Consider the following 144,179-nt stretch of genomic DNA (forward strand, 5'->3'; position numbering starts at 1 on the left):
GGATGCCATCGCGGCCGACACTACATTATTCCCTCTCCCATCTGGAGAACAAAGACTCCAACATCAGGATGCTTTTTGTTGACTACAGCTCTGCGTTTAAAACGGTTATCCCCCATAAACTGTCTTCACTTGGCATGCACCCCACCCTCTGTGACTGGCAGGACCCAGTCTGAAAGGATTGGTAATAGGACTTCAGCCACCATTATCACAAACACAGGCACCCCACAGGGGTGCGTCCTCAGCCCCATCGTCTACACCACAGGTGTCGAACTCCAGTCCTGGAGGGCCGCAGTGGCTGCAGGTTTTCATTCTAACCATCTTCTTCATTAGTGACCAGTTTTTGCTGCTAATTAACTTCATTCGCCTTAGTTTTAAATTAGTTTGTCCTTAATTAGCAGCCAAACAATAATGAGACACAAAACAAGCCACCAGATGACTAGCTCACCTGTGCCCATCACTCAATATCTGAAACTAAATGCTAATCTCTCAGGTCACCAAAACATTTTGACGGTTTGACGGTTTTGGAAATGTCTGCTGTGGCAGAATGAGAGCAACAACAAGCCATGGAAGTAAATAACGGGCTTACTTAACAACAAGAATTAGTTTCTCATTAAGAGATTGGTTGGAGTGAAATTGGTTGGAGTTTGAAATCCCAGTTTAGTTGGTCATCTGTTGGCTTGTTTCACATCTCATTTCTGTGTGGCTGTCATTTAATGAAGAAAAGAATAAATTCAGAGGACAGAATCCTTCAAAACACGGATATTAAAATGAGTTAATTAGCAGTGAAAACTGATTAAGAAAAGGGTCAGATTGAAAACCTGCAGCCACTGCGGCCCTCCAGACCTGGAGTTCGACACCCCTGCTCTACACCCTGTTCACCCAGGACTGTGTCGCCTCCCACAAAGATAACATCATCCTAAAGTTCTCAGATGACTCCGCAGTTATAGGAGGAATCACTGGAGGGGACAAAGTGGTCTACAGGAGGGAGGTGGCCAGTCTGGCATCATGGTATGAGGACAACAACCTCACCCTCAACACAGACAAGATGAAGGAGATGATAGTGGACATGAGGAAGGAGAGGAGACCTCATCAGCCACTGTTCATCTGAGGGCTTGAAGAAGTGGAGAGGTTGAGCAGCATTAAATACCTTGGCGTCTACATCAGTGAGGACCTCACTTGGACAGCTGGTCAGGAGGGCTTAACAGCGGCTGTACTTTCTGAGGAGGCTGAGGAAGTTTGGCATGTCGACTAAGATCCTCAGCAACTTTTACAACTGCATTGTTGAGAGTGTCTTGACCAGCTGCATCACCTTGTGGTACGGCAACACTACTGTTATGGACCGCAAACGCCTGCAGAGAGTGGTAAAGACCTGCTGAGAAGATCACCAGGACCCCACTGCCATCTGTACAGAGCATCTACAACTGCAGAGTACACAGGAGAACTGCCCCGATCCTCAGGGACCCCAAACACTTCTACCCTCAGGCAGGAGGTACAGACGTATGAAATGCAGGACTTCCAGGCTAAGGACCTCTTTCTTTCCCAAGGCCATTAGACTCCTCAATAACTGACTGGAGTTTATAACCGAGGCTCACCTCATTCTATTGACCTCACACAACTGTATTGGACTTGTCCATCACGCACCTACCTGCACATTACACTTTATATTTCTATTCTGTTTTAATACTTTATGCTGCCTCTGTTACTTATTATCTATCTGCTACTTATTATTTATGTTTATCTTTATACGTTGGTTTTGTAATTTGGTGTGGACAGCAAAGAAAGAATCTCATTGTATCTCAACGTGTTTCCTTACTGTGCACATGACGTGTTGGAGACCCCTGATCTAAAGTAAAGAGTTACCAAGTTAATTTATATCTGTGCTGCTACAGCAGCCTGTGTTAATATCATTATTAGCCTGTTTGGTACATTCCTAACCCCCGCCCCCAACTTGGTATGTCCCTAGCTCCCTTTTTGCTACTGGCGCTGCTTTAGTCATTGCTCTACCTCCCGCGATATTGTATTTTTGGTTAAGGAAATTATCGTCCTTTTACCTTCAAGTTGTCAATGGATATCACATCAGAATACTTTGATGTCTTGCCAGAAATCTATATTAACATCTATGGATTCTCAGCCTTGATTTTCTTGGTGAGTAAAGCAATCTGTCCATGTTCACTACAACCACACACCCTCCGTACGGATTGAGTCTTTAGGAGAGAAGTCTCGCTAGCACGGCGATCGGGGACGGAATAACATCTCAGTCAGTCAGTCATTATCCAACCGACTAAAAAATATAAAATCCATCCATGCATTATACAACCTGCTATATCCTAAAACAGGGTCACGGGGGTCTGCTAGAGCCAATCCCAGCCAGCACAGGGCGCAAGACAGGAACAAATCCCGGGCTGGGCACCAGCCCACTGCAGCAGAATAACATCTTGTGGAGTGTAAAGTGGGGTCCCGCACTCAGCTGGTATCCCACCCACACTTTATTGGTGGAAGATTGACCGAGGATGGCAAAGATGAAGAGCCAGAGTAGGAATAAAAGAAAGGAAGATATGTCGAAGATCGAGCCGGCCTCCATATCATGACGAATGTCGAATGCTTTTCAACAAGCTGGATGAGCTGTCACAGAGAATTAATGTACTGTGGCATCTTGGGTGCAGTGGAGAACTGGCTTAATTTTTTTTATTTCAGTATGTTATTTCAAATTAAATGGGATTCCTCCTACAATCAGATGGAGTGGAAAAAGCAGGAGGGAATCTGGAGGAGGGCGGCACCGTGGCACAGTGGAAGCGCTGCTGCCTCGCAGTTAGGAGACCCTGCATGGAGCTTGCATGTTCTCCCTGTGTGTGCGTGGGCTTCCTCTGGGCGCTCCGGTTTCCTCCCAAAGACATGCCGGTTAGGTGGATTGGCGATTCTAAATTGGCCCTAGTGGGTGTGTTTGTGTATGTCCTGCGGTGGGTTGGCACCCTGCCCAGGACTGCTTCCTGCCTTGTGCCCTGTGTTGGCTGGGATTGGCTCCAGCAGACCCCTGTGACCCTGTGTTCAGATTCAGCGAGTTGGAAAATGGATGGATGGATGAATCTGGAGGTTTATGACCATGAGAAATATAAAAGTGAGCATGCTATAATCAGATTTTATACAGTATGTGTGATCCAGACATGGAAATGTTGACTGAGTTCATCCGTGCTACTGACTAGGGACCAAAGTTACCTGGTTGATGTTTATTATTCTCTCTGTTAGCCACACTGAAAAGATGAGTCGTTCTGAACTTTCAATTGAACAAGCTTGTAATGGCATATTCCATTTGTGGACACAAGTTGAACCTGCTCTGTTCAAAGGTTAAGGCCTTTAAATGTACAACTGGACAGTTCTTGCCATCTTACTGCCAGCTACAAGCCTGCGATTGAAGGCAGTAGCTCCCCAGTTTTCATCTCAGAAGTTCTTATTTGTGTTTTGGTGGCTGTTATTTGTTTCTCATAATATATTGACATCTCAGTAATCCACATAGACGTCAGCATTAACGTTTGCAGTGCATTCAGTGTTCCTCTGCTATATGCCACGTGGGATGGAATTTGTAAAAGCAGTGCTAATGTTTGTGATGTGCCATCTGTTGGAATGACAAACACAATGCATTTTACTACTAAAACGGTTTGTGATGCACCATCAATTAGAATGACAGATATAGCAACTGGACAGACACACAGGCAGACACACAGACTCTTATTCTGATATATAATAAAAGGGAATGCTGGGGTGATAAAAGGGAATGCTGGGGCATCAACTGGGCTACACCATTTAATTGGAAAATTAAAAACAACAAAAAAATAAAAAAAAAAAAAAAAAAAAAAAAAGCAACACCTGGGGAACATACAAGAAATTACTTGATTCATCCTTGCAGCTGTGGTTCTAAAGATCCCATTAGCCGGATCACTTTCCTCAATGATGGCTTAGGTCAAAATGAAAGAAAAGGAACCTTAGTGAATGTACCCCATTTAATCCCAGCATGGTATCACTTAACTCATGAGAGCCAGTAAACTGGTTACCAGGCACACATGCGTTGCAAGATACAGAATACAGAGTAACAGTTGTGATGTATGGCCGGCTGTTCATCCCGGCCAATACCCCCACGCCGCCAGGTGGAGCCCTCTCTGCAGTATGGAGGCGCCCCGAAGACCAGCAGGGCATTATGGACATTGGAGTCTTTATTCACAGCCCTGCTGGATACCCTGGGGGCCGCCAGGAGTCGCTGCAGGGAGGCCCAGAGACTATTTGCCTTACGCCCAGGAAGTACGTCATAGTCACGTGGACAAAGAGAACGATGTGCTTCCTGGGTGAAGAAAAAAGGATTTTTTATCTGACCCGGAAGTGTTCCAGGTCATATGGACAGAGAGGGTGAAACGCTTCCGGGTCGAGGAGTATAAAGGACTGTGGGAGATCCCAGACAGACGAGCTGAGTTGGCAGGTAGGGTGTCTAAGTGTCTGGGAGTTTGGAGGATTGGATTATTGTTCATTGTGTATTTCTTTATTGAGTATTGTGGAGAGGAGGGTGCTTTGTGCACTTAATTATTATAATAAATATTATTATTGGACTTTTATCTGGTGTCTGACGTGTGGTCTGAGGGTACAAGGGTGCGAGAAAACCCTAATCTGTCACACAGTATACATGTAACTTGAGATTCTGTAAAGATTTAATTTCCCCTATCTATTTATCTTATTATATAGTGCTTTTCATATCTTTCTATCTATTTATCTATTATATAGTGCCTTTCATCTATCTATCTATCTATCATTATTATATAGTGCCTTTCATATCTATCTAATCCTGCCGACTTTACTAAAATTAAATTCTTTCTTTCTTTCTTTCTTTCTTTCTTTCTTTCTTTCTTTCTTTTAGTGCCTTTTCTATCTATCTATCTATCTATCTATCTATCTATCTATCTATCTATCTATCTATCTATCTATCTATTATATAGTGCCTTTCATATCTATCTATCTATCTATCTATCTATCTATCTATTATATAGTGCCTTTCACATCTATCTATCTATCTATCTATCATATAGTGCCTTTCATATCTATCTATCTATCTATCTATCTATCTATCTATCTATCTATCTATCTATCTATCTATCTATCTATCTATATATCATATAGTGCCTTTCATATCTATCTATCTATCTATCTATCTATCTATCTATCTATCTATCTATCTATCTATTATATAGTGCCTTTATCTATCTATCTATCTATCTATCTATCATCTATCTATCTATCTATCTATCTATCTATCTATCTATCTATCTATCTATCAGACCCATTAAAAGCAAAGTAAATCAAGAAACTGGTGAAACTGTTTAAGAGCAAAGAAAAAAAGACTTCAAATGAACAACTGGGATGGTCTGCTAAGCAGCAGCAGTCACAACATGGTCAAATGTGAGATCATCTTTTTAAACACACTCATGTTTACCAAATCATAGGCTAATAATTTGAGAAAAACAGACGACTTTATGGGGATGACGAAGTGTCTAGAAAGCACAGAACTGGAATGTAAAAGCTCTGTAACTATAAATGAGGTGGCATCACTGCAGAGACCTTCTAATCCAGGCTCAAAATACGTATATTCCAAATACCAAAAAGGTTGTCTTCTAATGGTGCTGAGGTGTCGTCCATTGCATGGCTGCACTCGGGTCCTAATTTGGATCCTGAGGTGGTTCATTGTGTGGTGGGCGCGCCAAGTTCACAATACCTTCATAGTAGCATAAACACAAATGCAGGTTATCTCTTTCCACAATTCAATTCTCCTCACAATTCTTCTCACCACTGCACTGCCCTCCTCCAGTCAAGTGTTGCTCCATGTTGTCACAATAACAGTCCACAGACATCAAAAAGGTTTAGGGCAGCCTCCCATATACTGTATTATGTTTTGGCTGCAAAACGGTATTTTTCTTGAGATGTTTACAAGTTGGAGTCCAAAACAGAACAGATTTGAGAGTGTAAAAATGGTGACTTTAAAGGCCGGGGCAGGAAGTGACAGCATCAATAGCACCGGAACCAGAAGTGACATCATGGCTGCCGAAGTGATGACATCAAAGGTGCCGGGACCTAGCGGGATTTCCCGTGGATTGAGAGAGAAAGTCAGTGCAGCTCGTCAACCCCTGGTCTGGCATGGTACTATTATTATTCAGGCCCTTTTGCTGCCTCCCAATCGCACGTGTGTGACAATGTCTCCTCCCAGCTCTGACTCGCCTAGATAAGAGAGTGCGGTCCCTTTTATTAAGTATCCAGGAATACTTCCGGTGACAGGGCCGCTGCCCAATGGAAGTACTTATGGGTCATATAGAACTCCCATAAATTGACGAGCACATCTCCCGACAGCACCCCCTGGTGGCACCCATGGTCACTAGCAGGGTTGTGTTGCCGGACTACATCTCCCAGCATTCCCTGCTGGTTCCCAGTGCCCTGCCGTGTCCTGGGGAAATAACACATCCCGCGCAGTGCTTTTTACAACTGATGGGCTGTCCGTCCATCCATTCTGGCCATCTCTCCTGGGTCGGGCTACTTCATCTACCCTAACCGGGATTCTTTTCTGCCTGTTTGGAGCCTCCAGTCTGGGTAAGGAATCATCTCATTTTCTGGTTGGGATGCCCGTCTAACCCATGTGGCACTGGCAATATACAGTATAATACTGAATTTTACTTTTGAGTATTCATTGTTTCTTTAATTAATAATTCCAAAGACTTTAATCCAAAATAGAATTTCTGATGCCCTCAGCAGTTTTCTTCCACTGGTGCCAGTGGCTCTGATGAAGTGTAACACGCAATGTCAGTTATATCAAGAGCATTTGCTGCAGCACTGCTGAAACAAAATGGCAGCCCCCATAACAAACTTTACCATTAGAACAAAATAACAGACAGAAGTTTAGCAGGCCATCACCCTATCAGCCCACAAAAAGATGCCTGCTGTTATTTGCAGAGCATGCCATTCTATTTAAATATACCTCATCTCATTTTCCTTCTTATTTTCATTCTAATACTCATCCCCAGCAGGGTAACAAGATGAACGGGTCAGACCAGATGTTTGGGCTCCCAGCTGTCCTTGTGGAGTTCTGAGGTACTTGTTAACCAAATGAGAGATGTTGTCTTTGGCTTCCTCCTAGTACCTGAGGGTCCATCGACCTGTGGGTGCCCAGCTGCATCTTGAATATTATTAAGTACTCTCAGGGCTGCTGGCCCCGCTGTTCTTTGTTTGTTTGTGAGTATCTCTTCTAGGATTAATGATGTTTCCAGAGGGATGAGGAGCTGCTTGAGTGGTGTCATCTGTTGCTATGAATTAAGGGTTCAGCATTTGTTCAAGATCCTCTTTGCCAGAATCTTCAAAATGACCGCTTCATCCTTCAAGTTAGTTCTGTCTCTGGAACAGAGATGTCTGGAGCCATTTGAGCTTGGTGCATCATTTGCAAGAAGCGTCATGTGCTGTGGGGATCAGCGATACTCGCCATATCCTCTTTCCACTTTTTCTCGATGTAGCAGATCTTCCTAAGGTTCTAAGCCTAGGTGCACTGGTGTTCTACATATGTTTGTTGCAAGTTGGCATCACCTTGAAATTTGTACAACAAGGATCTCAAACCTCCACCCTTAATCACATTGGACTAACTTATTGTCACTGGTCAAGCAAAACTGAACATCTCTTGGGCAGGTGGAGGAAACCAAAGAGACAAACCCATATTGATATAAAACAGATCTATTCAGTCACTTGTCAATTTGTTATCAGTAAATGACTGGGCTCTTTCTGACCTATTATTTATATATATTGTGAACGTAGCCCCTAGAGGATGTAGCCATTAAGCACATCCAAAAAGAAGGCAGACATGCTATAAGCGCCTGCCATCAATGGGTGATACAAGGAACATTATAAAGATCCTGCTACAATAAAGAACAGTGCTGTTGCTGTTTCAAGCTGAATAAAGCTGGTGTTAAAGTACTGAGACTCAGCTTCGTGTTTTGGGGCGCAAGACGGGGACACACAAACACACAGTCACAATGCTGTAGTAAACAGTATACGCTCGTACTGATGTTGACTTTATGAGTGAGGCACACAGACTGAGACGGAGAATAGGAGACGATTGCCCTCAAGAGAAGAGAGAGAGAGAGAGAGACACGTGCGAGCGAGCGAGAGAGATAAGGAGAGAGAGAAACGCGCTGTGCGCCAAGCGTGCGAGCAAGATAAGGAGAGAGAGACACGGGCGAGCGAGAAAGATAAGGAGAGAGAGAGAGAGAGACTGCGGGTAAGGAGCAGCAAGATAAGGAGAGAGAGAGAGAGAGAGCGAGCGAGAGAGATAAGGAGAGAGAGAGAGAGAGAGAGAGAGACGCACGCGTGAGAGAAGAGCCATCAGCTCAGTTGTGGTCACATGACGCTCAGCAGACAAAGTGTATCCATACTACTCGTATTGCAAGACATCGCTTGTTTATCAAGTCAAAATTTATTAAAAAAAATTTGCTCATCTTGCAAAACATTCGTAAACCAAGTTACTCATAAACTGAGGTTCCACTGTATATATATAAAATCCAATGTTTGTCTGTCTGTATGTCTGTCTGCTTTTCACGAGAGAACTACATAACAGATTTGGATCGGGTTTTTTTCTACAATTTTTATAATTTGCTTAAACGTTCTGATTGATTTCACAGCTTCTCTCATCACGATGAGTATCATAGTTCACTTGCGGTACCGATTTATTCATGTGAATCTGAGAAAGACACTGTGTGCTGAAGACGGGAGGGTGAGTGCGGCCCTCCTGACTCACGTGCCAGCCTCCGTCCGAGTCGCTCTACCTCTCGCCATGTGTTGGAGCGTACTATGCCTCCGCTTAGCAAGCGATACCTGTTTGTTCAATAAACATTATTCTCTAGATCAGGGGTGTCAAACTCCAGCCCTGGAGGGCCACAGTGGCAACGGGTTTTCATTCAACTCTTTTCGTAATAGATGACCAGTTTTCACTGCTAATTAACTTCTTTTCTTTAGCCCTGTTTTTAAGGCTTCAGTCCCCTGATTTGATTCTTTTCTTCATTAAATGACAGCCAAACAGGTATGAGGCATGAAACGAGCCAACGGATGACCAATTAAACGGGGATTCCAACTCCAACCAATTTCTTAATGAGATGCTGATTCTTGCTGTTAATTAAACTCGTCGTTTGATTCCATAGCTTGTTGCTGCCTTCATTCTGCCACAGCAGACATTTCCAAAACTGTTGATTTTCTGTTCTACTGAGACTTTCACCTTTCTTTATTTTCAGCTATTCTGTGATGGGCACAGGGGAGCTGGTGATGTGGTGACTTGTTTTGTGTCTCATTATTGTTTGGCTGCTAATTAAGGAAAAAGAAACAACTAAGGGGTCTGAGTAATGTCAATTAAATCAAAGGCAAAAGAAGTTAATTAGCAGCAAAAACTGATCACTAACTAACTAACTAATGGTTAGAATGAAAACCTGCATCCACTGCGGCCCTCCAGGACTGGAGTTCGACACCCCTGCTCTAGATCAGGGGTCTCCAACTCCAGTCCTGGAGAGCTGCTGTGGCTGCAGCTTTTCATTCTAACCCTTTTCTTAATTAGTGACCAGTTTTTGCTGCTAATTAACCATTTCCCTTTAATTACATTGACTTTTCTTGAGACTCTGACCGCTGAATTGATTCTTTTTTCCTTAAACGACATCTAAACATAAATTTAATGTGAGGCGAGCCAACAGATGAGCAACTAAGTTGTGGCCTTAAACTCCAACCTTCATTCAGTTTCTTAATTTGAAGCCAATTCTCATTGCTATTTAAACTCATTATTTACAGTAATTCTATGGCGCTCACTCATTCTGCCATGGCAGACATTTCCCAAACTGTTGATTGTCTTTTTTAAAAGTGCTGTCCAAATGTTTTGTGGACCTGAGCAGATCAACATTACTGAGGCCTTCACCTTTCTTTATTTTCAGTTATTGTGTGATGGACGCAGGTTGTTGTTTATGTGTTGGTGTATTTTGTGTCTTAATACTGTTTGGTTGCTAATTAAGGAAAATAGAAATAATTAAGGGGGCCTGAGTCTTAAGTTGTGCATCGATTAAAATTAAGGCAAAGAGTTAATTAGCAGCAAAATCTGGTCGCTAATTAAGAAAAGGGTTAGAATGAAAAGCTGCAACCACAGTAGATCACCAGGGGCCTCATGTATAAACGGTGCGTACGCACAGAAATGTTGGGTAAGAACTTTTCCACGTTCAAATCACGATGTATAAAACCTACACTTGGCGTGAATCCACGCACTTTTCCACGGTACCTCATGCCTTGTCGTACGCAAGTTCTCCGCCGGTTTTGCAAACTGGCGGCACCCAGCGTCAAAGCAATGGTACTGTTCTTGTGTGATTACTCATTATTTTCCTGACGCGGCTTTATAAATATACAGAAACTAACCGCATATTGTTTATTAGTGTAATGCATCTGATTGTAATTAACTCGTAACAATATAATGGTCCAGGGAACAGCCATAGTATTCCAAATACCATAACTGCTTTAGTGTTCTTCTTCTTCTTCTTCTTCTTCTTCTTCTTCTTCTTCTTCTTCTTCTTCTTCTTTCAGCTCCTCCCGTTAGGAGTTGCCACAGCGGATCATCTTTTTCCATATTACTCTCACTGCACGACTCGGAGTATTTATATCACTGTATCTGAGTGTGAATCACAGCAGCAGCTGATCAGAAAGAGAATTATCGGTATACAGCTTCAAGGACACGCTGTCTCAGCCACTGCAAAACGTTTTAAAGCCTTTCCTGTACGGACCTCGCGGTTCAGAAACAGTTTAATCCCAAGAACTTTAAATGCACTCAATCAATTGCTCCTTGTAGAACTGTTTGTACTTATAAGTACAATCACCCCACTGTAAACTTGCACTACAGTTATAATATCTCACAACCTGGGCCACTTTATAAAGCGCGTATTTACATATGATGACGATATCATTTTTAAGGTGAAATGCAGCAAAATATGTTTGTTAAATTATACACATAAAACTTTAACTTCATTTAAATAATCTATATTCTTCACTGGGAGTGTCATGAAGGATAGAATAATTAAACATGTACTATGAAGATATTTCAATGTTCTTTAAACGTTTTGAAGAATCGGCGCTAAGCTTACAGATGGCTTAACGCCTATTACAGAGCTGATTGTATGGCGATCGGTTACTTGGGGAAAGAAAAGCAAGGACTGCAGTGACGGCTACGCCAATATATATTGAATATAAAACAGAAAGAAAATAACAACACAGCTAAAAGCATGCGACAAATTTCGACAAAGATAAATGCTTGTCATGAGCACGAGGCTCATGAAACACATGTTTAATAATGTGCTTTAGCTCCTATCATCATGAAAATGACATCACGTATACATCTCAGTATTTTAGTTATTCAGAGAGCTGTAATATCACAAATGTAATGGACTCTGTGTCCAGTTGGAGGAAGAGAGCCAGTTTAAGAAGCAAGTAGTGATTCACACACATAGATCACATACAGTAGAAGATCAAATACAAAACAAAGCATTTAACGTGCTACTTTAATTACGATGTGATTTGAGAAACTGGTTAATTAAATGATTTTAAGATGAAGTTTATAATGTTCTACTAAATGACAAAATAAACTACGTGATTAAAGTGGAAAATTCGAGATTAAAGTTGACATTTAGTGCTTTTCCCCACCGTGTGCCTTTTTCTCTGTACCCTAATAAGCTTTCATATGACACTCAGACAGTGGGCTACAACTCTTCTTTTCACGGCAACTTTGATATGTGACTTCTTTTTATTTCCGGCACTGTGCGATTTTGTGAATGTGAGCTTTCAAGTTTCTCCAACACGCTATGTCACTCGATCAACTTCCTTTTGTTGATTATACCACGGTTTATTTGAACAAATAGTATGTTTTTCCTTTGCCTCCACTTGGTATTCGCTGAAATTCTTATATTTTCCCCGTGCTTTTCCCATTGTCTTTTCACAGAAGGCTGCGCGTAAGGGCGATTTATATTGATTTGCATATTCAAAGAGGCGTAATTCTGGGAGGATTTGGGGCGTTACATAATCTGCGTGCCGGCGTTAGTTTTCCGCTGATCGGGGTTTATGTAGCGGAAAAACGTGGAAGTTGGAGTACGCACAGATTCCTGCATCTGGATTTTTCTGTGCGTAAGTACATTTCGGCTTTTGTGCTTACGCCATGTTATAGTGCGAGTTCTACGCACGGCGTTATACATGAGGCCCCAGGACTGGAGTTGGATACCCCTGGTCTAGAGACTGTTACGGAGTGACATTTGACATTGGAGCGTACCTACCTTCTGCTTGGCCAGTCCGAGAGAGACGCAGTGGGCTGAGGAGAGGGGAGAGTGGGCGGGGCCTTCCTGACTCACGCGCCAGCCTCCGTTTGACGTTTTTGAGAGAGAGATCAGAGCTACGTGTGTTTTAGAGAGTAGCGGTTCATTGGCAGAGATATCACTGCCACACGTCGGGGATGCTCTCCACTCAGAGCTGAACACGATCAGATACAGTGGCAACATTTGATATTTGAGAGTACCGACCTTCTGCTTGGCCAGAATTACAGTTTTGTTTTTAAATTTGTTTATTGATTTTTAAAGTTTGTCCTGTTTCACTGCTACGTGGGCAGAGCCACAGGGGACAGATAGCATTCTATATACAATTATGATATTTATTTAACCTGTGGAACGATTTTAACAGTGTCGTGAAAGAGGCAACATCAACAGCAACCTTTATTTCTATAGCACCTTTTCAAACACATTTTCATACACAAAATGCAACTCAAAGTTCAGAAAGAGGCTGTTGTGGAGCCGACCCGGACACAGACAGGCGGACATGTTGTTTGTCACCACCACACGTTTATTATTTACACAATTATAATTCAAAGTCAGTGCACAAACCCCAACACACAGTCCTGGCAACACAAATGCCTTTTCTTGGGGCCGCCTCCACACTCCTTTCGGGCCTTGTCCTTCTTCCACCCGACTCCAGCCTTGAATGAAGGGAGATGGCCCCTTTTATATGCTCCCGGATGAGCTCCAGGTGGTTCCCGACACTCCCCCGTTGGCCACGCCCCAGCGTGGCAGAAGTGCCGGCTGTTCTCCCGGCAGCTCTCCGGGTGTCCTTCTAATTTTTCCCCTCAGCACTTCCGGGTGTGGCGGTGACCCAAAGCAACCAGGAAGGCAGCCCCCACGTGATCCAGGGTGGGCGCAGCCCCACATCCAGTTCCACACGGCGTCCCGGCCGGGTCGTTGCCCCTGGCATCCCTGACAGTGTTCATCAAGCATACAAATAAGAAATTCATTGTACTCTGTATCCATGACAAAAAGTCTGGAACGAACTGATTCCACTGCATTACAATTTTGGATTGGATTAAACACTTTTGACTTTTGAAAGAGCTGCTGCAGTTGACATCCTGTGTGTGATTGTTAAGTTGACAATACTAATCAAAACACTCTCTGTGAGGTAGTTTGGGTGCAAATGATAAGAAAAATAACAAACAAACAAGAAATAGTTCTAATTGGAAGAGAAAAGATGAAGCTGTACTAAGTAATTGACGGAGAAACCCTGTTAATCTGGACTTGATGTAACCACACTTGTTCCTGAATTGTGTAAATCCGGATGAACCGGAAGCTACCTTTAATGTGGGGAAAACTGTCAAGTGACTACAATATCTTAAGGAATGATATTTGCTGCTGTAATCCCATATGAACTCCAACTAGTGTACAGTAGCTGCCCCTGTAAGAACAGCCAGCTAACTAAATGAACGATGTAAGGAGCAAAAATAAACTGGCACTTGGTGTCAGCAGTGGGATGTCACAGTCTGATATAGCGGCCTAAAGCAGTGGTTCTCAATCTGTGGGGTGGTTCTACCCCAGGGGGGCGTGAAGATGTGAAACAAAGAAAACAAGAATCAAAAATATGAAAAATACATCTATTGAAACCAAAACAAATTAACTTAAACTACATTCTGATACTAGAAAAATAAATATAGAGTTAGATAAATGTCGATAAAAGTTAAGTAGGTATAATAAAATACGCATCTATGATATATCATTAATTAAAAAAGAACAAATTGGCATTAGTGGGCTCCTTTCAAAAAAACGTTAGGGAGGTGCGATTAAAACTGTTATGAAAACTCAGATCGCAAATACTTAAAGGTTGAGAAACGCTGGCCTAAAGAGTAGTTTTGTAATGTAACGTTATACTACTTAAGTATTTGATGGGGGTATCTGAACTTTACTTGAATTTTTATATTTCTGACAACTTTCAGTTTTACTACATTCTCTAAGCAAAAAGTATACTTTTAGTCTGATACATTTTCCTTAAGCATCTTCGGCAGAAAAAAAATATATACACATATATATATATATATATATATATATATATATATATATATATATATATATATATATATATATATATATATATAGTTGGAACACAAGACTACGAGCAAGCGGCGAATCAGAGATCCCGGTTTGCAAGCACGTTTGTTACTCACGATAATGCACAGGTGCAAATGAGAGCGTTGAAGTAAGTTAATTGAATTTAGTTATCATAATCGATATTATTCCTGTCGAGATATCTAGCTAATGTTGCTGATAATGTCTGGATCACAAATATAAACTGCTGAATTCTACGGAATTAAGTCGATGTAAAACTATGGACAAAACTGTCTATTATTGTGAAAAGCTCTTATAAGTTATTACCTGCCATTCGGATCTTTCTTCAAGTACCTATTATTTACACCGGGAGGAGGGAATATTTGTGGTCGTGGCATTCAAAGTTCATTTAATAAATAAAATCCATCCATCCATTATACAACCTGCTATATCCTAACTACAGGGTCACGGGGGTCTGCTGGAGCCAATCCCAGCCAACACTGGGAAACAAACCCCGGGCAGGGTGCTAGCCCACCGCAGATAAATTAATAAAATTACAATGATTATTACTGTCAGTGGCACAAATTAGGGCTGGTAATGCACATGATTAAGTGATTACAGTTGCAGATGGGGTAAAAGTAACTTGTAACTAACTGTGTGTTAGGAAGTAGCTTTGAAATCCTGCAACTGCATCCTGAGGGATTGATAAAGGGAATGAGGAGGGGAAAAGAAGGAAGTTGGGAAGACCTCGTTTTCCCCCAACTGTAAAGTAGGCTCCATTTTAAGATAGCGTACATGCTTAAACCAATAAACTTAATTATACTTTTAAGTCAGTGGGCAACTGATGTTTTATATTATTTGAAACTGGAAAAAATCAAATTCTCACTTAGAGGTTCTGTGTAGAAATTTTTCAAAACCTGGCAGGAATAAACTCTTAAAGAATAAACTCTTAAAGCACTGAGGAAGCAACAGCTCTTCCCATTTCTTTATCTTCACCATTTATCTTTATTCAGTTATTAATTTATCTATTTAATTATTTTTACTAGCTTTAAGTTTTATTTTGGGTTGATTTGTTTTCAGTCCTCTTCTTGTAAAATTGATCTATTTGTATTGAATTTTGTGTGATTTCAATAAAATTAATAAAATTAAAAAAGAAAAGTAGGCTCCATTTTAAGGTGGTGTACATGCTTATGAGAATAAACTTAAATCTACAAAAATTGCCAACCTTTTTATTAACAACATTTACTTTTACTTTCAATATTTAAGTACATTTAATATCAGAAAAATACTTTTGATACCTAAGTACAGAAAATATGAAATACTTTAAGACTCCTGTAGTATATGAATAGGACACTTAAACTTTTACCAAAGTCATCTGTAATGGCTGACCCCTTACCCAGACCGGCCACTACACTACCAAGACTATTCCTTGGATCACCTGAGGTTTCTTGCTGTAATAACAAGCCGTACTCCTTACATGTTGTCTTACATTTCCCTTCACGATGAAATAACCGAAAAACAGTAAGAGATATGTAGAATCAAACACAGATATATAGTAAATTGTAAAGACAGACAAATATTCAATAATATGCGCGTGCAAAACACCACAATCAGAAAACACCGGTGACTAATTACCATATAAGAACACGGATATATAAATATTTACATTGAACTCTTCCCTGACCCTAAACAATTAATAGAAATGCTTAACACAAATACAAAGATGGATCAGCGATTGAAATGTGGTGAAAAACGAGTCCAAAATGAAGTCTGAAACTGGCTATAGTGTTATTGTGCTCCTTCCCGAAAACAAAATGACCTCACCGTGAAAAGTCCTGGCAATAGTTTGTATGACTCCGAACCCTGGGGTTTCTCGTGATGTTGAATTGGATGCAAGCAGTGGACTGAGGCAATAAATGGCAATGATGAGTTTTTAAATTATCGGGTAAAATTGTCTCCTTTCTCCTCTGGATTTCTCTCCTCCCTCTTTTTTCTCCTCGCTTTAGCTCCTCATTTTTAAATATAGAATGTCCCGGATGTAACTGGTGGATCCAACAGGTGATTGCGGCCTCTCTTTATCATCCTTCCTCTCTTTCGCTTACGGGGACAACATTCACTGACACACATACAGTGGGATGCAAAAGTTTGGGCAACCTTGTTAATAGTCATTATTTTCCTGTATAAATCGTTGGTTGTTACGATAAAAAATGTCAGTGAAATATATCATAGAGGAGACACACACAGTGATATTTGAGAAGTGAAATGAAGTTTATTGGATTTACAGAAAGTGTGCAATAATTGTTCAAACAAAATCAGGCAGGTGCATAAATTTGGGCACCGTTGTCATTTTATTGATTCCCAAACTTTTAGAACTAATTATTGGAACTCCAATTGGCTTGGTAAGCTCAGTGACCCCTGACCTACATACACAGGTGAATCCGAGTATTTAAGGGGGTCAATTGTAAGTTTCCCTCCTCCTTTCATTTTCTCTGAAGAGTAACAACATGGGGGTCACAAAACAACTCTCAAATGACCTGAAGACAAAGATTGTTTACCATCATGGATTAGGGGAAGGATACAGAAAGCTGTCCCAGAGATTGAAGCTGTCTGTTTCCACAGTTAGGAACATATTGAGGAAATGGAAGACCACAGGCACAGTTCAAGTCAAGGCTCGAAGTGGCAGACCAAGAAAGATTTCGGATAGACAGAAGCGACGAATGGTGAGAACAGTCCGAGTCAACCCACAGACCAGCACCAAAGACCTACAACATCATCTTGCAGCAGATGGAGTCACTGTGCATCGTTCAACCATTCGACACACTTTACACAAGGAGATGCTGTATGCGAGAGTGATGCAGAGGAAGCACAAACAGAGCCGCGTGAGGTCTGCTCAAGCACATTTGGACAAGCCAGCTTCATTTTGGAATAAGGTGCTGTGGACTGATGAAACTAAAATGGAGTTATTTGGGCATAACAAGGGGCGTTATGCATGGAGGAAAAAGAACACAGCATTCCAAGAAAAACACCTGCTACCTACAGTCAAATATGGTGGTGGTTCCATTATGCTGTGGGGCTGTGTGGCCAGTGCAGGGACTGGGAATCTTGTCAAAGTTGAGGGACGCATGGATTCCACTCAGTATCAGCAGATTCTGGAGACCAATGTCCAGGAATCAGTGACAAAGCTGAAGCTGTGCTGGGGCTGGATCTTTCAACAAGACAACGACCCGAAACACTGCTCAAAATCCACTAAGCCATTCATGCAGAGGAACAAGTCCAACGTTCTGGAATGGCCATCTCAGTCCCCAGACCTGCTGTGGTGTGAGTTAAAGAGAGCTGTCCATGCTCGGAAGCCATCAAACCTGAATGAACTCGAGATGTTTTGTAAAGAGGAATGGTCCAAAATACCTTCAACCACAATCCAGACTCTCATTGGAACCTACAGGAAGCGTTTAGAGGCTGGGATTTCTGCAAAAGGCGGATCTACTAAATATTGATGTCATTTCTTTTTTGTGGTGCCCAAATTTATGCACCTGCCTGATTTTGTTTGAACAATTATTGCATTATATTATATTACTAGCAAAATACCCGCGCTTCGCAGCGGAGAAGTAGTGTGTTAAAGAAGCAATGAAAAAGAAAAGGAAACATGTTGAAAATAACGTAACATGATTGTTAATGTAATTGTTTTGTCACTGTTGTGAGTGATGAGTGTTGTTGTCATATATATATATTTACACACACACACATAAACATATATATATATACATATCTATACATATACACATATATACATACATATATATATATATATACATACACACACATATATGAACATATATATACTTATACATACATATCTACATATATACACACACAGCTATTTCGTATCAGTGCAATACGCTGCTTGTTAAAACGGATAACTCCGCTCTTACGTGCAAGTCTGCGTGGATATTATGAACTATCGATTTGTTCAAGTTCTATTTAAATTTTAAATAGAAGGAATTTTTATTTAGTCGACAGAAATATCTTTGGTAGGAATGGTAAAACAGACAGGAATATTATTCCTGAATAAATCAACTCAAACCTTAAACAACTTATAATATTTTGCTCTCCATAAAAATATATCCTGTCTAAATTATACAAGTTAGAAATAAAGTAAACATTAAAAGAACAAACATTCAAATTTCTTTACTCTTATGTAATTTTATATAAAAAATAAACTTAGATTTTAAATATCCCAAAAGATTTTGCTCTCCATAAAAATATATCCTGTCAAAATTATACAAATTCAAATATGAACATGCTGCATAACAAAACCTGGAAATATAAATAAAATGTGTTCCTTTCAGCAATAACAAATCAAATCATTCAGTTGTCTTTGCTCATATGTCATTTTAGAGCTGGACGCCTGGCATCTTTTTTTGGCCACAGGTTCGTTTCTGTTTGGTGTGAGGTTCTGTGTTGTGGAGATTCTCAGGATGGATTGCAGGTGCTCATCAGTGAGGCGACTCCTGTGTGCTGTTTTGTTAGTCTTTATCACTGAGAAGAGCTTCTCACACAGATATGTGCTACCAAACATGCACAAGGTTCGAGCCGCATGTAGACGGACTTTTTTTGTTCTTCAAAGTCACCAAAGCGCCGTGCAAACTCAGTGCGCTCAGTTTATCAGCAAAGTGCGATTTGGGAACACCGTAGTGACGACTTGGTTTAACATTACTTGGCAACAGGGAAAGAGGGAAAGTTGCACTGGTGCATTTGTGTCTCCCATAAAAGCAGCTTCACTTGAAATCACTTTGTGATTGTGCACGGGTAAAACGTCCGCTGAAGTGTCAGATTCTTATTTAATTATTCTGCTTTCTGTATCTTCTGCATTGCATTCAGGTTACCCTGATGTTTTGTCTCATAGTGCCGTCTTAGATTAAATTCTGTAATTACAGCCACATTAGCTCCACAAATGAGACACACGGGTTCAGTAAACATATACTCAGCCTCCCATCGGTTTTAAAGGCTCTATTTTCAGAATGAACTTTTCTCTCCAGCATCGCGTGAGCTAGCCGCAATAAGTGTTAGGCAAGGCAGCTGAAGCGCTGCATTATGGGATCTGTAGTTTATTGTGTTACCAGCGCTTCATATACCTGGGCCATTAATAACAATAATACAGTATATAAAATGATCTCGCGGGTCGGATATAATTACACGCCGTGCCGGATGTGGCCCGTGGCCCTTGAGTTTGACAAATATGGACTAAATAGAACTTGAAAAGATATATTTTTTGAAATGTGATCGCGCAATTCAGATAGAGTTGACGCGCACTACAGCCTGCATCCTCCCCTCGCTCTTACTTTTTTACCGCTCATCTAATGAATACACTGAGTATGGCTTTACCAAAACAATCATTGATGGCGAATAAAGTATCCATTATTCGAGTATGTAGATCGGAATATATATATATATATATATATATATATATATACCAGCGTATCAGCGGAGAAGTAGTGTGTTAAAAAGCTAGAAAAGAAAAGGGAACATTTTAAAAATAACGTAACATGACTGTCAATATACAGTATTTGTTTTGTGAGTGTTACTGAGTGTTGCTGTCATCAAGGATTTGATTATCATTATTTCTTTCAATCAGGTTCGTATTTGTAGGATGTGTTGTGTTCAAGTTACATTCCGTGTTTGTCAATCGTTGTAAAGATGACAGGTTTCATTCATCGATTCGTTTCTTACTGCATCAATAAACAGCTCGTCTTCTTCTTTATCTGAGACCTGACACACTGCATGCACGGTTTTTTTACACTGTCTTCCTTTAGCGGGACATTGACTTTTTCCACCGTGTGCTTTGTTTCCGCAGTAGCTGGATTTATGAATATGCTTATCAGACGCTTCATATTTTTTGCTGCCTTTTCAATTGTGTAATTCGGTTTTGTTCAGCTCTTTGGAACTGTTGCTTTTATCTGTGCACTGCGTCAGTTCACGTGAGCCACTCGGTGTACATGCATCGAAGGTTCCCAGCTGTGCTGGTGCCATCTCGTGCTATGTCCATGGCTGTATTTAATGTTACCTTAGTCCTGGCACTTAAAACTTTCTCTCGCAGTTTCGCTGAGTTTGTGTCAAACACCACCCTGACCATCTCATCTTCCTCTGCATAAGCACAGTCCTTCACCCGTGAATATTTAGTGGAGTTTGCTATTGGATTGCCGCTGACGGACGGCCTTATATGGGCAGGCACTAAATTACAAACGCCAGCGCAGCCTGTCTATGAACTTAATTTAAAGTGTAGGTTTACATCGTGCTTTGTTTCCGAAGTAGCAGAACTCATGAATATGGTTGTATATGTCACTCGCTCGCTTCTTATTGTTTCGCTGCCTTCTCAATTATATAATGCATGTTTTCTTCAGCGCTCTTTGGAGGTCTTCCTGGTTTTTTATGTACTGCGTGATTACGTGGGAGGCGTGATGATGTCACACGAAACTCCCCCCCACGGCGTTGAAGCTCATCTCCATTACAGTAAATGGAGAAAAACAGCTTCCAGTTATGACCATTACGCGTAGAATTTCGATATAAAACCTGCCCAACTTTTGTAAGGAAGCTGTAAGGAATGAACCTGCCAAATTTCAGCCTTCCACCCACACGGGAAGTTGGAGAATTAGTGATGAGTCAGTGAGTGAGTGAGTGAGTGAGTGAGTGAGTGAGTGAGGGCTTTGCCTTTTATTAGTATAGATTATATTATATCTTCTACGCGGTGGTGTGCTGGGGTGGCAGCATAAAGATGAAAGACGCCTCACGCCTGGACAAACTTGTTAAGAAGGCAGGCTCTATTGTAGGATTAAAAGTTGGACAGTTTAACATCTGTGGCAGAGCGACGGGCATTAAGCAAACTCCTGTCAATCATAAATAATCCACTGCATCCACTGAACAGGATCATCTCCAGGCAGAGGAGTAGCTTCAGTGACTGACTTTTGTCACCGTCCTGCTCCACTGACAGACTGAGGAGATCATTCCTCCCCCACACTATGCGACTCTTCAATTCCACCCGGGGGAGTAAATGCGAACATTAATTTTATTTTAATTCTTTTCATTTTTATTATTATTTAATTTAATATTGTTTCTTTGTATAAGTATACTGCTGCTGGATTATGTGAATTTCCCCTTGGGATTAATAAAGTATCTATCTATCTATCTATCTATCTATCTATCTATCTATCTATCTATCTATCTATCTATTATATAGTGCCTTTCATTTATCTATCTATCTATCTATCTATCTATCTATCTATCTATCTATCTATCTATCTATCTATTATATAGTGCCTTTCATTTATCTATCTATCTATCTATCTATCTATCTATCTATCTATCTATCTATCACACTTTCTGTAAATCCAATAAACTTCATTTCACTTCTCAAATATCACTGTGTGTGTCTCCTATATGATATATTTAACTGACATTTTTTATCGTAACAACCAACGATTTATACAGGAAAATAATGACTATTAACAAGGTTGCCCAAACTTTTGCATCCCACTGTATATAACGAACTGTAAATGGGATGATGAAAAGAAACACACTCAGCACGGACAAAATCAAATACCTTTACTCAAGTAATGATTTCTGGTAGTTTATAGGACACAGCTTAAGAGGACCCAGTTATGGGAGAGTCTCAAAGCTGAGATCTGGACCTAGAACGCTATTCACAACATCAGTTCGGTAAAGGGAGACACATCTGCAGCTCAACAAAAGGAGGTTTGCTTAGCCACATATAATGCACAGACCACCACACAGAAGAGAAGTGTTGAACGCCTCTGTGACAGGTTTCTGGTCACACATACAGGTTATCTCATCCTTGACACCGACTACGTCACCCAGTTTTTATTAAGAGACTGAGAACTCTTAAGATTTACAGAAAGTAGTGCACAGGTTTTCTTTAAACTGGGCGGTGAATGAAAGACGTGGCAGCAATTCCAGGAAAAGCAACAGTAACTTGTGTTACCCAAGACAATATAAAGTACACCAAAAAGATAAAACAACATAAGAATCTAAAAATATCAGAAACAAAAGCCCATTTTTAAAAAAAAGAAAACCACACAGTCCACACTCTGTTTAAAACATGGAGTGGAGGATACAACCTTTAGTAATGTCCAGTTTCCGCACCGCAACAATTAATCGTCCAACTGTCCACGGATGCACTCTGTTCACCGGACGCTTGTTTCCCAACAGAAGTTTCACCAAATTGTCAAATTCCTGTCAGCGTACTCTTCCTCATGGAGTGAGCGTTCTCTCTCATTTTTTCCACTCTGGGCTCCCTGTGTTGACCTCGGCACGCCTCTCGTCACTTACTCCTTACATGAATCTTCTCTCATAACTGGCACCTTTCTATTGGGACAGTCTCTTCCTCCCTGGAGGTAAGTGTTGCCGTCCGTGTGCCTTGCGTCTTGCCAGCCACGTACCCTCGTCTGCATGCAAGACCCTGTGCTCAGTGTGAGTGGCCTTGGCAGTGTTCTCAGTGGACCGTCCCTCACTCTATGCCCTCTACTGCCCAGAAGTGTAAATCTCCATCAGTCCCTGCCCAGATCAACATGACAATGGATTAAACAATAGCACATGTCCATTTCTTAAGCTTGATAAATAATGTAAACACAGTGTCACACACGTGCGCATGGGAGACAGCTAAAAAGACCAAAATAAGGTAATTTCCACACCAGGCCAGGGGGTGGCAGGATGCAGTAATTTTGATTCCGAGGACGTCAATTCTGGTTCCTGCTCCAGATGACATCACTTCCGCCGACTAGCCATAGAAGAAACCCAACCTCCTCTTTGCAATCAGCTCTGTTTGTGGACTCAATCTGTATACTTCTGTGCAAGCACAACCTCCGTTTAGTATAGAGGTGGCTACCCCAAAACCTCTTTTGGTGTCAAGGTCTATTTATTTCACAACAGGTAAAACAGAAAGTATTGCTGCCAACTATCAAGAAGTACACATATGCTGATTAGATCCCAATATCCCCAGACATGTTCATTTCCAAGTCATTTTCCAAGGAAGGAGGAAGTTCTGTTATCACAATATTGAATGGTTTGCATGTTTAAACAGTTCAAAATTCAAAGCAGGTGATTCTTTTGCAAGACAGCAAATACCAAATATCCTGCAGAGAGCCATCATAATAATCAGTAACTGGATTACCCAGGAAAATTTGCCTTTCAGCTTATCACCCCAGTCCCAACAATGGGTGCCTATTGCCCCTTCATCTATCCATCCATCCATTATCCATCCCACTATATCCTAACTACAGGGTCACGGGGGTCTGCTGGAGACAATCCCAGCCAACGCAGGGCGCAAGGCAGGGCATCAGCCCTTCATCTACTATCTTTTAAATATAATATTTACAGGTTTCTTTGCCAAAGGAAAAAATAACCACCCAGGGTACAATAAACGTTCCTCTCTGACACCTCTACTACGCAGAATGGCAACACAGCACTCAACACATCTGGTGCACCATCTGACAATGAAGTGCTCAGGACCCCCGCTGATGTGTCTTTGTCATTGGCCCGCTGAATAACAGAAATAATAATAATAATAATAACTAGGGGCTTTGCCCCCTGCTCGCTTTGCTCACCAACCCCTGCCTGCGCTACGTGCCGTTGTGAAGATGGGGACTGAACACACCCAAAGGAGACACAGCCACTCCTCCAAAACCCCACTTAAATGGTGATACAATGGAAAACAAACACAGTTGGGTTTTTTTACCTCCTTTTTGCCCGATCAGCTGCTGGCTTGCTGCTGCTGCAGTGCCGCGTGATCTTCAATCCCGTGCGGCACTTCAAACATTTAAAAGCCTGTACAGCAGCTGCTCTTTTGTCTCACTGCCTTGTCTCTCTTGTCCCCCAGACATCCTCAAACACTATGCGACCTCTTCTTGCTGTTCTGTTATTTCACTGAGTAATAATTTCCGTTTGTTTGCGCTAATGTGGTCTATACTCTCATTTTTTTGAGAGTTTTGAATTTTCATACTTACATTATCTCTAACTTGTTCTGCATGTGCTTCGTGCCAACGTTTTTGAATTCTTTACGATGTTCTCCTTTGTACTTTTCCAGACCCTGGGTGGTTCTTTTGCATTCTTTTCTCTCCAACGCTTTTGGGTCTTTTTTAGACACGTGTCTGCCGAAAGCATTCCAACAACTGAGAGGTTAGATGACCGTCGTCTTGTTTGAAAATGATTGTTAAATAGGACGTGACGTACAAATGTCACTGTCTCACGAGACTTGCTTTCAAAGGTTGTAATTATGACATGACTTGAGCTTAAAAGTGTCTCTCTGTCTCTCTTCATGTGTCGTCACCGGAAAAAAGTCTTGTCTCGTCCCAAGATGTTTTTTTTTTTTATAATTTACAGATAATAATAATAATACATTTTATTTCGTGGCACATTTTTAAACGGAAACATTCAGTAAGGGCGCACACGAAAATTCGAGCTTCAAAAGGGCAACCTCAATTGGGCGTGCCGAATAAAGGCCCGCGTAAATAAAGGCGAGCTTCAAAAGGGCGACCTCAATTGAACGCGGCGAATAAAGGCGTTCGTAGATAATTTAGTTCAAATGGCTAATCTAATAATCTAATAAATTTTCTGTAATAATTTTGTTGCGTTTGCCTTTATTCGCTGTGCCCAATTGAGGTCGCCCTTTTGAAGTTCGCCTTTATTTACGCGCCCTTATTGAAGGATACCTTTATAAACACCCACAGACACCTTACAGATAATAAATTCATAAAACCAACATAAACATGAATGTACATATAAACATATATCTATGGAACTGAAAGTACAGCAGTAAGTCTACAGCCTAAGGCAGCGTTTCTCGACCTTTAAGTATTTGTTTTCATAACAGTTTTAATCGCAAATAACATTTTTTTTTAATGTAGATGCTGTCTCAAAAGCCACGATGAGACAAAGCAACGTTTAGGGCAGCCACCCGTATAATTTGTTTTCTTGGCTGCAAAGTGTTCTTTTCAAATGATAGCACTGCTATGCACAAAACCGAGTCCAATACAGAACTGAGAGCATAGGGAAAAGGAGGAGGTTTTTAAAGGGGAAGACAGGAAGTGAGATCATAAGGGTCGGGCTCAATGAGGACTTCAGCCATTGGTTCGAGCCCGGACGTGACATCACAGGGGCCGGAGCCAGCAAGGTCTCCTTCGATAGGCTTGGTCCCAGAAGTGACGTCAGGAGAGCCAGGCGGAATCTCCCAGGAATGGAAGAAAAAGAGTCAGTGCACTCTGTCACATCCTGGTATGTCTCAGAACTGTCCTTACCCGAGCCCTTTAGCTGCCTCCCAAGCGCAAATGTGTGACAATGCATATTTTATTATACCTACTTAACTTTTATCGACAATTATCTATCTCTATATTTATTGTTCTAGTATCAAAATGTAGTTTAAGTTAATTTGTTTTGGTTTCAACAGATATTTTTTTCATATTTTTGATTATTGTTTTCTTTTTTTCACATCTTCACGCCCCCCTTTTTGTTACTTCGCGCCCCCAAGGGGGGCCTGCCCCACAGGTTGAGAACCACTGGCCTAAGGTCATGCACTGTAAGCTAATCTAAATCGACAAGTCTTCAGACGAGATTTGAAAATAGGTAGGGAGTCTGTGTCCCGAATGTTTGGTGGTAGTGAGTTTGAGAGATGAGGGGCACTACGACTAAATGCCCTGGAGCCCATGGTGGTCAAACATGCAGTGGGGGGTGATGTGAAGACCAGAAGCAGAGGACCTAAGAGTGCGGTTAAGTGTAAAAACATGGGTGACGTCAGAGAGGTACAATGGTATAGTGCTCAGAAGGTAAGTAGAAGAAAATCAGTGCAAAATCTAATATGAAGCCAATGAAGCTGTTTAAAGATGGGGTCATGTGCTGCATGGAAGAGGTCTGAGGTATAATACGGGCAGCAGAATTCTGAACAAGCTGAAGTTTATGGAGAAGCTTATGTGAGAGACCAAAGAGAAGAGAATTACAATAATCAATGTGGGACGTGTCCGACATGCAAGTAAGGATGGCTGTGCTGTTTAGTGTGAGGAAGGGAGGGTCGCAGGCATGAAATGCTAAGGAGATGTAAAAAAAGATGGCCGCGTAACATTATTGATATGAGATTCAAAAGACAAGAGTCCTATCCAGATAACCCTCAAACCCTTAACCTGAGGGGAGGGACAGACTGAGGCTACCATCAATATTAAGCAAAGAATTATTAGATTTTGAAACCAATGAGGAGAACCACCATCTTAGGTAGGGTTGCCAGACGTCCCTTATATAGGGGGCATGACCCATATTTGAAAATTTTGTCTGTACTGACCTTTCAGGGACTTTCAAATGTCCTGCATTTAGTTCATTTTTGAATTTAGTAATAAAAATATATTTTTACTACCTATTTACTGTACTTAGTTGTAACTTTATAAGTAGTTATACTTGTTTTTCTCAGATACTCTTGATGAAAATGTCCCAAATGTGACGAGGAAACGAGTGTTTGTTGCCTGTTTGCAACTTGTTCCATTGCTCTGCTTGGCTGAGGACGGCGACACGCTTACTGTTTAACTCTCCAGCCGCGCCTCTCATAGGGGGGCTATGCAGTTCTGGATCAGCATTGCAGCATACAGCATCAATAAAGTGGACTGTGTTACTACTCGCCACAGCCCACTTTTTTTCTAACTGCCTGTATTAAATAATAATAATATTTCTCTGTATTAAATAAATATTTTCAAATGATTTCACTTTTACGGAATTTATTTTAGCTTGTATTAAATAATTTTCAAATGATTTTACTTTTGTTTGACGTTGTTTCCATTGACCGTTGCTACATCATTTTGTTCACAATGAGTTACTCACTAAAGATTTAACGTTTGAATAATTCGTTCATCAAGGAGGAAGTGACGAGCAGTAGGGCTGTGAAAGGCCTGAATGAGTCCCACACATCTGTCGTGTTCACATGAGTCAGTTAACCCCAGACTTACAAATCATGCTCTTTGTGGAGCCACATGAAAGAATGCTAACACCAGAGCAGGCCCTGTTGAAAAAGAACATTTGTCCTATTAGTATGGCATGTGTGTGTATCATCAGGTAAAGGTGTCAAACCGGATGGCAGAGGGGAAATCCAAGTATGCCAAGCAGGTGCCAAGACTCTTATAGTAGGGGAATTTCCACTCATTGCTTTAATGAGTTATACCAATGACCTTATTGTGCCTGCCGATATCTCTTTTGAGTAAACTATCAGGGAGCAAAAGGTACCAGTCAGCCCAAAAGAATTCTTCCTTTATCACGTACTTGAGTGGGGAGACAGTGCTAAATTAGTCAACAATTCCAAAGCTCAAATGCCATCCTGAATCAAAAAAAAAGAAAACATTATGGGGGATTCCAAAAGGCCATCGAACCATGTGATTCTTGAGTGAGCCTGTCATCTTATTATAAATATAAATGAATTATGCCGTAAAAGCAGAATTCATGTTACATTTCTTCCGTGCTGCTCCTAATTATGTGAAAACTGGTCTGATGGATCATTTTTGGATTGACGAAGCTTGTATTCCATTATTTTCAAAAGGGTAAATATGACTTTAAGTCAAAAGAGTGTACCACGGTGTGACAGTTCAGGGTGGTACCACACTCCCTGGTTGCTTCCAGGATCCTCTTGAACCCAGAACTGTCAATAGTCGTAATCCAAGATGAGCCAACCAAATGAGGACTCACACAATTAGCAAGGGGGTTGGTGCAAAACTGCTCAGTGCTTGCATTGAAGTCGGTCCAAAGTAAGCCGTGCCCAATAGTGCACTGCGAGTTCTTCAATAACAAAAGAATCCATAAAAGGTAAAGTGAAACAAGGAGGTTAAAATGTTCAATAAATAATCTACTAAAAACACAGTTAACATCCCTGGCAGGCTTCTCTATTTAACAACTCACGAGCCCCGATGTCTGGTGTCACCTCAGCTTATCCCATCAGGTCCTTGCAGCTTGAGGAGGTGCAATCATCCATTAAATGCCAGGTTCGGGGTCCTGTTGCCAGTCCCTCAGTTTCAGAAGGGAGACGCTGCACAACAGTGCCGCTCCTACTCCTCTTCGTCATTCTGAGCAGCGTCTCTTCTCCAGCTCCGCACTCGAGTGCTGGCCTGCCGCTTACTTCCTCAGGGCCCACTCCAGACCACCTGCCTCCTTTCCTCACAACACAGGCTCCTCAACATCCTGACTCCTTCTCCTTCCTTAACCTCTGTTCTTTCTTCCTTCGCTTTCTGACCTTTTTTCTTGGGTACAAGTGTTGTCCTCTGCCTGTTCGAGGTGTGAATGAGGCACCTGACTGACCCACTTGCATTTACGCATACATTCATCCATCCATCCATCCATTCTCTTCCGCTTATCCGAGGTCGGGTCGCGGGGGCAGCAGCTTAAGCAGAGAGGCCCAGACTTCCCTCTCCCCGCCACTTCTTCCAGCTCTTCCGGAGAATCCCAGCGTTCCCAGGCCAGCCGGGAGACATAGTCCCTCCAGCGTGTCCTGGGTCTTCCCCGGGGCCTCCTCCCGGTTGGACGTGCCCGAACACCTCACCAGGGAGGCGCCCAGGAGGCATCCTGATCAGATGCCCGAGCCACCTCATCTGACTCCTCTCGATGGGAGGAGCAGCGGCTCTACTCTGAGCCCCTCCCGGATGACTGAGCTTCTCACCCTATCTTTAAGGGAAAGCCCAGACACCCTGCGGAGGAAACTCATTTCAGCCGCTTGTATTCGCGATCTCGTTCTTTCGGTCACTACCCATAGCTCATGACCATAGGTGAGGGTAGGAAGGTAGATCGACTGGTAAATTGAGAGCTTTGCCTTACGGCTCAGCTCCTTTTTCACCACGACAGACCGATGCAGAGCCCGCATCACTGCGGATGCCGCACCGATCCGCCTGTCGATCTCACGCTCCATTCTTCCCTCACTCGTGAACAAGACCCCGAGATACTTGAACTCCTCCACGTGCCAACCCTGAGAGGGCACTCCACCCTTTTCCGGCTGAGGACCATGCTCTGGATTTGGAGGTGCTGATTCTCATCCCAGCCGCTTCACACTCAGTTGCGAACCGATCCAGAGAGAGCTGAAGATCACGGCCTGATGAAGCAAACAGGACAACATCATCTGCAAAAGCAGTGACCCAATCCTGAGTCCACCAAACCGACCCCTTCAACACCCTGGCTGCGCTTAGAAATTCTGTCCATAAAAGTTATGAACAGAATCGGTGACAAAGGGCAGCCCTGGCGGAGTCCAACTCTCACTGGAAACGGGCTCGACTTACTGCCGCAATGCGGACCAAGCTCTGACACCGGTTGTACAGAGACCTAACAGCTCTTATCAGGGGTCCGTACCCCATACTCCCGAGCACCCCCACAGGATTCCCCGAGGGACACGGTCGAATGCCTTTCCAAGTCCACAAAACACATGTAGACCGGTCGGGCAAACTCCCATGCACCCTCCAGGACTCTGCTAAGGGTGAAGAGCTGGTCCACTGTTCCGCGACCAGGACTAAAACCACACTGTTCCTCCTGAATCCGAGGTTCACTATCCGACGGACCCTCCTCTCCAGAACCCCAATAGACTTTTCCAGGGAGGCTGAGGAGTGTGATCCCTCTATAGTTGGAACACACCCTCCGTCCCCTTTTAAAGAGGGGACCACCACCCCGGTCTGCCAATCCAGAGGCACTGTCCCGATGTCCATGCGATGTTGCAGAGACGTGTCAACCAAGACAGTCCTACAACATCCAGAGCCTTAAGGAACTCCGGCGATCTCATCCACCCCGGGCCCTGCCACCAAGGAGTTTTTGACCACCTCGGTGACTTCAGTCCCAGAGATGGGAGAGCCCACCTCAGAGTCCCCAGGCTCTGCTTCCTCATTGGAAGGCATGTTAGTGGGATTGAGGAGGTCTTCGGTACTCCTCCCACCACCCATAACGCCCGAAGTCGAGGTCAGCAGCGCACCATCCCCACCATATACGGTGTTGACACTGCACTGCTTCCCTCCTGAGACGCCGGACGGTGGACCAGAATCTCCTCGGCCGTCCAAAGTCGCTCTCCATGGCCTCCAAACTCCTCCCATGCCCGAAGTTTTGCCTCAGCAACAACCGGCCGCTGCTCCGCTTGGCCTGCCGGTACCTATCAGCTGCCTCCAGAGACCCACAGGACAAAAAGTCCTATAGGACTCCTTCTTCAGCTTGACGGCATCCTCACCGTGTCCACCAACGGGTTCGGGATTGCCGCCACGACAGGCACCACCACCTTGCGCCACAGCTCCGTCAGCCGCCTCAACAATAGAGGCACGGAACATGGCCCATTCGACTCAATGTCCCCACCTCCCTCGGGACGGGTTGAAGTTCTGCCGGAGGTGGGAGTTGAAGCTACTTCTGACAGGGGACTCTGCCAGCCGCTCCCAGCAGACCCTCACAACACGCTTGGGCCTACCAGGTCTGACCGCATCTTCCCCACCATCGGCCAACTCACCACCAGGTGGTGATCAGTTGACAGCTCCGCCTCTCTTCACCCGAGTGTCCAAGACATATGGCCGCAAGTCCACGACACCACCACAAAGTCGATCATCGACCTGAGGCCTAGGGTGTCCTGGTGCCAAGTGCACATATGAACACCCTTATGCTTGAACATGGTGTTCGTTATGGACAATCCGTGACGAGCACAGAAGTCCAATAACAAAACACCGCCGGTTCAGATCGGGGCCATTCCTCCCAATCACGCCTTCCAGGTCTCACTGTCATTGCCCACGTGAGCATTGAAGTCTCCCAGCAAAACGAGGGAATCCCCAGAAGGTATGCCCTCTAGCAACCCTCCAGAGACTCCAAAAGGGTGGATACTCCAAACTGCTGTTCGGCGATATGCACAAACAACAGTCAGGACCCTTCCCCACCCGGCGGAGGGAGGCCACCCTCTCCCACCGGGTAAACCCCAATGCACAGGCTCCAAGTCGGGGCAATAAGTATGCCCACACCTGCTCGGCGCCTCTCACCGGGGGCAACTCCAGAGTGGTAGAGAGTCCAGCCCCTCTCAAGGAGATTGGTTCCAGAGTCCAAGCTGTGCGTCGAGGTGAGTCCACTATATCTAGCCGAACCTCTCACCTCGCGCACTAGCTCAGGCTCCTTCCCTTCAGAGAGGTGACATTCCACGCCCCAAGAGCCAGTTTCTGTAGCCGAGGATCAGACCGCCAAGGTCCCGCCTCGCCACCACCCAACTCACATTGCACCCAACCTCCTTGGCCCCTCCCATAGGTGGTGAGCCCATGGGGAGGAGGACCCACGCTACCTCTTCGGCTGTGCCCGCCGAGCCCCATGGGTGCAGGCCCGCCACCAGGCGCCGCCATCGAGCCCCACCTCCAGGCCTGGCTCCAGAGGGGGCCCGTGACCCGGTCCGGCAAGGGAAAACGTTGTCCAAGTTTTATTTTCATTGGAGGTTTATTGAACCGCTTTTGTCTCATCCCTCACCTAGGACCAGTTTGCCTTGGTGGTTCTACCAGGCATAAAGCCCCGGACAACATAGCTCCTAGGATCATTGGGACACGCAAACCCCTCCATCACGATAAGGTGACGGTTCAAGGAGAAGAACGCATACAATACAATTTATTTCTGTATAACCCAAAATCACATAAGAAGTGCCGCAATGGGCTTTAACAGGCCCTGCCTTTTGACAAAGCTTTGGCTCCCTAAGAAGAAGAGAAAAAACTCTTATAGGGAAAAAATGAAAGGAAACTTGGAAATCGCAGTTTAAAGAGAGAACCCCTTCTAGATAGGTTGGGCGTGCAATGGGCATCAAAAACAAGGGGGGTCAATACAATACAACACAATACATAGAACAGAACACAGAAGTGAATACATGAATGTGCAATCAGCCAAGCCCCGTGAATTAACCCCAGAGTGACTCCTGCAATACACACACCTGCACACATCTGGAGCCTGCAAGCTCCGATACCCGATTATTTATTGAAACATCGCACTTCACCACAGACCTCATATCACACACAAAGGAGGTGGCAGAAGGTTTGCAAATGGGTAGAGCAGTTCAAGAAAGTTTGGATGAGCGTTAAGCACAAAGAAGAAGCGGAACGATTGTAGCTGTTCCTGAAAGTCTTCTCCTGGTACAGATGAGCCCACACTCTGACCGATGTCTGAAGAGTATTTATTTGCTTTCTTTCCTTTTTTTACAGCTCTCAAACACCGTGAAAAACTAAAATAAAATAAAGCTAGTCAATTAAACAATAAATGAATTACACAGGTGTAGGGATAACAAAATTTAAACATACCGTGTGCACCTTCTGACCTGAAATTCAGGAGTCCCTCTGATACGGCACTCATGTTCATCGTATTAAAATGAAAAACACTTTTCTTCAGCTGAGCATCCATTAAGTGTCTCAATCTCAGATCAGATTGCATGGAGTTTGCATGTTCTCCCCGTGTCTGCGTGGGCTTCCTCCTCCAGTTCAAAGACATGCAGGTTAGGTGCATCAGTGATCCTAAATTGTCCCGTGTGTGTATGCTTGGTGTGTGGGTGTGTGTATCTATCTATCTATCTATCTATCTATCTATCTATCTATCTATCTATCTATCTATCTATCTATCTATCTATCTATCTATCTATCTATCATGTAGTGCCTTTCACATATCTATCTATCTATCTATCTATCTATCTATCTATCTATCTATCTATCTATCTATCTATCTATCTATCTATCATATAGTGCCTTATCTATCTATCTATCTATCTATCTATCTATCTCTCTCTCTCTCTCTCTCTCTCTCTCTCTCTCTCTCTCTATGCTGTTTCGCTGTCGGTCTGTGGTTTGATCGCGTAGGTCTTTCGTGGGCGTGTCTGTGGGTTGCTGGCGGGAGGTGGAGGAGGTGGTGGCGTGCCGGGTGGGCTCGTGAGTATTTCTTATTCTTTTTTTTCCTAATCTTTATATTTTTTGTTGTTTGTTTTTCTCTAATGTGTAGGGGTTCTTTTCTGTCTACATATTGTTTTTCTTATTGACTCCAGTATTGTATTTGCGGCGTGGCCGCAATGGCCGCGCCGAGACAAACACCGCCTGGCTTGATGCCGCGCAATTTTGAAAACTTAACACGCCGGCATGGCGTGAAGTTGTTGGTTGATCCGATGGTCTCTGTTGAGACGTGTGTAGTGGAAGTCGGCAAGTTAATCAGCTGTAAAAATGTCCGTTCAGCATCTAGAATGAATAAAAGTGTTATCGTGTTTCTAAATGATGAGAGTTTGGTGCATACTCTTGTTCAGAATGGTGTGATTATTAACGGTACCTTAGTTTCAGTTTTACCTCTTTCTACTCCTGCACTGAGAGTGATTATTTCAAATGTTCCTCCGTTTCTAAAGAATGATATTCTCATCAAAGAACTTGAAAGATATGGGCAGATCATATCAAAAGTTTCAATGATTCCCTTGGGCTGTCGATCACCCGACTTAAAACATGTCGTCTCTTTCAGGAGACAAGTTCACATGATTTTAAACGATTTACAAGGTGAACTTGATGTGGCTCTCAAATTCAGAGTAGATGGATTTGATTATGTGGTTTTTATATCATCAGAGTCCATGAAATGTTTTAAGTGCGGTCAAGTGGGGCACATGGCTAGCCAGTGTAAGCGCTCTGAGGAAACGACAGACTCCGCAGTACCTGGTGTTTCTAAAAGTAGCCGCGAGGACTACTCGATATTATTTGACTATGAAGGCAGTAAGTCTTCCGTCAGTTTTTCTGATGTGGAGGAGGACTTAATGGAGGGCCCTGGTCAGAGTGTGCAGGATCAGAGCAGTTCTTTACCTGCTACGATGGCGCAACCGGCACCTGAACGTGCAGCTGAGCCGGCGGATGCGGCTGAGTCCGCGCCCGCAACTAAAGTCGTGCAGAGTGGTGAGAGCGCCCCAGAGAAGGACGCTGCGGCCGAGGCCGGATCACTGCCTACGGACGGTGTTACTGTTCATTCTGCACATACGAGTGATGGTGCTGAGCAGCCTGTGAGTGTGGCTGCCGTTCATGATAACGGGGCTCTGTCCAGCGGCGAGCTCATTGAAACAGAATCTGTACATCAGATACGGGAGGTTGAGGAGAATGTTAGGGCTGAGGGTGCGATCGATAAAATGAGCACCTCAGCAGACAACAGCGAGAGCAATGTTCAAGAAATGGAGGATGACACAGAGTGGGTAAAGCCCGTGACAAGGAAAAGGAAAGACGGGTCCGCATGTAGTGGTGTTGCAGTTAAGCACAATAAAGTTGAGAACTCAGTCTCCACTGCTGATGACTCTGAGAATGTTCAGGATGAGCCTGAGGTGCCTGTAGACGCGGGTACAGCGAGTCAGGATGATGGCGGTGGCTCGGGGACATCAGTGAGGTCCAATCTGTCACCTCAGCTGAGCTTCCGTGGTGGCTACAGTAACGACAACATAATCCGTTTTGTAAAATTTATTGAGGGCAAGAGGGGTGTGAATGTCAGTCACCATTTCACTGATCTTCAGCTGTTTTTGAGCTCAGCTAAGGGGGTCCTACGCCAGGCTACAACTTTAGGCCTTAAGAGAACTGAAGCTGTGCGGCTGAAAAATGTGATGAGCAGGGTGAAAAGATCCTTAAATCCCAAGCCAGTATGATGTACTGCTGGACACGTCCTTCCATGTCTTTTTTAAAGTTGTTTTTAGTGACCGCTTTTCTTTTTTGCCTTTTCATGCCTTTGCGTAATTTTGGCACAATTAACATCAATGGAAGTCGACATGACAACAAGCGGGTCGCGGTGTTTGATTATCTACTAAATAAGCAGCTTAGTGTTATTTTTTTACAAGAAACTCACACAGACCCTGCTAACCAGGCAGACTGGCACAGAGGCTGGCAGGGACAGATGTTTTTGAGCCACGGGTCGAGTGTTAGTGCCGGGGTCGCCATTCTGTTTTCTACTTCTTTCTCACCCGACTCGACTAGCGTGACAGAGGTAGTTAAAGGCAGACTGCTGAAAGTGGAAGCCTGCTTAGGGGGCACAACGTGGGTCTTCATAAATGTTTATGCACCCAATGAAGGAAGGGAACGTTTGCTGTTTTTCTCTTTGCTCCATGACTTACTTGTGCAGTGCAAAGATGAAGATCTTGTTTTTGTGGGGGGGATTTTAACTGCACAGATGACGCCTCCTTAGATAGAAATGGCCTGGAGCCTCACCCCAGCTCCGCGGCTCACTTGAAGTCAGTCCTCAGCAAGGCCGACCTTTTTGATGTCTGGAGGGCATTACACCCAGGAATTCACCAGTACACGTGGTTGAAGGGTTCGGGAGGCTCGATCTCCATGGCGAAACTAGACAGAGTGTATTGCTTGAATCACCACAGCAATCTTATAGCGAACTGCTCCATTCATCCTTCTGGCTTCTCTGATCACAGTCTTGTCTTTCTCAAAGTTTCCCCTCCATTTCAATCTTCCTTTCCGTCATACTGGCACTTCAACAACAGCCTACTGAAAGATCTCCGTTTCATTCAAGTTTTTGAATTCTTCTGGAAGAGGTGGAGGTTGACGACAAGTTCCTTTTCATCTCTGCGGCAGTGGTGGGACTGTTCAAAAATTGAAATCAAAGTGCTGTGTCAGCAATACACGCAGAATGCAACTCAGAATATGAGGAAGGCAATGGCAGAGTTGGAGGAGGACATCTTAGAGCTCTCTTCGTCTTTAGACAGCTCTTTTAACAATGGCGTCTTTGAAAATCTAAAGACAAAAAAACAAGATCTCATGGACTTATTGGACAGACGGGTGCATGGTGCTCTTGTGCGCTCAAGAATTCAGGAGTTGGTCGAAATGGATTCTCCTTCTCAATTTTTTTTTGGACTTGAAAAGAAAAGATCACAGAGTAAAGTGATTCACGCTCTGAAAAATGAGTCCTACAAGCTTTTGGGTTTGGGTCCTCCTTCTCCAAATACATTGAAATGCTTTACTCAAATATATATGGCGTCCTGAAGATTAACGGTGCCCTGACAGCCCCCTTCTCTGTCACCAGGGGTATTCACCAGGGCTGCCACCTCTCAGGGATGCTCTACTCTCTGTCAATTGAGCCCCTCCTAGAGCAGCTCAGGCGTCGTCTTTCTGGTCTCAGCATCCCAGTTTGCCCCACTGCTTGTTTTAAGGTCGTTGCCTACGCAGATGTTGTGACTGTGTTTGTGTCTTCTCCTTCTTAGGTGGACACTTTAGTCAACTGCTTAGACGTTTTTCAAAGACTGACGTCGGCGAAAGTCAATTGGCTGAAGAACAATGCTTTCTTGCTGGGTGACTGGGGACTCGCATCTCCTCCAGCTCTTCCTGAGACCCTCCAATGGAATAAAAACGTATTTAAGTACCTGGGGGTGTATTTAGGCATAGATGGCACTGCTGTAGAAAATTGAGTGGGGTGGACAGATCTGATCCAAGTAAGGCTGAACCGTTGGAAGTGGCTTCTGAGGGACATTTCATGTAGAGGCAGGGTGTTAATCCTGAATAACTTGATTGCCTCCATGTTTTGGCACAAGCTTAGGTGTGCTGATCCACCAGTAGCTCTGATCAAATCCGTACAGACGATCATCCTTGACTTTTTTTGGGACAGTCTACACTGGGTCCAGAGAGGTGTGCTGCACCTACCAGTGGCAGAAGGAGGGCAGGGACTGATTGACGTCAGAAGTAAAATCGAGGCCTTCAGGCTCCAGACGCTGCAGAGGCTGTTCTATGGTCCAGACGGCCTGCCTTGGAGAGACCTGGCGTTTGTAATTTTACACAAAGTGAGCGAGTTAAAATTTGACAAACAGCTACTCCTCTTAGACGTTTCTAAATTAACTTTATCAGTTTTGCCAAAATTCTATCAGTCAATGTTGCTTACTTGGCATAGTAAACTTATGAGATCTCGTTTTGTTTTTGGCAATCTTCATTGTTTTTTAGAGGAACCTCTGATTAGGAATAATGTGTTGAAATCTCCTCTGCTTTTCTCTTGTCACTTCACCTCAATCCTTATTAAAAGTGGAATCACGAAGATTGGCCATCTTTTAAATAACCACACTAGCACATGGCACACCACAGCACACCTCACATCGGTCCTGGGCGTGAGGTCTGAACGTCTCGTACACCACTTTCTGTGCCAGTTTAAGGAGGCCTTGGTCAACTTAGGCGCAGGGTCACTGTGCCAGAGCGTCTCTCCGGACAATCCGATCTTCGACTCAGATGTCACAGAGCTCGTCATCCAAGTCAAGCCCAACATCACAGACTGCACTGACCATCCAGGATCCATTCTGATATTTGGCAACTTAATAGACAAGCAGTTTGACACGATGGGAAAAAATGAGCTCTACCAGGTGTGTGTTAAGGTGACTTTTTATAAATTTCTTAGAGACTTGCCAGACACACGCTGGAGACAAGAACTGCATGTTGGAGTGAATGAAACTCCAGCGTGGAGAACTTTTTATAAACAACCACTGCAAAAAAGAATTGGCGACCTGCAATGGAGGATTCTTCATGGGGCTCTCGCCACCAACTCCTTTTTATCGGTTATTTCACCAGGAACATCAGATTGTTGTCCGTTTTGTCAACAGCGAGAGACTGTCTTTCATCTTTTTGTTAACTGCAAACGGCTCAAACCATTTTTTATATTTCTCAAGACACTTTTAGATAGAATAGGACTGTCATTGTCAACTGTTGGCTTTATTTTTGGTATTAAGTATACTCAGAGACAGAGAAACAAGTGTGTGCTGGGAAATTATCTACTGGGCCAAGCAAAACTGTCAATCCTCAAAACCAGGAGGAACAGAGAAAAAAACTCAAAGACCACTGATGTGCTCTTGATGTTTAAAGTGCTGGTGAAGTGCCGATTGAAGCTGGAGTTCACTTACCATCAACTCATTGGAGACATGCAGACCTTCTGTGATTTATGGGGGCTTGGGGGGGCTTTGTGTTCTGTTGAGAAGGGCAAGCTGGTGACTGGGTGGTGACTTCTTTAAATGTCCTTCAAAATATTTATATACTGGATAATTGAAAGCTCAGAATAGGAGACTCCTGGGGAATACAATGCTGTGTGTATAATGGAGAGCGATGTACGGAGTAGGAGACGAGTACAGGGGGAGTGATGGTGGAGTAGAATGATTATGAATTGTGTGTTTATTATGGACAATTATTTATATTTATGTGTGGATCAGGAGGCATGTATAAGGGAATAGTGGGTTAATGAACAAATTATGAATGACTTATTATGGAAATTCTGTACTTTATGTGTGGAGTAGGAAGCGTGCACGGGGCAATAGTAGTGGAGTAATGCAACATATTTATTAACTGCATTTTGCTGCTGTGTTCATGTTTTTTGTCATTGCGCAAAGTAAAGTTAAATTTTTAATTTTAAAATAATCTATTAATGTGCAGAGTGGGAAGAGTGTAAAGGGGGAGTAGTGGTGGTTTTTGTATTATAATGAACTGTCAATTTTTTTGATTTTCTTATTAATGTGCGGAGTAGGAGGAGTGTAAAGGGGGAGTAGTGGTAGTTGTCTGATATATACCTTTTGTTTATCTTGAATATTGGGATTGTTTGTCTTATGACTGTGTATATTGTTAATGTTCATGATAAAGGTCATTTTAAAAGTAAAAAAAATATCTATGTACTTAGGATATAGCAGGTTGGATAATGGATGGATGGATGTTTATTGAGCTGAGCTAAATTGCATCTTGGGACAAATAAAGATCTTTCTATCTATCATGTAGTGCCTTTCACATATCTATCTATCTATCTATCTATCTATCTATCTATCTATCTATCTATCTATCTATCTATCTATCTATCTATCTATCTATCTATCTATCTATCTATCTATCTATCTATCATATAGTGCGTTTCACATATCTATCTATCTATCTATCTATCTATCTATCTATCTATCTATCTATCTATCTATCTATCTATCTATCTATCTATCTATCAGACCCATTAAAAGCAAAGCAAATTAAGAAACTAGTGAAACTGTTTAAGAGCAAAGAAAAAAAGACTTCAAATGAACAACTGGGATGGTCTGCTAAGCAGCAGCAGTCACAACATGGTCAAATGTGAGATCATCTTTTTAAACACACACATGTTTTAATAATTTCAGAAAAACAGACGACTTTATGGGGATGACGAAGTGTCTAGAAAGCACAGAATTGGAATGTTAAAGCTCTGTAACTATAAATAGGTGGCATCACTGCAGAGACCTTCTAATCCAGACTCAAAGTAAGTATATTCCAAATACCAAAAATCTATTTCAAGTCTTTTATTTTTGTCTTTTCCATTAGGATCCTAATCTTCATGCATTGTGCCTCGATTAACCAGCCATCATTCTACTTTTGGTTTCAATGACTGCTCATCTCCATCTCGTTTAGTGGCCTAATTTGTGTCGTGGGTGAGATGGCCCTCTGGTTTCTCTGTTTTGGTGTTTTATTTTTTTTCAGATTTTTGTCTTCCTTCCTTAAGCTCATGTGGTTGTAATTTGTGGATTATTTAGCATTAAAAACAATTGGGGCTTTCAAATGTGAGGCTGCACTTATAAAAAGGCCATTGTGGTAGAAACTAAAAAGCCAGTCGGCACCTCAGGCTGTGTGGTATGAGTAGAAGAGAGGCCGAGTTCTTTTCAGAGGCTCAATACACGCACACCAGATGTGGGCGGTTGAGTGACTCTGATTGGCACAGAGAGCAGTCGCCCGCTGCAGGGTTGGTGTTTACTTGAATCAGAAAAGGACATGCAAGCAAAAAAACAAAAAAAGAAATAGTCCGACTACTGAGGATCTAAATGTCAGCACATCCTGAGGCCCAAACAGGCTATCTGAGCATCAGAGTTCTTGGCTTCATCTCCGGAATGTGACCCGTCCCCTCCTTACTACCTACATTTCCTAAAATTACCCGTCTGCAAATGATCAACAGCTGGAATACTGAGCAGAATGAAATCCTTCATGTGGCTGGGTGGCAACAGACATTTAATTTAACAGAAATTTCAACCAAAAGTAAAAGCCTTGCGTTGCTTAGACATCTTGACTTTCAAATAAACAAACACAAATGCTTGGCTTTAGCCGTCGGTTCAGGGTCTGTTTGCTCAGGAGTTCTTATTACAAGTAGATGTCTCCTTTCAGGCATTCAGGGTTTTTATAGCTAGGGAAGCAAAAGGGGCGGGGCTAAGTGTTCTGATTGGGTGGCTTCTCGGTGCTCCACAGAGAGAAGGAGAAGAGGATGTTAGCAACAGCACCCCCTCTCGCGCCGGTGGGTTATTACCTACTTTGACTGAGCTCCTCTGACGCGTACTGTATGTCGGACATTACATTTGGCTAATAAGCTCCTTTTCAGCAACAGAGAATTATGCAGCACACCAATAACAGCAATTCAAGTTTATGGCCTCCTTTCTTATGCGTGAAGCAGTGCAGCACAGTTTGGGAATTGGGACATTCTGCACATTTCTTACCCCCCTGCACATGGAATGGGACCACTGAAGTTTATTGACAGGCAGACATGTGCTGCATACGCACATAAAAATACACACCCAAAGCTGTATATCTAAAGCTGCACATTTAATTCCCCTAATATTTCTTCTCAGACTTATAAATAATTTAACTACTGCATGTAAAATGTAAGGAAAATATTTTCTTTTCTTTTTTGGATTTGCATATAGGCCTCTCCTGGCAGAAGCCACTACCTTGGCTGAGGGACATTGAAAAAAAATGGTTGACAATGAGCCAGAGAAGCTGAGTAGTGGAACAAATATGTTGGAGTGAATAGTAATGTTAACAAAATATTTGGCAAGTTTGGGGCACTCATTTTAAAACCAGTTAGACTGCGTAACACATGGCCTAACATCCAGGGAGGGCTCTGCAGGCGCCATACCCCTCAATGGACTGAGTTCAGCAGGTCGGCTCTAGAACTTTCTCAATCCATTTCACAGGTGTGGGTGATGAGGGGCAACGGCTATCCCACCGGGACTGAGAAAAAGGCTGAAAACAGACAACAAGGACCACTCTCACTCACACACACACCCCATAGTCACACACACAGTGACGATTTGCAAGTGCCAGTTAGCAGAACCTAAATAAATAAATAAAAACCTTTTTACAATTCATCCATTCTTCACTCGGTCATTTCCATGTAACAGGACATGCAAAGCTGCTCAGTTAGAGACATGACAGACACAAAAGGCAGACTTTATTACAGAGACTGACCATTGCGGGCATCAAGTGAGTGTGGCACTCTCGTTTTAAATTAAAGGGTCATCCGATTTTCTGGGTCACTTGTATAGCATGTATGCCCACACAAAAAGCCCACCCTCATTTGTTCAATGGCTGCTTTGTTTCATTGTCATCAGAGACACGGAAAAAAAATGATAAAACAAAGACCCTGTCACAAATGACGGCACAGGAGCTGACACTGTGCTTGAAGTAGAAACAAATAAATGGCAGCGCTGTCTGTTTCAGTCTGCTTCGTAGTCATCGCCGTGATGCTGTTCAGATGTAACAAAAGCTTTTTATGAAGCTCTCAGAGATATGGCCATGTTATCATTTGGGAGGGGGATTGGTTATGGGGTTTTGTGCCCCTTGCAGTTTCATAAATATACAGTCATATGATAAAGTTTGTGAACCCTTCTTAATTCTTTGGATTTTTGTTTCTCATTGGCTGAGCTTTCAAAGCAGCTACTTCCTTTTAATATACGACTTGCCTTATGGAAACAGTAGGATTTCAGCAGTGACATTAAGTTTATTGGATTAATATGCAATATGCATCATAACAAAATTAGACACGTGCATAAATGTGGGCACCCCAACAGAGATATGACATCAATACTTAGTTGAGCCTCCTTTTGCTCCTTTGATCCTCCAGACGCTGTCCTCCTGTAGCCTTTGATGAGTGTCTAGACTCTGGATGGAGGTATTTCTGACCATTCTTCATACAAAATCTCTCCAGTTCAGTTACATTTGATGGACAGCCTGCTTCAAATCATCCCATAGATTTTCGATGATCTTCAAGTCAGGAGACTGTGACGGCCATTCCAGAACATTGTACTTCTCCCTCTGCATGAAAGCCTTTGTAGATTTCAAACTATGTTTTGGGTCTTTGTCTTGTTGGAATATCCAACCCCTGAGTAACTTCAGCTTTGTGACTGATGCTTGAACATTATCCTGAAGAATTTGCTGATGTTGGGTTGAATTCATCTGACCCTCGACTATAACAAGGGCCCCAGTCCCTGAACTGGCCACACAGCTCCACAGCATGATGGAACCTCCACCAAATCTGACATGAGGTAGCAGGTGTTTTTCTTGGAATGCGGTGTTCTTCTTCCACCATGCAAAGCGTTTTTTGTTCTGACCAAATATCTCAATTTTTGTCTCGTCAGTCCAAAGCACTTTGTTCCTAAATGAATCTGGCTTGTCTAAATGAACTTTGGCATACAACAAGTGATTCTGTTTGTGGCGTGAGTGCAGAAAGGGCTTCCTTCTCATCACCCTGCCATACTGATGTTCTGAATTGTAGAACGATGTACAGATACACCATCTGCAGCGAGATGTTCTTGCAGGTCTTTGGAGGTGATCTGTGGGTTGTGTGTAGCCATTGACAACATTGATTCTTAAATGAAACATAAGTGAGAATCTCCTTTAAGTCACATGACCCATCAAAGGTCAACCAATGATCAATAAAGTTTTCCTATGGGTGGTGTCTACACACACACACAGACACACAGGGACTGAAATAAATAACCACCATCAAAGAGGAATTTGACAGAATCACAGGAAGAGCAATTGAATTTAAACAAAGGCAACATTTTCTGAGCAATAATAACTGAAAAGGCACTCGCTGGTGGAAACAGCTGCCCACTGTCATCGCTTCTGCAGATTTCCTTGCTAATTTTAACAGAAAAATCTCTGAAGACTCCTCTCTTCCAAAAATAATGTTGTGACTAGGATTCTGGAATGAAATAAGGCAACAATAAAACTTTCATGTGGCTGATGGCATTTCCTTGTATTTGCAGCACATCTGTCTACTAGTTACAGTTCCCATTTTGCTTTTACTTATTTAAATAATAATAATAATGCATGGTGGCGCAGTGGGCAGCGCTGCTGCCTTGCAGTTAGGAGACTCGGGTTCGCTTCCTGGGTCCTCCAGGTTTTAATGTTCTCCCCGTGTCTGTGTGGGTTTCCTCCCACAGTCCAAAGACATGCAGGTTGTGTGCATTGGTGATCCTAAATTGTCCCTAGTGTGCACGTGGGCTGGCACCCTGCCCGGGGTTTGTTCCTGCCTTGCACCCTGCGTTAAGCCTTAAATCATCTCTGCTCCATCTTATATATTCAGAATGTCTTACACCTCACCCTCCAAATCGTAACCTTAGATCTTCAAATGAGTGTCTGCTTAGAATTCCAAGAGCTAAACTTAAAAGAAGTGGTGAGGCGGGCGTCCTTCTGCTGTTAGGCACCTAAAATCTGGAATAGCTGACTGATAGAAATTCACCAGGCTGATATGGTGGAGCACTTTAATAAACTGCTGAAAACTCATTACTTTAACATGGCTTTCTCACAGCTTCATCTTAGTTTAATCCTGATGCTCTGTATATTCAATTCATTATCATTATCATTCTTGATGGCTCTGTAGTCCATACTCCCTCTTCTGTTCTTTTTCTGTGGTGGCGATCTGCGCTCCCACCACCTGATCAAAGCACCGTGATGTCCCTCCATTGATCATCAAGTTCTTCCATGAGAACCCTGAATACAATGAGGACTGATTGAGGTCATTTATATTAGGAGGGCTGGGTGGTCTCATGGCCTTGGAAACCCCTGCAGATTTTTTTTTGTTTTTTCTCTCCTCCCTCGCCATCGGACCTTACTTTTATTCTATGTTAATTAGTGTTGTCTTATTTTAATTCTTACTTTGTCTTTTTTGCCTTTCTTCATCATGTAAAGCACTTTGAGCTACATTATTTGTACGAAAACATACTATAGAAATAAATGTTGTTGTTGTTGTTGTTGTTGGCTGGGATTGGCTAAAGCAGACCCCCGTGACCCTGTGTTAGGATATAGCAGGTTGGATACTGACTGACAGACTGACATTTATACAGCACTTTTCTCACTACTCAATGCACTTTACAAAGAAAGTGGGGAGCCACTTCATCCACCAATAATTAGAACATTAGAACACTCTGGACGAGAATATGCCATTCAACCCAACAAAGCTCGCCAGTCCTGTCCACTTACTTCTTCTAAAAAACATCAAGTCGAGTTTTGAAAGTCCCTAACATCTTACTGTCTACCACACTACTTGGTAACTTATTCCAAGTGTCTATCGTTCTTTGTGTAAAGAAAAACTTCCTAATGTTTGTGTGAAATTTCCCCTTAACAAGTTTCCAACTGTGTCCCCGTTTTCTTGATGAACTCATTTTAAAGTCACTGTCTCGATCCACTGGACTAATTCCTTCATAATTTTAAACACTTCACTCAGGTCACCTCTTAATCTTTTTTGTCTTAAACTGTAAAGGCTCAGCTCTTTTAATCTTTCCTCATAATTCATCCCCTGCAGCCCTAGAGTCAGCCTAGTCGCTCTTCTCTGGACCTTTTCTTGTGCTGCTATGTCCTTTTTGTACCCTGGAGACTAAAACTACACCCAGGACTCCAGAGGAGGCCTCACCAGTGTGTTATAAAGCTTGAGCAGAACCTCCTGTGACTTGTACTCCACACATCAAGGCGCTATATAACCTGACATTCTGTTAGCCTTCTTAATGGCTTCTGAACACTGTTGGGAAGTTGATAGCTTAGAGTCCACTATGACTTCTAAATCCTTCTCATAAGGTGGACTCTCAGTTTTTAAAAATGTCATTGTTTATTCAAACCTCACATTTTTTCTTCCTTTACATTTACTGACATTAAATTTCATCTGTCACAAATCTGCCTAACCCTGTATGCTATCCAAGCCCTTCTGTAATGATATAATGGATTCCAAATTATCTGCTAATCCACCTATCTTGGTATCATCTGAAAACGTAACCAGCTTGTTACTTATATTCCTATCTAAATCATTTCTAGATATTAAAAATAGCAACGGCCCTAGCACTGACCCCTGCTGGTCACCACTCTTAACATCAACCAACTTTAATGAGGTTCCTCACACCATCACCCTCTGCTTCCTGTGTCTGAGCCAATTCTGCACCCATCTAAAAACATCACCCTGAACTCCCACTTCTTTTAATTTGATGCCCAACCTCTCATGTGGCACCTTATCAAATGCTTTCTGAAAGTCCAGATAAATAATATCGTAAGCTCCACTTTGATCATATCCTTTAGTTGCCTCCTCATAGAATTCCAACATGTCAGTAAAACACGACCTCCCTCTTCTGACCCCATGCTGACTGTTCTGTAAACTCCTGTCCTTGCCATGTGTTGCTCAATCTTATCCTTAATAATTCCTTCCATTAATTTTTCTGTGATGCACGTTAAGCTTACTGGCCTATAGTTGCTCTGATCTGCCCTGTCACCCTTTTTATATAATATTTTCCACGTGCAACCTCATCTACAAATCAGTGTGTCAAGGGTTTCTATCTGTACTCGCTAGCCTCCTTAAGAACACGAGGATAAATATTATCTGGTCCTGGTGATTTGTTTGATTTCAGCGTATTTAATCTCAGCAGCACTTCTCCCTCTATAATTTCCAAATCCCTCAGTACCTCCTTAGTAGTCCCTGTTACCTCTGAGAGATTATCAGCTTCCTTACTTGTGAACACCTCAGAAAAATGTAATTTTCTCTGTCTGTTTCTTTTAATTCCCCTTTACTATTCCTGATGCACTTCACCTCCTCCTTGACTTTTCTTTTACTACTAAATTACTGAAAGAATCTCTTGGGGTCTTCTCTGCTCTATTCCTCTCCAACTGTCTCTTAGCCTCCCTGATATCCTTCATAATGGTTCCTCTCATGTTCTCATACACCCTACGATTCACTTTGCAGTCATTAGTCTTATATGTTTTATTCATTTTTTTTTTCATTTCCAGCTTCTTTTTTAAATCTTCACTAATCCACTGTGGAGTTTTTTTTTTTAATTTCCTATTAATTCCAATTGTAGGTATGTATCTGTTCTGCATTACATGTAAAACATTTTTAAACCTGTTCCACTGCTCCTTGACTGTCTCCACACTTAAAAGTTTATCCCAGTCTATCCTTCTTAGACTTTGCCGCATCTGCTCAAAATTTTCCTCACGAAAGTTAAACTTAATCTTAGTCTTTGCATTTGACTCTTACAAAATACTGAAAACTGTATTACAGTATGGTCACGTGACCCTAGTGGTCCAATCACCTCTAGACCCTCAATTCTATCCTGATTATTACAGAATACTAAATCCCGACAGGCTTCACCCCGTGTTGGTGCTTTAATATGCTGTGTTAGAAAACAGTCACTGATTACTTCTAAAAACTCCTGCTCTTGTGCTCCTCCATCTGCAAGGTTATCCCAGTTAATATTCAGATAATAAATTTCCCCATAACTTTAATATTTCTAACAAGATGTGTGTTTAAATTATTGTCTGAATTGGGTGGTCTATAACACACTCCTCATATAAGACCTCTTTCTCTAATGCTATCTAGGCAAAGCCAGATGTCCTCACTAAGATGGGGCTCATCGTCCAACTGAAGGGGACTTGCGTTTAAATTCTGTATGACATCAACACCAACCCGACCTCCTTTTTTGTTCTCTCTATCCTTCCTATAAAATGTGTATCCCTCTATGTTACACTCATTCCGATCTTTGTTATTTAGCCAGGTTTTCATTTTTGCTATAATATCGTAATTATGCTCTGCTACATACAACTCCAGCTCCCTTACTTTATTTTTTACACTTCTAGCATTAAGGCAAGCTAGTTTTATTGTGTTAGTCCTTGTAGCATCATCTGTCATGTGTAGCATCCACCTGAACGATGCAACATTTTTGTTCCAGTATTCTCACCCCACATTTGCTATCAGATGGTGAAGTGGTGAGAGAGTGATAGCCAGTTAGAGACAGGGAATGATTATGGTGCCAGAATGACCAGGCCTTAGCCAGAACCTCAGGATTCACTCTGCTCTTTTTAAAGGATGGCTAGAGATCTTTACTGACCACACAGTGTCAGGACCTCAGTTTTACTTCTCATCTAAATGAAAGTGCCATTTTTACAGCACAGTGTACCTGTCACTGCACTGGGGCATGGGGATTCACACACAGACTACAGGATAAGCAGCTCCTGCTGGCCTCACCAGCACCTCTTCCAACAGCAACCTAAGCTTTTCCTGGTTGGTCTCCTGTCCACATACTGGCCGGGCCTGAACATGCTTAGCTTCAAGTGGTGACGTGTTCTCAAGTGCAGGAGGTAGCTTGTCGTGTGGCACTTAAAGCCATTTTCATCTGACAGATGGTTACTCCACTATATCTCACCCCTTGTAAAGTTCTTCGGATTAAAGCCTTTTCTAAATGAACAAACAGATTACGGGATTTACATATAAAATGACTTCACCAAAGAAGGATGGACAATTCTGTTTTATAGAGCACAAGCAAGATAATCAGGAGGAAACTGTCAACGTGGTCATTATTCACTTCATGCTTCTTTGATTGTGTTCAAATCATTGCCTACAAGCTCTCTATAATAATTGTTGCAGCAATTTACAGTAAACTCACCACAACTAACTTGCTTGGTTACTCATAACCTGGTCGCTATTGCAATAAAAGAACACAATGCTTACGTCGGGGCAAACAGCGTTTCATATTCAGTGGTACATTTTACAGAGTTCAATAATTTAACAATAACAAAGTTTACATGGATTTCACTGATTAACTATTTTACACAGACCCTTCACACTGTCTTCGATTTCCTTGGAACTGCCGCTGTGTTACTCCTCCATTGTTAATGTGCCAATAATCTTCATGCATGGTCATCAGCACATCTTGCTCTGCCTGTTGTTTCGATTATCTAATTTCACTTTCTGGAACAAACCCCTTGATGGCTATCTATCTATCTATCTATCTATCTATCTATCTATCTATCTATCTATCTATCTATCTATCTATCTATCTATCTATCTATCTATCTATCTATCTATCTATCTATCTATCTATCTATCTATCTATCATTATATAGCACCTTTCATATCTATCCCTCTATTATATAGTGCCTTTCATATCTGTCTATCTATCTATTGTGAGAGAATTAAAGTGATCAAAGGGTAATCCTGCTTAGTTTTTATTTTGGTATGTAGTCCATATTCAAAAGAAGTATATTACTTTTGTCTTAGAAATAGCATTAAATGGAAAGGGTTACGTAAAGAGACAGAGCGTTACAGGTGGTGGTTTTAGAAACTGGCAGATGTCAAGTACATAACAAGACTTGAAAGTTGTCACTTACACAGAAATTTCATAAGAGGGTAAGAGCTGAAATTAAGGGGGATTGAAACAGACAAGAATATAGTGGGGTGAGACTTTTATTTTGGGTGTGTAAGCTGGCTGTGCTCCTTGCTAAAATGTCTCATGTGTTTTAATCAATCAGAGTAAATGCCATAGCTAATGCACCAATCAGAGTCAATGTCAGGTGGTATGTAAACAATTAAGCCAACACTGTTATGCAAACTCAGTTGTCTATAAGTGTGAGTCTCTACCTTGGCTGAAGATTCGCTAATCAGTGGACACTGCCTGCCTGGTCCCACTTATTCAAAGTACGAAGACCGTCATTCCAGGATTATCTTCAAACATCCACCTTGAGCTCCTCATTTCAACATCTAAAGAGCTGGGCAGCCTCTTTGTCATTCTCTGTCTCTGCATTATTTGACAAGCTGAGTTCCTTCCTTTCATAACTAAGCATAATGGAAGTTCAGACCTTTGACCAGTTTGACCAGTCTATAGGGAAAATGAGAGGTGCGCAGTGATTCCTGAAGATTGATGTCCACATCAGAGCTAGCCAACAAGAGGGATGGTCACTGCTGCACTCCTGGGTACTTCATGTCATTTTATTCACTATTCCAGAGTGACCCCATACTTTGGGGGCCATCACCCCACTTTCTACGGTGTTCAAAGTGATAGCTTTGGCTGGCAGACACTATAAACAGCATTGTCCCTCTGTGTCATCTCCTGAAAAATGATCAGGAAAAAGATTAGCGTTTGGCCTGCAGAGACAATTAGACCTGCGAAGGTAATGTCACCCCTACCTGGTAAACTCCTCCTGTGTCATTTTCTGGGGCTCCCATCTAAAACAAGCAGAGAGTAACATGTGAAAAGCTGCAAATCCTGGGGTGTCCAACTCAATTTAAGATTGTGTCTGGCCGGCTGCAGCAGCTTTAAGATCCTGTCACCGATATGAAGAAGATCTTACTCTTCCAATGCCCTTTACTTTATATAGTGTCTTTCTGCAATGAGCTCCATCCAAGACCGATGTGCTTAAATTATTCTGAAATTTCTGGCAAGTAAAGGGATTGAACCCATAGCCTTGTGATATGATGTGCAATGACTTAGCTTCAGGAATTAAAATTGTGTTAGACACGACTCGTATATAAAGGCTGATTGTGAGAGAAGTTTTTAAATGTTTGACTGTCGTAATGCTTCCAATGAAAGACACTATATAATGTAAAGGCTGCTTTGTAAAGCTCAAACCAGTGGCATCAGAGGCAATGCAGACAGGGCACCAGTAGACCACAGCACTCACTCACTCTCTCTCACAGGTCCAATTTACAGTCACTAATGGCACCCATGCGCAGAACACACCAAACCCACCATGACAATGACCACCCGAGATTTAAACTGGGGACCACTAAGCTGTGAAGCAGTAGTGTTAAAGACTGAACTGTCCTCTCTTGTCAAGTACTTCATGCAAGTGATGGTAAAGAGTAAAGGTGAATCACTAGGCCTTGCATCACTGGGTCAGCCATTTTGTTTACCACCTGAAGTCCGAATTCACAGGTCCAACCTGTTTAATGATTTGTACTTAATGATCTCACAGTCTGAACATTTCCTTTATTCTGTTGAGATGACATGTCTGTTTCAGTTTTATCATTGGAAACAAGGCCACAAGAGGAGCACCAAGATGGAGGCAGCAGGGATGATGCCTAGAGACTGGGGCAAAGAAGCTGTGGATGGAAGTGGTGGGAGATGACATAGGAAGAGTGGATGTCACCTCAAAAGGTTACCCAGGTCCAAAGAGAGTGGAGGAGATGGGGCAAAAAACCTGGATAAACCCAGAAAATGGTGATGGTGATGGACGCCAAAATTGTGGGCAGTCATTCCTGATGCCAACACACAAACGCACACACAAGAAGGACCATTGACCTTATTTCAAGCCAAGGCTATTAGAGTTTGGTTTATCAGCTTATCAGATGATGATCACTGATAACTTCTACTCAATAGACTGAGAAGAAGGCACAAGGCTATCATGGGAAACGGCGATGAGGAAACCAAAGCTAACGTGTCTGTGTGTGAGTAGAAATTGACAATCAGGTCCTAGAAACACATTACAAGTCTCAGGGAAGACTTCATTGACCCCTTATGGTGGCACTTCCTATAATAGGCACTACATAGAGTGGTGGGCTCTTGCATATGAGATCCTGGTGTTTCATTTTGGACGGTGAATTGTGACTTCCTCCCATCGCCTTCTCAGTCTGGTCTCCTGGGACGGCTCCGATCCTGTTTAGCATCAACGTGTGTGATGTCTTTAATCTGAGGTTATTAATTGGACCTATTGGGGCCACTTCAGAAATAATATCTCCAATCCCACCAAGAAGGTTGCAGATTCATTGTCTACTGCGTCGTATGCTCACATGTGTTGTGGATGTAACTCTGTCAGCCACTTTACAGAAGCACACCATAGATGGAACGTTCTCTGGTCACTCTTGGTTGGTCTCTTTGACCTCTGTCTCCCTAGTTAGACGATGATACCAGCCATAACTCACTCAGGGTCCTGTCCTTCTATATTACACTTCCTCAGTTGAAGAGGTTCGCCAAAATCCAGGCGCCTCCAAACTATAGCAGCATCTCATCTACTGTATTTTTGTGAGAAGATCAAAGGTCAGAGGAGGGCAGAGGGGTGGCTCTGAGGTTAGCGATCTGCACTGGCAATCAGAAGGTTGCCGGTTCGAATACCATAAATGACAAAAGTGACTCTATATTGTTAGACCCTTAACCTGCAATTGCTAATTCCTGGGTGTGACGTTAATTCGCATGTAGGCCAAAACACCTGTGGGTTGGTGGCAGAATTGTCACTCCAGCCGCCATAACAAAACCTCCCAGTGTTCACTCCATCTGAACTAGCGTGATGCTGAGTTGTCACCTGTTGCATGGCTGCACTCGGGTCCTAATCTGGGATCCTGAGTTGGTTTGTAATGTGGTGAGTGCGGCACAAGCTCCTAACCTCTTTCTCCTCTCAAGCCTCAGCACCACAACATCAATGCAGACGTAGGACAACAGTTTTAGGCAGGATGGAACTTTTGAACATGGAGAACGAAAAGCAAATATCAAAATATGATGTACAACGGGGAAATTAGGGTTAGGGTTAAGTATTGAAGATATCTAAGTTTTTCTTAGTAAATACAGGGAGATTCCCTCGAAAGAGGCCCCGAATATTCTGTAATCACTCTCGCTAGGATGAAGCAATCTGAACGAAACAATGTGCAAATGTGCTCCTCAGTATATGGAGCTTCGAACAAGCCAGGATGCCCCTACGCCGGAGCGATGAGATAGGTGCTGGTCAGCCATTTAACCTCTGTTTGCAAATTCTGGGTGCATACCGACTGTAACCCTTCACTCAGTCACTCGACTTCTCATCAGAATGGTGGTGTACAATATTGAGCAGCGCTTCGTCATGGTGCGAACCTAATGGGTCACCAATTCATGTAAGCGATGTCAGAATCAACTGGATGATCGTGAGTTAACGAAAGGTTACTTCCAGCAAGATGGAGTGACGTGTCACTCATCGGCAAGGAGTATGGCAGAAATTGAGTCCTTCTTCGGCATCAGGGTCATGTCAAAAGGACTTGGGCCTCCATGGATGCCAGATCTGACACCACCAGACCTCTTCCTTCAAAGGAAAAGTCTATCAGAACAAGCGTCGCACGGTGGAAGATTTGAAGGAAAACATCCAACGTGAAAATGCTGCTGTTCCTGAACATGGAGCGCCGTGTCGAAATGTGTCTGGCAGAAAATGGAAACCACTTCCAGCATCTCAGGTAATGTAATCGATTCCACATACGTCAAGGTATAGAGTGGAATTTCTTGGTTATTATTGCTTCATCCTAACGGGAGTTACAACAGAATCTTCGGGGCTTCTTTCGAGTGAATCTCCCTTTAGATTTCTAAGGGGGCTATTGACATGAAATGTTTACCAGATGTTGGTAACAACCCAAGTACTCCACACGTACACAGAAATCAAAAACAACACCCACCTTGTTCACAAATCATGTTTTGTTATTTGGGCGTATCCAACTATCCTACACGTGACTTACTTTGTAAACCTGGTAAAAGCTAAACACGGGCTTTACAAAGAGTCCAATTTATTGTGAACTTCCTGTAACTAACAAGTAGCAAGTTGTTCAAGTAGGCGGATGTGTCAGCATATACAGCGTGGAAAATAAGTACTGAACGCAACAATGTTTTTCTCAGTAAGTATATTTCAAACGGGGACTATTGATGCAAAATTTACACCAGGTGTCAATAACAACCCACGTAATCCACACATACAAAGGAATCAAAATAAATAAGTCCATAAAGGAAGTTAAGTGTAATAAAGTGGAATGACACAGGGAATACGTATTGAACAGATGAAGAAGAGGAGGCGCAAAAAGGTCATGGAAAGCCAAGAAACAGCTGACATCTGTCAGGATTTAGAAAGCAATCCGGCCACAAAATTCATGTCAATAGCCCCATTAGAAATATACCGAGCTATTCAAAATGAAAGAGCAGATTTCAAAAATGCATTTCAAACAAACTGTGTATCACCGGTTAGAGGAAGGTTTAAAGTTTGGTCCTTGAGGTTGCCTGCACTCGACGTGATCGCCATCAGTAGCGTGATAAATATCAAAGCGGTAGACCATATCTTGCCACACACTGGTCCCCAGTTGCTGAATTCACAGCTTCCTCAATTTGATTAGCAGGCACAGGTGGAACAAACACTCTTTATTTAATGTTCCCCAATCAATAAAAATCGCAGGGGGTAAGGTATCTGGAGACATGGGAGGCCATAAATGATGAGCAAGATCTCGTTGTCCACCTCTTCCAATCTATCGTCCTGAAATGGCATCATTCAGGTAACACCGGACCTCCAAGTGGAAATGAGGCAGGGGCACCATCTTGCATGAAAATTAAGTCATTCGAAACTTCTTGAAGTTGGGGAAACAGCCAGTTTTGCCACTCTTAAATTTTCCAGAATTCACGTTGTGCTTGAACATTGGACTCACACTTCAAAAATTGAAGCACACAAAATGATTTCTCTTGTGGTGTTGTTGCCATTTTACTATAAATGAGAAACAGCGCTCAGTGGCATTCACTGGTACTTTTAGGCAGGCTTTAAAACTTTGAACTTTCCTCTATTCAGTGATGTGCGGAACGTGTTTCTGTCTTATATAGTTTGTCTGAAATACATTTTTGAAATCTGCTCTTTCATTTTGAATAGCCCTGTATTTCACTGGGAAAAACATTGATGCGTTCAATACTTACTTTCCCTGCTGTATGCCCTGTGACAAAAGAATGCGGTAGATAAACCGTTAGCTACATACGGTAGGTAAGTATACAACTGAAGATTAGGTGTAATGTATGTTATGGAGAATGTGGGTACCATGCACATAAAATCCTACCCATACTAACCCTAACCTTACCATCTGCCCTGACATTGCACATTGCTTTTGGCACCATTCATACTAAATCACGACCACAACAACCCCTGACCTTAACCTTCTGTCCTTAACCTCTGCAAATAGTCACGTGAAAAAGTCTGTACACCTCACAAAAAAATTCTCTTTTTCAATATACTGTATGTGGAGTTATTTGGTCAACGGCATACTAAAGGGCAGTTGGCAAGAAGATCCTGATAGCAGAGTGGCACGGTGGTGCAGAGGTAGCACTGCTGCCTCGCAATAAGGAGACCTGGGTTCGCTTTCCGGGTCCTGTCTGCATGTTCTCTGCGTGGGTTTCCTCCCACAGTCCAAAGACATCCAGGTTAGGTACTTTGGCAATCCTAAATTGTGGGTGTGTGTGCCCTGTGGTGGGCTGGCACCCTGCCCAGGGTTTATTTCCTACTTTGCACCCTGTGTTGGCTGGGATTGGCTCCAGTAGTCCCCCGTGACCCTGTAGTTAGGATATAGTAGGTTGGATAATAGAGGAATCCTGATAGCAACTGTAAGGCACGGTGGTAAAAATGTTCTGAGGTAGGACTGCTTTGCTGCCATCAGGGCCTGAGCAGTTAATTAATCAATTAACGCTCACAAGATTCAATTTCATTAGCAGGCTAGGTAAAGATTTCAATTCATATTTATCCAAGAACTCAAATTTACTGAGAAAATTTTTTTTAGTGGACCATGCGGGTTAGGTGGATTGGCGATTCTAAATTGGCCCTGGTGTGTGGGTGTGTGTGTGTGTGTCCTGCGGTGGGTTGGCACCCTGCCCAGGATTGGTTCCTGCCTTGTGCCCTGTGTTGGCTGGGATTGGCTCCAGCAGACCCCCGTGACCCTGTATTTGGATTCAGCGGGTTAGAAAATGGATGGATGGATGGAAAAATATAAAAGAATGTAGATACATGCAAATACACTCAATTGAAAAGGGTAAAATTATTTTTACAGAAGTGAATTTACCACGTGTATCATTTTTAGAGGGTTACGACAGTTAAGCTATCCAAATAAGAAAGGGAGGAATGAAGTCTGTTCATTTAAGAGGCTTGATGTATTCAAAATATTTAATGGGTCATTAGTTTGCCGGTGACTGTGATTGTGGCCTTCATATCATAAATACTGTATAGTGATGAACTGCTAGTAAAGGTTTATATCTCTGTATTATACAAAAAAAATCTTGGGACGAGATGAGACTTTTGCAGAGAGACACTTTTATGTCCCGTGAGACAAAGCTTTAACCATGCCTGGGCCAGAAATAAAAGACAAAGAGTAGATCACACAGTAGAACGTCGTAAAGAATTCAAAAATGTTGGCGCGATAGACATGAAGAGCAGGTTAGAGAAAATGGAAGTACGAAAATCCAAAATTCGCAAAAAATGATAGTAAAGATTGCATTAGCGCAAACAAATGGAAATTATTACTTGGTGAAATAACGGAACAGAAAACAAGAGCGAATATATTGTTTGGATTTAAACTTTAAGTTGGAGTTGGAGATCGTTTAACTCGTGCTGCCATCAGGGAAAAGTATCGTTTCTTCCTAATGATAAGGCGTATCTGCGAGAATTAAAAAATTTGTTGGTTGGTGAAAGTGAAATCCACATACGCTGTCACGCTTGGGTCACAGAGCTGCACAGATACACGGGAGATTTTAGAGATAGAAACGTTATTCCGACACTTCAAATAAACATAAGTCTCTTTCAGGAGTGAATCGAGCTCCATGTGTATTCGGAGGGGACAGTTCCGTCTCTCAATTAAAAGAGTCGAAAATCTCCCTGTTCATGGAGGTGCGCCTTGGGAGCCGGGCCCCCAAAAGGAGCAGAGGATGTCTGGGGGAGAAGAGAGACAAGTCAGTGAGACAAAAGGATAGTTGCTGTATAGGCCTTTAAATGTTTGAAGTGCCACACTAGACGCAGATCACGTGGCATGGCAGCAGCAGCAGCAGCTAGCAGGTGATCGAGCAAAGAGGAGGTTAAAAAAAAAAAGGGTTCCCCATTGTATCACCGTTTAAGAGGGGGTTTTGGAGGCTCCTTGGGGTGCATTCAGCCCCCTCTTCACAACACAAGCGACAGAGATGTAAAGTGGCTGGGGCGTAGTGCAGGCCTTTGTTGGCGAGTCATTTTAAAAAACCGCAAGACAGTATAAAGGTGTGTTATGGCATCATAGGGAAAGGCTTCCGCATTTTCCAACTCAAATGTCCTCCTTTACAGAGAAAGTAGCTAATCCTCACACACACACTATTTAAAATGGCAGACGGCACAGTGGGAGGCATTTTTGAAATGTTTGAAATTTCAAGTGAGATTAGCATTTAACCAGGCATGAACTGAAGCAAAAAGAGAAGCCAAAGAGAAGCAGGTGTGTTTCTAATTAGAGGTAAAGGTAAAGGTTTTTATAGTTGGTTACTTCAGGGTCTCCTGCGTCATTCCTCGGGGTCCTTTCCACTGATGTTTGCCTTTTGCTTTCTAGGAAAAAGAAAGTGAGATTCTTGTTAATAATGGAAGTGAGACCAACCAGGTAAGCGATGTCTCAAATATTAAATGTGGCTCCAGTGGTAACCTCATCTGCTCCTCCAGCCTTAAACTTGTCAACAGATGGGCCTCCTGAAGAGCATGGTGACAGGAGATGCACCAGGATCTCCAGTCTGTCCAACAGGCACCTCACACTCTTTAGGGGAACAGGACAGGCAGACTTACCTTTTAGTTTGAGCCAAGTGTAAACGTATAAGCCAATCACAGTGAAAAGCAGGATTCCCAAAACGACGGAGAGCCATGGATACACTGAGCACTTTGATGGCACTTCATCTTGAAAATCAACAAAACAAAACAAAAACAAAAATGAAAGGACATTTAATAATGACAAACTGGCATGGCTGATGAGAGCCTTCATCCATGTCCTGTCGGACAAGTGCAAAGGCAATGGCAGGTTTTAGGCAGGCCAAAGGACAGTAAGAAAGAGCAGAGGTTGGTACCCCCCAGGGTTTCAGATTGGCAATGAACAATGTGCCAGCTAGTACAGCAGATGCTGCCCTATAATTTACGGTATAATTTTAGCTAACTTGTGTGCCTGTAAATGTACAGTACAAGGGTTCTTCCAAAAGTTTAATTTTATTTTTAATTTTATTAAAGTCATTCTTCTCAATCTAGCCTCTCTACTTTTCAGTTCTCGTACACCAATGGCCCACACACTTCTGAATGCCCGCTTTTGCACCAGCAAGTCCTCTCTGTGTTCCTCCGTTGTCTCCCATCTTTCGGCTCATAATTGCCATTTTGACTTGAATAGTGTAGGGGGCACTGAAGAACCTCAAACCCTGGGCATATCTGCACAGACACAAGTCCCCGGTGCAAACAAAAGGCTTCAACAGTGGCACAACACGACACAATCCTTCTCTCATCTTCTCTCTGTCTCCACTCCTCCAGGTGAGCTTTATTCTTTAGGCTGCTAGGACACAGCCCATTGGAAGAACTTCCGGGCGAGATGTAAGTCCCTCTAAGTAGGGATCTTTAATTCCAGGAACTCCCTCTAACAGCCCCCATGGAATCTAACAGGGCTGCCCCATGGGACTACAGATCCCAGCATGCTCTTTATGTACCCATGTGGGAATCCTGACCTAGGGATGCTACCCTCTAGTATAACAAGGGGGCATGTTGTCCTGGCAGGGTATCTACTCATGTCCTTCTGTCAAACTGGCCTCCCGGGCCAGGTATTATTGTTCACTCCAACCATGCTGGAATGCCAGAGTGCCCACATCTGCACTTGTATTTATTACACTAGTTTATGATTATTTATTGAAGATTTATAAGACTGAATGGTTATTATTTGTTTTATGTTGTGTGCCACTCGCTTACACGAGTTAGAAGTTACATAACTTGTGATGGCTCCCTATCTATGTAAGAGAATACATTTAAATTTACTCATTTGGCTGATGCCTTTATCCAAGATGACATAAAACATTTAGGATACGATTGGTTACATTTCTTTTGGAATTCCAATTGGAGCACTGGCAGGACTTAGCCACTGCTCCCGTGGCCAAAGGTTTTGAGAATGACACAAGTATCGGTTTTCACAAAGTTTGCTCCTTCCGTGTTTTTAGATCTTTGTGTCAGATGTTTCTATGGTAGACTGAAGTAGAATTACAAGCAGTTCAGAAGTTCCAAAGGCTTTTATTGTCAATTCCATGAAGTTTATGCACAGAGTCAATATTTGCAGCATTGGCCCTTCTTCCTTTTTCAAGACCTCTGTAATACGTCCTGGCAGGCTGTCTGTCAATCAACTTCTGGGCCAAATCCTGACTGATGGCAGCTGCCCATTCTTGCATAATCAGAATTGGTGGGTTTTTGTTTGTCCACCCACCTCTTGACGATTAACCACAAGTTCTCAATGGGATTAAAGGTCTAGGGAGTTTCTTGGCCATGGACCCCACATTTTCAATGTTTTGTTCCCCGAGCCACTTAGTTGTCACTTTTGTCTTATGGCCCGGTGTTCCATCATGCTGGATTGTTCATTGTGGATCACCAAACTGCTCTTGGATGGTTGGGAGAAGTTGCTCTCGGAAGATGTCCTGGTCCCATTCTTTATTCATGGCTGTGATCTTAGGCCAAATTGTGAGTGAGCCCGCTGCCTTTGGCTGACATGAGTGGTCTTAGGATGCTTTACTACTTGGGTGACACAGAACTGGTGGTAGCGCTGCTCACCTTTTCTTCTCAGACAATCGGAAAGGGGATTCATGAGAGACAATGGCTTTACCCCAGCAGTCCTCAGCAGCCCAATCCCAGAATATCAGTCTATCCCTAATGCAGTGGTTCTCAACCTGTGAGGCGGGCGCCCCTAGGGGAGCGCGAAGTAACAAAAACGGGGGTGCGAGGATGTGTAGAAAAGAAAACAAGAATCAAAAATATGTAAAAAACATCTGTTGAAACCAAAACAAATGAACTTAAACTACATTCTGATACTAGAACAATAAATATAGAGTTAGATAAATGTCGATAAAAGTTAAGTAGGTATAATAAAGTATGCATCTACACTTCAAAAAATGTTAGGGGGGGAGCGATTAAAACTGTTATGAAAACTCGGGTCGCAAATACTTAAAGGTTGAGAAACGCTGCCCTAATGTTTTTCTTGGCTTCTTTGATGCCCTTCTTGACACCCACCAGGCCTTCTTTCAAAATTCTTCGGCTCACTCACATCTGCCTGCTGCCATTCCTGACCAAGCTCTGCACTGGTGGTGCCCTGATCTTGAGCCATGAATAAAGAATGGGACCAAAACATCCAAACACCTTCTCACACTATTTCTAGGGGGAAACCAAGCCATTCCCGCATATCCTGAGTCTGCCCCAAGGTCTCCTCCTTTCTTTTTTTCTTTCTTTGGTCCCTAGCTGGTGTTTGGTCTGGACCTGGTCCTAAGCCCGTACGCTGCTGTGGGTGCCAATGGTTGTCGGATTTCATTTTGAAGGTGTTTCCATGCAAGGTGATCCATGGTGGCTGTTCTGGCCTCGTCGAGGTTGAGTCGACGGTTTCTGATGTCATCTTCGACCTGCTTGAGCCACGTTTTCTTTGGTGCCGTTCTTTGGATTCTCCACTGGGTGGGTTGATCGCATGAGAGGAGTTTGTGTGGTAACCGTAAACCACATAAAGGTCTCCTCCTAGTTTGACATACTTGAAATAGGCATCCAGGAGGCATCAGATGTTTCCAAAGTCACCTTAACTTGCTCCTTTTGATGGTCTACTGTAAGCTCATCCAAAATACTGCGCTCCTCACCCCATCTCTAAGGCAGAGTTCAGACGCCACTTATATCCACTATCTTGTTCTTTCAGATTGTGACCATAGGTGAGGGCAGCAATGGCGATCGAGGAGTAAGTCAAAAGCATTGCCCTTTGGCTCAGCTCTCTCTTCATCACATGACCGTGGACGCTGCTCCGATTGGCCTGCTCATCTCCTCCTCCATTGGTCCCTCACTCATCTTAAGATACGTGAACTCCTCCACGTGAGACGACACCTCATCCAAACCTGGAGCTGACCTGGGATGGGCTTGGGATTCTCTGTAAAGTTTTGGATGAGATGTTTTTGCTTTTGTTTTTAAGACTATCGTTTTATTTTTATATTTTGGGTACTTTTGCCAGGGTTTTTTTTAGCTTTCTGGTAATGACCTTAATCTGCTTCCTGGTGTTTCTTTCCTTATGAACCTTGAATTATGATTTCACATCTCCTGGTACACTTATGGTTCTTTTTGATTCATTTTGGCCTAGTACTAATAGCCAGTCCCAGCTGAATCATCTCAATCTAAACTCATCCTCTCTGATGAGGTAACACATTTTCCACATGCTAAGCACAGAAACAGGTGTGAGCTTCAGTTCCTTTAACAACTTTCATTAAAAAAAAAATCAACCGATGGTTCATGTCTACTGTAAACGGATGAAGACGTGCGGCTGCGTCCACAGTACGCCACACCAACAGCAGAGTCAACTACTACGATTATTTTCAATGTTCTCAATCCTGCAGACTTCACTTTACTTTGGAATTTCAGTAATGGTTTTAGACTTGTATTTACTTTTATGGAAATATTTTATTGCTTAGGTGCTGTTATTTTGTTTTTTGTGCGGGCCGCCATTCTGTGACTAATATTACTAGATTACTGCTGCAAGTCATTGGTGTGCAACGTCATTGCTGCTAACAAATACAAATGTCAGCACTGCATTGTTTCTTGGACAATTAGAGTCTAACGAGTTTTTTCAAAGAAGAATCTGATGCGCTAATTGATGGTATTCTTGACATAGTAAACTCGTCATTAGATACGGGGGTCTTCCCAGACTGTCTTAAGACTGCTGTAGTTAAACCCAAGAAAATAATCTCGACTTCTCTGTTTTTGACAATTTTAGCCCTATTTCTAACCTATCTTTCTTAAGTAAAATCGAGAGAAGGTCGTCATTATGCAGCTAACTAACTTAATAAGTTTCAGAACAAATCACAGTACAGAAACTGCACTCGTTAAAGTAGTAAATGACTTGCAAGTGAACGCACACAGAGGCCATTTATCTGTTCTCATCCTCTTAGATCTGAGTGCTGCATTTGACACCATTGATCATAATATTCTTAGAAATCGCCTTAGTCAATGGGTGGGCCTCTCTGGCAGGGTCCTAAATTGGTTTGAATCCTAAGTGGCAGGTAGAAAATTCTTTGTTAATTATGGTAATTATACTTCAAAGACCCCTGATATTTTTTTATGGTGGTCTGCAAGGATCTCTATAGAGTCCACTGCTCTTTTCGATCTCCATGCTACCATGAGGTCAGATTATCTCAAGGCATAACGTGAACTACCAGAGCTATTCTGGTGACACACAGCTGTACTTATCAATAGCGCCTGATGACCCCGACTCTCTTGATTCACTGACACAATGTCTCACTTGTGTTTCTGAATGGATGAGAAGTAATTTTGTCAAACTAAATAAGTGGAAAGCAGAAATCTTAGTGATTGGCAAAAATTGATACAATGATGGTGTTAGAAATAAACTTGATGCATTAGGATTAAAAGTCAAGACGGAGGTAAAGAATCTAGGGGTAACTATTGACTCTGACATGAATTTTAAATCACAAATTAATCAGATTACTAGGACAGTATTTTTTCACTTAAGAAATATACCAAAAGTTAGACCTCTTATAACACTGCAAGATGCTGAGATATTAGTTCACACTTTTGTTTTCAGTTGTCTAGATTATTGTAACGCACTCCTCTCAGGACCAACCAAAAAAGACACCAATCGATTACAATGAGTGCAGAATGCAGCTGCTAGAATTTTAACTAGGAAAAGAAAATCTGAGCACATCACCTCAGTCTTGATATCACTACCCTGGTTATCTGTGTCATTTAGAATTGACTTTAAAATCCTTCTTATGGTTTACAAAGCCTTAAATCATCTCTGCTCCATCTTATATTTCGGATTGTCTTACACGTTACACTCCAAATCGTAACCTTAGATCTTCAAATGAGGGTTTGCTTAGAGTTCCAAGAGCTAAACTTAAAGAAGTGGAGAGGTGGGCCTTCTGCTGTAAGGCACCTAAAATCTGGAATAGCCTGCCAATAGGAATTTGCCAGGCTAATACAGTGGAGCAAGTTAAAAAAAAACTCCAAAAAAACACATTATTTTAACATGGCTTCATTTTAGTGTAACTCTGATATTCTGTATATGCATTGAATTATCGTTATTTTCATGGCTCCACAATCCGTACTAACACCTACTTTCTATGCTGTTGTTTTTCCAGTTTTCTGTGGTGAGGATATGACCTCCCAGTACCTGATCAGGGCACTTTGATGTCCCTACATTAATGGCTTAATACCCAGAGGTCCACATGACCAGCATCTTCTAATTCTTCCATGTAAAGCCTGAAAACCATGAGGAATGATTGAAGTAATTTATGTTGTGGTCTTTTGGCCTTGGGACCCCTGCAGATTTATTTTTTTCTTTAGCCCTCTGGAGTTTGTTTTATTTTTTTTCTTCTCCTGGCCATCAGACCTTACTTTATTCTTTGTTACTTAGTATTGCCTAGTTTTATTTTTTAATTTTTTCTTTTTTTTTTCTTTCTTCATCCTATAAAGTACTTTGAGCTCCATCATTTGTATGAAAACGTGTTATAGAAATAAATGTTGTTGTAAGTGTGAATTATGGAAAAATATTACTGGCAGTTGTCAGTGCTTTACATTAACCTTCAGAGCCAAGCACAGGGTCTCGGTGAGCCACCTCACAATAGTGGCCTTTAAAAAACAAAGTACAGTGGCATGCAAAAGTTTGGGTCTCCTTGCTTAAAATGACTCCTCCTGTGAATAGCGAAGTGAGCAGAAGATGAACTGATCACCAGAAGGCATCACGTTGAAGATGAAATGTCTCCTTAATATCAATGGGAGTCAAGCCAAAGTTATAAACTGGGATTTATCAGAAAATGGTGAACCTTCCCAAAACTGATCCTGTCATTTCACAAAGGAGTCTCCACCCTTCTCAATGCACTGGCACCGTCTGCTCCCAGTTCCTTACACCTGTAACACTCTGTCTCTTTACTTAACCCTTTCAGCAGTCTTTTAATGCTATGTCTAAGAAAAAAAGTAATATGCTTCTTTTTGAATATGGACTATGTACCAAAGCAAAAGCTATGCAGTATTACCCTTTGATCGCTTTAATTCTCTCACAATGGATAGATAGATAGATAGATAGATAGATAGATAGATAGATAGATAGATAGATAGATAGATAGATAGATAGATAGATAGATAGATATGAAAGGCACTATATAATAGAGGGATAGATGTGAAAGGTGCTATATAATGATAGATAGATAGATAGATAGATAGATGTGAAAGACACTATATGATAGATCAAATGTAAACAGTACTATACAATAAAAACAAACCTTCAGTGGCAGTGGGCATCTGGTCTCCTGTATAAAATAATAACATAAGATGAAATATCAGTATTTAGGTTGTGAAAAAAAAAAATATTGAATTGAAAGGTAACATAAATTAACAGATAAATGTACAATGCACTATATTATAGATAGATAGATAGATAGATAGATAGATGAAAGGCACTATATAATAGATAAATAGATAGAAAGATATGAAAGACACTATATAATAAGATAAATAGATAGGGGAAATTAAATCTTTACAGAATCTCAAGTTAATTCTCTCACAATGAATAGATAGATAGATAGATAGATAGATAGATAGATAGATAGATAGATAGATAGATAGATAGATAGATAGATAGATAGATAGATAGATAGATGGATGTGAAAGACACTATATAATAGATCAAATGTAAACAGTACTATACAATAAAAACGAACCTTCAGTGGCAGTGGGTGTCTGGTCTCCTGTTTAAAATAATAAGATAAGATGAAATATCAGTATTTAGGTTGTGAAAAAAAAAATTATTGAATTGAAAGCTAACATAAATTAACAGATAAATGTACAATGCACCATATTATAGATAGATAGATAGATAGATAGATAGATAGATAGATAGATAGATAGATAGATAGATAGATAGATAGATAGATAGATAGATAGATAGATAGATAGATAGATAGATAGATAGATAGATAGATAGAAATATGTTAAATGTCAGTGATGGGAAAGGCACTATATACTACATAGACAGGTAGAAGTGTAAGGCACTTTAGGATAAGAAGGTGGGCAGATGTACAGTATACTCTGGCCTTCTGTGTAACATAATAAGTCAATCAAGACGATATGCCAGTTTTTAGGTTGTATCAGATAGGAACTTGAATGTCATTCTTTAACTTGCTTGATCTTATCAATGGGAGTCAAGCAAGCAATCCTGGCAGGGGGCACCTGTCTATTGAATGTCCACCTGTAGTACACAAGCACACTGACACCAAGCAACAGGCCAAATACCTATCCTGGTATCCCTGGATGGGACGTCAGTCTAATGGAGGGCCTAGTCACCTGCACAAACACACTCATGTCAGTTTAGAGTCAGTGATTAACCTGACATACACTTTTTGGGGATGCTGGGCTAAAACTTGACAAAACTACTGGGGGGAAATGTGTTAACTGCACATAATGCGATCTGGCAAGGGATTTGCCCAGGTGTCCAGTACAGTAAGGCAGTAATGTGAACCACTGTGCCACCCTTTCAACATAATCGAGTATTTCCAAAGGCACTTCATCCGAGTGAGGGTTGCACCAGGCGTAACCCTATTGTGATAGCACCAGGAAAAAGACAAGGCAGCAGCACTGGATGGAATGCCAGTCCAACTTGGGGACCAAGGTTATAATAGCTTTGCCTTTCTATATTAGTTTTTATTTCTATATTTTTTCTGACCTTACTTGAAAATTCAGTTTAGTTTTAGTTTTCCTTAAGCGTGCATTTTTTATTTGAGTTTAGTTTTTATTTTACAAAGACATTTCTATTTCATTTTTATATATATTACTTTCAGTTTTAGTTTAAGTAATAATTTTACGGTTAAAGAGCTACTACAGAGTTTTTGTGTTACAATGAGATAGAACTGTGCACTTAACGAGTTTGGATATAATAGGCGTTTAATGTTAGTGGAAGCTTACTACGCTACACACCACACAGTTTACTATTTGTTTTTGTTTTTGTCTTATAAAAACAATCAAAACCAGATACTGGAAATGAACAATTTTACACAATTTTATAATTTTAAAAATATTTTCTATGTCATTTGTGCTGAACAAATCTGCACTGACTTTTGGCACTTTTTTCTTTTCCTTTTATTACCCAAAATTGACCATTTTGTGATAAAATTTCTGTGAATTTTAAGGCTTGAGGGTTTTTTACTCTAAATGTCTACAGGACACAACATATCCTGCTCCAAGACAATGTGCTTATAATGAATGCCTTCAATATTCCATTGAAAAATCTCAAACACTGGGCTTTGTTATTTTCTACCAGCCTCTCAGACACAATTTGTAGACAGAATTTTGCCACCTGCAGGCCTGAAAAGATCAAAAATCAGAAAACAGAATCTACTGTGTTGTGACAGGTGTGACCATGAAAATCACGGTGGCTTAGGAATAACAGGGGTCTTAGGCTTGAATTAGTGTGCAGACCCCACCTAGCTGTATTGAGGAAGTCAAAGAAAAACGAGCATGTCATGTGAAGGTTAGGGGCAGTGAGACTTGAATAGCCCATCATAAGAACAGTAAACCCATAATGAGCAGAGCAAGAGCAGGTGATAGGTGTATAGAGGGGCACAATATGACAGCATCTGAGTTTAAGAACAATATATACATTATCTAAACCTGTTTATCCAGAGCTCGATCACAAGAACCTGGAGCCTACCCAAGCAGGTTTGGATGCAAGGCAGGAAAAATCCCTGGTATGCAATATGAATGATATCGCTGATGTTAAGAACTAAAAGAATATGATGATTTCAACTATCTGTTTTGAGAGACAGAGAAACATTAAAAAAATGGGGACAGATATTTTTAAACATAATTCTGCTATTGGATTCTTTTCACAATATCTGGTATTAATAATGATGAAGATTAACTAAAAAAGATAAATGAATAGATTTAGCACAAATACAAAAACACATTTGTATGTTTAGGTTTTCATCGCTCTCTTAGCCTACCAACCTGTAGAAATGTTGCCAACCCAGTAATTTTACAAGGTTTGTATCTCTTCATTATTAAATGATGTTTTTAAAGCAAAAGTGATTGGTTAGCACCAATTTGCTGATCTTGTATGATGACCTAGTCAGTCTCTCGATCAGTGCAGTTTTATTTTCAAAAATCGGGGGTGATCTCTCATCAACTTTCTCATAAACTCAGATATGGGGATGGATATTTGAGGAGTAAAGACAATGATTATATTATGTAAATTAAAGAACCTTCAACAACAAATCAAATGAAATTAATATATTGATCAATTATTATAAAAGTAAAGTTGATTAAATCGGACTGCATGAATAAAAAAAAAAAAAATCGAGTATGTGTTCAGGTAAAGTACCCCTCCCGGTTTTTGGATTTGACCCAAAAGTTAATAGAGATGCACAATTTTGGTGTAACGGCCATGTGCCCAATTTCATCCATCTATCTAGTTGCGTTTTTGAGTTACCATGTTTACACACACACAGACATAATTCCAAAAAATAGTATTTTCAGACTTGGGGAGGTCTAAAACGTTAAGATTCATCAAAATCTTGAGGTCTAGTTTTTTTCATGATTGTACTTTCTCTATACTTCGTATGTGAAGTGGCAGGTGAATTACTGTCAACAAAAAGTAGGCACCTGAGAAATAAACTGACACTTTACTCACTCGTGATGTTTCTGTCCATACAGTAAAGTTTTTGTTGACCAGCACATTTTGATTTCAGGTGTTTGAATTACATCTCAATATATAATAAGTGCAAAGAAAGGTGGCACGTAAATCGTTTTCTATTTCACACGCTTTACGTGCCTGCATTCAGCTCGCTCTGCCACTGCAAATGCTGTGTGAACAGCTGCCCTCCATCACCAGCCACCGTTCACTGGATGAATATATGTGGTGGATGACTTTCAGTTTTAGAGTTAAAAGTTATAAGGGTTAAAAACTAACAGCAAGAATATTCATTCAAAAAACAAAAACTAAAATTATTTTAGTAAATTATTGTTTTATTTCAGTTAGTCTTTGCAGCTACTTTAATAGTTTCGTTTAGTTTTAGTTTTTCATTTCGGTTAGGTTAATTATTTTATTTCAGTTTACGAAAATGTTTCTTTAATAATAGTTTCAGTTTTGATTTTAGTTTTCGTTTAACTAAAATAACTTTGTTGGGGACCACTGGCACACCTTCACCTTCACACTGGGGTAGAATTCATCAGTTAACTTAATCTGCACGTCATTTTAGAAAGGATCTGCATAGAGAAGCTCCTGCCCGCCGCACGAACCCTGAATTGGAGTATGTGGGTTTGAAGAGATCAGGTTATGTCTTACAACTTATAAGAGACAAAGCCGGGCTACCGAACACGTTTCCTGTGCCCTCTGTAGTGGCCACTTCTCTTTACACCCTATGCACACTTAACGGATGAGTTGATGTTTCATTTCAGCTCCAATGTCACCTCCCATCCATCCCTTTAGATTCTGAGGCTAGCGTTGGACACAAGACAACAAAGGCAACACACTCACCCAAATGATTTCTCGTCAATTTACCAGAACTACAAATCTTTTGAAATGTGGAAGGATCCCAGAATACAGAGAGCAGCTCCACAGGAACACAGGAAGAACATGCAAGCTGTTCAAATTACAAGCTGCAGGCTGGTAATGGAATCAAGGTCTCTGAAAATAAGACATAGCTGTGCTAACCACTGTGGTGTCTATCTACAATATGTGGACATTCAAACATCAGATCCCTATATGCTTGTAGAGCATATCATTCCATTAATGAGGGCCAATAACACATGGAGTTGGTCTCCCCCAGCTACTGTATCATCCTTGATTGTTCTTTCCACTAGATTCTGGGACATGGCTGCAGTAATTTGCTTCCACTTAGCCACCAGAGCATTAGTGAGGTCAGGCTCTGGTGTTGGGTGGTAAGATGCCACACGGAGTTGCTACTCTAGATCATCTTCAAAGTGTCCGATGGGTTCAGCTTAGGGTTCTGTGTAGGCCAGTCAAGTTCTTCCACACCATTTCTGTATGAATTTCTGCAAACCGTTGCCACAAACTATTGGAAGGACACAATCCACACTGCATGTCACTGGGTTAAGATGTCTCTTCGTTGAATTAATAGGCCTCACCCATTATGAGAAACCACCACAGCCACTGTTCTTCCTTTCTTCACCAAACCTCCCAGTGGCATTATGGATTAAAAAGTGAGTTTGCAAACTTGCTGTTTTCTTGAATTCGTATCACAGTGTTGCCCGGGAAGAAAATAAAAATCAAATAATTTCAGAGACAATTGCGTGTTTTTTGTTTCTTCTAGAGGGGTGCCCACACATTTCTCCACGTCTGTACTTTTATTTTCATTGTGTCTTATTGGATCCTTGCTTTAAACTCTTATACAGAAGTTTTAATTTTGTTTTTTCTTTTTTAACTGGTGATATTCTTGCGTCTCACTGCTGTTCTCACAAGCCTTCAAGAAATGGACGAAAAGAGCTGAGTGAGAGATGAGTGAAAAGTGTATGAGTTAGACTCTCACTCTTTGTTATCAAGAAACCAGCCCATAACTTTATGAGAACTTGTCGGTGTGAATTTTAAAAACAGAACAGTGCCTTGCGAAAGTATTCGTCCTCATCGGCGTTTGTCCTGTTTTCATCACATTACAGTCTGGGATTAAAACAGATTTTCATTTGGATTTTATGTAATGGACTTAACAATATAGTCTTAATCGTTGAATTGGAATAAAAATAAAATTCCTTGTGTATATATACAGTATGAGCCATCCCCCCGGCTCCGTCCGCGTATTAGTGAAACAGGACAGTGAGGAGGGTCCTGCCCGGCTCCCCATTCCTGACGTCACGCTTCCCCCCTCCCCTCGCCCCACAGCCTCTGTTTCAGATTACCGCAAATAAATTGCTCCTGCAAGCGAAATATGATTCTTAGCGCAATGAGAGAAGTCGCAAAATCAACCGGAAGGTTCAAGCAAATTATAGAAAAAAACCCAAAACACATATCCGTTTAGTAGTTCTCTCGTTTGCTAGCTAAGCGGAGGAAAGTTGCACCCCGAGGCTGGCATGTGAGTGAGAAGCAAACTGCATGTCTCTTGGATTCGCACAAATAAAACGTTACTGCAAGCAAACTATGATACTTAATAAGATGAGAGAAGTCACAAAATCAACCGGAATGTTCGAGCAAATTCTAGAAAAAAGCCCGATCTAAATCTGTTAAGTAGTTCTCTCATGAAAAGCAGACAGACATACAGGCAAACAGACTTTGCATTTTATATATAGAGAGAGAAATAGTAAAAAAAAAAAAACAAGTAAAACTAAAAACTGGTGACTGCATATGTATTCTTCCCCTTTGCTATAAGAACCCCCTGTGACGTGCACACAGCCCCACCGTGCAACACGTTCTGCTTTGCAGCCCCGTTGTGCAGCACGTACGTCAGCCATAGAAGGCTCATCACTACAACAACAAGTTCGCTCGCAGCCCCCCCGTGCAACGCGTCCGTCTGCCGGGGACCAATCGCCGACTCGCAGGGTACTTTAATTCGGCCAATGACCTGGCCCGCTTTCTCTTTGTCCCCTCTCCTCCAGGACGATCCGATCCCAGTCACGGGACCAACCTGACGAGGAAGATAATCTGTACCTGAACTGAAGGAGGGAGCTGAGGTGGAATCACTAATAAAGTCACCGCTTGTTTGCGGTGTTTGTGTGTCATGGAGTGGTAGCTCCCGCCTCAATAAATACACCTGCTTTTCCAGTTTGAAGGTTGTTAATAAAGCTGGTCGTTCTGAAGCCTAAGACTGAGCCTCGTTTTTTCGGGTGCAGGACAGTGACTCACGCATCACACCCTAAATAAGATCTGATCCAACCAATGAACTTCATAAGTCACATAATTACTTGATTGGGGTCCACCTGTGTGCAATCAAAGTGTCACATGTCCCTTCACTAGGGAAGCAAGATGAAGACCAAGCAGCAGTCGAAACAGGTAAGAGACAAACCTGACAAGAGATGGATGCACACCAAAACTAACAGACCGAGCAAGTGGGGCATTGATCAGAGACACAACAAAGACACCAAGAAGAACACTGAAGGAGCTGCAGAGATCCACAGCAGAGATGGCAGCGTCTGTCCATGGGACCACTTTAAGCCGTACACTCCACAGAGCAGGGGGTTTATGGAAGAATGGCCAGAACAAAGCCATTGCTTAAAGCAAAAAAACTAAGAAAACACATTTGGAGTTTGGCCAACTGCTCTCCAAACACATAGAAAAAGGTTGTCTGATCTTGGGAGACAACATGTGTGATGCAAACCCAACACTTCCCATCACCCTGTGGACCATGGTGGTGGCAGCATCACACTGTGGGGACAGGAAAACTGGTCAGGACTGAAGCAAAGATGGATGACACTAAACACAGGGCAGTTCTTGAGGAAAACCTGTTTGATTCTGCCAAAAATCTGAGACTGGAATGAAGGTTCACCTTCCAGCAGGACAGTGAATGACCCTCAACAAACTGCTAAAGTCACACTGGTGACTGGTTTAAAGGGAAAGACTGAAATGTCTTGGAATGGCCGAGTCAAAGCCCAGACCTCAATCCAATGGAGAATCTGTGACATGACTTGAAGATGGCTGGACACACCACACCCATTGAAGATGAAGGAGCTGGTGCAGTTTGGCCTTGACGAATGGGTGACAATCTCACTGGCGAGGCTTTATTAAGTTCTTTTTCTCCATCTTGTTTTTGTGGTGTTCATCTTAGATGGTGGACTCTGTCGTCTCTGACACACACATCAGCCCCCTGAAGACTGTTTCTGATATGTCAGGTAGGCGTTTGGGGGCTTTTCCTTTACCATAGTGAGGAATCTTCTGTCCTCAGCACTGGAGGTCTTCCTTGGCCTACCAGTCAGGGCCATCTTAATGCATGGGCACGCTGGGCAGTTCCCCGGGGGCCCAATGCTAATCAATGTATGTTGTGACTTGCTGTCAATAAATAAATACTGTGCTATACTAAACTATAAATATTTATTGTGTTAGAAGTGGACATTGGCATTTGCCTCTGATTTAGTACCACGGTCACCTCTGCCACCTCACGTGCATGTCAATGTACGGATCTTATGCACTACATCACGTAAAAGTGGATATGTTAACGTCACTTCAACTCAATTCTCTGCAAAGAAATTTCACAAAAGTTTGTGTTGAACACTTGATTCATAAATAAATAATTCATAGTAATTTCCTGCTGTGCCATCTACTGCCTGTATGGTTTACCAATTGAGTATCATTAATAGGTTGAAATGTTATGTGTTTTTCAAGGCTCATGTTTTATTGTCCAAACGTTTGTGTTGATTCATCTTTACTGTACAGAATGATTTTTTAATGTTTAAACGCTGACTTTGTTGAAAGTACCAATACAATAAATATATGTTTCATTTTATCGACCATTTACATTTTATTTCTGTGAATGGTTCTGTAGGCTGAACGGAGGAAGAGGGGGAGTCAGGGAGGCCAGAACTGGAACTGATGTGGCAGGAAGATGGATTCAGGACAGAGCTGTCTTAACGCATGGGCACGCTGGGCAGTTGACCCCCACGAGTCCCCATGCTAATCTATGTGTGCTGTGACTTGCTGAGTGGTTGCGTAGGTAGGGACCCCACTGCACTGCTTTGCCTGGGGGCTTATAATGCTGTTAAGACCACCCTGCCACCAGACCCTTTGTGATTACTGAGCTCACCAGTGTGTTCTTTCCAGACAGTTGATTTCGGGTCACCCTAATGTTTCACTGATGTCTCCAATGATGTTCTCTTCTTCTTTGTTAGCCTTATAATGGCTTCTTCGACTTTCATTTGCACAGCTCTTTTTCTCAAGTTGAACAATGGCAACTACAGACTCCAAAGGGGAGAAGCAAGCCGAGGTATCTTATGAAGCCATGAAACCCACCTGAGGAATCACAAACACCTGAAACGCAAATTGTCCCAAACATTATGGTGCCCTGAAACTGGACGAACATGTAGAAAAATATGGTGTGACTGAAATGTGTGCAATGAAAGTCTGCAGTTTAATCACAAAAAAACTGTGGTGCAAAGGGGGGAAATCAAGGAAAACACGTTTGACCGCAACGTTATGGAGGGCACTGTAGGCAAACACTGAGACATGAGAGGTAAACAGGCCAAGACAGTATTGTTATACACTTAGAAGACATGCCAGCTGAAATTCAGGTCTGGGCACTGCCCTTTAATTAAAGATCAAAATGGAATATTTAAAAAAAACAAAATGAGCAAATGGAAGGGTGGTGACTACTGCGACACTGCAACAAGTTCACACTCTGAACCATGACGAGTCAGTACAGAAATAGGAAACTTCACATTCAATGGCTTTTCATTTTACATTTCACACCTCTGAAACATGCGTAAGTGTGAAAAACTATTTCAAGGTGAAGAATAACATGCTCTTTGTATTTGTGTCAGCCCTCGTATCCAAGAAGCTGCTCATTTCTGCCATTTTAGGCCTACTTACTAAAACTGAAGCTGCCTCCTCACGCTTGACAGCCCAAACCACAGGACCACATGTTTGGTTATCTAAAAACTTAAGAAATGGGTGGGATGCTGACTGAGTCTAAGTGTCCTAAGATGAAGCATGTCGAGCATACTGATGCAGAGTAAAGTTTAATTTGAACACTGAGAGAATAAGAGCAGCACACAGTACAGATCTTTTTATAAGCCTCTTTCCAAGTTGGCATGGAAATAACCTCCTAATCCACAACTACGAAAAAAAGAAAAATCCCTTTTGGTTTCTCAAAGCAGCTCAGCCCTTCATAAATCATTTAGTAAGGTCGGGAATTTCCAAGACACCAGCTGGGCCTCTCTCAGGGGTGTGTGAAATTCTGAGGGTTACGACACTATCTGTGGACAAACACCCAACTGAAAGCAAAAAATTTACATTTTCTGTGGTGTCTCTCTGTATCTAGAAAGTCACGTGTTGGTAATTTTCAAAGACCCTTTACTAGAGCAGCTCTGTAACTATCTGTGTCACCTGCACTCGTCTACTCGTTTGCTCTCGTCCTGTCCTATACTGTATGTTACTTACTCCCTTTACCAAAAAAATCACCCATAACCTGCCTGAATGACTATTGGCCAGTAGCGCTCACCCCAGTGTTGATGAAGTGTTTTGAGTGACCGGTCCGGAGTCATATCATGTCCTTCATCCCTCCCACCTTTGATGCACACCAATTTGCTTAGAGGGCTAGCAGGTCTACTGTTGCTGCTGCTCTCCATACTACCCTGTCCCATCTGGAGCACCAGGGGAGCTACGCACGTCTCCTCTTTATTGATTTTAGCTCTGCTTTTAACACCATCCTCCCTCACAGATTGGTGTGCAAGCTGCTAGTCCTGGGACTCCCGTATTCCACCCGTTTATGGATTAAAGATATCCGGACAGATCGCACACAAAGGGTTAAGGTGGACCTGTGGTATAGCGGGTCCACAGCTCATGTCAAAGGGCCATTTTTAAAATAAATAATCAGCGCACTCGTGGCTTAGCGAGTGGATGTGGTGATGTGTGGCTGAAGTGGTTCCTGGGGTGATTTGCGGTGCGGGCGAGTCTCACTTAAGTGCACAGGTGAGGAGTCGTCCGCATTAGTAATTGTTCCCAGGAGCCTCTGATTGCCACAGGTGAATCACGTCCCCGTCATAAATAGAAGCGCGAGATGGCTAGGAGGAGGAGAGAATTGGAAGGAAAAAGAGCCGGAGGTGGCATGAGAGCAGGAAGCAGCAAGGAGGAGAGAGAGAGAGCCGGTGTGAGCGAGTGAGCAAAGGGTCGCAGGCAGGCAGCTGGACAGTGAGCCCTAGCAGGGGGGTTTGGCCAACACCTAGGGCAGCTGGTAGTGGTCACTCCCACTGAGCATACTGAGCAGTGGGAGTGACTGGCAGAAGGATGACTGACCGCGTAAGGCCGAGAAGGCAGCGGGAGTCGGGAGGCTTGGGCGGTGAATTCCTGAACGTGAGAGTCCTGGTTGCCAAGGAAGCTAAGTCTTGATCTAGGTGAGCTGAACCGGAGCCAGGGATCGGAAGGCCACCAGACCTGTAGAATGGAGAGAAGGCCAGCTGCTGGTAGGGCGACTCTTCTGTTGAGAAGCCTGATGGGAGAAGCAGGGGAGCAGCCAGGTAAAAAGACACTGGGCTTTGGATTTTTTTTTTAAAGGACTGCTTCCAGCGTTGTTTTAACCTCATCGTCGTTTTAAAGGATTGTTTTTTCTTCTGTGTTTTTTTAACCTCCACTTCACAACTGTTTTTATGGATTATTTATTTAATGATTTGAAGCACTGCACTTTATTTAATTTGGACTTTGTTTTGTTGTTGTTGATTTTAATAAAAGCACTTTTGCACATTTTGCACCATCCCCTTGCACTATTTGTTGTACCTCACTGCCAAGCTCATCAGTAACATTACCGACGGTGATGGCTCCCAGAAGCCAGACCCACATCATCACAGGGCCCTCACATCTCCTTGGCCATCAGTATCAGCACTGACTCTCCTCAGGGGTGTGTGCTGAGCCCCCTTCTCTTCACGCTGTACAAACATGACTGTGCCCCCATGCCCAGCACAGCAACACCATCGTCAAATTTGCAGACGACACCACTGTGGTGGGGCTCATCTCTGGGGAGGATGAGTCCGCCTACAGGAATGAAGTGGAGCAGCTGACAGCATGGTGCACTGACAACAACCTGCTCCTGAACACAAGTAAGACCAAGGAGCTCGTTGAGGACTTCAGGAAAATGAAAAACGGACATCAGACCACTCTACATCGGAGGGGACTGTGTGGAGAGGGTGTCAGACTTCTGTTTCCTGTGAGTCCACATCATGGAAGACCTGTCCTGGAGTGTGAACACAACAGAGCTGGCGAAGAAGGCTCAGCAGAGACTTAATTTCCTGAGAGTCCTTAGGGAGAATAACATCCCCCAAAAACTGCTGGTGTCCTTCCATCTCTGATCTATCAAGAGTATCCTGTGCTATCTGCCTCTGCGTGGGGTTTTCCAGCTGCACAACAGCGTAGAGGAGAACACTTCACATCGTAAAGATGGCCCAGCAGATCATCGGCTGTTCTTTACCCTCTCTGGATAAACTGCATGGCTCTTACTGCCTCAGGAAAGTGGAAAACATCTTAAAAGACTCCTCATGACATCAGGCAGAAGACAGAAGAGCATCAAGACAAAGACTAATAGACTGAATAGCAGTTTCTACGCTGTTGCTATCAGGGCACTGAATGCCACCTCATCACCTCCAATGCAGCAGTGCAACAGATGACATGTTGTGCAATAGTGTTTATGTGCAATTAAGGTCTTACGTTGAATGTTTGTGTTCTACTTTAATTCTTCTTCTCCTTTCTTATCCTTTTGTAATTATATTTATTTATATTTTGAAACCACAGGGACTGCACCTAATTTTGTTGTATTTGTTACAATGACAATAAAGATATTCTGATTTCTGATTCATTTTAACAGTGCTACCTACTAGCCAACAACAATAAGTTTTCAGAATTTAGAGCAGGGGTTTTTAACTGGGGGTATCCACACCCCTTGGGGGTATGGGAACCAAATGCTGGGGTTATGGGACTCGATCTCTGGGTACTGGTATTTATTTTACTTAATATATTAATTTATACTTTGGTAGAATGTGAATGGAATGCGATAGAATCTCCAAGAACAGTCGACATTTCCTTCAAATGTTTGAATTTAATTTTACACGTGTGTATATACAGTAATCCCTCACTATATCGCATTTCGACTTTCGTGGCTTCACCCTATCGCGGATTTTATATGTAAGCATATTTAAATATATATGGCAGATTTTTCGCTGGTTCGCGGGTTTCTGTGAACAATGGGTCTTTTTATTTCTGGTACATGCTTCCTCAGTTGGTTTGCCCTGTTGATTTCATACAAGGAACGCTATTGGCGGATGGCTGAGAAGCTACCCAATCAGAGCACACAGTTAAGTTCCTGGGTGCTGATTAGCTCAGCGACTGAGCACAGAATTCAATTCCACGTTGCGTTAATCAGGAAATCTCATCTCGCTCATTCAACATCAACTTGTTTCACTGTGTAAAGAGTTAACTTTCGTCAATGAGCTGCTCAATGCCCACTCCGAGATGTTGAGTGACGAAGATTTGGCCGAGATGAACAAGTCAGAAGCGAGGAAGATAAAGAACAAGAGAACCCAGCACAGGAAGAAGACGCCAGCCTAACTCTCGAGCGTCCCGCGACCATTCTACGGATGGCAAAATATCTTCAGACATCGATTGAAGAATGGGACCCGCAAATGATTAATTCTTTGCAACTCAGAAATACTCTTGACGGGGCCACGGAAGTGTATGAAAACCTCCTTACACAAATGAAATAGCAGTGCCAGCAACTGCCCATCACGATGTTCCTTACCCGAAAAACACCGCCTAGTACGCCATCAGTGGAAGAAGAAACTCCAGACGACAACGGTGGAGCTATACAATCGCCTGAAGAGGCTCCTTTAGAAAAGCTGTAACGCTCTCCTTTGTTAACATTAAACTCATCGTTATCGGACAAGTCATCGTGTCATTGTTGGTGAGTACCCATAACTAATTTTCTACGTACTTAGTACATGTACGTACGTTTAGTGTAACTGTACACACATTTTACAGTATATAATTTTTCTTGCATTGTATGTATTTATTGCTGGTGGCCTGTCTATTGTAATGGCTTTAACATATCTGATATCGGAGACACTCGATATCTTTTAAAATAACATTATAGGTTTTACTGTATATAAACAGTGTGTTTACATGCATAATTTCAATGAATCTTACCTAATATCTAAGACAGTATTAAGGGGTTATGCTGTATAACTGTGCGGGAAATGTTTATAAGAGTGTGGGAGAGTTTATAAGGGCTTAAAATATATAAAAATAACCAAATGAACATACGGTTTTTACTTTGCGGATTTTCTCTTTTTACGTGAGGGTTCTGGAATGCAACCCCTGCGATCGAGGAGGGATCACTGTACTACAACTTTAATTTTAAATTTAATATGTTTTAATTTTAGTATTTAAATTTAATAAATGTATATTTACTGAACAAGCGTGTATTTACTCATTTATTGGCAACGTACGTATCTCGAAGACTCTAGAAGCACGTTTGCGTTGTATATAAACGTGGCGACTGCACTCCACCATTCAATCTATATTTGACTACAGTTATGTGCATAGTGCTTTTTGTAGTTTTTCTTTTTTCCTTATACAGATTTTCTGCAAAATGTCATCTGTCAAAAAACGGAATTGGAATGATTCATATGTTGGTTTTGGCTTCACCTGTGTGACAGAATGAGATGGAACTGAAAGACGCCAATGCATGATTTGCAATTTGGTCAATGAAAATCTGAAGCCATCAGGACTGAGGGAACATCTCGAAAGCAAACACGGTAATCATGTTGGTACATCGATTGATGCTTTTAAGCTGAGAAGAGTTTGTTAGGATCAGGAAGCAACTCTTTCATCATATGGGTTTGCCTCGCCTAGAAAACATTTCTGTAAGCCTCCTACAAAGTTTCGTACATGGTTGTCAAAGAAAAGAAGCCCCACACGACTGGGGAGACCCCTCGTGAAACCCTGTGCACTGGAGATGGCAAAAATCATGCTGGGAGAGGATGCCGCGAAGCAATTGAGTCAGGTGTCCTTGTCCAACGACACTGCACATCAGAGAATTCAAGACCTGAGTCAGGATATAATAACTCAAGTTGTCAGCGAGATTAAGCAAAGTCCTGCAGAAATCAGCATGCAGATCGATGAATCAACTGACGTTTCAAACCAGAGTCAATTGCTTGTATTTGTATGCTATGTACATCAAAAGAACATCAAGGAAGAGTTTTTATTCTGTGAATAACTCAAAACAACAACCAAAGAAGTTGACGTATTCAAGCTGATCCAATCGTTCTTTGATCGCCATGAGCTGGCATGGGGTTTGATTGGGTCTATTTGTACAGATGGAGCTCCTACCATGATCGGCAAAAATTCTGGATTCTCTTCATTATTTATCACATGCAGAGTTATACAGGACAGCACGCAGTGAAATGCATCTTTTCGCATACCCCTTGGGGGTCAGAGATTGTACAGCGCCCCTAGAACAATTGAAGGTTAAGGGCCTTGCTCAAGGGCCCAGCAGAGTAGGATCTCTTTTTGCAGTGATGGGGATTCGAACCGGCAACCTTCGGGATTCCAGCACAGATCCTTAGCCTCAGAGCCACCACTCCGCCCCATGGTCAACGAGAAAGCTCCACATGTGCTCTGCCCACTCTGTGTTCTACATCGCCAAGCTCTGGTATCCAAAACATTGCCTAAGAAACTTAAAGAAGTGATGGGAATACTTGTGCAAGCAGCCAACTTTATTCGTGGACATGCATCGAACCATCGATAATTTGAAAAATTCTGTGATGAAATTGGAGCAGAACCCAGTGTGTTACTGTACCACACAGAGGTACGTTGGCTGAGTCGTGGCCGTGCTTTTGCGCGTGTAGTAGAACTTCGGAATTAAATTCTCAAATTCCTCAAGCATCAACAATCCCCCCCTAGCTGATCATTTTGATGATGAACATTTTATTGTTAGCCTGGGATATTTGGCTGATATTTTCAGTCTCCTCAATGATTTGAAAATATCAATGCAGGGAAGGGATGTGGACATTGTTCAAGCCAGAGGAAAAGTTGTCGCATTTGCAAGGAAATTGCCTATCTGGCATCGCCGTGTTGAAAGTCGGAAACCTGGCAAACTTTCCAATCCTTGACAATATCCTTATTGGAGATGGTAAAACACTACTTATAGAAATACTTCAAGAAGTCAAAAATCATTTGGAAGGTCTAAGGACAAAACTTGAGGGTTACTTTCCAGATATTGATGATCTTAGCATGGAATCCGTTTGGGTTCAAAACCCTTTCTCATTTGATATATCGAGATTGAGTGAGAATGATTCAGCAAAGGATGATTTCATTGACTTTGTGATGGACAGACGGCGTTTCAGTCTGGCTGGGACATCCCTCAACTAAGAAAGGGCACTATATCCCCCGGAACTCTAGATGGCAGCTCCCCTGGATGGAAATGGTTCCTCAGATTCCCGCAGGGCAGCATGGGACATGGAGTCCGTATCCTCAGCCCTGTTGGGTGCCGTGGGTGCCGCCATGGGGATCTCACCAGGATCCAGGAGGATATTATGATGATGTCAACCGGAAGCCTGCAGTACTTCTGGGACAGTGGATGAAGGAAGATGTGGTGTTGACCCAAAGAAGAAATACTTCCGGCGTCATGAATTTTAAAAGGACTCTGGGAAAACCCAGCAGTTTGAGCTGGAGTTGGGTGGTAGGGAATGGAGCTGCTGGGAGTGGAGGATTTGTGGATTATTATTGTTATTATTATTGTTTATTGTATTGATTGGAAGAATTGTGGAAAGTGCGGTGCTTTGTGCACTTTATTGAGGAATTATTATTAAAATCTGCTTGGTTTTACAAGTGTGTGTGGGACGTCTGTCTGGTGGGTTCATTGGGGCAACAGCGCCTTATACGTCCACAACTTCCAAGAATACCCAAGAATGAAAGCTAAGTTTGAAAGGGCTGGAATGGATGTCAAGCAGTTTTGGTGTGAGCAAATCCCAGCTTACCCAAGCTTGGCAATGAGGGCAATGAATGTTTTGGTTCCCTTCACAACTACGTATCTCTGTGAAACAGGATTCTCTGCATTATTAAATCTGAAATCAAAGTGGAGAAATCGACTTGATGTGTCAAATGACATGCGAGTAGCTTTGTCCGTATCTGTATCCCGATTCCATGCTTTGATTGCACAAAAACAGCAGCAAATATCTCACTAGGTTAGTGAAAGTCTGTGCTATGTGGTCGAGATATTGAAAAAAACTTGCACATTTAAGTTTGTTTTCTTCTTTTGTGTAATACTCAACTGCAAGAAGTAAAATTATCAGTTTATAATCTGAAACAGGTGAATCAAAGGTATATTGTAAAATAGTTGTAGCTGTTTCTATATTTTAATTTTTAAATTTTGCTTTTTGTAAATACATATGATAAAGTTATCAATGCTTAGGATTTTATTTCATGTTCTCTTCCTAGTTATCCATATCTAAAGTACAGTAAATTCAAGCTGTTGACATATTTGGAAATCATACTGGCAACTAATATAAGGAATGGTGATGATTAATTTGACAGTCAAGTAAAAGGGGTATGGGACCACAATCCATTGGGGGTCTGGAGTCATCAAAAGGTTAAGAACGCCTGATTTAGAGCAAAGCCCATCTGTCTAAATAATAAATGCTGTAATTGTTTATGGAAGAAAAGGATAAGTTAAAGGCAAGAGTGGGGACAATGACTGGGAAAGGCAGAGAACTGGCAGATCTGTTGGAAAGGAGGAAAGTTGGGAATGTTGTTGTGTGTGTGTGTAGGACAGGGGTCTCCAACACGTCGTTCATGAGCTACCGGTAGCTTACCACCCCTCTCCTAGTAACTCACCAAAGGGTTAATGAATCCTACAAAAATTTGAAAACTTCATTAGTCAAATTAGGGGTGGGCGGTCTTTCCAAAAAATCATATCACGATCTTTTTAACACAAAATCACGATCAACAATCTGAATTGCAATCCATCTTTTCAATGTGGCAGACACTTAAAGAGAATATCCGGACTCAAACTCATCAAGACCTCAGTCACACTTTATATTAAATATCAAACAAAGTTGAATTCAATTGTTCTCTCGTTCGCTAGCTAAGCGGAGTTAAGGAACACACCCCGAAGATGGCGAGTGAGTGAGGAGAGCACCCACAAGCCCCCCCAATAGCATTGTTTCTCGGATGCGCAAAAAAATCGGTAGCGCAAGCAAAGTATGATACATAGCGAATCAACCGGAATGTTCAAGCAAATTATAGAAAAAACCGATCTAAATCCGAAAAAGTAGTTCTCTTGTGAAAAGTGGACAGACATACAAACAGAGAGACATTGGATTTTTTATATATTATATAGCGGGTTGGATAATGGATGGATGGATATATTAGTAAACCTTCAAAATAATGTGCAGTTAAAGTCCATCCATTCATTTTCCAACCCCGCTGAATCCAAACACAGGGTCACGGCGGTCTGCTGGAGCCAATCCCAGCCAACAGGGCACAAGGCAGGAACCAATCCTGGGCAGGGTGCCAACCCACCGCAGGACACACACAAACTAGGGACAATTTAGAATCGCCAATCCACCTAACCTGCATGTCTTTGGACTGTGGGAGGAAACCCACGCAGATATGGGGAGAACATGCAAACTTCACGCAGGGAGGACCCGGGAAGCAAACCGTGCTGCCATATAGTAATAAATAAATTATTATTTACAGAATCGCCAATCCACCTAACCAGCATGTCTTTGAGAGGAAACCCACGCAGATATGGGGAGAACATGCAAACTCCATGCAGGGAGGACCCAGGAAGTGAACCCGGGTCTACTAACTGCAAGGCAGCAGCGCTACCACTGCGCCACCATGCAGTTAAAGTCTCAACAGCATTCTCAGCATTTCTGGAGCTTAGTAAATGTCTCTGAAAATGTCTACTTTATTTGGGTCTCCACACCTCTCTGAGTCTGACATGAATGTCATGAAATCAAAGTTCAGAAAAAGACGGACAGACGAACATTTAAATGACTCCACCAGACACCTGCCTCTCTTGTCGACTCCATGCAGTGCCAGCCATCTGACTAACTAAAAAACACATCACACATGTAACTGGACCTGTGAATAAAGTGACACAGTGACATGTGACAAAATGACAAATGAAGAAGTCATATCTGTGTATTTGGAATTGCATTGTTTTGTTTTGACAGCATTCGTGTTTTAATTCAATAGTGAGAGATACACCAGAAAATGCATACAGACGTACAAAATGCACTTGCAGGTGAACGAAATATTTTTTTGTGATGTTTTAATGAAAAATGTGAGTTGTGGACACCAACATTTTGTAAATGTTCAGGCAAAACAAGCTTATTCATTTTGTTTGAGTTGAAATAAGCTATGAGATTAAACATTATAAAACCTGAATAGCTCTCGGCCATTTTCACTTTGTAAAAGTAGCTCTCAGGGTAGAAAAAAGTTGGAGACCCCTAATGTATGAAATAAGATAGAAGGAGAATAAGGCAAGAGAATTGGGAGGAGACTTGAACTTGTTGTACTGTGGAACAAGTGAGTAATGGGGGACATGGTGTAGATGTACTAATATCCAAAAAACTAAAAGATGGACTTGTCAGTCTGAATAGGAGGAGACATAGGGTGACGAGTGTCATCTGGGTCTTGGAGAGACTGTAGTGAATGTCATTTGTGCAAGTGCTTCTCAAGTGGGCTGTGAGGAAGAGGAGAAGATCGTTTTCTGACCACACATGGAAAAAGAACTTAAAGCAGTACAAGAGGGAGAAAAGGTGTTGGTGGGGATCTAGACGGACATGTGGGAAATAATAGAGTGATGATAGAGAGGAGAAATAAAGGATGGGGAGTAAGTTAGAGAAATGGTGAATGGGAGAGGATAGTAGATTGTGCCATGGCATCAGATTTGATAATAGTTAATGCAATTTTTGAAAATAACCTTAATCAGCTTGTGACTCAGAGTAGTGGAGAAAGGGAAAGCCAAATAGATGGGTTTAAGAACAGGTTTAGGGAGAGAGTCTGAAATGAAGTTCAGTCAATTGAGAGGGTGGGGGAACGGTGGGAGAAGAATAGCAAAGTTGTATTAAGAGCAGGGGACGAGGTGTTAGGAAGGTCAACAGGAAGGAGCCCACCTGGGGACAGGAGACATGCTGGTGGAACAGAGAGGTACGGGGTGTGATAAAGGCTAAGACAGAGGCGAAGAAGACTTGATATCAATCAGGGAGGGAGGAAGACAGAGACATGTAAATACAGACAAACAATGAGGCAAAGAGGGCAGTGGAAAGAGCCAAGGGGCAAGCTTTGGAGGAGATGTATGCAAAAGTGGAGATAAAAGAGGGTGAGAGAAGGATTTTTAGAATAGCGAAGAGTAGGAACGAGGCTGGGAAGGATTGTAGTCAGATAAAGAAGATGAAAGATGAGCAAGGGGTGGGCTTGTGTGAGCAGGATAGGATCAAGAAGACATGGAAGAGCTACTTTGAATAGCTGGTGAATGGACACAATCCAAGGGTAGTGTTTGGGTGTGGTGTCCCAAAAGAAGGGCGAGTACCAAGAATAAGGAGGGAGGAAGGAAAGGAAGCACTGAAGTGAAGAAAAAATGGAAAGGAAACAGAACCGGAAGAAATATGGGAGATGATGTGTTGTGAGATCTAGTGAAGAAGATCTATGCAGAGGAGAGAACACCAGAGGAATGGAGGAACATAAGGAAGAGTGTTTATGTGTACTCGTACCATCTGGTAAAGGTGATCTCAAGATTAAAACCTTCTATTTCTACAGAGACTTGTGTCTGTGCCTTTGTGTCTGCGGTTGGGGGTGTTGCAGTGTCCCCTGATGGTCACACAAGCTATTATCACATAAATTCATTCATAAATGACATCATGAGCAGTAGTGTTGTAACGGCGTCAACAATTTACATCTGTCTGGGGATGATATGACCCAGCATTCCATCAGGCAACAGGGAGCTTCAGTGCCAATTACAGGAGAGTCTATAAAAAAAAATGGCAGGCCTGCCAAAGTCACAAATAGAGAGGCAAAGGCAAGCATTTTCTTTAAGGAGAACAAGCTACCCAAAAAGCCACGTAAAGAGCCATTAGTTCATGTAGCACATGGCGCCAGTGCCACATCAGTGTGAAAAATAACGTGCCAAGTGCTGCTGAGACTTGCAATGGACCTGCTAGGCTCCTCTGATGAGTAGCTGGAGGGTCTCAGGGCTGAAATCCAGGATCTGGAGTGCATCAGAACAAGGGGGGAGACAGCCGAGAGACTACGACCTGCTTCTCCATCTGCTAAGGTCCATTAGCCTTGACATGTGAACAGCTCATGGAGTTGGGAAAGATTGTGGGAAATCAAGATGCTGCTGACCCCAAGTGATTTGCATTTCATTACATTTACTTCATTGGCTGACGTTTTTATCCAGCATGACTTACAACATTTATGATATAATTGGTTACATTTCTTTTTTTATTTTTTTGATTTTTCCAATTGGAACACGGGCAGGTCAAGTGACTTGCTCAGGTTCACACAGTGGTGTCAGTCGTGGGATTTGACCCCACAACCTCAGGGTTTGAAGTCTTAGCTTTAACCACTATGTAGCAAGATGCAATCAGTCTTTGTAAGTGTTAGAGTTGTCTTAGAGACAAGCTGACTGAGATGGGAGTAGACTCACACCTGGTGGCATGGATCGTGGACTATCTTACTGACAGACCTCAATATGTGCGTCTTGGGAACTGCAGGTTTGACATTGTGTTCAGCAACACAGGAGCACCGCAGGGGACTGTACTTTCTCCGGTCCTGTTCAGCCTATATACATTGGACTTCCAATATGACTCAGAGTCCTGCCACGTGCAAAAGTTCGCTGATGACACTGCTATTGTGGGCTGCATCAGGAGTGGGCAGGAGGAGGAGTACAGGAAGCTAATCAAAGACTTTGTTAAATGGTGCGACTCAAACCACCTACACCTGAACACCAGCAAGACCAAGGAGCTGGTGGTGGGTTTTAGGAGGCCCAGGCCCCTCATGGATCCTGTGATCATCAGAGGCGACTGTGTGCAGAGGGTGCAGACCTATAAATACCTGGGAGTGCAGCTGGATGACAAATTGGACTGGACTGCCAATACTGATACTCTATGTAAGAAAGGTCAGAGCCGACTATACTTTCTGAGAAGGTTGGCATCCTTCAACATCTGCAGTAAGATGCAGCAGATGTTCTACCAGATGGTTGTGGCGAGTGCCCTCTTCTACGCGGTGGTGTGCTGGGGTGGCAGCATAAAGATGAAAGACGACTCATGCCTGGACAAACTTGTTAAGAAGGCAGGCTCCATTGTAGGATTAAAGTTGGACAGTTTAACATCTGTGGCAGAGCGACGGGCACTAAGCAAACTCCTGTCAATCATGAAGAATCCACTGCATCCACTTAACAGTGTCATCTCCAGACAGAGGAGTAGCTTCAGTGACAGACTTTTGTCACCGTCCTGCTCCACTGACAGACAGAGGAGATCGTTCCTCCCCCACACTATGCGATTCTTCAATTCCACCCGGGGGAGTAAATGCGAACATTAATTTTATTTTAATTTTTTTTCATTTTTATTACTATTTAATTTAATACTGTTTCTTTGTATCAGTATACTGCTGCTGGATTATGTAAATTTCCCCTTGGGATTAATAAAGTATCTATCTATCTATCTATCTATCTATCTATCTATCTATCTATCTATCTATCTATCTATATAGTGCCTTTCATTATCTATCTATCTATCTATCTATCTATCTATCTATCTATCTATCTATCTATCTATCTATCTATTATATAGTGCCTTTCACTCTATCTATCTATCTAGTTATGAACTTCCCCAACATCAATTGTTCTTGTAAATACAGTAGTAGCATACCGTTCATATGTTATAGTATGGGCGTTAATTAATGTTACAGCTCATGCTAATCCACCAAAAGCACAGTGGGTGCTGCAGGGGTAAGTGGTGTTTCAAGCTGCCCCGCCAAGCTTGTTTTAAATTTATATTTTAGTTGATTTTTTATGTACACTATTTGGGAATGCTCGAGTGTGTATTAAGTCATGTGTATTTTTCCCAAGTTCATATATGTAGTTTTTGTATGTTTACTTTTGAAAAATAAGAAAACGTTAGAGGTTACTCTTTTAGCGTGGTGAACAGCATTTCAATGTAATTCAGCATGGTGTACAATAACGCAATGTGTATATTTTGGGTTTTAATTTTTATTTATCTTGTATTAATAGTCATATTTATGATAATTTATATTATTTTGTATTAATAGTCATATTTATGATAATTTGTATTATTTTATTTTAATAGTCAAACTTGGGTGGCGCAGTGGGTAGTGCTGCTGCTGCCTCGCAGTTAGGAGACCAGGGTTTACTTCCTGGGTCCTCCCTGTGTGGAGTTTGCATGCCCCCCCCTTGTCTCCTTGGGTTTCCTACCACAGTCCAAAGACATGCAGGTTAGGTGCATTGGCGATCTTAAATTGTCTCTAGTGTGTGCCTTACGGTGGGCTGGCACCCTGCCTGGGGTTTGTTTCCTGCTTGATTGGCTCCAGCAGAACCCCGTGACCCTGTGTTAGGATATAGCAGGTTGGATAATGGATGGATGGTCACACTTACAATAATCTGCAATCGATTTGATTTATTAGTTAATAGACTCAGGGGAGAAGCTGTTTGTGTGATGCCCTGTTCTCCTTTATGCTACTCTATTTTTTGTTAAGAATATAAGATTATAAAGTTGGAATATTTTTGTTATGTATGGCTACATAAATTGTAAATCATTTTCTCTGGAAAATCTGAATAATATACTGTAAATAGTTTTCTATATAATAAGTTGATTGTGTTATTAAAGAACAAAATCGGGAGTGGTCTCCCGTTGACGTTCTCGTATACTCAGGTTTGGGGATGGATATTTAAGGAGTAAACCGCAAGACAAGATTATATTTTTATATTACAGTGGGATGCAAAAGTTATGGCAACCTTGTTACTAGTCATTATTTTCCTGTATAAATTGTTGTTTGTTACGATAAAAATATCATATAGGAGACACACAGTGATATTTGAGAAGTGAAATGAAGTTTATTGGATTTACAGAAAGTGTGCAATAATTGTTCAAACAAAATCAGGCAGGTGCATAAATTTGGGCACCACAAAAAAGAAATGAAATCAATATTTAGTAAATCCGCCTTTTGTAGAAATTACAGCCTCTAAACGCTTCCTGTAGGTTCCAGTGAGAGTCTGGATTGTGGTTGAAGGTATTTTGGACCATTCAGGTTTGATGGCTTCCGAGCATGGACAGCTCTCTTTAACTCACACCACAGCAGGTCTGGGGACTGAGATGGCCATTCCAGAACGTTGTACTTGTTCCTCTGCATGAATGCCTTAGTGGATTTTGAGCAGTGTTTCGGGTCGTTGTCTTGTTGAAAGATCCAGCCCGGCAGCTTCAGCTTTGTCACTGATTCCTGGACATTGGTCTCCAGAATCTGCTGATACTGAGTGGAATCCATGCGTCCCTCAACTTTGACAAGATTCCCAGTCCCTGCACTGGCCACACAGCCCCACAGCATGATGGAATCACTACCATATTTGACTGGAGGTAGCAGGTGTTTTGTTGGAATGCTGTGTTCTTTTTCCTCCATGCATAACGCCCCTTGTTATGCCCAAATAACTCCATTTTAGTTTCATCAGTCCAAAGCACCTTATTCCAAAATGAAGCTGGCTTGTCCAAATGTGCTTGAGCAGACCTCAAGCGGCTCTGTTTGTGCTTCCTCTGCATCACTCTCGCATACAGCATCTCCTTGTGTAAAGTGCTACAATGGTTGAACGATGCACAGTGACTCCATCTGCTGCAAGATGATGTTGTAGGTCTTTGGTGCTGGTCTGTGGGTTGACTCTGACTGTTCTCACCATTCGTCGCTTCTGTCTATCCGAAATCTTTCTTGGTCTGCCACTTGAGCCTTAACTTGAACTGAGCCTGTGGTCTTCCATTTCCTCAATATGTTCCTAACTGTGGAAACAGACAGCTTCAATCTCTGGGACAGCTTTCTGTATCCTTCCCCTAAACCATGATGGTGAACAATCTTTGTCTTCAAGTCATTTGAGAGTTGTTTTGTGACCCCCATGTTGCTACTCTTCAGAGAAAATTAAAGGAGGAGGGAAACTTACAATTGACCCCCTTAAATACTCGGATTCACCTGTGTATGTAGGTCAGGGGTCACTGAGCTTACCAAGCCAATTTGAGTTCCAATAATTAGTTCTAAAAGTTTGGGAATCAATAAAATGACAACGGTGCCCAAATTTATGCACCTGCCTGATTTGGTTTGAACAATTATTACACACTTTCTGTAAATCCAATAAACTTAATTTCACTTCTCAAATATCACTGTGTGTGTCTCCTATATGATATATTTCACTGACATTTTTTATCGTAACAACCAACAATTTATACAGGAAAATAATGACTATTAGCAAGGTTGTCCAAACTTTTGCATCCCACTGTATGTACATTAAAGAACCATCAACATCAAATCAAATAAAATTAATAATATATTGAACAATTACAAGGGACGCTCAAAAAGTTTCCACACTTTTATGCTTTTGTTGGAAACGGTGAAGGCAGGGAAGAATGGTAATTGGGAATTAAAAAGTTGGTACGGCCTAAATTGTCCCTGGTGTGTATGTGTGTGTGTGGAACCCTGCAGTGGGCTGGCACCCTGCTCGGGTGTTTGCATCCTGCCTTGCGCCCTGTGGTGGCCGGGATTGGATCCAGCAGACCCCCGTGACCCTGTTGTTAGGATGTAGCGGGTTGGATAATGGATTGGTGGATGAAGTTGGTATGACGCCTGGAAAATTACGCCGGAAATGAAGGTGAGTATCTAGAAAAGTGATGTCATTTGTTTTTGAAATTCTTAATAAATAGTGTTAAATTATATTCAGATAAAAGTAAAGTTGAATCAATCGTACTTCATGAATTAAAAATTTCCCATGAAAATTTTATTTTGGCAAACAGTTCAGATAAATCTCCACTTTCAGTAAGCAGAAGTGGTTCAAACGTTGCAAGCTGCTTTAGTAATGTGTGTGGTGTAACACTTGTACCCAAAATTACATTTACAGTAAGTAAAAACATTCTCAAATACGTATGTTTTACCATTTGAACGTCAAATGGAAAATCGCGATTATCTTGAAAATCGGTCGTTTTTCGAAAATGTGCAAAGTGAAAAAAAATGCTTAGAGTGCAGTGCTTAACCATAATATGATGTGAAATTATCAATTTTTTGGGAAACGTTTCAGTTAAAGTACCACTTCTGGTTAGCTCAAAATAGCTCAAAAAAGTTGATAGAAATTTGCGTTTTTGTACCTAATACTTGTATGCAAAATTTGGTTGGCCTAAGTGAAAGCACACTTTACACACACACTCACACTCATGCACACACTCACACTCACGCACACACACACAAACATAATTCCAAAAAATGGTAGTTTCAGAATCAGGGACGTGTAAAACGTCAAAATTTATTAAAATCTCGACATTGAATTTTTGGAGGATTCCAATACTTTCCCTTTAATTCATATACAAGGAAGTAAAAAGCTTCTAAAGCGCCAACTGTTGGAATGACAAATGCAATGCATTACATTACTAAAAATGATGTGCCATCTCTCAGAATGAAAAACGCAATGCATTTCATTACTAATTGGAATGACAAATGAAATGTATTCCTTTACTGAAAATGTTTGTTATGAACCGTCTGTTGGAATGAGAAATGCAATGCAAAATGTTTGTAACATGCCTTCAGTTAGAGTAAGAAATGCAATGCACTTCCTTTATAGTCTGAGTGACTAATGCAATGTGTTTTATTACGAGATAAGTCTGTGATATGCTGTGTGTGGGAATTAATAATGCATGCCATTTCGTTATTAAAAATGTGCGGTGATGCACCATGTGTTGGAATGACAAATGCAATGCATTTCTTTTCTAGTCTGAAAGATCATTGCAATGTATTTTATTACTAGAAAATGTTTGTGAAGCGCTGTCTGTTGGAATGACAATTGCAATGCATTTAATTGTTAAAAAAGTTTGCAATGCGCCAGCTGTTGGAATGACAAATGCAATTCATTTCATTACTTAAAATGTTTGTGATGCACCATCTGTTGAAATGTCAAATGCACTACATTTCCTTTCTAAAAAAATGGAGTATGTGTTCAGGTAAAGTATCACTTCCGGTTATAGCTCAAAAGTTGACAGAAATGTACATTTTTGTACCTAATACTTGCATGCAAAATTTGGTTGACCAAAGTGAAACCGTGCTCAAGTTATCATGTTTACACACACACACAAACACAAACACTTAGGGAGATCTAAAACATTGAGATTCATCAACATCTTAAAGTCGAATTTTTGGACGATTCCAATTCTTTCCCTATGCTTTGCATACGAGAAAATAAAAAAGGAGACGCGCAGTGGATGCTGCAGGGACTGTTTGTGTGACGCCCTCTTCCCTTTTCTTTTTGGTTTCTGGAAGAGAAAAAAAAAAACAAAAAACTTCTATTTCGCTCCTACGTGCCTCTGAGCTGACATGCCTTGTCACAACACAGTGTGGGACGGATTCCAGGGGGTTACAACAACACCACACTGCCTGCATGGTGAAATTGTCCATGGCAGGGGATGAGGCAGAACGCAGAGCAGAAACAGAGTGGGGTCTCTCAAAGCCGAGATCCAGACATGGACAGCCATTTGCAGCTTCAGTTCAGTGAAGGAAAACAGCCAAGGGACTGGTATGTCCACAGCGCCATGCATGGGGGTCTTCCCACTCATGAATGATCGCCAGATAACCGCAGCATTTAACACAGCTTTCAAGATCCCGGCTTTGCCACCTGATAATGTGGCTCTCAAGACCCCCGCTGATATGTTTTTGCACGACCACAACAGAAATGAAGCTTCCAAGAAGTGACTTTGAAGAGAGGGCAGTTTAACGGTGTTGTAAAGTTGCATCATTCATTGTATGAGCTGGCATACCATCATGTTATCAGTGGCAGGGGATCATATAAATACTGCAAACTTGCAACATGTGGCCAAGAATAGCGAGCCTCCTTAAAGAGCCTTGCAAAGGGCAAAGAATATATTTGACACTTAATAATAATAATAATAATAATAATAATAATAATAATAATAATAATAGCGGTGGGTTGGCACCCTGCCCAGGATTGGTTCCTGCCTTGTGCCCTGTGTTGGCTGGGATTGGCTCCAGCAGACCCCCGTGACCCTGTGTTCGGATTCAGCGGATTAGAAAATGGATGGATGGATAATAATAATAATAATAATAATAATAATAATACATTTTATTTAAATTGCACTTGGTAACACTTTATAATAACTGCACACTCTGAAGCATTATTAAGCATGACTAAATACTTTGTTCATCATTTAGAAAGCATCGCTTCCACATTAATTGGCATTACCAACCACTTTTTTATATTGTGCAGTTATTATAAAGTGTTCCCCGCATTTATAAAGTGGTTGCTAATGCCAATTAATGTGGAAATGATGCTTTCTAAATGATGAACAACGTATTAGGTCATGCTTAATAACGCCTCATAGTTTGCAGTTATTATAAAGTGTTACCTTGCACAGTATATTTTAGCAGTGCTACAGAGAAAAAATAATAAAAATAATAAAACAAGAAAATCTATGTATACCTTAACAAAATATCTTTCTAAAAAGATGAGTTTTTAGATTCCGTTTAAAAACATCAGTCGACTGTGGGGCTCTCAGGTAGTCAGGGAGGACGTTCCACAGTCTCGGCGCCACAGATGACAAAGCCGCCCTGTCACCCATACTGCGAAGCTCGGTTCTAGGGCCTTGGAGAGTGTTAGTGTGTACAGAGCGGAGGGTGCGTGAGGAGGTGTGAGGGGTAAGGAGTTCCTATAAGTAAAGGGGGGCATGTCCATAGATGCACTGATGGGTGAGGAGAACGACCTTGTACTCAATTCTGAGTGGGACAGGGAGCCAGTGAAGGGTTTTCAGGATTGGGGTGATATGGTCATGCTTTTGCACCCTCATCAGGATCCTGGCAGCGCAATTCTGAATATACTGGAGTCTCTGAATACTCTTGCCAGGAATCCCGATGAGGAGCGCATTACAGTAATCCAATCTGGAGGAGACAAAGGCATGGATGAGCTTCTCTGCATCTGCCAGGGTGAGAGTTGGGCGGACTTTAGCGATGTTCTTGAGGTGGTGGAAAGAAGACTTACAGAGGTGTTCGATGTGGGTGTCAAAGGTAGCACCAGTATGCCAGTAGCACCGTATGGTTCAATGTCAGAAATATTCATATTTTGGCGCTGAATGAATTTGACTCTGATGAAGGAGCTCTAGTTGTGCAGTGATTAGACAAACCAAGATGTGGCTGGCGTACGGCTTTGTGGGCATCACGAGAGATGATAAGCACAAGGTTCAGGTTGTTGGAAAGTTCACATGTTGAGGAAAGATGTGGAGAACTGTCCTCAAGTTCATGCGATTAAAATCACCAGCCACAGTAATAACAGGACTGGGAGGTGTGGTTTGCAGGCCCTGCGACAGTTCTGTAAAGTACACTCAGCACTTCTTTAGAATTAACTCCTGAAGAGATGCTAATGGCCAGAATAATAATAACGCTAAACTAAGCTTAGTTGTCAAAGTCATATTTTCCCAGTTTTCCATGATATGTTCAATACAAATTCTTATTTCTTTTCTTTTTATTTTGGAGTATACAGTATGACTTTGTTATGTGTGTCTGGTGCTGCTGGCCTTTTTCTGGCTCTTGGTCCCTGCCATGTTCTCACCATACGTTTCCTGAGCTGTGTGTGCTGCTCACCTCACCTATTTGGTTCCACCTTGAAGACCAAGCACTTTAAATGTGAACCATTCATTGATTTTTATGAAGAGTTGTGTAAAGTTGTACAGCTCATTTTATTGGGTTAGTCATCATTGTTATCATGAATCACGCCCACTGCTTACCTACAATATGATCTGGTACTTTGACCACTGAACAAATATTGGAAATTTTTGAATATTCATTTTATTGTATGTTTTGTGTGTTGAGCATTGGATGTTGAGATCTCTTTTAGCTCTTTTCTTTGGTGGCTATACTGTACTGCAATTGTGGGTTATTTTTTTACATTATTATTTTGCTGACATTTTGTCATCACTGGTGCTGATGTCCTAATACATTGTCAAGCACAGTGCCTCCCACATGAGTTTTATTGGAGACCATCTCCTTCTCCAACTCCACTAACACACACTGATCTTTCACAGCTTCTTCCGTGCAGTTTTAATTATCTTTTCTCCACAACGTCCCCTGCCTGCACATTTATACCACCAGCTCTTCTTTAAATCACCCACTTTAGAACATTAGACCATTAGAACACTCTAGATGAGAACAGGCCATTCAGGCCATTCGCCTGTTTTGTTCACTTATTTCTTCTGAAATAACATCAAGTCGAGTTTTGAAAGTCTCTAAATTCTTTCTGTCTACCACACTACTCGGTAGCTTATTCCAAGTGTCTATCGTTCTTTGTGTAAAGAAAAACTTCCTAATGTTTGTGTGAAATTTACCCTTAACAAGTTTCCAACTGTGTCCCCGTGTTCTTGATGAACTCATTTTAAAATACAAGTCTCGATCCACTGGACTAATTCCCTTCATAATTTTAAACACTTAACTCATGTCACCTCTTAATCTTCTTTGTCTTAAACTGTAAAGGCTCAGCTCTTTTAATCTTTCCTCATAACTCATCCCCTGTAGTCCTGAATCAGCCTAGTTGCTCTTCTCTGGACCTTCTCTAGTGCTGCTATGTCCTTTTTGTAGCCTGGAGACCAAAACTGCACACAGTACTCAAGATGAGGCCTCACCAGTGTGTTATAAAACTTGAGCAGAACCTCCTGTGACTTGTACTGCACACATCAAGGCGCTATATAACCTGACATTCTGTTAGCCTTCTTAATGACTTCTGAACACTGTCTGGAAGTTGATAGCTTAGAGTCCACTATGACTCCTAAATCCTTCTCATAAGGTGGACTCTCAATTTTCAGACCACCCATTGTGTATTCAAACCTCACATTTTTACTTCATATTTGTAATTCTTTATATTTACTGACATTAAAATTCATCTGCTGTCACAAATCTGCCCAAGCCTGTATGCTATCATGTCCTTCTGTGATGATATAACGGATTCCAAATTATCTGCTAATCCACCTATCTTGGAATCAACTGCAAACTTAACCAGCTTGTTACTTCTATTCCTATCTAAATCATTTATAGATTTATATATATTAAAATAATTTATAGATTTATATATATTAAAATGAGTTTCTCCAACCCAGTGTGCAGATCCAAGCCAGGATCATCTCCAGGATCGCCGGTGACGAGGGACACAGGCCCATGGATATAAATAAATGAACGGGGTGTAGCCTGCGGCCGGGGCTCTTGCCTGGCCTGAGAGGACCGTGATGGGGGCAAGCGTGGACGGAGCGTTACCTCCCTCAGGACGCTAGATGGCATCTCCTCGGGTTGTAGCAGTGCCTCTGACTCCTGCAGGGCTTCATGGGAGTTGGAGTTCCATACAGCCCTGTTGGGATCCGCAGGTGCCGCCAAGGGGTGCTGCAGCAAGAGTTACTGAGCCCTAATGGGCAGTTCTTCTGCCACACCCGGAAGTGCTGCCGGAAGTGCGTAATCAAACACCTGGTGCACTTCTGGGTGGACTATACAAGGGACCAGCAGACACCACTCCGGGAGCCAGAGTCGGGAGGAGGGAGACAAAACTTGACGGAGAGAAAGAGAGAAGAAGAAGTATTGGTTTGGTGGTTCTTATTGGGACTGTGTTGGGATCGGGGAGGGTGTTCACAGGCGAAGAAAAAAAAAACCATTTTGTTTGTTTTAAAAGTGTGCTTCCCATTTCTGTCTGTGTCAGGCGTTGATATGGCGCCTTTTGTTACAGGTGCTAGAAGATGCCTGTCTTTAAGTGCTCATTCATCTTCCTCTCACTGACAGACACACACACTCACCCTCTGCATGCTTTCTGAGGATGACTGCTTCTTCTAACAGCATTTCTTTTTCTAATTGGCCCCGCCCCTTCTGATAGAACCCCTCTCCTGGGCTCCGCCCTTTCAAACAACAGCTCTCTTTGCTGTTCCAGGCTCCGCCCCTACTGACAGTATCTCTCTCTCCCTCTTTCTCTCACTCAAGTCAGTGTGGAATTTTCTTGCCAAAAACACTACGGGTCCACATGGTTGAACATTACTGCAAGTTTTATTTATTTCTTTTTTTAGCAAGGTTAAATAGCCCTAATATTTACTGACGGGTCAAGAAAAACAAATAATTGCCATTCAGTCTATTAAAGAGTCCAGCAGCCCCAATTTACAAACCCCTTTGTGCCTCTTTGAGCCCCCTTCAAGCATCAGGGGTCAATCCTTCACTCATAAACTCCTCTGGGACTCAACCTCCCTATTGATACAAGCTTCACTTTTGGACAGCTTTGCCTGGCACTGTCCAATATAATTATAAGCTGAATAAGATATTTGAACACAATGTTATCTGTGTACCTCATGGCCTCAGTCCTAAGTCGTGGTTGACAGGCAGTGATGACTACACTGGCAGCTAAAGGCACAATTCAGTACGTAACTCCAGTCCACTATACAAGGATAGGGTCATTCATAGAAAAATACATTTCTAAATCTGTCAAATTGAGTTAGAGGAGACATTACGTACCCATTAGGTGCAAATAAATTGGCAAGCTGAAGATGAAAGTCCCCTCCTGTCTTCCAGTGCAGTGGTAGTGAGCCGAATCTGCAGAGGTCACATTAAGAATCCATAAAGAGTTGTCTCCTCTGATGACATGCCTCTCTCCAAATCCATTAGAATATATAGGCATACTGTCAACGGTGCGCACTACTGCCAGCAGGGGCTGCCCTTCATGTTCAACAAACCAGTAGATTTCTGAATCGTTGAGTTCACAATGAATGGACACATTCTGACCAGGCTGTGCTTTTATCACAACACCCTGAGCACAGAGGCAGAGGCTCCAAAACACCACGAGGACACCTGAGGATGAGAAAATAAATCACATGAGACACAAAGCATCAAGTAGTGATGGGCGATTCATGAATTATTGAGCTACAAGCACAAATGACTCGATTCAGCAGAGTGCAACAGGAGTGCTGCATCACACGCATGATGTTGTGAAGTTTAAGGCACATGGTGCTAGTATCACTCCTCAAATTCATGATTCTCATTCACTTATCATTTTGAGTGTGTTTACCAGTGAACTCTGTCACTGATGAATCTCTCATCCTCTTTAATAAAAGCCCTGTGTGCGTCCAGGTGTCCGTGTGTGTCTTCTGGTGAAGGGAGCATGCACGGGGTCACACGGCACGTGTTCAGTCTCTTCCTGTGCATTCCCTGTGCAGAGAGGGAGAGAGACGCACACACACACAGGAGCCCACGCGACAGACACACACACACACACACAGGTGTGTGCGCGTGCATTGTTGCAATGTTACTTTTCTTGGTTGTTTATTAATTTTTCAAATGTTCATTTTTTTACCCTGTGCTTAAAACTCATTAAAAAAAAATGTTTTTAGCGAGTGGGTTGTAAGGCTATAGCGCAAACTCTTCTAGTGTTAGTTTTCTCAGTTGTTCAAAGTTTTTCTCAGTGTTATTCAATGTTTTTACATTTAGTTCACTATTATGCTGTGCATTCAGTGGTTTATGCACTACTCTTCTAGCGTCCGTTATTGTAACGGGCTTAATGTCTAGTAATAATAATAATAATAATAATCATCATCATCCTCTTTAATAAAACCCTTGTGTGCATCCAGTGTCCATGTGTGTGTGTCTTCTGGTGAAGTGCGCATTTGCGGGCCACACAGCACGTGTTCAGTCTCTTCCTGTGCATTCCCTGTGCAGAGAGACAGACACACACAGGCGCGCAGTAACGCACACACACAGGCGCACGCGTATGTCACACACAGGCACGCGCGAGACAAACAGGCACGCATGACAGACAGACAGACACACACACAGACACAGAGGCGTGCTTAAGAGACACACACGCAAGAGACACACACAGAGGCGTGCAAGAGAGACACACACACACACAGGCGTGCGTGTGCATTGTTGCAATGTTACTTTTCTTGGTTGTTTATTAAATTAAAGATTTTTCAAATGTTCATTTTTTCCCTGTGCTTAAAACTCATTAAAAAAGTTTTTTAGCGAGCAGGTCATAAGGCTATAGTGTGAGCTCTTGCAGTGTTAGTCTTCTCTATTGTTCAAGGTTTTCTTAGTGTTATTCAATGTTTTACATTTAGTTTACTATTACGCTGTGCATTCTATGGTATAGTTAACTATATTTGTGCTTAAAACTAAAATATATATTTACATAGAGTTCATATGATCTGGAACGGATTAATTGTATTTACATGCAATCCTATTGGGAAATTACTTGGTTCACGACCAAATCAGGTTACAACCAGAGTTTTGGAGCGGATTATGGTCGTGAGCGGGTTCCACTGTATTACTGTCAGACAAAATTACAGGCATTTTACGGAAATACAAACCAGTATTACTGCGAGAGAAAATGAAAGGCACACAATACAGTGACGCATATTACAGCCACATACAAGGACCCTTGCCATAGACTGTTCATACTAATGTTTATGCACTACTGTTCTAGTGCCCGTTATTTTAACGGGCTTAATGTCTAGTAATAATAATAATAATAATAATAATAATAATAATAATAATAATAATAATAATAATAATAATAATAATAATAATAATAATAATGGCGACGGTGGCAGTGGTAGCGCTGCTGCCTCGATTAGGAGACCGGGTTCGCTTCCGGGTCCTCCCTGCGTGGAGTTTGCATGTTCTCCCGTGTCTGTGTGGGTTTCCTCCGGCGCTCGGTTTCCTCCCACAATCCAAAAGACATGCAGGTTAGGTGGATTGGCGATTCTAAATTGGCCCTAGTGTGTGCTTGGTGTGTTTGTGTGTGTCCTGCGGTGGGTTGGCACCCTGCCCAGGATTGGTTCCTGTGTTGGCTGGGATTGGCTCCAGCAGAACCCCGTGACCCTATTCGGGTTTAGCGGGTTAGTGGATGGATGAATAATAATAATAATAATAATAATACATTTTATTTATATAGCACCTTTCCCATGCCCAATATTTGTAAAGAAAACAAAAGATAGCTAAAAGGTATTACTTAGTTATGGAGTAATAAAAACCTTTTCATACTCCTAGTGAGTAGTAGGCAGCACGGTGGCACAGTGGGTAGCGCTGCTGCCTCGCAGTAAGGAGACTCCAAGTGGAGTTTGCATGTTCTCCCTGTGTCTGCGTGGGTTTCCTCCCACAGTCCAAAGACATGCAGGTTAAGTGCATTGTCCCTAGTGTGTGTGCCCTGCGGTGGGCTGGCACCCTGCCCGGGTTTGTTTCCTGCCTTACACCATGTGCTGGCTGGTATTGGCTCCCGCAAACCCCCGTGACCCTGTAGTTAGGATATAGCAGGTTGGATAATGGATGGATGGATACTGAGTACTATTACCATTAAATCTTCTAATCCTCTTAGGAGCTCTGCTGCCTGTGGTCTTTTCATTCTCACATTCACAAGGATTTGGTTCCTCACATCCTAAGCCTACAGGATCACATTTTGAAACTCAGTTATTGATTTAGTAATAGTCTCAGCTTTGCCTCTAAATTGCAGCTTACTACAAATGTAACCCCTAACCTTTTTATTTAGTTGGATAATTTATTGAATGTTACACAACCATCTGTTTAAAAGCCAAGATGTCTGTAGTTTCATCACAATGATAATGAGATAAATCTCATTTTTTTCATCTGAGATAATCTTCAGAATGCGAACAGGAGGCACAAACATGGAGACAGCTCAGTTATCAGTTAAACTAACGAGCTTGATGAACCGAATGGTCTTTCTAACATTGGTCAAATTTCTGATAAATCATAAGTGTAAATCCTCCAAATTGTTTCCTTAAAGGGCTTTACAGGCCTAGCCAGGCCTCTTTTTCTTGCCTGGAAAAGTTTCACTCTAATGGAGTTTCGGGGGTTCAATCCCAGCACCAGTACAGGTCCATAAGGGATTGGAGCCTTCAAAAGAAACTTAAAAGTGGCAAAATTATGTAAAAAAAAAAAAAAGGAGGAGGGTGACCATAAACCTCACTTTCACAAAGATCTTTATAAAAAGAAGTACTGATTAACAAAACAAACAAAAAAAAAAAAAAAATACAAACCATGACTCCAAAAAGCAAAAGTGGCAAAAAGCAAAAAGACAATCTTAATTAAACAAGGTCCCAATATGACAGATCAAGAGAATCAGAAATCAAAAAATCCAACAAGAAGTAACACAGCTTATAACTTTACAAATAACAAAATCTTTGACTGCTGAATCCTGCAGCTGTAACATCAGGGTGTCCTTGGCTCTTGGGGAAGAAACCCAGAAAGTACGAAGAGCATAAGCAAACTTAAAGATACAGTACAGAATTAACCAGAAATAGACACAATCATTAGAATAATCTCAACGAGAAAGGGCCAGTCAGCCCAACAAAGCTCGCCAGTCCTATTCACTTATTTCTTCTAAAAAACAGCAAGTCGAGTTTTGAAAGTCCCTAATGTCTTACTGTCTTGTTTCAAGTGTCTATCGTTCTTTGTGTAAAGAAAAACTTCATAATGTTAGTGTGAAATTTCCCCTTCACAAGTTTCCAGCAGTGTCCTTGTGTTCTTGATGAACTCATTTTAAAGTCACCGTATCGATCCACTGTACTAATTCCCTTCATCATTTTAAACACTTCAGTCGGGTCTCCTCTTAATCTCCTTTTGTTTAAACTGTAAAGGCTCAGCTCTTTTAATCTTTCCTGATAACTCATCCCCTGTAGACCTGGATCAGCCTTGTCGCTCTTCTCTGGACCCCCTCTAGTGCTGTTATGTCCTTTTTGTAGCCTGTAGACCAAAACTGCACCCAGGACTCCAGATGAAGCCTCGCCAGTGTGTTATAAAGCCTGAGCAGAACCAACTATAAAGGTTCAGCATAGCCTTCCATTATGAAAGGCTATTAGAATGGAAATTAGAATGGAATGGAAACAATATCAGAAATGAACTATAATAATTCCTAATTAATAAAAAGAAGAACACAACACAAAAATAGACATAAATATACAACTGCTCAGAATGTGCATTTTTCAATCTTGTAGACCTAATTTCAGATGCTAGATAAAAATCAATAAACACGGAATCACAGTTGACTTTAAGTTGTTCTATACAAGATTGACATTTACAGGCAACAAATTTACGTTACCCATGTAATGAGGTGAATGACTTAAGCATTATTCAGATTAGAATGGGAGAAAAGAAATAATACAGTGAACTATGTACAATATTCACAGCTCTAAATGCTCCAATTGAACGTAAACTGAGCATAAGCTCGGGTAAAGAAAGTCTTGAGGCCTATTGTTTTCAGTTTTTGTATATTCTAATAAAAACTGAATCCTAAACATACATAACAGATACTGTATGTAACCCTGAAACCAAGTAAGGTATTCATTTTCTTGTGTATTTTCTCTATCTTTCTCTTCATCTTGTGTGGACTGTTAAATGACTTCAGTATGAATCCTACTCAATACTCGAATCTTTCCAGTAACTTCATTATTTTAATTATGATTTCCCCACATAATTGTGCGCTCTCTTCCTCTCTTGGTCCCTAGAGGTCCACAATAATCCTCAAATAGAGTCTCCGAGGCAGTTAGCAAAGGCCTAGGGAGTCCCAGGGCGTCTCAGATTCGTGCTTTTAATTGCTCCCCATCTTCAGGCATTTCCGTGACCAATCCTCTAAAGAGTTTCTCTTTCATTCTGCTTCTTTTCTGCCTCATAGCCTTTTACAGTGCAGAACGTATTCACAGCGCGTCACTTTTTCTACATTTTGTTATGTTACAGGCTTATTCCAAAATTGATTAAATTCATTTTTTTCCTCAGAATTCTACACACAACACCCCATAATGACAATGTGAAAAAAGTTTACTTGAGGTTTTTGCAAATTTATTAAAAATCCCATGTACATAAGTATTCACAGCCTTTGCTCAATACTTTGTCGATGCACCTTTGGCAGCAATTCCAGCCTCAAGTCTTTTTGAATATGATGCCACAAGCTTGGCACTCCTATCCTTGGCCAGTCTCGCCCATTCCTCTTGGCAGCACCTCTCAAGCTCCATCAGGTTGGATGGGAAGCGTCGGTGCACAGCCATTTTAAGATCTCTCCAGAGATGTTCAATCGGATTCAAGTCTGGGCTCTGGCTGGGCCACTCAAGGACATTCACAGAGTTGTCCTGAAGCCACTCTTTGATATCTTGGCTGTGTGCTTAGGGTCGTTGTCCTGCTGAAAGATGAACCGTCGCCACAGTCTGAGGTCAAGAGCTCTGGAGCAGGTTTTCATCCAGGATGTCTCTTTCCATTGCTGCAGTCATCTTTCCCTTTATCCTGACTAGTCTCCCAGTTCCTGCCCCCACAGCATGATGCTGCCACCACCATGCTTCACTGTAGGGATGGTATCGGCCTGGTGATGAGCGGTGCCTGGTTTCCTCCAAACGTGACGCCTGGCATTCATACCAAAGAGTTCAATCTTTGTCTCATCAGACCAGAGAATTTTGTTTCTCATGGTCTGAGAGTCCTTCAGGTGCCTTTTGGCAAACTCCAGGCGGGCTGCCATGTGCCTTTTACTAAGGAGTGGCTTCTGTCTGGCCACTCTACCATACAGGCCTGATTGGTGGATTGCTGCAGAGATGGTTGTCCTTCTGGAAGGTTCTCCTCTCTCCACAGAGGACCTCTGGAGCTCTGACAGAGTGACCATCGGGTTCTTGTTCACCTCCCTGATTAAGGCCCTTCTCCTCCGATCGCTCAGTTTAGATGGGCGGCCAGCTCTAGGAAGAGTCCTGGTGGTTTTGAACTTCTTCCACTTACGGATGATGGAGGCCACTGTGCTCATTGGACGTTCAAAGCAGCAAAATGTTTCTGTAACCTTCCCCAGATTTGTGCCTCGAGACAATCCTGTCTCGGAGGTCTACAGACAATTCCTTTGACTTCATGCTTGGTTTGTGCTCTGACATGAACTGTCAACTGTGGGACCTTCTATAGACAGGTGTGTGCCTTTCCAAATCATGTCACATCAACTGAATTTACCACAGGTGGACTCCAATGAAGCTGCAGAAACATCTCAAGGATGATCAGGGGAAACAGGATGCAACCTGAGCTCAATTTGGAGCTTCATGGCAAAGGCTGTGAATACTTATGTACATGTGCTTTCTCAGTTTTTTATTTTTAATAAATTTGCAAAAACCTCAGGTAAACTTTTTTCACGTTGTCATTATGGGGTGTTGTGTGTAGAATTCTGAGGAAAAAATGAATTGAATCCATTTTGGAATAAGGCTGTAACATAACAAAATGTGGAAAAAGTGATGAGCTGTGAATACTTTCCGGATGCACTGTATGTTTCATGCTATCACAGTTCAAAGCTACAGCCTATCCTGGCAGTATTGGATGAAAGGTAGGAAATAGTTTTGGACAACAACCAGACGCAAGACTCAACCCCAGGAGAGTGGGTCTGGGAATCCCCTGCATCGTCATTTTACATTGGCATATGAATATTATTCTCTGTTACTTGTTGGAGAGCTGATGTTCCTCTAGAGGTTATTTTATGTCAGTGGAGGCTACAATGTGGTGTATGGAAGGTGTGACAATCAAGTCACTTGACTTGACTTGACTTGAGTGCTCTTCCCACTCCAGTAACCCTGCTGACACCTGCACTGACAAAGGAGAAGTGCGTCAGTTTGCTGACACTTTAATACCTCGCTGAATAAAAGTTCATATTGTTCAGATTTATAATAAGCATGAGTTTAATGACAGGATATTAGTGTATTTATACAGGGTGAGCCACAAAAGAAGTAGCACATTTCAAACATTTATTCTACAGAAACTCTATAAGTTAAAGCAAATTTCATTACGACACAAGAAAGGGCATACGAAACTGAGTTTTTCCACTTTGCTTTAAAAAAGATGTCTTCAAGGTGGTGGCCATCATTAGCAATACACTCTTCGAGACGATTTCTGAACGCTCGCATAACTCATTCGGCCATTTCAAGGAGAACAGCAGTGATTTTATGGTGAATAACATCCTTGAGGAGCTTCAAGGTTTTGAGGTTGGTGTATATATACCTTCGACTTGAGATAGAAATTGAACAGAGCAAGATCAGACAAACGTGAAGGCCACAAGACATTGACGCACAAGGAGATCAGCTTCCCTATAAAACCTGCTTGGATCTCCGTGCCGTATGAGCTGCTGCTCCATCTAGTTGAAACCAGGCATCCACCACATCCATTTCTTCAAGATGGGGCTGCAGAGAGTTCTCTAACATTCCAATATAATGTTCTGAAGTGATGGTGACTGTTGCTCCCCACTCCTCAATAAAGTAAGGGCCTACAATGGCAAATTCTGCAACGGTGCACCAAAGTGTAACATGCTCACTGTCTGGGGGATCTCTGATAAAGTTCATGAGGAATGGTTTCAGTCCAATAGCAAAAGTTTTGCTCATTTCAGCGACCTTTCAAATGGAAATATCCTCATCGTTGTGCATGACGATGACATCTCGATGAACATTTTGCAGAATGTTTGCGCACAACTCTCTACGGCTCTCCAAGTCTCTCTCAGTGAGTTCCTGCAGTGCCATCATTTTGTATGAATGGAAATTAAGGTCCTCATGCAAAATCAAAGAAATGTGTTGGAAATGCCTAAGGTAGAAGTGTGCTGAACGTCCAGGAGACTGCAAAATGGATGTCCTTACAACTCAGATGTGTTCAGGCGTTCATACAGTCCGAGGATGGCCTGGAGATTTTCTGCTCAATGTTGGACCCGTCTGTCTAAATTTAACCATCCTTTGAAGAATTGTTTTCCGATTTGGGATGTCACCGTTAGGAGGAATGCTGAAATGTGTTCAGATGGTGCATTGCACTGTGATGATGGATTCGTTGTTTTTGAAGAACGTTTCGACAGCGAAAGCACCGTGAGCACTGAACCAAGGCATGTAGATGGAAAACTACAAGAGACCACCTATCAAAAGACCCCCAACCCACTTGGCTGCTTCTGCCTCACACAATGACCTTGAGAAATGTGCTACTTCATTTTGGTTCTCCCTGTATTTACTCTAAAATAAGAATAGGGCAAGATTTGGGGTCCTTTGCAGCCAACCCCACATAACTGAAAAGATCAACGATCAGAAAAATGCATGTCATAATGCAAAACGAGTTGTCCTCTGTCTTTCATCTTAGGCTTACTGCCCAAGATGGTGGCTCTACCAAATATCAGGCATTTTGGGAGGAAGAGGCTGATCCGGATGGACAGACCACAGAAGTAAAGACAGAGGTGGATACAAAAAAGGTGGAGTATTCCTTTCTGCAGAGGGAGGAGAAGAGAAATTGTGATTATACAGCGCCATCTCCTGTCTGGGTGGAGAATTACCATCACCCAAGCCTCTTGTGCACACGCGTGACATTACATTTTTGCATTGCTTTTCTCTGAAACTGTAATATTTTATGTTTTAGTACTAAGAAAAAAACATTTGCTTGATGGTCGAGGTCTCCAGGACTCTGATCAAATCCAAATTGTAGTATGGTATATCATCTACTGTTGAATTCTGCTCTTTACTTGTAATATTTCTATAGCACTATTATATTGTGCCACTAATGGTGCACTGCTATAACGATAATGTGCAGTGAATCCACTTGACTTGAGCATTCCTAGTTTTCATCCTCTTTCTTTATCTGTACGTTTACCATTCATTTGCTCAGAGGTTGATGCCCTCTTCTTTTCTCCACCAAAACGGCCCGCTTCTTCTTTTTCTTCCGTCGGCATCTTTTTGCTTTAAAACTGATTAAGTCAGTGTTTGTGTTGCAATTACTTAGTACATTTTATTTAATTTTGCACTTAAGCTGGCACTTAAGTCTTCAGTCTGCCTCAAGAATGATTTAAGATATGAAGAGATAGGGGAAGTGATGGTGAAGGTGGTAGGGATAAGAATGGCGCCCGTACGTAGGAGCCACACTGCCGCCCTGCTCGTCACTGCCGAGAGTTGATTCTACAATAAAATAAAATAAAACTAAAAAGAGGAATAACCATGGAGGTCAATCATCACCCCAAATATAGATAATAGACGTTATGTAGTATACAGTTCTGCTTGAAAGTTTGTGAACCCTTTAGAATTTTCTAGATTTCTGCATAAATATGACCTAAAACATCATCAGATTTTCACTCAAGTCCTAAAAGTAGGTACAGAGAAACCAGTTAAACAAATGAGACAAAAATATTATACTTGGTCATTTATTTATTAAGGAAATTGATTGAATATTACATATTTGTGAGTGGCAAAAGTATGTGAACCTCAGGATTAGCAGTTAGTTTGAAGGTGAAATTGAGTCCGGTGTTTTCAATCAATGGGATGCCAATCAGGTGTGAGTGGGCACCCTGTGTTATTTAAAGAACAGGATCTATCAAAGTCTGCTCTTCACAACACATGTTTGTGGAAGGGTATCATGGCACGAACAAAGGAGATTTCTGAGGACCTCACAAAAAGAGTTGTTGATGCTCATCAGGCTGGTAAAGGTTACAAAACCATCTCTAAAGAGTTTGGACTCCACCAATCCACAGTCAGACAGATTGTGTACAAATGGAGGAAATTCAAGACCATTGTTACCCTCCCCAGGAGTGGTCGACCAACAAAGATCACTCCAAGAGCAAGGCGTGTAATAGTCAGCAAGGTCACAAAGGACCCCAGGGTAACTTCAAGCAACTGAAGGCCTCTCTCCATTGGCTAATGTTCATGTTCATGAGTCCACCATCAGGAGAACACTGAACAATAATGGTGTGCATGGCAGGGTTGCAAGGAGAAAGCACTGCTCTCCAAAAAACATTGCTGCTCGTCTGCAGTTTGCTAATTATCATGTGGACAAACCAGAAGGCTATTGGAAGAATGTTTTTTGGACGGATGAGACCAAAATACAACTTTTTGGTTTAAATGAAAAGCGTTATGTTTGGAGAAAGGAAAACACTGCATTCCAGCATAAGAACCTTATCCCATCTGTGAAACATGGTGGTGGTAGTATCATGGTTTGGGCCTGTTGTGCTGCATCTGGGCCAGGATGGCTTGCCTTCATTGATGGAACAATGAATTCTGAATTATATCAGAGAATTCTAAAGGAAAATATCAGGACATCTGTCCATGAACTGAATCTCAAGAGAAGGTGGGTCATGCAGCAAGACAACGACCCTAAGCACACAAGTCGTTCTACCAAAGAATGGCTAAAGAGGAATAAAGTGAATGTTCTGGAATGGCCAAGTCAAAGTCCTGACCTTAATAATCGAAATGTTGTGGAAGGACCTGAAGTGTGTAGTTCATGTGAGGAAACCCACCAACATCCCAGAGTTGAAGCTGTTCTGCACGGAGGAATGGCGTGCAGGAATGAGAAAAGTTACCGGAAATGTTTAGTTGAGTTATTGGGGGTCACACCAGATACTGAAAGCAAAGGTTCACATACTTTTGCCACTCACAAATATGTAATATTCGATCATTTTCCTTAATAAGTAAATGACCAAGTATAATATTTTTGTCTCATTTGTTTAACTGGTTTCTCTTTATCTACTTTTCGGACTTGAGTGAAAATCTGATGATGTTTTATGTCTCATTTATGGAGAAATATAGAAAATTCTAAAGGGTTCACAAACTTTCAAGCACAACTGTAGGTGCACCAAATTTCAGGTCAATGGTTCAAACGGTTTGCGAGGTACGGGTGACCTAAAATCCTGGACAGACAAACAAACAGCCACGGTAGGGTATAAAATATGCAGATTGATGATTACTTGTGTTTTGTTCTGTGCATTTTATTGTATTGACCCCCTTTTTTGATTAGGCTAGAAGATTAGATGTCTTTAAACTATTTGTAATACAACACTGACATCTAGTGGACTTTCATGTGATTTACAAATTGTTTTCAGTATCTTTATTTATTAGCCGATCACAATTTTATACATATTTATGTATCTCTGTAAACCTACATTTATTTGTACATAGTGTTCTGGTCTACCTTCCAATAAATTATCATTAAATTCCTATGTTGCTGTTGTGTGCAGTGCTCTGATTGATCTATTGATCAATTTCATTGATTTAAATCATTGACAATGTCATAAGAGTATTCCATTTTGTTGTAAACATAGAATAAGCAACTGGATTACATAAGGAGTACCAATGAGTCCAGGTGACAAAAGGCCATGTCACATCAGATGATTTTACTTAGGTGATCTCAACTGGTCGTAGGCTCAGTCAGCCGTACGCTCCCATGACTACCTGTTGTCTAGTCTGACATACCCCACAACTCACTCCAGCCAGTCTGCAATGCACCCCGAAACCAGTTTAGTTTTGTTTTTAGTTGTAAGGGTGGGCTTTGTGTGCATGAAAGCTGACAAGCAATGACTGCTTTTCCGGAAGTACAGTAAATAATATCAAATGCACCCCTCTGATTGTAACCTTTTGTTGTCTCCACATAGAATTCCAGTATGTTAGTAAAACACGACCTTCCCTCTTCTGAACCCATGCTGACTGTTCAGTAAAAGTCCTGTTTCTTATCTTTACTAATTCCTTCCATTAACCTCCCTGTGATGTACAATTTTCTTACCAGTGCTGTGCGTGAATTAGTTTAAGAGAGCGCCTTCATTGGACAAACTCATTTTTCTAAGAACGGCAAACTTAACGTAACGTATTCGCAAGTAAAGAACTTGAACGTGAGCCAGTTCAGCTTTATGTGACATTCTGGATCTGGTTTAGGTTCATACCCTGTAATGTAGCGGTGGAGCGAATCTGAATACGGTATTCAGATAAGTACAAATAGTGGATTTTTACAAATATTTATTTGTATGAATTTTTTGCCATTTATTTGTATTTGGAAAAAATAACGTAAAATCTAATTGGCAATGTCTGTGTCTGCCTGCTTGTGCTTAAGCTGCACCCCAGTTGACACGAACATGCGGTGAAGCTCCGCTTTCACTTTTAGGAAAATGGACTTTGAGAGGCCACTTTATTTTTTTTTCCTTATTGAGCATGCAATATGTGACGAGAATTTTGACCGGTAGTTCACTTACACACTGGTTCAACAGTCACCATTTGTGTCACACAGTTGGAAATAGAGCGACTATAATTTATATCCACTTTCCAACCTGTTGAATCCAAACACAGGGTCATGGGGGTCTGCTGGAGCCAATCCCAGGGCACAAGGCAGGAACCAATCCAGGGCAGGGCACCAACCCACCACAGGACACTGTGACGATGTGGGTTCTGGCTCCACACTCCCATCTGAGTTTTGGAAGCACTTGAACCCAACACCGTCGATAACGTAACCGAGTGAGCTAGTCAGTAAAGGCAAATAAACACTTCAGCAAGGGGTGGTGCAAAAAGTGAATAGTGCTTTTATTTAAAACAGTCAACAAAACAGGTGTTGAAATAAATAGTGCAGTTTTTAAAGTTCTTTAAATAAATAAATAATCCATTAAAAGAAACATGGAGGTAAAACCAATAAATAGAAAAAACAATCCTTAAAACCAGAGGTTAAAATCTTCTCATGGAAGCAGTCTTTAAAACAACAACAACAAATCCGTGCATCGTTTCTGTTAGCGTCTCACCTGCTTATCCCGTTTGGGCTTAGCAGCAGGCAAGACACTCTCTGCAGCTGCCCTCCTCTACACACTCGAGACTGGAGACCTCCAGATCCCTGGCTTCGGTTTGGCTCTCATCCCAGTTCCCGAGACTTGATTACCCCCAATGGCCAGGACGCACACATTGGGGACTCCACCACCAAGTCTCCGACTTCCGCTGCCTTTCCGCGGCCTTCTGTGGCTCATCGCTTTACCAGGTCACTGCTGCTACATGGTCGCCAGCGGAGCAACATCCACTCAAACACCCGGGTGACGGCCTTACACCCAGCTTCCTCACAGCTGCCCTCAAGCGCTCGATCGCGCGCCACCACACGCACGCACCGCCTGCTTCCTCACTCCCTGTAACCTCCGTCCTCTTTTCCTCATCTCTTTTTCTCCTCTCTCCATTTTTCCACCTCTCACAACCGACTCGCTTCTTTTAAAATGACGAGGGCCACAGCAGCTGCAGCATTAGCCATGGGACAATCACGAATGTGGGCAGTTCCTCGCCTGTGCACTCGGTGAGAAACGCCACGCCCTACGGATCGCCCACGGCTCGCTATGGCCCAACGCCCCTCGCTAAGCCGCGAGTGCGTCGATTATTTATTTAAAAATGGCCTTTACTCAGTGAGCTGTGGACCCGCTATACCACAGGACACACACACCAGGGACAATTTAGAACCGCCAATCCACCTAACTTGCATGTCTTTGGACTGTGGGAGTAAACCCACGCAGATACGGGGAGAACATGCAAACTTCACGCAGGGAGGACCCGGGAAGCAAACTGTGCCGCCATATAATAATAAATAAATTATTATTTACAGTATATGGATACTTCCATCTATTAAATTTCTTTTTTGACTTGGTGGATATTAGCATATATTGTTATACATGTTTGTTGCCGGGTTTAACTCAATAAAGTGTATTTAAATAAAAATGTCTTCATAATTATTGTATTTTATTAAAGAACACTGTAAGAGCCTAATATAAGGCATGCAAAATTGAAAACCATAAACTCATGGGTCATTTATTCTCACTCCTTAAAAAATACAAAATGAACAAAATTGAAATGGTGAACTATGAACGTGAATTTATTCATTTTAATCTGTGTGGACTGAACTTTGAGTGAGTTCTTGTGAGAGGTGAACTTGAACAACACTGATACTTACTGGTCTATAGTTGCTTGGATCTGCCTGATAAACCTTTCTGCATGATGGGATAATATTTGCCATTTTCCAGTCCCCTAGTGCATACTAACATCTTTAAAATTTGCATTAAAAGATTTATATCTGTAGTCATTAACTTCCTTAATCACTTGTGGGTAAATATTATCTGTTCCTGGTGATTTGTGTGATTTCAGCCTATTTAATCCAAGCAGCTCTTCTTCGTCTACAATTTGTAAATCTCTCAGTACCTCCTTAATAGTCCCTGTTACCACTGGGAGGTTATCTACTTCCTCATATGTGAACTCCTCAGAAAAATAGATGTCCGCCATCTCACTGTCTGTATTTTCAATTCCCTTTTACTATTCCTGATGCACTTCACCACCTCCCCGATTATTCTTATTGCTATTAAAATACTGAAAGAATCTCTTAGGGTCTTCTTTCACCTTACCTGCTGTATTCTCCTCTAACTGCCTTTCTGCCTCCCGGCTATCCTTCTTAATGGTCGTCCTCATGCTCTCATACTTCCTACAATTTACATTGGAGTTATAAATCTTATAAAAATATGAGTCAAGGGTTATATGTGTACTTGCTAAACTCCTTAAGCACTTAAGTAACACAATTAGTAGCCAGTAATTACCTGTAAATTCACAGTGTACAGTGATTTTCAGTCTCATGAATATCCAGTCAATCAACTCCAGCATCGCTGGTCCAAAACCCGGGTGAGAAAGGAGGAGGGATGAGCGTTGGGTTAGCAACCTGACCCCATAAAAAGCCTACATGCTATAGAAACAGAAGCAAAATAAAAAACGTTGCACATGCTCGATGTGATGAAGACAAATCGTCCTAGAAATGTATGAAGGCTATGGATGAATCCCAAATGGGAGTTCATAATCTGATGAAGAGCCTGATTCTACATACCAAAACCACAGCCAGGATTGGTGAGTGGAATATACAGACGCTGTACCAGACTGGCAAACTTGCTCAGTCACTTCGCAACTTTGACAACAATACTCTGGATATCCTGGGTGTCAGCGAGATCAGGGGGACTGGAAATGGTAAAATGACCAGCCACGTCAAGACAAACGTATATACTCGTGTTTAAGTTCTCCCGCAGATAAGTCGGGGCTTCATTTTACCGTATAATTTCCGGTATTTTATAATTTCGGTCATATAAATCGAATGCGGAAAAGTCACGCTATTGGTCTAAGAGATTATGATATGCCAACGCCCACTTGAGAGAGAAACCACGGAGCACACAGCCTTTTATTTGTACGTAATGTGTCTACGTGACCACACGGTAATAGCCGAACTATTCCAAAAGCGACGTTTGCACTGATTTGTGTTTTTTGTCCCTCACACCCTCATACACCTTTATCTTAAGAGCATCCCTTATTTACGATCCACCGTTCGATCAGAAGAAAATGTGAAGCTGGTTTTAAATTAAAAGTCATTGAAGTATCGAAAGAAATTGGTAACTGCGCTACTACAACAAAATTTGATGTGTCTGAGAAACTGATGTGAGATTGAAGGAGACAAGAAGATGTAAAACAAATATTTAAGGGTCACATTTTTGAACGGGCGTATAAGTCGGGGTCTGATTTTATGATCAATTTTTCGGGTTTCAAGATCCGACTTATCCGTGAGTATCTACAGTATTTTATACTCAGGCCCTGAAGAGAAGCACATTCTAGTGTGGCATGCGGATGGGATTGGAGCCCAGCGAGGAGGGCGTGTGCCTCCTCCAGACCACGAGGGGGCCCTGTAGGGGTCTATGGCCACCTCCAGGCGGCGCCCCGGTGTCTGAAGAACCCTGGACCTCAGCACTTCAGCCACACCCGGAAGTGCTAGGGGAAAGAGGACTGGGAACACCTGGAGGGCTTCCGGGGAATTTCCACCACACGGGGGCGTGTCTGCGGGGGATTGCCGGGGAAGCAGTTGGAACCCATCCGGGTTGGTATTCATCAGCAAGAGTCGGGTGGAAGAGGACGGAGCTCGAGAGAGGAGTGGAGGTGACCAGAAGGAAAGGCATTTAGTGACTGTGAGGCCTGGACTTTGGGGGATCAGTGCTGGAGGCACTGGGTAGTGCACTGATTAACTTTGTAAATATTTGTAAAATAAACATGTGTTGGGTGAAGAAACGATGTCCGCCTGTCTGTCTCCGGGTCCAGTTCCACACTAGGTGTCGGTTTACTGCTGACTAAAGCTGCAGAGAAGGCGCTGATAGGATGGACGCCTGTAAACAATCGTGTTATCACAGCCCAGTTCCAGATCACAATTGTGCAAGTTTATGCCCTAACCGAAGACATATGATGAAACTGACAAAGATATGTTTTACAGCCAGCTCCAAGATGTCTTCATCGATATTCCCAGTCAAGATGTTCAGCTTCTCATTGGTGATATGAATGCACAAATTAGTAATGATAACCAAGGAGTTGGTACACGTAATTGGAAAGCGTGGGTCATACCGACAGACAACCGACAATGGTAACTGCTTAATCTTGTTTTGCAGCATTGATGGCTTATGTATTAGCAACGCCGACAAAGCACACAAAGACATTCACAAGAAGACATGATGATCACCAGATGGAATCACCAAGAACGAGATTCATTACGTTTATGTTAGTAAGTGATGGAAGTCATCATTGCAGGATGTTCGATGCTATAGAGATGCAGACATTGAAACTGACCATTAACTTTTTGAAAGCAGCCATACGCCTTTGGTTAAAAAGACTCGAGGAACATGCACCAGATTGATCCTATGTAGTGGAGAAGTTGGACGACAGCACAGTTTCAAATCAACCAAAGAACAATGGGCATTATTCCAACAAATTGTTACAGAGACCGCAGATCAGACATCCGGAGAGAATGCTGAATACAAGAAACATCCTGGGTCTTGACAGATGAGTGAAAAGAAGCCAAGAGGCAAAGAGCGAAAACATAATTGCCAAGTTTAGAAGCTATAATGAAATATCAGCTGCTGAATCGCCGAGTAAACAGCACAAAAACGTGGACAAGAAAATGTGGCTACAGTTAAAAGGCAGAGAAGCTCAGTGAGCAGCATCCCGAAATGACTCCGAAACACGATCACATTGTCAGGGAACTAACCAGTGGTGTGCAGAGGAGTGGGGGCGAGGGGGCGATGACCATGGGCATCCATATCTAGAGAGGCATCCCACCCAAAGTGTGTTGCTGTCTAGAAGATCCCTGTTTCGAAAATAATTTTAATTTAATATGAACAAATTTCAGTTCTTATAGCTCATTCTCAGTGAAGCACTATGACTTCTAAGCGCTAGAAGTAATCACACTGGGCCTGACTGGGCCCCGCATAGTGAGAAGAGGCCTTCCCTTGAGAACCTTATGATAAACCTGTTTATGTCACATGGGTCAGGAAATTGACCCCACGAGTCAAAAGACCTTGAAAAGGGCTTCAGCACAACTTGAGAGATGCTCCGCTCCATCTTCATCCCTCAGTCCCCTATGCGCAGTGAACGTGTTAAGGGTCATTTGTCCAACCTTGGTGGTGCAGTGAAGTGTTTTTCTGAGACTGACTTTTCCTCACTTATTATCTTATCTCTTGTGTTCTTTTTCTCGCTAGTCCAGTAAGGTAAGTCGGAGAAATATGAAGTCTGTGTAGCTCGAGTCAATCTGAGGTATATTATAATTCTTACATGTACAGGAGTTCGGTCAGGATTCTTGACCTTTCACATGCAAGCTTTATAAGCAACACTAAAGTCAAACATTGTTATAAATGGTGACAACTATTCATTAAAATATTAGATTTTTGTATGTACATTGGGAACCGTACCGAACAATGACGGGCGTACGGCCACGTTTTCGCCCAACGACACAAGATTGCCTGCAAAAAATGGGACTGAAACATCCTCCGAGAGCAACTTCTCTCAACCACCCAAGAACAGTTTGGTGACCAACAATGAACAATCCAGCATGATGGAGTTATAATGCAAAAGTGAGAACTACGTGGCTCGGGGAACAAAACATTGAAATTTGGGGTCAGGAAACCCCCTAGACCTTTAATTCTATTTAGAATCCTCAAGAGGTGGGTGGACAAACAAAAAACCCCACCAGTTCTGATTATACAAGAATGGGCAGCTGCCATCAGTCAGGATTGGACCCAGAAAGTTGATTGACAGCCTGCCGGGGTAAATTGCAGAGGTCTTGAAAAAGAAAGAACGGCCAACACTACAAATATTGACTCTTTACTTAAACTTCATGGAATTATCAATAAAAGCCTTTGAAACTTCTGAAATGCTTATAACTCTATATCGGTATTCCATAGAAACATTTGAGAAAAAGATCTAAAAACACTGTAGCAGCAAACTTTGTGAAAATTGATACTTGGGTCATTCTCAAAACCTGTGGCCATGACTGTACATAACATTGTATCTGCACGCTTCTGTAATCACGGAGACGCTACAGGAGTGTGAAATCAAAGACAAGACTCACACGTAGCTTTGACCCTCAGGCCACCAGACTTGTGAATAATACTGTACGTGCGTCACTACTTCCTCCACTTTCCATCAGTTCCATTGACTGTGACTGCACCAGGCAGTATTTTACTTCTTGTATTTTTTTGTTTCTGACTATTTTCTGACTTCTGTCTAATTATTAGTTTTAGGTGAACTTCTATCTAATTTATTGTTTGATGTAAGGAGAGACTGCCAAAGTAAGAATATCACTGCATGGTTTGAACCATAGTTTTACGTACTGTGCATACGACAATAAACTTCTTGAATCTTGAAACTTGAAAGAGAACATAACATCAGCCACCAATAACCAAAAGATGTCCCCCCACTCATACAATCCCCCCGCCTCCGTCCTAACACCCTCTGCACTTTCACTTCTCGCACATCGCAGTTTTTCACTTTGACAGCTCGGTCGACCTGGTGTCCCAGTGTAGTCTCATTGCTTCACTTTACTGTAAATGTAAATATCTACCTGTATATGCTTTACTTCTGACACGTTTCCTTTGTCATTTCATTCCACATTTTAAGAATCCGGTAAGCTTTCTAGTTATAAATTGAAAGGAACTCGATTAAGGAATACTCACACACACTCCTGTGGTCCATGTCCTGTCACTTCAGCAGCCGTTTCTAATGTTTGGTCCTTTGAATAACGAAGCAGTGACGTCACTCTGAAGCTTCTCACATCTAGCAGACCACAGGCATAGCCTGTCTTAAATATGTGTCAGCCCATTTCCTGTCCTTGACATTTTTGCTTGTCATAAGACCTAAAACGTGATTTTCAGTATGTAGGATGCACGTGCAAGATATTTTTAACAACAACAACACCATTTATTTCTATAGCACGTTTTCATACAAATGAGTGCATTACAAGACCTTCTTCTTCTTCCGGCTGCTCCCGTTAGGGGTTGCCGCAGCAGATCATCTTTTTCCATATCTTTCTGTCGTTGTTATCTTGTTCTTTTACACCTGTCACCTGCATGTCCTCTCTCACCACATCAATAAACCTCCTCTTTGGCCTTCCTCTTACCTGGCTGTTCTATCCTTCACACCCTTCTCCCATTATGCCCAGCATCTCTCCTCTGCACATGTTCAAATCAATGCAATCTGGCCTCTCTGACTTTGTCTCCCAACCATCCAACTTGAGCTGACCCTCTAATGTCCTCATTTCTAATCATGTCCATCCTCGTCACAACCAATCTTAGCATATTTAACTCTGCCACCTCCAGCTCTGTCTCCTGCTTTCTGGTCAGTGCCACCGTCTCCAACCCATATAACACAGCAGGTCTCAATACCATCCTGCAGACCTTCACTCTTGCTGATTACTCCTGACACTCTTCTCCACCCACTCAACTCTGTACTGCACTCTCTTTTTCACTTCTCTTCCACACTCCTCATTACTCTGTACTGTTGATCCCAAGTATTTAAACTCATCTACCCTCGTCAACTCTGCTCCTTCATCCTCACCATTCCACTGACCTCCCTCTCATCTACACACATGTGTTCTGTCTTGGTGTTCCTACTGACCTTCATTCCTCTCCTCCTCATATCTCCACCTCTCCAGGGTCTCCTAAACCTGCTCCCTACTCTCACTACAGATCACAATGTCATCAGCAAACATCACAGTCCACAGGGACTCCTGTCTAATCTCGTCTATCAACCTGTCCATCACCATTGCAAATAAGAAAGGGTTCAGAGCCGATCCCTGACGTAATCCCACTTCCACCTTGAAGGCATCTGTCACTCCTACCGCAGACCTCACCACGGTCACACTTCCCTCGTACATATCCTGTACAACGAATGCCTTACAAGATGAGGAAATAAAAAAGATAAAGTTAAAAATAAGAGTTGGCAATACTAACTAACAAAGAATAAAGTGAGGTCTGATGGCCAAGAGGACAGAAAAAACAAAAACAAAAGAACTTTAAAGGGCTGGAGAAAAAAAAAATCTGCAGGGGTTCCAAGGCTATGAGACCACCCAGCCCCCCTAACATATCTCAATCAGTCCCCATGGTTTTCAGGCTTCACATGGAAGAACTTGATGATGATGATGGTCATGTGGACCTCTGGCCTTCAATCCATGAATGTAAGGACTTCACGGTGCTTTGATCGAGAGGTGGTGGCACAGATGACCACCACACAAAAACAGAAAAAGAACAGCGGAGAAAGTAGAGGTTAGTACGGATTGTGGAGCCACGATAGAAATAATAATGGTAACTAAATGCATATACAGAATATCAGGGTTACACTAAAATGAAGTTATAAGAAAGCTGTTTTAAACCAATGAGTTTTTTTTTCAGTTTTTTAAAGTGCTCCACTGTATCAGCCTGGCGAATTTCGATTGGTCAACTTTTTCAGATTTTAGGTACATAACAGCAGAAGGCCGCCCGCCTCAGCACTTCTTTTAAGTTTAGCTCTTGGAATTCTAAGCAGATCCTCATTTGAAGATCTAAGGTTACAATTTGTAGTGTAAGGTGGGAGGCATTCTGAAATATAAGATGGAGTGAGATTATTGAAGAGTTTGTAAACCATCAGCAGTATTTTAAAATCAATTCTAAATGGCACAGGTAACCAGTGCAGTGATATCAGAACTGGGGTGATGTGCTCGGATTTTCTTAAGAGAATGAAAACTTGAAGGCACTTTGGAATGAAGTAACAGAATGATGAAAGAGATCGCCATGTTAGGGACTGACTGGAATTATGCTTAGGATTTTGGGGGCATTACTGCTCAAGGCCAGGTGCCATCTTAATGCATGGGCATGCTGTGCAGTTGCCCGGGGGGTCCTTTACTAATCTTTGTATGTTGTGACTTGCTGAGTTATTGTGTAGGCAGGAACCCCAGGGCACCTATAATGCTGTTAAGACAGCCCTGCCCAAGGCTGCCATTTCAATCAGTCTGGCACTTCTGTGCTTTGTATCTTCAGGTTTGCTGCCCACTACCTCTTTTCAGAAGATTTATTGCCATCCACCAAATGACTTTACAAATTGTTGGTCAGGAAGTCATGAAAGCAAACCGCACTCTTGTTTTTTACCCTGATGAAACATTAAGAGAAGATGAAGAACGCCTAGGTGTCCAGTGCTGATAACCTCGGCACAAAGTACGTGGACTGAAGCCTTTCTCATAGCGGGTTTAGTCTTTAAATGAAAAAAAAGAAAGGACTTTGATTCACATTGTTGTTTGATTTTGATTTTCCACTTTACTACTCACATACTGCTGTCTGCTGTTGTTGATTTTGTTTGATGTTATTGATTTGTGTGATAATTTCAATTCTTTACTGTCATGTGTACAAGTACCATGTACAATGAAATGCTTGCTTACATGTGCCCCTGCAGACAGTGAACATAGACATAATTGTAAATATTCATGATTTGCATTCTGATTTATATTTGTCTGGCTCTTTTGCTTCCTTCTAATCCACATAAATTTTGGTTTCTGAGCCACCAGGAGGAGAGAACAGATGACTGGGTTGAGCATTTACCTTAAGGAATTCATCTTTTTGGACCATTCCATCCTTTTATAGTTATGTATGATAGCTGCATGTGTGAGGCAAAGACAGGCGGCTTGCAGAATACAACAGACATGCGCAGACTACAAAATCCTTCCTGGTTAGGGGATGACAATGACATGGCCACATACCAGTGCCCTCCATGTTGTCTGGGATAAAGACCCATTTGTCCTTGATGCCCCTTTCTGCTCCACAGTTTATAATAACAAATTAAACAATTCATGATGTGTGGACCCATGTCATGGACAGTAAAGGGAGTGCGGGAGAAGAAGCTGGAACTGGCAGAAATGAGAACATGGAGATGGACGTGGGGTGTGGGGAGTTGGAACTACAGTAGATTAGGGTAATACAACTATATGGCATGCTTAGGCACCCTGACTCCCTCATAAAGCACAAATTTGAACTTTTTCTTGTTTTTAAGACCGAAGAAAACCTCGAAGCCGCCTGAGAAAGGCCAAGTTCCGTTTAATCCATCCGGATACAAAGTACTGTCGCACACGTGCGAATAGGAGACAACTAAAGGGCCTGAATAATAGTAATTCCATGCCTGACCAGGGGGTGGTGAGGTGCACTAATTGTCTCTCTCTTTTCCTTACAGACCATTCTCAGGAAATCCCATCCGGTTCTGGCGCCTCTGATGAGGTCACTTCCAGTTCTGGCAATATTGATGACGGCACTTCCGGCTCTGTTGCTAGCGTTGACGTCACTTCCAGTTCTGGTACTGCCGATGATGTCACTTCCGGCCCAGATGACATTGATTCCTCCATTGGCCTTTAAAGCCGCCATCTTTTATAACTTCACTTTAACTTAATCCTGATACTCTGTATGTTCAATTCATCATAATAACTACTCATGGTGGCTCTAAAATCCGTACTGACCCCTACTCTCTTTTTCTGTTTCTTTGTGGTGGTGGCCTGCGCCACCTCCACCTACTCAAAGCTTCATGATGCTCCAACAATGATGGATGGATTAAAAGGCAGAAGTCTGCATGACCATCATCATCAAGTCCTTCCATGAGAACCCTAAATCCAAAGAGGACTGTTTCATTTATGTTAGTAAGAATGCCCAGAGGGGACTGGGCAGTCTAATGGTCTGGAATTCCTACAGATTTTATTTTTTTCTCCAGCCGTCTGGAATTTTATTTTTTTTTTGTTGTTTTTTTCTGTCCTCCCTGGCCATTGGACCTTACTCTTATTCTATGTTAATTAATGTTGATTTATTTTGTTTTTCTTATTGTGTCTTTTATTTTTCTATTCTTTATTATGTAAAGCACTTTGAGTTACTGTTTGTATGAAAATGTGCTATAGAAATAAATGTTGTTGTTGTTGTATCTTATTTCAAAGTTCAGTTCAACTGTGGACTCCGATCTGTAAAGATCTGTTTGTTATTTTCAAACCATTTGCAGCCAGGATACAATATACGGGTGGCTGCCCCAAACCTTTATGATGTCGCTGAGTAATACCTGTGACAGACCTAATGCGTCTATCCAATGTCTTTCTTTCCTGAGCCAGACCGTTTAATTCTAAGTATCAGAATTGAACATGATTTTTCCAGAATAAAATGTTTATATAAGACCGTCTTGTCCCTCCTGACTCTCCAACACCCTGAAATGTCGGACGAACCTAGATCTCAAAGCAGTTTTGGTTTCCCCAATTTAAATCAGTCCCTATGCTCCACACTGGATCCCATAAACTGCATCTGATTGATGTCTGTTTATTATAAAACAAAATCTTGGAAGGTTAGAAGGAGACGAGACGTGATTTTCTCAGAGAGACACTTTCATGTCCCACGAGATGAGACTTTGTGCCAAGAGATTTAACCACATCCAGGGCCGAAAATAAAAGACAAACAGTAGAAGACAAAGTAAAAAGTCGTAAAGAATTCAAAAACATTGGCGCAGTACACATGCAGAGCAGGTTAGAGATAATGGAAGTAGTAAAATTCGAAAGTCTCAAAAAATGAAAGTAAAGATTGTATGAGTGCAAACAAATGGAAATAATTACTAGGTGAAAAAACGGAACAGCAAAAAGACATCAAATATATTGTTCAGATTTTGTTGGAGACTTGTAGATTGTATATTTCGTGTTGCTATCAGGGAAAAAATAAAGTAGCGTTTCTTCCCAATGAAGAGGCGAATCCGTGACACTTAATAGATTTGTTGTTTGGTGAAAGTGAAATGCCACGAGCGAAATCATTTCTTATTTGTATGAACGCTATTGTCAGACACATTTCTTGTAGAGAGAGACAAACGATATTCACTCACGGGCAGTTATATGTTGCGTTGTCACGATGTAACTCCAAACACGGAATCAAAATTCGATGTAATATTGATGGAAAGGTAAAAGCGAAAAGAGATTGAATATATAGACATAGGTGATACGACAGAAGTGCGCTGCGTGAGATGCAGATCACGCAGCATAGCAGCAGCAGCAAGCCAGCAGCGGATCAAGCAAAGAGGAGGTAAAAAAACTGAATTTATTTCCCTTTGTATCACCGTTTAAGAGGGAGTTTTGAGGAGCGACCACATCTCCTTGGGATGCATTCAGCCCCCCTCTTCACAACGCGAGCGGCACAGATGCGAAGTGGCTGGCGTGTAGCGGGATGGTAATGGATGAGGTTGGCGAGTGAAGCAAGCAGGCGACAAACCCCCTATTTAATTCAAATGATTGACAAACAGACAGCTCCCTATTTGTTTTATTGTTCTTAAGCATTTTCTTACGTACAAATGGGACCACCCAAGCACACCTGTGCTGCATTGCCCTGCCATATTGGGTTTCCTTCACATCTGAGAGTAATTCCAGTTCACCATGATGAGCCATCTGGAACACAAAAGGTGCCGCCTCACCCCAGAGTCAGGAGGAAGACGGATTATGCTTGCCCATGGAGGAGTGGAGGCAGAATGAGGAAGAGGAAGAGAAAAAGAGGTGGGACTGTTTTAATTTTTTTTGGTGCTGATGTGGGGAATGAGGGAAAACCACTTCCCCACTTGTAAATGAAACGTGTGTTGTGCCTCCTTTATGCCTGGCATCGGTCTGTGCCGGGGCAGGGGTGGATGGAGTGCCCCATGGTGCTTCACAAGAGTTACAAAAAAGGACAGAATAAGAAATGAGACCATCAAAGGTCAAACAAAAGTGGGAGAGACATCTAAGAAAGTCCAGGAAAGGAGGCTGAAGTGTGGTTAGCAGAGACAATGAAGATGAGGGCACGAGAGTGGTGAGAATGGAAGAGGTGGCTGGAGAAAGGAAAAGAGGATCGGAAGGTGAAGGACTTGACTGAGCTGTCTGGAGAAAGCTGATCAGGCATATCAGCCCCACACAGAAGTGGGAGAAGATGAAGTGGAAGAGCAAAGATCAGACGGAATATTAGATTGAAGTTCTTATTTAAAAGTGTGAAGCATTACCAAAAAAGGACCTAAGGGGAGATGACACCACAACTGTAATTTCGAGTAAAAATGCACAAAAATCCATCCATCCTTCAGTCTTCCAAACCCCCTTTACCATGAGCAGGGCTGTAGGGCAGCTGGAGACTAAGTCCGCAAACATCAGGGCACAAGACAGGAACGATTCCTGATGGGGTGCCAGCCCAATGCAAAAATACACAGTAATGAAAAATAAGGATTTGTGCCCAGCAGGGTGCATTAGCCCAATAGTATGGATGAGGTTTAAACGCTGTATGATGTATTGTGGGAAGGTCATCCATCCTACACCTTCATCTGAAAGTCACAATATGACCCGACTTTTTACTCTTTTTGATTTTTCTATTGGTTTATGGGGCTTTGGAACATGAGAAACCAATTTCTGAAATTAGTTTTGTTGGTTGAACATCATTGCAGAAGTTGTTCATTCATTTTTCACACCTTGCTTTTCCTGAGCTACTTTTAAGGAAAAAACTTGAGCCCTCGGCTAATCCCCAAAAGGACTCTCTTGGACTGAAGTGATACGAATGACAAGCTTAAGTTGACGAAGATATTTCACAAGATCGTAACACGTTAACCACCTCGGAAGTTTTTGGAGGAAACACAGTAATGATGCCTATCTCTTTATCACATCGGACATCACGACTAGACATAAGCTAGGCTAAGTGACAGCGCGCATATCTTGCCCTTAGCAGTGTCACATACGTGTGCTTAGGGGACGGTTTCAGGGCCTATTTAATACTGGTGGGGTACAAAATCTGTACATTTTGGTCTATATTTTTATTATATTTAGATTAAGACAGAACAACAGATAAACTTAAATACAGGAGACTAGCATGGACAGTTAACATCAACGGCAATTTGTTTTCCTGAATTGCACCGATATCTGTAACATCTGTTTGAGACACCTCAGGCTGCATTGATGCTTTTATCACCAGTAAAGGGAAGGGCATAGGGACTAAATTGGTTTACAGCTTCAGACAGGAGATTGACTATGTCTCCTGGCTGGCCTGGGAACGCCTTGGGATTCTCCCAGAAGAGCTGGAAGAAGTGGCCGGGGAGAGGGAAGTCTGGGCCTCTCTGCTTAAGCTGCTGCCCCCGCGACCCGACCTCGGATAAGCGGAACAGGATGGATGGATGGCTTCAGACAGGAGATTGTTAAAACATAAAAAGGAACTGTATTGCTTGGGAAAACGGAAGTACTCAAACTAAAGAGAGAGTCGGAGCAAATCCATTCATCATATTGACAGCCAGCCTATCAGACTATCTAACAATCACGTGTTGCAGAACCCCCAGGTAGAATTTGATAATAAAAATGCCTCGTCTGAAGAGCGAAATCAGAAGAAGAGAATGAGAGGGTGAGAGCAATGTCAGGAGAGGGCGCCGGCAATGTGTGGCCGTTTCCATCTGATCGTCACAAAAACGTCTCATGAACATCTAAGAGTGCGAGATCAATGCTGCCCTTTGTTATTCATCCTTATATTCTTTACTTTTTCATAAGCTCTTCCTAAAGACTATATATATCCAGAATTTACTACCAATCTTATTTTCTATTATTCTTTGTATTATTCATGTATTAAATACCACACTGCTTTTAACTTTCTATGCTTTGTCTTAATATCTAGAGCAACTGAAGTATTAAGGTAGATTTCTCTGAGCACTTGGTGCAGCAGGAGGTTCGCCATACACTCTGTGCTGCGATGACACGGGTCCTCAAAGAAATCAAGGTGCATGTTTATTAATGTCTTTACAAAATTAAGAAAAGTGAAGAAATTGATAATTCTCTAATAAAATGCTTCCAGGATGGCTGAATCAGAAAATGGGATTTGAACGAGTGTGCCTTCACATTTTCATTCTAGATGATGAATAATCGTATTGTAATAAGAAGAGACTTGAGGCATGGCAAGGTTTGGGGCAGCCACCCGTTTAATGCGGTTTCCTGGCTGCAAAAGCAATTGATTCATGTAAGGCAAGTTTACACGACAGAGTCCAAAACAGAACTGCCTCCCAGAGCAAAGGTAGGAAGGAGGCTTTATAGGACGGTGGGCGGAAGTGATGTCGTCCTCGGGGCTGGGACCGGAAGTGATGTGTCCCGCTTCGAGGTGATGGCCCCTGGTGGGATTTCTCGGGAAAGACCTGTAGGGAACTCAGAAAGAGCGTCAGCGTACAAGGGCAGATGTATTATCAGTCCTCTCTAAGCCCTTCAGCTTCCTCCTATGCACACGTGTGTGACAGTATGTACCATCAGTGCTTTGTGACAAGCATTACGATAAAGGGGGCTCTAAAATGCAAAGATGAACTCTTTGGACACCACAATGTACTCCTGCATGCCTCCATAATGCTCTCTCACTTCTCACACACGACTGCCACCCTCAAGGCTTGGTCACATTCTCACGGCCCACCAAGTGTGTCACTTGTCCCCGATTCTGACATCTAACGTTTGCACCTAATGCTTTATACCAATAGAAATTTGACCTGCTAATACTGCCGAACAATTTAAAAAACTGCTAAAAACACATTAATTTATAATGACTTTGTCGTAGCTACATTTTATTTGTACCCCATCACACTATATGGGCAATGATTTATCATTTTCCTCTGGGTTCTGCAATTCCGTGTTCCTCCTCTGTATTATTGTGACATAAGTCTTCAGGGTGCAATAAAACATTAAAATGAAGAGGCGGACCATCATCCCGTAACCAGTGTCTGTCCAGAAGGTGACGCTTATGTGCCACTAAGTATGCTCTCATTTATTCCAATGGCTTTCTTAAATACCAAATCACCACCATGATGGCTTTCTGTTTTCAAATCTACTTTATTTGCTATTTGTCAATTACAATCACACACTTTTTCGCCGTTGCTCACCACCATGACGGCTTTGTATTTTCAAATCTACTTTATTTGCTATTTGTCAATTACAATCGCACACTTTTTCGCCGATGCCCTATCTTTAGTGGGCCTCGGGTTGCTTTTCTTAAGTTCACCATGCATTGTTTTCATTTCCTCATCTTCTTTGGTTCTGTGAAGATTGTCATAGGACTCATGGTCTGCATGGGAGAGATCCTGCGAAACAATGAAAAGTAAAGTCATAACTTCATTTTACAATACAATCTAATGACCATAAGACCAGGAACATTTTTAGCATGAAAAATTTGGTGGGGCCACATGGACCTGAGAGACAGAGGGAGGGAGGGAGAAAAAGAGAAAGCGAGACAGACAGACAGACAGACACTCTCTCAATGGGCGTGGCTTGTAAGAGAGAGCAAAAGGGGCGGAACCACCTTGAGAAGCCGTGTAGAGTGGGTGTGCATGTGAGAGATGATAAAGCACCTAAAGAGACCCACTTACTAGACCTGCTCCTCAGGTTAAATCCATTGGTCTAGTTAGGTGGCCACCAGCAAGTCTCAGGGAAGATCCTGGCTGATCAAGGTGGGGAAATTGAACTTAGATGACCACTGACCTCAAGTGAGTTGTGTGGATTGGTGGTGTGAATGTGCAGGTTGGGAATGAGGCAGATACTCCATGAGATCATTGGAGCTGTGGATCACAATGGTGGCAGCAGCATTTGCAGAAGAGGATAGCCTCAGGTACACGTGACACAAAGGAGTGATGGAGTGACACTGGGTTTAGAATTGATATTTGGTATGATTTAGTTTCTCTCTTAAAATGTTCTTGGTTTATTATTCACCTTTTCTGGTAGTTCTTCCCATGAAAAATACATTTGAACGATGTTCAAAAATGTTTATTTTAATATTTTACCAAGACACCATTTTGTTACTTGTGGATGCCATCATGTCGGGCTGTAAGTTGACGAAAACCTGTATATATGCTGTGTATATCAGGTTCACCGTCTGGGCTTGTCCGAGGTGAGCACTAACACACCGGGACACTAGTGGGCACAATATCAAACTCTCTAATGTAACTTACGGGACACCAGGGGGGCACAATAGTGAACTTTCTTATGTATCTTTAACAACTACAGCTCAGAGAAAAACAATCTCATTGAGAACAGGCCATTCAGCCCAACCAAGCTCGCCAGTCCTCTCCACTTCTTTCTTTCAAAAACACATCAAGTCGAGTGTTGAAAGTCCCTAACGTCTTACTGTCTACCACACAACTTGGTCGCTTATTCCATTCTCTGTGTAAAGAAAAACGTCCTAATTGTTTATGTGAAATTTACCCTTCACAAGTGTCCAACTGTGTCCCTTCATAATTTTAAACACTTCACTCATGTCACCTCTCAGGGTCAGCTCTTTTAATCTTTCCTCACAACTCATCCCCTGTAGCCCTGGAATCAGCCTAGTCGCTCTTCTCTGGACCTTTTCTATCACTGCTATGTCCTTTTTGTACCCTGGAGACTAAAACTACACCCAGGACTCCAGATGAGGCCTCACCATCGTGTTATAAAGCTTGAGCAGAACCTCCTGTGACTTGTACTCCACACATCAGGGCGCTATATAACCTGCCATTCTGTTAGCCTTCTTAATGGCTTCTGAACACTGGAAGTTGATTGTGTCAAGTCCACTATGACTCCTAAATTCTTCTCATAAGGTGTACATTTGATTTTCCGACCACCCATTGTGTATTCAAACCTCACATTTTTACTTTCTATGTGTAATTCTTTACATTTACTGACATTAAATTTCATCTGCTGTCAAACATCTGCCCGAGCCTGTCTGCTATCCAAGTCCTTCTGTGATGATATAACGGATTCCAAATTATCTGCTAATCCACCTATCTTGGTATCATCTGCAAACTTAACCAGCTTGTTACTTATATTCCTATCTAAATCATTTATATATATTAAAAATAGTAGCGGCCCTAGCACTGCCCCCTGCTGGTCACCACTCTTAACATCGGCCAGTTCTGATGAGGTTCCTCACACCATCACTGTCTGCTTCCCGTGTCTGAGCCAATTCTGGACCCACCACACCCTGCACTCCCAATTCTTTTAGTTTGATGCCCACCCTCTCATGTGGCACCTTATGAAATGCTTTATGAAAGTCCAGATAAATAATCTCATCTGCTCCACTCTGGTCATATCGTTTTGTTGTTTCCTCATGGAATTCATAAAACACGACCTCCCTCATCTGATTCCATGCTGACTGTTCAGAATAACTCCTGTCCTTGCCATGAGCTGCTCAATGTTACCCTTAATAATTCCTTCCATTAATTTTCCTGTGGTGAATGTTAAGCTTATCTTAAGAAGACGTCCATCGAGGGCAACTGACACTACCCCTTAGGGGCAAGGAGCTATAACAGCAAAGAAGCTCCTGAAAGGTGGCATCTCATTCAGGAGACAAGTTACCCACATTCCGTAGCTCTGACCCTGCCACCAGACCACTCCCCAGAGCTTATTGATTCTATGCCAACGGCTAAAAGATTGGCTTGTTAACCCTTTGCGCTGTCATTTTCAGCTCATTTTCTTTCAGCTGGCAGCCTAACACTTCTTTTAAGTCCTGTCCTTCCCATGAATGATGATGAGAAATAATATATTAATGAAAAATATTATTAAAGTGACAAGAATAGCATTGTTCTTGTATTGATAAGCAGTTCACCCGAGTAGTTAACCAATCTCACACTGGAGCCGTTTAAAATGCTCCCCTAAAACAGCCAGTCCTTTGATAATTAACTACTAATTCATTAACCCGATCAACAAATATTAAGGAATGGCAAGCATTCTTCTGCTTTGTTTATTGTCTGAAATCCCGCCATGTATGACACAAGGGCAGCGGGGAATCTCAGGAGCTTTTATTTCTCTTCTCTTATTCTGCTTTCAGAAAAACACAGCAGAATAGTTTCTATTTTTACTAAAGCTTTAAATTGTTTTATCTCACTTTTGTTATTTTCCCCTTATCTGTATAGGTTGCTCCCTTCAGTTAACCCTAATAGAGACGATTTAAGAACAAGCAGAGCAGATGAAGAAAAAGTAGCAACTTCTTCAGTGTCAGACCCGCTAATTAGCCAATTAAATAACCAGAACACCTGGAAAAGCAGAATGAAATAAATAAAAAAAATAAATAAAAAATTGGGGGGTCTTCGGAAGTGACTTTGGGAACCATTGCCCTAAATTGCTCAGGTGAGTTCACTAACTTATTTAAGTTGAAGCAGCAGTGCCCCACTCCGCCGGAATGCACTAACTAAGACGACCAGGACTGGGGTACAGTGTGCCAAATTGGCACCACCGGCTCAGTCTGAGACCTGCACACCTCAGAGGACCACCAAGTCAAAGGAACTCGCTTCACAACATCAAAGCCATGGGGTTCAGTGACCTCAAAGAAAAAAAGGTGCATGTTTAAAGGTTTCAAAAAAAAAGCATTAGTATATGAAGAAAAGTGAAGAAATTGATAATTACCTAATAAAATGTTTCCTCCTCTGGACATGATGGCTAAATCTGAAAAAAAGATTTGAACAAGTGTGCCTTCACATTTTCATTCTGGATGATGAATTGTCACACAGATAACACAGTATGTACCATCAGTGCTTTGTGACAAGCATTACGATAAAGGGGGCTCTAAAATACAAAGACAAACTGTTTGGACACCCTGATGTACTCCTGCCTGCCTCCATGCTGCTCACTCACTTCTCACACACGACTGCCACCCTCAAGGCTTGGTCACATTCTCACACCCCACCAGCTCTGTCACTTGTCCCCCATTCTGATTGTTCAAATTTACCTCAGAGTCAGATACGGGGCTCGTCATGTCCCGCTGGTTTTCAAGTTCATCTTCTGTAATTAAAAATGACACGCTGAATCAGACAAGGCAGGTGAGCTCATCTGCTGGCACCACATGATGTCAAAGGTCAGTTTATGAGAAGAATTAACCAGGAAAGGCGCTACATAAAATAGAAACTGGGTACAGAAATGTCAACCACAAGTGTGACTCAAAGAGCAAAGAACACAGCCTTCAGTGGCACTACCAGTGCTCTGCAGTGCCAGTCCTGCCATATGGCACACACGCCAAGGGGTTCATGCCCAACTGCCAATGAAATCCCCAGGATTCAGGAAAGTGAAAGCTCATCCACTACGGGACTTGAAAAACAATTTGGCCGAGCAGAGGAGGATCTGGACTGAGCGATATAAAGAAGACTCAAATCCCACCAGTTCCACTGTTTCTTTACACTAAAGGAGTCTGACTTTTGGTTCATTTGGACCCTTCATGTGTTTATTTTTCATTGTTTGGCCAAATGTTTGTATCCATATGCCATATGATGGACTGGCACCCTGGCCAGGGTGTGTTCCTGAGTCAATAGGCTACAGCAACTCCTGACTCTCCTGTTCTGGTCTAAGCAGGTTAGAAAAGGACGTGACATGATATAACAATATGTCTGCAAAATATGATTCCTGATACTTTTCTACAAAAATTACTCATCACTGTGGTAATTGTGTACTTATGTGACATCACGGCATGTGACATACTTGCAATGAGAAAGAGAAAATCTGGCAGCGTGTGCCAAAGAATTGTGTTATGCAATCTTGATTTGGAACCGCAGAAAGAGTGGGGTTACCATAAACCCCTGGACTGTACAGAAATGGATACCACAGAGTCTTTACAAAAGGATTTACAGTTTATTTCTATCTATCTATCTATCTATCTATCTATCTATCTATCTATCTATCTATCTATCTATCTATCTATCTATCTATCTATCTATCATATAGTGCCTTTCATCTATCTATCTATCTATCTATCATTATATAGTGCTTTTCATATCTATCTATCTATCATTATATAATGCCTTTCATATTTATCTATCAATTATTATATAGTGCTTTTCATATCTATCTATCTATCTATCTATCTATCTATCTATCTATCTATCTATCTATCATATAGTGCCTTTCATCTATCTATCTATCTATCTATCTATCTATCTATCTATCTATCTATCTATCTATCTATCAATTATTATATAGTGCCTTTCATATTTATCTATCAATTATTATATAGTGCCTTTCATATCTATCTATCTATCTATCTATCTATCTATCTATCTATCTATCTATCTATCTATCTATCTATCTATCTATCTATCTATCTATCATTATATATCTATGCCTTCATATCTATCTATCATCTTATTATATAATGCCTTTCATATCTATCTATCTATCTATCTATCTATAGTGCTTTTCATATCTATCTATCTATCTATCTATCTATCTATCTATCTATCTATCTATCTATCTATCTATCTATCTATCTATCATATAGTGCTTTTCATATTTATCTATCTATCTATCTATCTATCTATCTGTCTGTCTGTCTGTCTGTCTGTCTGTCTGTCTGTCTGTCTGTCTGTCTGTCTGTATGTCTGTCCAATGCTATGGGATATGCCAGCTAAACTTAGCACTATGATGCCTGACAGATTGGGGCACACATGGATTCCAGGGTGAATGACTTAAGCATAACAGTTGCTGTTTATGTGGAGAGTCCATAATGTAGGCACAATAAGGGCAAAAAAATGCTTACGGGCCTTTGATGTTAAGATATGATTTTTGGGGCTAATGATTCTTATTTTTCTTCACCTTTATGTTTTTGTCCTTTTGGTGAAAACTGTTTTTTTTTTTGTTTTTTAACTCATCATTCCTGTCATATCCCAGCTAGGGTCCCCCTCTGGTGGCGGTTCTGATTCATGGTTGATGCATCTTTTGTTGCTTTTTTTCGTTCATTTACTCCCATTGTTCTTTCTTTTGATTTTCTTTTGCCACCTGACAATCCCCGTCCAGGAACCGCCCTCTACCCACTAAATTAGAGGACCTCCCATAGTTCCTGGTGGTTCATTTCGTTGCACTCTTGGAGTTTGCGAGTTGATTTGTTTTTCTGATGTGCCTTTCTTGTGGATTACTGCCTTTATTGAAGGGGGCGAATATGATTAATGTTACGCAAGTATATATACTGTATCTATCTCTATATATAAAATGCAATGTGTGTCTGTCTATCTATCTGTCCACTTTTAAAGAGAGAACCACTTTAACAGATTCAGATTGGGTTTTATCCTATAATTTGCTTGAACATTCTAGTTGATTTTTGCGACTTCTCTAATTGCTCTAAGAATCATAGTTTGATCACAGTACCGACTTATTTGTGCAAATCTGAGGGAGATGCAGCGGGTCCCCACTCACTCGTGCTCCAGCCTCGGGGCATATCTTACCTCCGCTTAGCTAGCGAACGAGAGAACTACTGAACGAGTTTAGATCAGGTTTCTTTCTATAATTTACTTGAACATTCTGGTTGATTTTGCGACTTCTCTCATTTTTAATTTGCTTGTAGGAGCAATTTATTCACGCTAATCTGAGAGAGAGAGGCTATGTGCCGAGGGGAGAGAGAAGCGTGACATCAGTAGTGGGGAGCCAGGCAGGACCCTCCTCACTCATGCTGAGCTAGAGATACCTGTTTGTTTACTGATTTGTAAAGTTTGTCCTGTTTCACTATTATGCGGGTGGTGCCACAGGGGACGGCTAGTTACACAATCAAAACATACATTTGATTTGAGTCTGTAACAGCCGGTGTAAATGTATGGTACTTGTAAAGGTTAGCCTTTTTATTTTTATTATTCAGTTTTATTCTCTCAGTCACGTTCACGCTATCCCCGATCTGACACTGCTGTTTTCACATAAAGACGTGCTATAACAGAGGTGAACTCAGATGAGGATGAGGGCTCTACAGTGGAGAAAGAGAACAGAAGCCCTCCTCACAAGAAATGTCCACTCACAACATATAAGAACATTGCAGCTACACCAGGCGTAAAGGAGAACGATTTGGATGCAGCAAGAGGTTGGGCGTCCTCCTGCCAGTGGATATTATTGGTTAATCTGTCACATGCATGTCCTTCAATGAAACAGCAGGGCATGTCGAGCTCGCCAAGGTATCGTGCAAAGTCCTGCTTTTGATTACCGTATATACTCACATTTAAGTTCTCCCGTGGATAAGTCAGGGCGCGATTTTACCGTATAATTTCCTGTATTTTATAATGTCGGTCTTATAAGTCGAATGTGGAAAACTCCCGCTATTGGTCCAAGAGTTTACGATATTCTAACGCCCACCTGAGAGAGTAACCATGGAGCACACGGCCTTTTTATTTCTATGTATTGTGCCTACGTGACAACACGGTAATACCCAAACTATTCTGAAGCGACGTTTGCACTGATTTGTGTTTTTTGTCTCTCATACACTTTTATCATAAGAGCATCCCTTATCTACGATGGCGCGTTCGATCAGAAGAAAATACGAAGCTAGTGTTAAATTAAAAGTCGTTGAAATATCGAAGGAAATTGGTAACTGTTGCGAGATTGGAGGAGGCAAGAAGATGTAAAAAAAGAAATGTGTCGCATTTTTGAACGGGCGTATAAGTCTGGGTCTGATTTTATGATCGATTTTTCTGGTTTCAGGACGGTATGTTTTCTGATGGTCAGTTATATGTTATATAAAAGTCAGATTGAATGTTGTTTACCTTGATTTATTTACGTATCTTCCTACAGCGTAAAGTCACAAGTAGACTGCAGAGCTTCCTCTGTTTCATCGAGAAGGCCATGCTGACAAAATACACGTGTACTGAAGCTCCTATCGTCCTGAAACCGTAACAACAGTTGTGTAGGGTGCGACCTACAGCTACAGCTAAAGTCACTTCAGTACACAAGTACTTTTGTCAGCATGGCCGTGTCAATTAAACAAAAAAAATAGTTTCAATATCTCAGATCAGTAGTAAACTAGATGTAGAGATGACCCATAGAGTGCAGAGCGGATGGATGATTGGTAGAAGATATCAGGACTACTGTGTGATCAAAGAATTAAGATGAAGGTTAAAGGTGAGATTTTAAGATAATGGTGAGACCAGCAATGATGTAAGGAGCCGAGACACAGCCAGTGAAGGGAGTGCGATGGGAGGAGGCAGAAATGAGAATGTGGAAATGGATGTGTGGAGTTGAAAAGAAAAACAAAAATGACAGAATAAGAAATGAGACAATCAGAGGTTCAACAAAGGTGGGTGAGATGATAAAGTACAGGAAAGCAGACTGAAGTGATACAGAATTGTGATGAGGAGAGCCAAGGAAGATGTGGGCAAATGAGGGATGGGAATTGAAGTCGAGGGGAAGAGAAAAAGGGAGGGAAGCCAAAGCAGAGGTAGGTGGATAAAAGGAAAGAAGATCTGATGAAAAACAAAGGAAGTGCAAAGAGTTTGGAGATGGTTAATCAGGCACATCAGCCCCAAGAAGAAGAAGAAGAAGAAGAAGAAGAAGGAGGAGGAAGAGGAGAAGAAGAAGAAGAAGAAGAAGAAGAAGAAGAAGAAGAAGAAGAAGAAGCTCCACCTTAAGAGTCTGTGAAGGCTGAACCCCTGCCAATAGATATTAGGACCTGGCTGGTGTTTGTTGTGACAGGAGTAGTGACACCTTTTGGTTGGGCAGATATGGCACAGAAATCAACGCAGTGACTCAAAAGAGGTTTTTAAAATTCCGTATTGGTACATTCACTTTCTTGTGTGGATCTCTTCAAACTCTCATCTGTTCTTACCTCCAGGTTTTAGGCTGTAGATACAGCAAACGGCAATAAAGATAATCACTACCAGCCCAGCAAACATGGCAGCAGACAGCGAGAAAACATCATTCCAGTATTCATCTAAATAGAAGGAGAAGAACAATTGAGTCAGTTAAGAGACATGACACTCCGATGCATTCCACCTGCCCACACATCCCCTCAGTCTACTCTGGCCTCTCACAGTAAGGTGGGCTGCTCCTATACGTTTACAGCCTTCGTCAGCTTGCTTACTGTGCTAGAGGGGGTTTGTATTGTGATGAGACATAGCGGAAATAGCAGAAAGACATAGCAGCACCTGAAGCTGCGAGGACTTAAGGACATGTCCAACCATGACAGAGTCTCTGCATGAGAACCTCATCCAGGTTTTTTTAATCCTGAAAGGCATTGACAAGTGGAGTGGAAGCAGAAGCCTGGACAACCTTTAAGACAGTCTGGATGAGATGTTGGGACAGATTAGCTCTGAGCTAAACAAAAGTTCTCCTCTCGTTTTGTTAGATTTCTTGCATTAATTTATGTTCTTATAAGGGGGGCTTATTGGCCTCTAGTAGCAGACAGTCTGAAGGTGATGGTGGTCCTCACAATGATGGTAACTTAATGCCTGCATTTACTACATGAACCTGCCTAGGGAGATACACTATATTGACAAAAGTATTGGGACCCTCCCCTCCAAATCATTGAATTCAGGTGTTTCAATCCATTCCATGGCCACAGGTGTATAACATCGAGACCCTCAGCATGCAGACTGCCAGACACTTGTGAAAGAATGGGTTGCTCTCAGGAGCTCAGTGAATTCAAGCGTGGCACCGTAATAGGATGCCACCTGTACCAGAAGTCAATTTGTGACGTTTGCTCAACTGTTAGTGGTGTAATAACAAAGTGGAAGCAACTAGGAACAACAGCAACTCAGCCATGAAGTGGTCAGATTATAAAGCGGGGACAGCACATGCTGGCGTGTGCAGAAGTCACCAACTTTCTGCAGAGTCAATAGCTAGAGACCCCCAAAAGCTCAAGAACAGTGCAGCATAGAGAGAGAGCTTCATGTGATATGGTCTCCATGGCCGAGCAGCTGCAGCCGAGCAGCTGCAGCCAAGCACTGTCAGACATTCCCATAAACAAACTCCTACACCTTGTGGAAAGCCTTCGCAGAAGAGTTGAAGCTGTTAGAACTACAAAGGGTGGGCCAGCTCCTTATTAAGGTCTATGGGACGTCATTAAAGTTCATGTGCATGTAAAGGCAGGCATCCCAATATAGTGTAAGTGACATCATCCTGATTCATGTTTGTTAACCAAGTAATAGAAATGTCTCCCTCTGTACTAATATCCCAACTAATAAATCATTCTGACCCTAGAATCCTGTTGACTTAACCTAGGGGGTCATGGGAACAAACCAATTTTTCAATTAGCATGTTGGTTTTGTGGAGACAACAAGTTGGACCAGCTCTAGTTGAATGGCAGTGCCTTAAAATTAAAAGCTGTGGTACACCCGGGAAGATCTGACTACGTCCTACTTCCACCTACAAGCCTGGAATTGACAGCGGGAGCTTGTTGTTAGACATATACAACATATGATGCTGTGTAAAATATTGGGCCCCCCTCTGGGGTTGCATGATAATTTGCTCTGTCTTCATCAGAGAAGATCACAGTACATTAGAACAATCTAGATGAGAACAGGCCATTCAGCCCAACAAAGCTCGCCAGTCCTACCCCCTTATTTCTTCTAAAATAACATCAAGTCGAGTTTTGAAAGTCCCTAAAGTCTTACTGTCTACTAGTGATGGGAAGTTCGGATCATTTTACTGACTCGGATCTTTGAGTCTCGTTCAGCAAAATGAACGAATCAATTTTCGAGTCATTTCGTTCAATTCTGTTTCCGGCTCAGACTGCATACTAGGTTAAGCTTATGGGGCTGTCACGTGATGAACAAACGACTCAAAAACCCGAAGACTCGAAACAAGTGAATCAATTCCAATACAGAAACTATAGGAAGTTGCGCAAATGCGCATGCACGATTGAACGAATCACTCCCACTAGATGACTCGTTCTTCCCGAGTCACATTAAAGATTCGTTCAAAATGAACGAATTGTTCAAGAACGACTCGCTTATTCCAAGTGTCTATCGTTCTTTGTGTAAAGAAAAACTTCCTAATGTTTGTGTGAAATTTCCCCTTAACAAGTTTCCAACTGTGTCCCCGTGTTCTTGATGAACTCATTTTGAAGTCACCATCTCAATCCACTGGACTAATTCCCTTCATAATTTTAAACACTTCAGTCAGGGCTCCTCTTCATCTCCTGTAAAGGCTCAGCTCTTTTAATCTTTCCTCATAACTCACCCCCTGTAGCCCTGAATCATCCTAGTCGCTCTTGTCTGGACCTTTTCTTGTGCTGCTATGTCCTTTTTGTAGCCTGGAGACCCAAACTGCACACAGGACTCCAGATGAGGCCTCACCAGTGTGTTATAAAGACTGAGCAGAACCTCCTGTGACTTGTACTCCACACATCAAGGCGCTATATAACCCGACATTCTGTTAGCCTTCTTAATGGCTTCTGAACACTGTCTGGAAGTCGATAGCTTAGAGTCCACTATGACTCCTAAATCCTTCTCATAAGGTGTGCTGTATTCAAACCTAACATTTTTACTTCCTATGTGTAATTCTTTACATTTACAAATCTGCCCAAGCCTGTATGCTATTCAAGCTCTTCTGTGATGATATAACGGATTCCAAATTATCTGCTAATCCGCCTATCTTGGTATCATCTGCAAACCTAACCAGCTTGTTCCTTATATTCCTATCTATCTATCTATCTATCTATCTATCTATCTATCTATCTATCTATCTATCTATCTATCTATCTATCTATCTATCTATCTATCTATCTATTAAAAATAGCAGCGGCCCCAGCACTGACCCCTGCTGGTCACCACTCTTAACATCAGCCAATTCTAAAGAGGCTCCTCACACCATCACCCTCTGCTTCCTGTGTCTGAGCCAATTCTACAATATGCCATTTATGTAGACAAGGGGATGTTCATCAGACCAAAATTCTCAGTGTAGCATCATTAGGTTGTGTGAAATAAAATAAAATGTAAAAAAAATAGTTGTGCAAAGGTTTGTGCACCCTTTAAATTGCCTCACTTTGAAGACCTGTAGTCAATTGAATGCTGAGAGGGTGCAGCACAAAATGGCTTTGATTAATTAAATTGGACCATAAAATACAAAGACATATGTAACCAATCATGACAATAGTTATTTAACAAGGGTGATTGCTAGTTTGTTCTTTCTTAGAGAGTGGCACCATGGGAACCTCTAAAGAACTCTCTACTGACCTAAAAACTAAGAGTTTGTCACTATGAATTCCACCGTTAGAAATGTCATTAGGAAACGGAACAGTCCTTGTGAAGGAAAGGTGTGGTCGGCCAAGAAAAGTATCTGAAAGGCGCAGCCAAAGGCCGGTTAGAAGGGTCACAGACAAACCAGAGACCACCATCTCCAGAGAGCTACAAGAACATCTGGCTGCCAATTGTGTCATTGTACATTGTTCAGCACACAGTCCAGTGTCAACAGTGCAGCCCCTACCTGCACCCCACCTTCTCTCCCAGCGCTTACCTAATTATTTACAACCCAAGGTTTTATGTTCCCCTCCTTATCAAGGGGCCCATCACTTCTCAGCTCTCCTGCAAGTCCAAACCTTTAACTTTGTGAGATAATGGTGGTCTGTGGCTTATACAGAGAGGTTAGGAGCAGGCACTGATAGAGCACATTGCTGCACCCACCACATGACAGACCACCTCAGCATTTAAGGTTAGGCGACGGGTGACACCTCAGCACCACGCAAGTTCAGGAGGAGTTGAGCACTGGGAGGTTTTGTTATGGTGGCCACCCAGCCCCAGGTTTGTCCCTGCAGGTTGGAGGACCTACATGCAAATTAACGTCAAACCCAGGATGGAGCAATTGTAGGTTAAGGGCCTCACTCAATTGCCCAACAAAGTGGAGTCACTTTTGGCGTTTAAGGGATTCAAACCTTCAGATTACCAGTGCATATCAGAGCCACCACTCCGCCCCATACTCTTATACAGGGTAATAAAAATATACTGCTCAAAAGAATTAAAGGAACACTTTTTAATCAGAGTATAGCATAAAGTCAGTGAAACGTATGGAATATTAATCTGGTCAGTTAAGTAGCAGAGGGGGTTGTTAATCAGTTTCAGCTGCTGTGGTGTTAATGAAATTAACAACAGATGCACTAGAGGGGCAACAATGAGATGACCCCCAAAACAGGAATGGTTTAACAGGTGGAGGCCACTGACATTTTTCCCTCCTCATCTTTTCTGACTGTTTCTTCACTAGTTTTGCATTTGGCTACAGTCAGTGTCACTACTGGTAGCATGAGGCGATACCTGGACCCTACAGAGGTTGCACAGGTAGTCCAAGTTCTCCAGGATGGCACATCAATACGTGTCATTGGCAGAAGGTTTGCTGTGACTCCCTGCACAGTCTCAAGGGCATGGAGGAGATTCTAGAAGACAAGCAGTTACTCTAGGAGAGCTGGAGAGGGCCATAGAAGGTCCATAACCCATCAGCAGGACCAGTATCTGCTCCTTTGGGCAAGGAGGAACAGGATGAGCACTGCCAGAGCCCTACAAAATGACCTCCAGCAGGCCACTGGTGTGAATGTCTCTGACCAAACAACCAGAAAGACTTCATGAGGGTGACCCAAGGGCCCCATGTCCTCTAATGGGCCCTGAGCTCACTGCCCAGCGGCATGCAGCTCGATTGGCATTCGCCATAGAATACCAGAATTGGCAGATGCACCACTGGTGCCCTGTGCTTTTTACAGATGAGAGCAGGTTCACCCTGAGCACGTGACAGAAGTGAAAGGGTCTGGAACCTTGGTTGCCATTAGGTAGCAGGATGAAATCCTTGGACCCATTGTCAGACCCTATGCTGGTACAGTGGCTCCTGGTGCACGACAATTCCTGGCCTCATGTGGTGAGAGTATGCAGGCAGTTCCTGGAGGATGAAGGAATTGATACCATTGACTGGCCTCCACACTTTCCTGACCTAAATCCAATAGAACACCTCTGGGACATTATGTTTTGGTCCATCCAATGCCACCAGGTTGCACCTCAGACTGTCCAGGAGCTCAGTGATGCCCTGGTCCAGATCTGGGAGGAGATCCCCCACAACACCATCTGTCATCTCATTAGAAGCATGCACCGATGTTGTCAGGCATGTATACAAGAACACAGGGGCCATACAAAGTGCTGCGTACAATTTGGAGTTGCTGCAATTCAATTTTGGCAAAATGGACTAGCCTGCCACATAATTTTTCACTCTGATTTTTGGGGCGTCTTTGAATTCAGGGCTCTGTAGGTTGATCATTTTCATTTCCATCAAACGATGTGGCATCCTTTCGTTCCTAACACATTACCCAGTCTATATCAGTAGAGATATCCAGGAGGATTTCTTTTTCCCATTGAGATCTGATGTGTTTTCAAAGTGTTCCTTTAATTTTTTTGAGCAGTTTATATAGGCATGAGCGTTTTAACTCCTAACTCTTAACATCTTAATATTAAATAAAATATAGTGTCTTCTTTTCTGACGTGCTTATAATACTTTTCAAATACATAATAGAGATTACCAATTTTAAGAATACAATTTTCTATAGCACCTGCCTATTTTTGTTTGCATGCACATTCAATTGGTTCTGTCGGTCCAATAAAAAATATTCCACTACTGAGATGTTGCTGTTTCCATAAAATATGTTAAAATGAAGTTGCTGCCTCAAAAGCTTAGCAAGTTATAGTGATTTTTTATCAGGGGTGCCCAAACTTTTACACAGCAGTGTATATAGTAAATGAAAAGACCTGCGTGTGTGTGTGTGTGTGGAGCAGTCCGATCTGCTCATGCTCAATCAAACCCACTAGATGGCGCATGCTTTCCCTTTTACATTTTTTTGCGACGCTTTCTGTGAAAGACGGGAGTGCAGCAAACGCCGCAGCACAGCAAGGAGGTCGTCGTGCCGATGACACAGATGAAGGGACACCGTAACACGAGTGAAATGCCTGGGCAACGGAGGGCAAGGCTTGAAGTTGTCACTAAACACATCAGGAGGGATTTTATCAAGACAAAGATTAATAGGACTCCCGTGCCAGCGATACGGCAAAGACGTGGTGTCGCTTGCGGGGCAGCAAGCACAGGTGGGTCCGCGACCCCTGCACTTGGGTGGTCTTGAGGTAGCTAGGGAGTCTTTCAGGTTGTTTTTGTCCCGGAGACCTGACGCAGCTAGTTTTTTAATGATTGTTATATTTTACCTTGAAACTCAGTAAGCATTTCACTACACTTTGTACCGTGTGTATAACTGTATGTGACAAATTAAAAGTTGGTTAACTGATTGATTGATTAATAAACCTCCATGCATCAGGCCATTCTTTAAACAGACCTTTCTGGCGACCCTAACAGCAAACCAGGAACCAAGACAGGACGCCACTTCTACACCTTACTGTTTAAAAGGATTTTGGCCGAATTTATCACCGACCGCACCGTTTTTTCCCTAATTTTTACTCTTTTCATTTTGCCGATGGTGGATGAACCCCAGTTTCAGCCTTCTGTCCGCCACCTTAACCACTACGCGCTAACCCGTCTACCCGAGTACAACACAGCCTGATCACCCGGATGCAGTGTGCGTGTGTGTGTGTTTTTTCACAAACCGTCCATAATCCAACAGCATCAGTGAACTCTTCTCGTGAAACGGGGCCGCCATCCTCTTCTTCCCCCCTGTGAGTCGATGTCCTGCACGTGAGAGATAATTAAGAAGACACAAGTAGACGAGACATTTAACTGACCTGTGACAAAAAGTTCGATTCCCTCCAGAAAGATGTAAACACTTCTGTCAGGTATAGCGCAGTAATACATCCCAGAATCGTTTGTCCTAACATTTTGGATGACTAACGTGTGGTTTTCATCCACGGTGAAGTGTTCCTCCTCTTCCTCCTCCATGTAGTTGAGGAATCTGTAGCCATCATCTGACATGGCTATCTTCACCACCGGCTCTGGAGGATGGTCATTGAACTGCCTATACCACACCATTTCATTATGATAGGTGATGGGACAGGCGAGGTACAGATTATTTCCTGATAAAGATGCCACTTTGATGCTCCACACGTGAAGGCTCAGACTCAGAAGACCTGGAAATGGATATAAGGACATTGTTCTTTATTAATGACCATGTATAGCTCAGTGGTGGAGACACGTATTGAAAACCATGTGCTGCGGGGTCACGGAGGATATTACGGCCTTGTAGTGTGGTGCCAAGGCCAGGGGGTTTGTCCAGTAGGTGTAGTCATTGGACAGACTCAGAAATATGTCAACGCTTTATAAATGGTGTAGCCACCTATAACTGAACATCAGTGTTAGTCTATTGAAGATAAAGATGGATGCATGTGGTTCTTTAAGGAAATTGAGAGTTCAAGATGCAGTCGTCCTGGAAGCTGCCCAGTGGGACACATGACTTATAAGGTTTCTGCTGCACAAAGCAAATGTGACCCTGGAGGTGACAGGTGAATCATACAGGTATTATGGAGTGGACGGAGGGCAGTGAAATTCTCAACCTCCATTCCCTAGCACCATGATAAGCAAGTATGAACTAAAACATGAAGTGAGATCAAAAAGTGAAGGTGATTAGAAAATTACATGGTAGCCGCAACAGATAGGAACTGACACAAAGCAACACATTCATGATGGCTTTTGGGTGCTGTGCCATTTATTGGAATGTGTTTTGAAATGTATGTAGGAATAAAATGCATTGCAATTTTCATTCCAACAGATGGCACTTCACAAACATTTGTAGTAATAAAATGCATTACAACAAAAGCTAATGATGCACCATCTGTTGGAATGGAAAATGCAGTTTATATATCCCTGTTACATGCCATTTGGTATGTGATTCATGAATGCAGTGTTAGTGTTTGTGATGCGCCAATTGTCAAAAAGACAAATGCAATGCAATTTATTACTAAACGTTTTGTTGTGTCCTCTGTTGCAATGACAAATGCATTGCACGTCTGTTAAATGTGAGTTGATATGTGATTCATAAAAACAGTGTAAATGTGTGTGATGCACCATCTGTTGGAATGACAAATTCAGTATTTATTATTGCTGCAAATGTTAGTGATGTGCCATCTGTTGGAATGACAAATGCAATATATATGTCTCCGTTACATGCCATTTGGTATGTGATTCATGAAAGTAGTTTATGATGCACCATCTGTTAGAAAGACAAGTGCATTACATTTTATTAAAACAAATGTGTGTGATGCACCATCTGTTGGAATGACAAATGCAATGTACTGTATGTCTCTGTCATATGCCAATTGATATGGGATTCAAGAAAGCAGTGTTGATGATTGTGATGCGCCATCTGTTAGAGACAAATTATTGCAGTTTTTTTTTTTGTACTTCTCATTTCTCACTTTCTCGTTCATCCTCAATACCAGATATCCTTATTTGTGTGCCAATGTGTTTCCCTAGGTGGTGTCAAGGTACAACTCCAAATCAGAAAAAGTTGGGAAGGTAAGGAGAAAATGCAAAAAAAAAAATTACTGGCCCCAATTTGTCCAACTGACCCTAATCGTCCCAACCTGTTTTGGAACGTGTTGCAGGCCTGAAGTGCAGGAATGGATTTACTTAACAAATAAAATAAAATATCTTGGGTTCACACTGTCTGAAATACAATAAAAGTCAAAGTACATTCAAGAATCACTGCAGTTATTTATTTATTCATTTATTTATATATATTTTAAGTTGCATTTCCCATACCATCCCAACTCTTTCTGATTTGGGGTTGTAATAGATGTGGCATTTTCTTTTGTCAATTCCATAAGAAATATGTTAACTTATCAAAATAAGGAACATAAAATGAGCCCGGTGAGCACTCACAGATCACACGCAGAGTTATCGAGTAGCAGGCGGCCATCGCAGAGTCCAGAAAGATCAACAGGAAGAAGCCAGGAATCTCTGCAAGACACAGACAGGGAGCAGGCATTATCAGCGGAGGATCAGCACTGTGACATTTCTCTTTACAAATTTCATTCTTATAATTAATTTAAGGTGGAGGCACATGCCAGCCTGGGACAGCGGTCCACCCTGTAGTGACACTTTACTTTTGGAGGTTAGGGCACTCCAGTTTAGGCTTTAGTTGGTGCTTCCTGTCATGTCTACTCAGTGTCCTGGAATTCCAAACGTATGTCTCTTTAGAACAGTGACAGTCATACAAAACCAACAAAAGAGAATTCAAAAAATGGAATAAAAAAGACACAACTAGACAGGATCTTTAAAAAGTCTTCAGACCCCTTCACTTTTTATGTTGTCACATCCTTGTACTAAAAACATTTTAAATTCATTTTTCCCTCATTAAGCAGAACTCAGTACCCCAGAATGACAAAATGAAAAACTGGATTTTAGAAATTTGCGCAAGTTCACAAAAAAACTACCTCTGCTAGACGGGTTGAAATCGAAATCATCAAAGTGGGCCTCAGCATTAATATTTGCGGAGCACCGTCTTTTGGAATGTATTTGTCATGCATGTAGGAATAAACTGCATTTCATTTGTCATTTCAACACAAGCATTTGTAGTTTTATAATACATTATTAAAAAATGTGGGTGATGCACCATCTGTTAGAATGACAAATGCAATGTTTATGTCTCTGTTACATTCCATTTGGTATGGGAGTCATAACAGCAGTGTTAATGGGTGTGATGCACCATCTGTTGGAAGGACAAACGCGATGCATTTTACTAGTAATAATAATCATTCTTTACATTCATATAGTGCTTTTCTCGCTGCTCAAAGTGCTTTACACAGTGAATGGGCTGCCACTTCAGCCACCACTAATGTGCATATTGTGATGGACGGCCGGCAGCTTAACCCTGCTGGGACACGCAGAGAATAAAAGGATGGAGCAAGGCAGCTACTTCTGAACACTGCCTCCCACAAGACGCTAAATGGCAGCTCCCCTGGACTAGTGGTACCCCGGATTCCCACAGCACATCCTGGGACTTGGAGTTCGCTATCTCAGCTCTGTTGGGTGCTGTTAGGGGATACTATGAAAGGACCAAGGGAGTCGTGCTTCCCTTATAGCCCGGAACTACTGTTGAGTTATGAGGATGGAAATCCAGAAGTACTCTAGGGTGACGAAAAACTTGAATTCTCCGGCTGACCTGAAAGTTGCTGGCAAATCACATGGGAGGAAGAACAAAAGCACTTCTGAGTGAAGAACTATTTAAAGGACTGCTGAAGACTCAGCAAGCGAGCCAGAGTCGGTTGGGAGGTGGACAAAGCTTTCTGAGAGGTGTGGAGGAGAAGATAAAGAGATATTTCTATTGATTGGGATTTTTGCCTGTGATATTGAGGCTGTGGTGCTTTGGGAATTAAGAAAAGGATTAAAAACGCTTCTTATTGCTTTTACTTTGTGCCCTGAGTGTCTGTCTGTTTGGGTTAAAAGGGCAACAGCGACCCCTAGGGTCTTGCAATATATACAAGGCACGTTCAAAAAATTTCCGCACTTTTTTTTTTAATGCCCATTTACTACTCCTCCCGTCTTCACCATTTGCTCCGAGAATATAAAAGTGTGCAACCTTTTTGAATGTCCTTTGTATATGTCTCTGTTATATATGAATTGGTATGGGATTCAAAAACAGTGTTAATGTGTGTGATACGCCATATATATATATATGGCGGACTTGGCCCAGGTGTCCTTTAGAGAGATAGTGTGCACCCCTGAGGTGGCGCGGGAGGAGATTCCAGACCAGACAGGTAGGAATAGGTGGGTCACGGTCGCAAGGCGTAAGGTAAAGGGTGCACACTGTCCGGGGGCATCAACCCCAGAATTAGAAGTGTCTAACCGTTATCATGTCCTGGCGGAGCTGGACGGTGACTCTGATAATTCTGAGGTGGTAGGCAGGGTTGAGGAGCCCCAACGGGCCACCTCAAAACCAGTTCCCAAAAAGAGAGAGGTAGTGATAGTTGGGGACTCAATCATTAGGGGGATTGAAGCGCAGGTGTGCTCCAGAGAGAGAGAGTCTCGTACGGTGTGTTGCCTTCCGGGAGCACAGGTGGGAGACCTCCCTGGAAGGGTGGATAGGCTCTTGGCCAGAGCGGGGGTGGATCCAGTTGTCATTGTCCACGTTGGAACAAATGACATACATAAGGGTAGTCTGTCAGTTCTGCGATCCAAATTCAAAGAGTTAGGTACCAA

The 144,179-nt window shown here is 42.1% G+C and overlaps 1 protein-coding gene across 2 annotated transcripts; it reads right to left on the reverse strand.

Moving 5' to 3' along the window:
- Positions 1-48,633: 48,633 nt before the first annotated feature.
- Positions 48,634-115,131, reverse strand: LOC120514930. 2 transcript variants are annotated; one of them, XM_039735578.1, is made up of 8 exons: positions 115,054-115,131; positions 95,802-96,134; positions 64,093-64,119; positions 63,655-63,681; positions 56,954-57,061; positions 56,664-56,722; positions 49,605-49,643; positions 48,634-49,527 (listed from the first exon to the last, which is right to left on the reverse strand). In XM_039735578.1, the coding sequence occupies exons 1-8, from the start codon at positions 115,070-115,072 to the stop codon at positions 49,468-49,470; spliced, it is 672 nt and encodes a 223-aa protein (XP_039591512.1). In that variant the 5' UTR covers positions 115,073-115,131; the 3' UTR covers positions 48,634-49,467. The 2 variants fall into 2 exon arrangements, with proteins under 2 accessions (XP_039591512.1, XP_039591522.1); XM_039735588.1 differs by lacking the exon at positions 63,655-63,681.
- Between the last annotated feature and the right edge of the window lie 29,048 nt (positions 115,132-144,179).

The sequence above is a fragment of the Polypterus senegalus genome, chromosome 1 (genome assembly GCF_016835505.1).
Source record: "Polypterus senegalus isolate Bchr_013 chromosome 1, ASM1683550v1, whole genome shotgun sequence".
NCBI lineage: Eukaryota > Metazoa > Chordata > Cladistia > Polypteriformes > Polypteridae > Polypterus > Polypterus senegalus.

Bases quoted from the DNA above. Each gene is read 5' to 3' on its own strand.
- LOC120514930 (XM_039735578.1), bottom strand. The intron at 64,120-95,801 runs GTACGTAATGTC...TATTTTAAACAG, and splicing joins AATTTATTTGCACCTAATGG to GAGACCAGACACCCACTGCC. The intron at 63,682-64,092 runs GTTCGTTTTTAT...TATTTTATACAG, and splicing joins GACACCCACTGCCACTGAAG to GAGACCAGATGCCCACTGCC.